The sequence below is a fragment of the Humulus lupulus genome, chromosome 4, assembly GCF_963169125.1.
Source record: "Humulus lupulus chromosome 4, drHumLupu1.1, whole genome shotgun sequence".
NCBI lineage: Eukaryota > Viridiplantae > Streptophyta > Magnoliopsida > Rosales > Cannabaceae > Humulus > Humulus lupulus.
In genome coordinates this window covers 250,108,430-250,252,608 of record NC_084796.1, presented here as the reverse complement: position 1 = coordinate 250,252,608, position 144,179 = coordinate 250,108,430, and the positions used below count along the sequence as shown (strand labels likewise).

Here is a 144,179-nt window from a genome sequence, read left to right as displayed (position 1 = left end):
AATATCCGAAATTTGTAGGTATCTTATGAGGGCTATTCTCACTCAATTCATAATTTTCTTCTTCTTTTCTTTTCTTTTTTAATGTGTCAAGGTCGATACCTATAATAATTTCCAAACTTTCGTTGCCAAAGAGGTTCACCAAATACCAACTCTTCTAGACCAAGCAAAGATTCCATTATTTGATTGAAAAAAATATAAATTTGAAAGGTCGACAACTGAAAGAATATATCAAAATCTTTGGCCAAATGGCATAAAGAACTACTCAACACTATTAATTACACCAGAAAAACAAATAATTCCAAAACTAAAAAAACCAAAGAGTCAAACCCAATTCAATGAGTCAATTAAAATTTGATTAGTTTATTCAACGTTCAAAGCCAAAGCCCAGAGTTTTGCTTTTGCCCACATTTCTAGACTCGGACCGATTTATATTCCCAAGTCAAAATACGTGTATTCCCACGCGAGGGCAATATTGTAATTTCACTCAACCTCTGAGGCGGACCGGGCTGACGTGGCTGGTCCACGTACGGTTGACGGTGGTTGGAAGCGGTTGTGTTTGGCAACGAGGGAAGAAAGCGTCATCCGTGAAGTGTTGCGTCGCCACGTGTCCAATTTCTATTGGCTTATTATTTAAAAACAATTTATTTATTTGGTCACCTATATGAAAGAAATGGATTCGGAAGAAAATCGTTTTCCCCAAAACGGTGCGTATTGACGACAACGAACGAAGTTGACACGTAACAAAATGCTTCATTTCTACCTAACAAAATGCTTGCAATTATTTTTTTTTTAGCAATTTTTTTAAAAAAATAAATAAATAAAAAATTATAAATTTTGTTTGATTGGAGTTAGATTTAAGTATACGTACCCTTATATAAATATATATATATATATTTAATGCCTTTATGTTATAATCAAATTATTGGGGAGATCATTATTTGGTAACTTATAGATTTGTTGAGTGATATTGAAGCATTTGATTAGGTGAATAGAGTGATTAATTTACGTGAGTGTTTTGAAGTGAGATTTAAGTATTTTTGAGTAATTAAATAATTAATTAATTAATTTCATATAACATGTTCGGATCTGTGTTTCGACTCGTTACTTGTTTGGATCTCGTGTTTTGACAAAGAGTAACGATATGTGCACTCAAAATATGCACAAAAACATTACACACAGTGATATGAAAATTAGTCTAGCCAATCACAATTATTAAAACATGGACACACTGTTTTAAAAAACAGTGACACATCACTGTGTGTAATGTTTGGGTACATATTATAGGTGCACAAATCATTACTCTTTGACAAATAATTTTTGGACTTGTATTTTGTAAAAAGTAATGATATGTGTACACAAACATTATACACAGTGACGTGTCACTGCTTTTTAAAATAGTGGATCCCAATTTTAATAAATATGATTGGCTAGACTAAACTGTCACATCACTGTGTAATGTGTGCACCCAAAATACATACTCAAACATTAACATGTCACTGCTTTTTAAAATAGTGATTCAAATAAACCCTTAAAATTAATTTTATTAAAGAAAAAAAATAAAATATGACAATATATTTTTTAGGCTGAATGATTGTGTTTTTGTTTTGTAAATTATTTGTAATTTTTGTTTAAAAAACTTAAACTAAAATTGAGTTTAAGAATCTATTTAAACTATTTTACAAAATATAAACTCTAAAAAATAATTTATTAAAAAATAAAGTACAAACAAAAAATAGAATAAAGTATATAATTTATTTTAAAAATGGAATAATTATAACAATAATAATGATGGTGATGAATATTTTTTTCCATTCACGTTATGCTCGTCAAAAATGGTGCCACGTGCATCAAACTGGCTTTTTACACAATTTTATAAAACCGCCCACTTGTTTTATTGGTGGGCAAATTCGATTTTTTTAAAATTTAATAATAATAATAATAATAACGTTTAAAATATGATTAATATTTTAGTGCTTATAGAATTTAGTTATATATATTCGAGGCTGCTGTTCAAGGCATGAAAGAATAAAATAATTATTGTATTAAATTAATAATGTGAAATAGAGCTTTAGTACTAAAAGCATATACTAATAGACATTAGTCGAATGAATCCAACTAGAATTTTGTCTCTAATTAAGTTGCAATCTAATTCAATATGTTTTGTATGTTTGAGAAATAAAAGTGTAGGATATTTTGGTGGATTTTGAAGATTATTGAGAAATGGAGGAGCCAAGTAAGGGCTCCATATTTTGCTTTAGTTGAGGATTGAGATATGGTTGATTGTTTCTTGGTGTGCTTGAAATAAGTGCGTCTCTAGTAAAGATGCAGAATTTAGTGATTCATTGTCGAGATTCACCGCAAGATGCACAATCGAGGGGGAAGGGGAAAGGGAGCCTTGGCCTCTCTAGAATTTTGAAAAATAAAAATAAATACTATTTTTCATAATAGTACTTTTTAAAAAAAATTATTGATTTGGCCCCTTTTAAATTAATGTTTTACTATTTGGTCCCCCTTGAGTTGCAATTTTCTTTTTGAATCTCCCAGATTGAGTCTAAAAAAGTACGAGTTTGAACTTTGGATGTGGCGGCGAAGAAGACACCTCGTCTAAGTTTTTGTTTGAGATATCAGAGAAGATGGTGTAATGCCCCAAATTTCCTAATAAGGTTTAAGACATTGATTAGGAGGCCGGGAGGGCCATAATTAATTTATTATGGTATTCAATGATTATATGCATGTTTATGTGAATTATATTATTATATGATGGTGAATGCATGCATATAGACTCATATTTTAATTGCAAGGGCATTTTAGTAATTTGGTCATTGGGGGCGTGATTGTGTAATTTCATGCATATGAGTGAATTATAATTTTACCACATTATATGTGGATTGGTTCGAGTCATTCGACATGAGATGATCATGAGATGCAAGTTTTCGGTCTAGTCATAACGAGGTTAAGTTCGGGACTCGGGGTGAGTCTCGGGGTCATTTTAATGATTAGAACATTACCGGGAATTAAAGGGTTATGGGATATGATTTATTGGTATTTGAGAATATTGAGAATAACAGGAATTGGAGAGCGTTAATTATAATTAACGGTATAGGTTGGAAATGACGAATTTACCCTTGGGAGTGTTTAGAAGCTTTTATTTGACCTAGGGGCAAAATAGTCTTTTCACCCCCAAGATATATATCAGCCTTTGAGTTTTAGAAGGCTGTAGAATCATTTAAAAACAGAGCATCACTATCCTTACCTCTCTCCCTCACCGTGCACCATTTCTCTTCCTTCGCCCTTTGGAATTTTGAGAGCCAACTTGAGGTAACAAGCTAGGAAATCAAGGTTTGGGCTTAGGGACTTGATTCAGCCATTGAAGGGGATTGAAAACCAAGCTTACGGTAAGGAAATTCAGCCATGAAAGTCTGATTATACTCTGTTTTCTTTTAAGTTTCAGCTTGTGATTTCTTGGTGGTTAGTTGGAATTAATGGAAGTTTAGTTGAGGTTTAACTTGGGTTATGATGAGGGTGAGTTGTAGATGATGTTTGGTGGTTGAATTGGATGTTTGGGGTGATGTGTGGGATTGATTTGGAGGGTTGGTTTCAAGAGAAATCGCAAAGAAGATGAACCAGAAAGTTTCTGGTCTGTAATTGGCGCAGCAGCGCTAGGCAGGGCTCAGAGCTGGGCTCTCTCACTTGAAAATAGGGCTACAGCGCCACTTGATAAGGCTGCATCGCTAGTCCATTTTTCAGCAAACCTATTTTAGGTCTCGGAATGATCTTTAAGGCTCGGGGTTTGGTTCTTTTGCCCCGTTTGAGTATATTAAGATTCCCGAGAGTGGGGGATTGATCCCGGGAGTGTGGTTTTAGATTGTGAACCATTTATCAATTTATTTTATTAATGGATTATAATTGGTTATGACTAGGTGACCGCTAAAGGACTAAAAGCTGATCGTTCTCAAGGGTCGTTTCTTTTATTAATTCTTGCTCGAACCCAAGGTAAGAAAACTGCACCCCATATGTGACATGTATAGCTGTGATTGATGCATGTTGGATGTTTAAATGTAAACATGGATAACATAATGAATGCTTGGAAATCTTGCCCATTTGCATATGATTATTGTTGAGGCATGCTGGATGATTAAGTGCGATGCATGTGATGCACGAGAAACATGTGATTAGGGCATGCCATGAATGATGAATATGAGATTGGTCAGAGCTTGAGTCTCTGTGTTTGTGCATGATCATAATTATGCTAGCAACTGTTTAGTAAGCATGATGAATGCCCTGTTCTTGGATGATTGGCATATGATACACATTGATAGCATTGCTTACTTGTGCATGGTACTGACTAATTAGTCAGGTTTGGCAAAGGTGCTAGTATCAACTGTGAAGCTGTGACTCACTAGTCAGGTTCGGCAGTGGTACTGGGCACTGGTCACATAGGGCTGACTCGTTAGTCAGAATTGGCAAAGGTGTTAGTATCAACTGTGAAGCCGTGACTCACTAGTCAGGTTCGGCAGTGGTACTGGGCACTTGTCACGTTGTGCTAACTCACTAGTCATGACAACCCTAGTGTGTTTAGTGCAAGCTATGTCGATTGGACCTAATCGACCCTCTACATTGAATGACTCAAAGAGCATTAGTGCAGGACCGACCTCAAGTTCGATGAATATAAACAAGCATTTATCTAGCCAAAGGCTAGTCATTTAGAGCCAATGCAGGAAAACCTAGGTAACAGTGTTGTTACACGGCTATGGGCACTGGGCCCCTAGTGACTTGGTTGTCAGTCACTCAGTATGGTTTACCAGGACCTCAAAGTGATATTCACTCATCTGATCAGAGCTATAAGCTCCGTATGATCATTTTGATCATCATATGCATGGCTTGGGCACTGAGGCCCCAGTGACTTGCTTGTTGGTCACTCAGCATGGTTTACCAAAACCTGTTGAAGGCTAGAGGCTTACCCAACAGCCAGCCTTCCATATGAATTAGTGACTTGCTTGTCAGTCACTCAGTATGGTTTACCAGAACCTGTTGAAGGTTAGAGGCTTATCCAACAGCCAGTCTTCCATTTGAATTAGTGACTTGCTTGTCAGTCACTCAATATGGTTTACCAGAACCTATTGAAGGCTAGAGGCTTACACAACATCCACCCTTCCATTTGAATTAGTGACTCTCTTGTCGGTCACTCAGCATGGTTTATCAGAACCTTAAGTGTTGCGACACTCATCTGATAAGGATTGACTTGATAGTCCTCCAATCAGAAGGCCAAGATTTCTTATCCTGGATACCCCAGCATCTGTTTGAATTCATTTGCATGTTGAATTGAGCTATGATTGCTAGGCATGCCAGATATGATTTGATATCATGATATGACTGTTTATAAGCATATGAGTTTTCTTGCTGGGCTTCGGCTCACGGGTGCTTTGTGGTGCAGGTAAAGGAAAAAGAAAGTTGGACCATCCTTGAGTTGGAGAGCTTAGGTGATGATGTGTACATATGCAGCTGCTCGACCAATACTTGGGAGAGGTTTGAAAGTGGAACTAGGGCTGAACCCTGTTTTGCCGCTTAGAACGGCCTGTTGTAAACATTTTCTTGTAATAAACTCTGAAATTATATTTTTGGGATCCTAATGTATACAGTAAACGTTATAGTGAAACGTTATATCTTAACCAAAGTTTTTAACCCCTAAACCGCTAATCATGCTTAGTTACACGTTTATGGCCAAACGACTCGATTAGCGAGTTTAGCACTGCTTGCAATGTGCACTGTAGCGGTCCCTGGAGTTGGGGCGTTATAGTGTGCTATTTGAAGGTGAAGAGTTCGTCGCTTGGAGAAGATTATTCCACTCGATCAACAGCTAGTGTCGTGGGAAGATGTCTTAGGATTAATCCATACTCATATAGAATCCACATGTTGGAGGGTCTTAGGATAATTGAATCAAAAGGTTCATAATTTTATTAAGTAATATAATACTAATTATTAAAGATATATCTAATTTTGAAGATCTTAAGTACAACCTTAATATGCTTTAACCTAGTGTCGGTCGTTTATGGAAAAGAGAAAGATGTTCTAAGAACACTCGTGTAGCGACCCAAATTTGCTATTGAGACTTGGAGCCTTGATTAGTGTGCCTGGAGGGCAATAATTGTTATACTGTATTAATTTATGTGAATTTAATGAATATATGGTTAGAATGCATGTTTAGGTGATTAAATATGCATGTGGGCCCCATTTGGTAGCTAGGGGCAGATTTGTAATTTTAGCCCGTTGAGGGCATAAAAGTAATAAATGTTATATATGTGATATTTTCGACATAATGGTGATATATTTGTGATGCACATTCCGAGACGGTCCTAGAGAGCTATTCCACTTAAAGTCACAACGGGATTTAATTCCCGGTTTAGGATGAGCCTAGGGGTATTTCAGGAATATTACAAATTTAGTTGGGGACTTTTAATTAATGGTTAATGGTATTTTTGTAGCTTGGGTAGCCATAGGTAACCATTGAGGATAGTTACTCTAAGTGAGGAAATGGTATATTTGTAAGAGGTTAGGAAAGGTCTAAGTTGCCCTTGAGGATTAGCTAGAGTATGGGTGGATGGAAGGGTAATTGGGTTTTTTGGCAGCTGGTTGTGTTGGGATAAGGCTGAGGAAAATTTTAGAACGGTTTAGAAAAACAAAGGAAAGAAAGAAAAGCAGAACTTCTCAGTCCTCTCTCTCTCCCATGCGATTTTCTTCTTCCTCTTTTTGATGAATGAGAGCTTGTTGAGTTTTGAGGATTTTGGGCTAGAGAATTGAAGGGATTTGGCTGCTGTGGCTAGGAAAGTTAGCTCAAAGGTGTGTTAATCACAGAGGTAAGAAATTCATCCATGTTTTTTCTTTAAGTTTAGGCTTGTTTTGAGGGTTTGAGAATAAGGGTTGAAGCTGAATTTGCAGCTTGTTGTTTGTGAGAATTCAGCTGGGAATCAAGGAGATTTAGCTTGGAGTTGAAGTAGGAAGAAGTTCAAGGTCGAATTCCATCTTGAGGTATGGATTCCATGCATATTTGAAAGTTATTTATGGTTTAGCATAAGAATTCTGAAGGCTGGTTTAAACTTTGCAAGGGCTGGTTTAAGTTTTGAGAATTTTGAACCACTAAGTGATTCTTGAGTTTGATTGTGTATCTAGGGCTATTGTTGATGTTTGTAGGTTGTTAGATGGCTTATTTAGGGTTTTGAATTAAATTTGGGACTTAGATAAGTCTTGGTAATGATTTGGGAGTGTTTTGACTCGGGGAAAATGCAGGGGAAAACCCAGAATTCCGGGTTCGCATAGGGGCGCCGCGACCCTGTTCTTCTGTGCCGCGGCGCTAGGCTGCATTAGTGGACGGGACCCTTCTGGGCGCTGTGGCCCTCATAGGGTGGTGCCGCAGCGCTAGGCCATTTCTGGGCAGGGGAAAATTGTGGTTTTTAGGCTTTTGCCCAGGGGGCTCGGGGGACGCTTCTGCCACTTTGTGTGGGGTTCCGGGAGGTCCCAAGGGCTCGGGTTTGGTTACAGGAGATGCTTTTGAAATAGTTAGTAATGGGAGTGCTATTTATGTGTTTTGACTTGGTTCTCGGTGAGGCTTGAATTAGAGGATCGTGCTCAAGGGTTCAGTGCTCAAGAAGCTCGGGACACAGGTAAGAAAACTGTTGTACCCATAGAGCAGGGCGGGGCCCCGTAGTTGTGTTATAGGGCACAACCCTATATGATTAAGCATTGGATGTAGCCCATTGAATATGTTAGTATATGTTTAAGTTTAAGTTATGTTTAAATTATGCTGTGTATGCATATATGTGAATGATCAGCTAGGGCCGGGAACGACGAAGGCCGAGAGCGGCAAGGGGCCGGGAGCAACGTTTAGCACGCGGAGTGCGAGTTGTCAGGGTTAGACCCTAAAGGATACCTGGGATATCCTTACGGTATGGACCGCAGCCCAGGGCCTGGTAAAGCACCTGAGACGGCTTGGCCGTATGTGTTTAGCTTGTTGGCGAATTTTTTATATATTGAGTGGTTTATATGCATATGTTGTATATCTATGTGGAGTTTTCTTGCTGGGCTTCGGCTCACGGGTGCTCTGTGGTGCAGGTAAGGGCAAAGAGAAAGTCAACCGACCATGAGTATGGAAGCGTGAAGCGACGCGTACATGTCTGGTCTGCCTGGCTGCCACGGCCAGGGGTATTTTTGGAAGCTGTTTGTAAAGAACCCTATTTTGTCGTTTAGTCGACTATAAGTATATTTTGAGTTGTAAACATTTATAAACAGTATTTTGGGATCTCAAATGTTAAAAGTTTTATGATTTTCAGTAAATGGAATTATTTTCAAAGTTTATGACTCTGTTGTTGATTTGATTACACGTTTGCCTTAAAACCTCGATTAGCGAGTTAAAAACACGTTTCAAACTCACTTAGTAAGTGCTCTAAGAAAGTAGGGCGTTACAACTCCCAAAGGGGTTTGTTAACCAAATATATGCCCACCCATAAGTGCACTTCAAAGCATAAATAGAGTCATTAGAATACAAGTGAGTTCGAATTTGGCTAATTTACCCAAAGTGACTTATGAATTGAATCTTTAAACACCTACTAAATTAGTTTGGTGGTGACTAGTAATGAACATTGAGCTCAAAACACCCAAAAATCCATCAGACTTAGTTGACCTAATCCCGATGGAGTTGATAAAAAAGCACACACCTAACACGTTAAATCTGAATACGACCTATTTCCAATCGGGTTAAATTCGGGTCATTACAGTTTGTTTATCTTAGATTTTATCATTGTTTTGTCATAGATGTTAATCTAGGTTATTAATAAATGTATTTTTTAAATATTGTTTGATTGAGGATTTAAGTCTTCTTGATTATGTTTAGCTGAGCAATTGAACTCAAACGAAAACCCCAAGATAACATCTGCTTGATATGTTTATGTTATTATTCGTTTATGGGTAAATAATCTAAGTATGTTTACTTTATTTTTGAGTATATGTATGCTAATTTATTTTTGAAAATTCCCAAGGTTTGAAACACTTTGTTTTGATGTTTCTACTGTTCTTTATTTTCCTAATCAATCTGTATGTTTCCATAACTAAAAACAATTTCGATTGATTAATATTAGTGTCTGTGAACAAAATCAAATACACATGTATTTGAAAACTAATAGATAATTGAATGAGTAAAAAAGAGGCCTAAAGCCTCAAATCCATTTTAGTTTAAAAATTTAAAGTTAAATATCAACAATATGAACTTAAGCCCCAAAAAGCCCAATTATTTTCTTTATAAAAATGGCAAAAATAATATTTTTGATAAAAAAAATGGAATTTTTGAATTTTTTTTAAATAATGACCCGATTTAGGCCCAAACTTGAAAACCCGACAAGATCCGTCCATACTCGAACACCCAAATCCGTGAAAATCCGTTCTACTTCAGACAAGTTTCGGTAGCCATTTCATGCAATCCGAATTCTCAAAACCAATCTATGTGCACTCCTACACAAATCTCCTCTCTATACCTTTAAGTAGGTATTTAGATGTTTGAGTCCTTAGGACATTAGTTTGGAGAAATAAAGTATCCAAAGTCAAATGTATATGCGTTTTTTTTTTTTTTGTCTGAATAGATTGTACCATTATTCAAGATTGAAAAATATGAGAGATTGAAAGAGAGACATATTCCAACCAAGAAAATTCATTGTCTAGCCAAATGGTACATGCTTAACCAATTCAAATGCCACTTCTTTTGAGATTTGGAGTGCATTACTAGATGGACAATAAATCCACCACTTTTGGAATTTTTCTTCCAAGAAAAGAAAGATTGAAGTCATTTAAACAAGTTTGGATCCCGCAATGTATATTCTCTTACATTATGTGTGGTAAGAATGATGGAGAGATTACAAAGAAAAAATCATGTGAAAGAATGAGAAAATATTGTAAATCTTTTGGATTGTTTGATAAGAGAGACACAAATGGAAAAAAAAAAGATAAATTATTATATTAGTTTTGCAAATTGAAATTTTTTTTTGCAAACCATCCAATCCAAATAAATTGCCCAAGCCAATCCAAAAAAACGGAAAAAAAATACAACCCGAATAACCCGACAAAAATTTAAACGGCCAAATTATTATATTGTGCGGTTTTGGAACTATATCAACTCACTTAATATAACCCGAATAAACCAATTAATAGCTTTTTTTTCATTTACACATAAATATATTACGTATAGTATTTGTAATATTAATTGTTTTTAAATTTTTAACCTTGAATTTAGAATAATGTTTTCAAATTTCAATTTAGAAAAATATGTATAAGTTTGAAAGATGTATACTATACTTTTACTTTGTTGAATATAATTATTTGAACATTTAAAAAAAATTAAGATTGGTTTGGGCGGGTTAACCCAGTCAAACCGCCTAAAACATTGGACGAGTTAGTTTTTTTTTTTCTCAATTGGACGAGTTAGAGTTTGATTTTTGCAATCCGATTTTTACATTTGGTTAGTTAAAATATGTTACAACCCAACCAAACCGATCGATAAATACTCCTAATAAATTTTTTTTCTTTTTTTAAAATAAAACATCAAATCATAAAATAAAATAAATTTGTTCATGGCGCGGCTCCATGAAGTGTAGTTGTCCTAACCAGTAAGAAGCTGGGTCACAAGAACATTGCCGGGATTATCTACGTGGTGAAGGTAATAGGGGTCTACTGGATCGTCAATGACAATTCTAGATGTTGAGCTCGGATTGTTGACCTGAGATGCTAGAGTTTGAACTTGAGCCTGGGATTCATCGGAAGCAGAACTATTGTCGGCAGGGGAAGGACGCGAAGACATGGTTGGAAACGAGAATGGAGGTGGGAATCAATTGTAAAACATGGCTGGAATCGAATTAGAGATGCGCGCTGGAAAACTGAGAGATGAACAACTTCCTTCGCCGGAGGGAGAGAGAAGATCGGATCTAGGGAAATCTAAATTTCCTTGGCTGATACCATGTTGCGGAATGAACAAAGCTATTAGCTTTTGAAGAACAATGAAAAAAATGTATTATTATTGATTAAAAATATACATCCAGACTAAGGGCCATATATATAGGCTTTAGAGGAGGAATACAATGATCAAGAATTATAGTAGGGTCTCTCACAACAAATAAAATAACCAACTCCTAATCATCCTAAAATCTTAACTATATTAACAGAAGGGTTTATATTTTTTTGGACCCTGTATTCTGTCTCAATACCTGTTTGGACATTGTGTTTTGATAAATTACTTTTTAGACCCTATGTTTTGTAAAATGGTTAAAATAGAACCCTAAACTCAATTTTGATGAAGAAAAAATTGAATATAACAACACAGTTTTTAAGTAGAATAATTTTATTTTTGTTCTGAATTATTAGTTTGGTAAATTATTTGTGATTTTAGTTGAGAAATCATTGACCAAAATTGGATTTAGAGTTCTATTTTAACCATTTTATAAAACATATGGTCCAAAAAGTAATTTATTAAAATACAGGATCCAAACAAGTAATGAGACAAAATACATGTCCAAAAAAGTATAAACCCTTAACAGAAAAATAGAACAACAAAAAAAAAAATTATAGAAGGTTTGAGTAAACCTGTACAAGCAGGGAAAAAGAAGAAAATAAATAAAGTGTAAGCCAAATTCTTAATAGTTAAGTATGTGATTTGTAAATATAGTAACCTTGATCAGATAGAGACGATATTGTTTGTCGTGCATGTTTAATTACCAGAAACATTGAACGAAGAACATAAACAACAATAATTTCTAAAAAAAAATTGTAATAATATATTTATCGCTGTATTATACAGAAATATTACAGACTTACAAAACCCTTTTGAAAGAGGAGGTTTTTCGAATGACAGTGTAACATAAAAAATAAAAAAAAAATACATCACAAACTATATATAAATTAACAAAATAATAATAATAATTAGAACTTTACAAGCTTAATTATATATACTCAAGTTTATGAGACTTATTGATTGGTAGAAGGGCCTGATTTGGGTGGTGGAGGACTAGCTCTTGGCAGATCATCGACTCCTCTGCTGTGAACCAATTTATCGATAGGAAATAGATTGAACAAAATAAAAACCACCAAAAAAAATCTTAAAATACATCCTAGTATATTTTTCATCATCTTCTTCTTTCAACTTTAGAACTAATAAACTCTCTCTTTCTAACCCACTATTCTTATATTTTATGATATGTGTATATCTATATATATATATATATGTTGTAGGTACCTATGTATGAAAGAAGGTCAAGGAGAAATATGCATAAAATTACTAAGAAATTTCTCATGAAAAAACTTGGGACAATTTCAAATTTCAACTCAATTTGCCTATGTATTAATTATGGTGTGATGAATGGAAAAATCCACACCTAATCTAGATGAATAGTCAAATCAAAGCTTATTGTGTTGAATGATTCGCTTACGAGGTGTTTGGTATGAGGACTAGGTTTGGTGGGAATGAGAATGTCAAAACTAACATGTTTGGTAAATTTATTTTTAATAGTTCGGGGGTTTGTGTTTTCAAGTGGTTCCCACTTTTTAGTATGATTTAATGGTAATCTCGATCTCTAAACACTTCTAAACCCTTCTAACTCTACTCCCATCATATCCAAATTCTCATACCAAACACTCGTTTAGGGTTTGTTTAGGGTTTCCATTTCTTTGTTACCAATATTTTATGAATCTTGTTGAAAAGTAAGAAGATATTTTTGTAAGTTTCACAACAACAAATAAACGCAAAAATACATATCTTATGGTGCGTTTGAAAAGAAAAGAGTATTAATTACGTAGTATAACCATAAAACATGACATATCGCGACAATATGCCAATTCCTAAAGTGCTGGGCATCCTAGGGTTTCTTTTAGCATTTCTCGTTTGGAAAAAAAATTATCTCTGTCATTTAAAAATAGATATAATTAGTATGACTTATTACCTTAGACGTATTTGCTTAAGCAATTTATTATATTGTAATCATATAATATGAGATAATAAGAGTCTCGATTACACTATTTAATTCTCATAATCTTATTTTGAGAATTGGTGTATTTTTTTTTAATGTGTATTTCTTTGGAGTTTTTTAAAAAGAAATTAAAAAATTACTCATATTTTCTACCATCTTTGACATTTTTTGGCAACTATTTTTTTTTAATAAGTTTGTTTGCTTTACTAAATGCACATTTTAAAAAATAAAGATGCTAAATATTATTTTTAGAGAACATTTTTTTTGAATGAAAACAACAAAAAGTTATTTTTTGTGATTTTCAAAGTTAATTTTTGTCATTGCTAGTGATATCGTATGTACGTAGCATATGGCATAGGACAATACCAGATACGAAAACCTCTTTCTGTGGTTTATTATCTAGTTTTTCTGAGGCATCCCTAAACAAATCATATGTTTCTTCAAAATATATATTTTCTTTTTGTTTATAAGATGAAGTGTATGTAAATGTAGGGTATCGTACTAATTTAATTGTATTATTATGAGCTAGGGTCTTTGTTAGAGGATATAACAAGTTTATTATCTAGTTTTCCCAATGCATCCCTAATTCATTTACGTTGTTTAGCCAATAAAGTCGTTCATGAATTGGTTGCGCATGCACTCATGGTGGATGCTAGTGAACTTGTATGAATGGAAAAATTCCATCATTATTGGATGAATTAGACTATATTTATTTTCAATGAAATGTTGATTGTTGAAAAAAAACCACATGTTTCTTCAAAATATATGTTTTCTTTTGTTTATAATATGAAATGTATATAAATATAGGATATCATACCAATTTAATTGTAGGATTAGAGCCGACCTGGACATAGGTGGGTCAGGTCTCTGCCTAGGACCCCAAATAAAAAGGCACCAATTTTTAAAAATACTATTTCTTTTATACAAAAAACCTCATAATTTTATAAAAATACTATTTTATATATAAATATTGGACTTATATTTTTCTTCTAGTATGAGTATCACTTGCGTTGTTTAATAATTATAAAATTTCTAATCCTAATATAACTATAGAATTTATATATATATATATATATTCTTTTTAATATGAGACTCACTTGTATTAATATAGACTAAAACATGCAATGCTATGTTGTGTACTTTTAAATTATGATTATTATTTATTAACCTCCAAGTGCTCACACGTTTTAAGCTGATTCTAGCTTTTTTTTCTCTTTTTTTTTCCTATTTTTTATACATTGTAATAAGAACATAGGATGTTGTATCGGTGCATATCTTTTGTGACTTTTTGTGTTTCTCGGCTCGTGAATAGTATTTGACGCGATTTTTTTTATGGCCGTGTTTATTATAGTTATTTAGAGCATTCTGCAAATTTTCAAGAAATTCTAAATGATTTACAGTGCCGAAATCTAGGTTCAAACAGGTTGTTGCACACGTAATTAATTTTTTTTTATACGCGTGAAAAACCGTCTGTTTGAACCTAGTTTTCGACACTGTAAATTATTCGGAATTTCTTGAAAATTTACAAGAGACTCTAAATAACTACAATAAACACAATCATAAGAAAAATCACACTAAAACCTATTCACAAACCGAAAAATACAAAAAATAACAAAAAGTACTCGTGCATACATTTTCAGGTATGCACCGGAGAATTACCAAAGATCATATTGGTTTGTATAAATATTTTTATAAATTATTAGAAAAAGGGAAGCAAAAGCTATGACTTTAATTGGTGATTATGTTGTCTCAAAATGTGTGGAAAACACAAAATCCATGGCTGCATCGACTAGTCATTTTCATTCATATACGATACCAAATCAAACAGTAATATCAACATTCTCTTCCCCAAAGGGAAACAGTTTCCAATTTGGATTTATTCATAAAATACATAAATAATAAAGCTGGAAAACACTGTCTCCAAATAGGGAATATATATTATTTTATTATGAATAATGATTCGTACACTCAAATTATTCAACAAAATATTATATTTTCTCTCATATAACTCTATTTTAAAATAATGGGTATCGTCTAAAATAAATTTGATTGGTTAAATAAAACTGCTACGCATGTATTAGTGCACATATTATTACTCTTTTATTATTTATCCTATAATCAACTTAAAAAAAAAAGATTTATTCTAAAATCAATTTAATACTTAGTTGTTTAATTAATATTAATTTAAACTTATAATTATGTTTGAAATTTAAATAAAAGAATTTAATTTCTATTTTTTTTGTCAAAAAAATAGTTACTAAAATTAGTGAAAAAAATACAATTTTAAACTGATGATAATATATAAAGTACTAAAATAAGAGGATTGATACGAGACACCATATAAATATATATAAGATGTTTCGGCACATGAATAAGTTATTACATACCTCAATTTTTATATAATTGTTTACATAATATTGTAATTATAAGAAATCTCCCACAAATTTTTGAAATTTTTTTTAGGTAATTTAAGGTACCAAAATCAGGATTCAAATAGTTTGTTGCACATGTGTCTGTTTCATTTTTTATACGCAAGTAAAACAAGTTTGAATTATGATTTTGACATCCTATATTATAAAAAAAAAATCAGAAACTTGTAGGAGGTCCCCTATAATTTCGATCTATACCATATTAAAATATTAGGGTTACAACTTATCCACGTGCTGAAAATAGAAAAAGTTTCTGCCAGTAGGAACTTTTTTAGAGTTCCTATTGTACAAGTTCCTATAATTTAGAGTGCACCTTGATAATGTTTTTTATATGACTGTACATTGTAGTCATTTAAGATATTCTGCAATTTTTGAAGAAATTCCGAATAATTTACAATGTCAAAAACAAAGTTTGAACTGTTGAATTTTATACGGGTATACAAAAAAATAAGTATGCATGCAACAAGTTGTTTGAACATTGTTTTCAACAGTGTAACTTATTCAAAATTTCTTAAAAATTTTCAGGATGTCTTAAATGATTACAATGTACACCATCATATAAAAAAAAAAAATTATGAATGTATAGAAAATACGGAATGACTGCACCGTAATTTTTCCCTAAGTAAATAATAGAGAAAATTCCAAAACAAATACGAAGAAGTATAATTAATCATAATAAAATTAAATAAATAAAGATGATGATAGTGATGGTGAAATAAGAGTGAGTGAGTGACTAAATAACAAAGTGAAACCCGCCTTTCGAGAAAAACCCTCTTGAAAATTTTCAGGAAGTCTTAAATGATTACAGTGTACATTTCATATAAAAAAATTGGAAAAAAATTATCAAGGTATAGAAAATACCCACTAGCTGCACCGGTGCTACCAAAAAAGTCGTTAAAGCATCTTTCCCTAAGTAAATAATAGAGAAAATTCCAAAATAAATAAGAAGAAATAATCATAATAAAATTAAGAGTAATATTATGTGCATCTAAAATATGTACTCAAATATTATATACAATCACGGGTCAATACTTTATAAAATAACAAGTCTTAGTTTTAATAAATATGATTGACTAGACTAATATGTCGTATCACTATTTAGCTCTACATATTATTCCTCTAAAATTAAATAAAGGGAATATACTTATTTGGTACCCTATGTTCTTGCAAAGTATAATTTTGGTACCCTCTGTTTTCAATAATGCTCATATGGTACCCTGTATTTTAAAATCGTACATATTTGGTACCCTAAACTCAGATTTGATAAATAAAATTTTGTCAATTTAATCAAACTGCTTTCAATTATGTAAGTTACAAATTTAAATTTAATTACATAATTACATATAACTGATGACAGTTTGATCATATTGACAAAATTTTATCTATCAAATTTGAGTTTAGGGTACCAAATATGTACGATTTTAAAATACAAAGTACCATATGAATATTATTAAAAACAAAAAGTACCAAAATAGTACTTTACAAAAATATAAAGTATGAAATAAGTATATTTCCTTAAATAAATAAATAAATAAGAAGATAGTGATGGTGAAATAACAATGAGTGAGTGAGTGAGTGAGTGAGTAAATAACAAAGTGAAACCCGGCATTCGAGAAAAACCCTCTTGATATGTAACTTTCTTTGTCTGTCACCGAGTCAGGAAAGCAACAAAAAAATTCAAGTCAAAGAAATGAAAAATAGGAAAGATGACAACCCAACCTCTTCTCCTCTCTATCAGTGTTCTGATCAAAATTCTGACTCACTTCCATTATGTCTCTCTCTCTCAGTTATCAACTATATATATATATATATATTATATAATCATGCATGAGTGATTCCATTGGTTATAGAATATACACACAACCCTAGCTAATATTTATATATATATATATGTAATTATATCATAACCTAGTGTTTTTCAGTTAAAGTTAGTATATATACATACGTATGCATGGAAAGTAACACATTTGAACTTTATTGAAAATTTATAAGAGGCTCTAAATAGTTACAATATACACGGTCATAAAAAAAAATCGCGCTGAAAACTGTTTACGGGCCGAGAAATACTGAGAGTCTCACCAGGAAGGTTTAAAGTGAAGCCCTTATAAAATAATTGTCCTATATATAGGGTGTTTTTATGGTAGGAGCTAGAAAAAGAGACACACCGGTACATATCTTTTGTGTTCTCCTACTAAGAATAATTTTCAGCGCAATTTTTTTTATGACCGTGTACATTGTAGTTATTTAATACATCCTGCAAATTTTAAGAAAATTCCGAATAATTTATAGTATCGAAAACTAGGTTCAAATAAATTATTTTCTACGCGTATGAAAAAATTAGTTATGCTTGCAGCGACATGTTTGAACCTTGTTTTCAGCACTATAAATTATTCGGATTTTCTCGAAATTTTACAGAATATTCTAAATAACTAGAATAAACACAGTTATAAAAAAAATCGCACCGAAAACTATTCAGGGTAGGGTAGGGAAACACAAAAGTAGCCCCTACCAAAGAAAAATCATATATATATATACATGTTTATATTTTGGTTGGTCATGTATAGAAAGAAAGATAGGGTTATGGAGGAATTGAGGTGGAAAATGGAGAATATGAGTTTGAGCTGTGAAAATAAAGATAAGGAGGAGAAAGTAACTGTTGAGGAAGAAGATAATGAGATTCTCAAGAGAAGAATCTCAGACCATCCATTATACAGGCTTCTCCTTCAATCTCATCTCGATTGTTTGAAGGTTTTTTCTCTCATTATTTCTGTCTATAATTTTAAATATATATATATAAATAAATAGGAGATTTAATATATTATTAAGAATAATAATATTAAATGAAAATCTCCCTCTTATCTTATATGGCACCATATATAATATGTGTCTATATATATATATATACATGTGTTGGAAAATGAGTGCTTTTAACACTATTGTAAGAGATATTTTTTGAGATGTAATTTTTTGAATATAAGTATTTTTAAACTATGTAGGTATTAGATAAGTGTTTTTTAATATAATTCTTCATGAGTGTACTTCATAATTATATTGTTTTTTAAAGTTCAAAATTTTGAGGGAAAAGCTTCCTTTATTGTGGCTTATAGTTTAATTAATTATTGCTTATATTTTCTTTTATTTTTTATTATTTGATATTTATATATATATATATGTATATAAGGTTGGTGGAGATAATGGTCAATTTAAGATCAAGAACACTGAGAGAAGACACCATTTGAAACAGCAAGGAAACAATTGTCTAGAGCTAGATCAATTCATGGTAAAATATCTATCTTTTCACTCCTTTAATTGCATGACTTTAATAAAAATTATTAGTTAAGAGATGTTTGGTAAAATAATCTTCTTTTTATAATCATTTTGCATATAGTAGTTATGTTTTGATGATGATGTAAAATGATTTTCGCACCCTCGACACCATATTTGAAATTTTTGACATCATATTTAAAATTCTCGATACCCTGTAAAGAATTTCAGATACCCTATTTAGATTTTAGATCGATGAAAAATTATTTCGTAAGAAATTATAAATAAGAATATCATTTTGTAAAGTTACATATTAAGATGATCTATTTTCATCAATTACTTATTAAGTTAAGGTTTTCTAAATATCATGTTGGAAATTCTCCATAATCTTAAGACTATTTTATAAAAAAAATATTAAAATTTGAGAAATGAATTTTTAAAGTGAAAAACTTATTTGTGTAGTAAATCCAATCAATATCTCCAAAGTGCTTTTAAGCATTAAAATTGAAAAAGTACTTTTTAGAATAGATGCCAATCAAGCCCTATATATATGCATAGAATAAAATGTGGTCAAAATAATAGTGAAAAAAGCAATTAATGTACCATAAAAGATAGATATAAAATCTGCAATTCCTTATGCTTTATTTGTTATTAATGATCATATAGATATATATGATGAGATTGAGGATATATATATATTTATATGAAAAGGACTAGACTAAAGATTAGATTGTGCATAGAAGTTTGTTCATTACTGATTTCCAAGAATCTACATTTCTTTTTATTTTTTTTATTTTTATTTTATATTGTACAAAAATGGTACTATATTTTGCTATAGATTAGATTGTGTCCTTGGAAATAATATAAATTGAATATAATAACATTGTTTTCTTTTTTATTATGTGCAAATAAAATTTATTTGGTTGGAATTTTGTATTAGTATTATTAATAAACTTAATTAATGATCATTAAATAATTTCTTTTTTTAAAATCTAACACTGATGAATTCAGGTCCAACTTGGATAATTCCATGAGTTCTAAAACTCTAACTAATTCTCTAGTTGTTAAATAATTTTAACAAAATAATCAATTTTTTTAATAATATTTAAAAAAAAATCAATTGACTATGGTTTCCAAAAACAATTAGGAATATATAATATATAAGAAAATTTCAATTATGTCCTTAAAAAACTGAACCTCATATGTTCTATAATTTTTTGTAAATCGGTGCAAAATAGTTAAGTAACTACGATTTTGGCCCGAATATTTTTACCCTCAAGCTTTATTTACGGGGTTAGACTTAGAAAATACATGGATCTCTAATGAGCATCGATCTTTACGAGTTATATTCAAAAAGGTCTTAACTAAAGTTGAGTTCAAGAGACTATTAATTTTCAATCAATTTACAAAACACGAAGTATAAAATGATATTTTTCTAAACAAATGGTCTAAACAAGTATTTAGTAAAAACAAAAGTCTAAAATGGTATTTTTTTTATCCTTTGAATTTGATAATTAGAATTTTATTCTTGGATATTGTGTAAATTTGCAGGAAGCATATTGCATAGCACTTGGGAAGCTAAAAGAAGAATTTGAAGAACCTCAACAAAAATCTATGGCATTCATTAGCAGAATGCATTCTCAACTCATTCAACTTACAACTACCTCAACTCACCACTTCTCTACTGGTTAGTTTGTTTTTAGACCTAATTAATATAGCAATTTTATATTGTAATTCTAATTTCCAAATAGAGCATTTACATAAAATATTTTTATATAAGACATTGATAAAAAATGTTCACATATTTTCTTATGAATAATTGCTAGGCCAAGAAGTAAAAATAAGAGGATTTAACCATTTCTCTTGGTGCTCTTTTTCAAATTGGTATTGATGCTATTTATTTGGTGCATTTACAAGTGTCACTTTTATCAACATTTTAAACAAAATATGCTACTAAAAGTCTAGTATCTTGTAGTGCAATTTTTTTTCTAAATTACGAACTCGTTAGGGTTGTTCATAAATTTTTGTGATCCACCCAACCCGAATAATCCACTAAAACTAAACCGAATAAACTGACCAAAAAACGCAAACCAAAGAATCTGACAATAATTTAATCCGCCCAATCTGTATATTGGGCGTGTTGAAAATAAGTCACAACCCGCTCAATAAACTCAAACAATCGAATAACCCAATTAAGGCTTTTTTTTTTTTTTTTTTAAATATTTGTATATATTATAATTAGATACATAATATAATAATAAAAAAAACCCTACTATTCAGCCTCCCTCTCTCTTCTCTCACTAAGCGCACTCACGCAACCAATCGTGTATTACAACCACAATAACTGAGACTACTACCACTACTACTACTACAAATACTCCTAGTAGTTTATGATCATTTTCATGGAATCATGAGATGGTTGTATGATGTTTAGATGTTGGATTGTTTAGTATTTAAATTTTGGCCTAGTTGTGTTATGGTTGGACTATTTAGTATTTGAACTTTAGAATGATCGTGTTATGTTTAACGATTGGAATATTTTATATTTGAACTTTGGACTTTATGGTGATTGATTTTGATTGTATTTGCACTTTGGAGTTGAAATTTAGAATTTATACTATATTAATATTTTATTTTTATTCTAAGGATGAATGCTTGTTTAATACTTTAGTCTTTAATGTTTAAACAACTAATGTTTGTCTAGTTTCTTAAGTTTTTAACAATAATTTTAGAATAATGTTTTCAAGTTTGAAAGATGTATGCTGTATTTTTAGTTTATTAAATCTGATTATTTGAACACTTAAAAAAATCATTGAAAGTCGGTTTAGGTGGGTTAACCCAACAAAATTGAGCAAATTGTTGATTGGATTAATTTTTTTTCCCTTATTGGGGAAGGTTACATTTGGATCTTTGCAGCCCAATGTGGGTTGGTAAAAAATCCGACTAAATCAACCAATGTACAACCTTAGTACTCATCATCGATAACAAATTAAATTCTATAAACAAATTACTAGAAGAATACCCATTTATTTCTTTTAATAATTAAATAACTATTTTTTTTTCTTTAAACTATTATTACATGGGTCTAAAAATATTGATTGGAGGGAATAAAAATGGAAGAATAAGAATGGGGATGGGAAAATAAATAGGATTGAAATTGAATAAAAATTAATATAAATAGTTTTTTTTTTATAAAATGATTATTAATTTTTTTCAATCTTGCATTAGAATGGTCTTTTCTTCCATTTTAAAATGGAATAGTCATTCTACCAAAATAGTGGAAAAACCATTCAATTAGAATGATATTCCAATACTCTAAAATAATACAACCAAAGAAACGAATGGAATGAAAATTAATTAATTTTTATTCTATTATATTTCATTACCCCCAGCCAAACATCACATAGATTTTTTTGAGAGATAATGGAAAAGGAAAGCTCTTTGTGTGTGTGTGTGTGTGGTGTATGTTGCACAAACATTACCATAATTGTAAAAATGGTCTTTATCTTACACAGGTCTGGCCCTGGGCACAGGCGGGCCGCCAGGCCTATATCAAGAGCCCCTACATAATGAGGTCCCAAATATTTTGAAATACTAGTTTTTCACATACACAAAAGCCCCTCCAAAATTTAAAAAATATCATTTTATATATAATTTTTTTTAAAATAACATATTTTGTATAGGATCCCATACCACTCACGGCCGCCCTGATTTTATATTTCATTTTTTTTATGCATTATGAATGTGGCTTATCATATTTTGAGTGACTCTTATATTTTGAGTAATATTTTCCAACATTCATCCTTACCACCCTTTGGGGTTAATAGTTCAAAGAAGTATTTGTAATTTATTTATTTTTTATTATAAGGGTAACCTTGGATAAAAAATTAAACAAATAAAATCTTATAATGATTACCATTCAAATTTATAAATCTACACAAATCAAGCACCCCCACTCCTATCTACTTGTAAGATTTTACTCTTTTATTTGTCAAAATATGAAAAAGTAAGTACCACATATTTTGTTGTTGACCGACTTTGATTAACAAACATGAATTTTTTTTTTTTTACAAAGTGATGAAATTTAATTAATTCAATGACTTTAAGAGTCATTATATACTAATCCATGTTTTTTTTTCTTTCATCATTTTGAATTTAGGTGAAAGCCAAGAAGGAACAAAGAGTGAAAGGCCATGATTATAATGTAGATTTAAATCTCAATACAAATGGAGTTTGACACAAACAAATTAATATGTATACCATATAAATGAGTATTTATAACTATGATGGACCACTAAACTTGTAGAAATTTATCATTATATTTATATTAAGATTATGATAGTGTGTACTAAGAGTTGTTGTTAGTATTTGTCAAAAATTCTTCTTTTTCCTCATGTAGTCTGAAAGATTTTTGACATTTTGTTAATTGATTAATCTTAGATTTGGATTATGTTAATCCAAAATAAAACAATAATTTATTTTATTTCATTATATGGAATTTACTTATTGGGTACCCTGTGTTCTTGCAAAGTATCATTTTGGTACCATTTTATTTCAATAATGCTCATATGGTATTCTATTTTTTAAATCTTACATATTTAGTACCCTAAATTTATATTTGATAAATAAAATTTTATCAATATGACCAAATTGTCATTTGTTATATTTAATTAAGTAATTAAATTTAAATTTGGAACTCATAAAATTGAGAGCAGTTTGATTAATTGGCAAAATTTTATCAATTAAATTTGAGTTTAGAGTATCAAATATGTACGATTTCAATATACAGGGTTCCAAATATGTACTATTTCAATATATATGGTAACAAATGAGCATTATTGTAAAAACAAAGTATCAAAACGATACTTTACAAAAATACAAAGTATCAAATGATTACCTACCCTTCATGATTTTATGAAAACTTATGGAGTAATTGTACATTTATGCCAATAAAAGAATTATTCAACAATCTCATTAAGTCTAGTGATTAGAAAATAAATTGTCCAAAATGGAAACAAGTGTTACTATTTATAAAAATAAAAATAAAAAATCAAAGATACAACTTTCTTTTTCTTTTTCTTTTTATTTTCCTTTTCTACATTCATGCCAAATTTATATCATCACCTTAAAGTTGTTTCCAAAGATAGAATACCAATCAAAATTATTCTAGGTATGTTTTTATATTGATTTGTACTACTGTCTACTGAATCAACCGATAGGATAGTAAAGTAGTTAGTAATAATGTTTTATGTAAGTTAGTACTGAAGATAATGTTAGAATATTTTTTAATTTACTTGGTATATATAAAACAAATCAATTAGAATTAATTAATTTAATATATATCAAAGTCATAAAATATTTAATATTAAATGGTGACTTTCAGTAGCTCTATCTAAGTGACTGGTTTGGAAGCTGATGTACTCGTTCTAATTTTTGTTATTTTTCTTTTGTAGATTTAAAACTTAAAAATCGAGATTATCAATAGCAATGGCTGGAGATATATATTTTCGATCATCTAAATTTTATGTAACAATCTCTTTATCCCATATTAGAATTGTTAAGCATCTAGATTAATTTTAAATCTAACAGATAAAGGCATAAACATTGCATAACACTCGAACCATAAAACTAAAACTTGCTGAAAAAGTGCATTTAAAAATATGACTTTTTCTTCAGTCCAACTAATCAAAAAGATTTCGCAGCTTAAGTCCTTTATATCACAGATTGCCTTCTTTGTCTCTCATTCTTTTTTGTATATATGGAAGATTTCTCAATAGTTACTAACCATAGATGTGTACTAACAATTATGATGATGTGTCAGCATTGTGACTTGGTATAGCAAGTCACCAACAGGTAAATATTTTTTTTCTACATTAATTTCAAATTTAGTTATTATTTTTTGCTATAATTAATATTGTTTCCAACCAATAATAGACATTAGCTATATTTAGAAATTGACATGCATTTGAAAAATGAAAAGTTTACAATATTATATTTTCATAATAAATACACATTTTTCATCATATAAACCTTTCAAAAATTAAAAAAAAAATCAAAATTTAATATTAGAAATATTAATTAACAACTATAAATATAGATTTGATAGTAATCCAATGATTAATATTAAAGTAAATATCTTAGGTAGTAACTATTATTTCATTGAAACACTTTGTATCCCTAAGAGACTGGCACTGGTCTGCATTATTTATATAAAAAGATTATGAAATGCAAGAAGCATTATTATCTGAATATCCACATAATGGAGTTCCTTTGTCAAACTTGAAAATAATAATTTTGACTGAACATAAATTTTGACAAGGAAGAAGAAAACAATTTCAAGAAAAGCTTCCAATTGTTTTGTTACTCAGTTAGAGACCATGCTCTCAGTCTCAGTCACAAAGCCATCTCCAGTCCAATCCTTGTCAGATTGCAGCCCTTTCCGAATGGCTTTCCTCTGCTTGATAGCCTCTTGCTGCCGAGTTACCAAGTCGGTGTGAGTGGTAAAATATGGAAGTGAAGCCCTGGAAAGTTGGCAAAACAGATTAACAGACAAGATTATTATGCAAAATGTTCTTAGTTGCATTGCAATGATACCTGAAAATTTTGAGAAAATACTATTCTGAGAAACTATGTGTTTACCCTCGAAAATCTTCGATCGACGAGAAATTGTGCTTTCTCATAAAATCCTTCAGCTCATCACAGAGTTTCTTCACAAGGCCATATCCATGCATCATAACTCCAGTACAGACCTACAACCAAGATTCAATGAAGAAATAATTCAAAGACTCAAAAGTTATCAAAAGATGGTATCAATAATCCATGCATCATAACCCCAGTACAGACCTACAACCAAGATTCAATGAAGAAATAATTCAAAGACTCAAAAGTTATAAAAAGATAGGTTTATACCTTTTTGAATCATGTGTTTTTTCCCATTTGGACCCTGTGTTTTGACAAATTACTTTTTGGACTCTATGTTTTGTAAAATGGCTAAAATAGAACCCTAAAACCGATTTTGGTCAATGTTTTCTCAACTAAAATTACAAATAATTTACCAAACTAACAATTCAGAACAAAAATAAAATCATTCTGCTTAAAAACTGTGATGTTATATTCAATTTTTTCTTCATCAAAATTGAATTTAGTGTTCTATTTTAACTATTTTACAAAACAGAGGGTCAAAAAAATAATTTGTCAAAACAAAGGGTTCAAACAGGTAATGAGACAAAACTCAGGGTCCAAAAAGGTATAAACCATAAAGCATGCTTCCAGGATGGTGAAAGACAGTTTCAAGTGACATCTCAAGAACAAAATTATACTTTCAATAGAGATTTCCAGTTATCTCCACTAGTCTTAGTGGTCAATCAAATGTATAAAACAAAATCACTTGTTCAAGCCAAATTAGCAAGTGTAAGAAGTAAGATTATTCCTCCTACCTGGACAGAATTTGCTCCAAGAAGAATAAACTCAGCAGCATCACCACCTGTCTCAACGCCCCCAATACCCGAAAGAGAGTAATCTTTGTCACCAAATTCTGCCTTCATCATCTTTGCAATGTTCATCACTTTTGCAAGCGCAATAGGGTGTACTGCTTTGGAAGAATATCCCCCAGGAGTCGAGTACCTGACAAAAAATTAAGCATATAAACTTTCCTGTGATACCAAGTAAGGAAACTTAATGTAATCGTGTGCATATAGAGAAGTTTTGGATTCAAACCCCTCAACACAAGGCTCAGGACGTAAGCTATCGAGATTGATTCCCATTACACTCATGATCGTGTTGATTGCTGCTACGCCTTCACATCCAGAGCGCAGAGAAATTCTAGCCGGCTGCAGAAAATAGGATAATTGATATTCAAAGAAAAATCTTACACGAATCCAATAGTTGCAGGATATATAAATCATAAACTACTTTCTAACTAACAAGCAACTCAAGAATTAAAAAATAAGAGTACGATTAGAGAGAGTCGGTAAAAAAGAAAAAACTAAACGCCTATAGTGTATATTTAGATTTCTTTTATTTGTTTTGAATAAGAACGAGATGAAAATAATAACAAAGATTTTTCTTCCACCATATCCAGATGTTCTTCAAACTGAAAATAGCTCTACACACTTATACTGACAAATAATTGATCCCCACATACTTGGAATGATTGACCCCTAAAATTTTTGAAATAGATTATTGGCATTTTGAGTAGCTAGTTTTGCCTCAAGAGAGAAGGTTAACTTGGCCTTGAATGCAGTCAGAAACAGTACAGAGTTACTACTTTATTGTACAGGAACAGGAAGTTGCCATAGCAAAGAAAAGCCCACCACAAATCTGAACTCTCAATTCAAACTATGATGCTTGGATAACTAGAACATATGAGAAAAGATGTACAGCACCATTTTTAAATTCCATTACAAATGCTTGTATCAATCTTAATGAAGCAAGAACAAAGGCCACTATTGAATTGCAATGACACAGAACAAGCTATAAGGACCACATTATCTGTTTTACACTACATTGAATTCAAGATTAGCTAAACATAAACTTTCTAGGACAATGGATAACTTAAAAAAAGGACAAAAGTTTACCTCTGTAATATCTGTGATGTTAGGAGTCATCTTGGCCCAAACAGGAATTGTAGCTTTTGCATTGATCCATCCACAAATCTCTTCCAATAGTGCACAATCTTGACCAACTGCAGCCCCCATTTTGCGCTCCGGCATACCATGAGGGCACGAAAAATTGATTTCGAAGGCATCCTAAAGTCATATCAGAATGTTAGATAGAAAACTCTCCTTTGTAAAGAACATAGTAAAAGTTAGGTAATTCTCTAGCTTACAACTCCTGTTTGTTCCACTCGATCGATGAGTTCCTCCCACGCAGCTTTATTATATTCCTCCATAATTGAAGCAATCAGAATCCTATCTGGGTATTCCTCCTTTAGCTGCTTCATTTCCTTCAACATTGTTTCCAGCGGTCGATCACTAATCAGTTCAATGTTCTGCCACCCAATAATTTGTCCCTTGGCAGAGCCATTCGCACCAGCTCGTAATCGAGCATAGCGAGGAGTGACATTTATAACTTTAGCTGCATCTAATGACACCTATCAAAATCAAATAATGAACTGTGAGCATCAAAACAAAGAACAAAAACTTTGCTCTACTATGCATCACTTCAGCATAGTAAAAGATATTCCATGTTATTATTTGTGATGACAACTTTATCATTACTATACAAACCATATAAGATCTTATTTCTAATCTAGAAGATTATCACAATGTGTCAATCATAGATTGTTTACAAGCTGAAATTACCAGAAGAAATTAAAAAACTGAAATTCATGTAAATGAAGAAAGGAAAGGGAAAATCATAATGATTTACCATACCATTGATGATGAATCATTGCAAGCTTTCTAGTCCACAAAATGATTCACCATGGACTTGAGACTGAGTTCTAACTTTGTGGTTAAAACAATAATAGCACAACACAATAGGGACCCAAAATCAGACTAATTGGGGCCTCCGTTCAATAATTAAAATCTAATAGTCACTTTCCAAGAATGTTCAATTTCTCTCTCTTTATCTAGATTTTCATAGCAGCCAAACAAGGTTATAATCAACCATCAAACAGAAGAGAAAACTCACAGTCTTAGCAATCACAGCCCCCCATCCTTCGTCAAAGGCCCTCTTCATGACGGTGTAGTTAGTCCCGGGTGGACCCGACCCGATAACAAACGGATTAGGCATATGCAACCCATTTACAGTCACACTAAGATCAGGCTCCTTCTGGGTCTCAGAAGCAAGAACCCTGAACCCAACTCTTCCAGAACATGGCAAACCAGTTCTGGGACGAGCTCTGGCAAAATCCGCAACTGGGTTTTTGAATTTGATGTTAGTGAAGCTGAGAGACGCCATGGATCAACAGTTCGAGTCCTCTGCAAATGATGAGACTAAGAGGAAGAAGAAGAAGAAGACAATAATTGAATCTTACGTTAAAATATTAAAAGGGATCGAAGGAGAACGTGGATTCAGAGGAATCGTTTGCGTTTGGATTGATTTGGCAGCTGGAAATGTCGTTGGATTATTTTATAAAAGTTTAAGAGATTGCATGTTACATAGACATTTCTAGCCGCAACAAAAATGTTAACTTCAAAGAGTTTTTGTTTGACAAACGTTTTAACAGTATTCATCACATCATCATCGTCATCATCATCATCATCTCGTTTTTTGTTAAGAAAACTAGTGAGTTTTTGACTTTGGGAATTGAGTCATTTTACACTTACGTTTATATATGTTAGTATGTGATAGTGAATATTAAACTCAAACTCTTTATCATAAACACAATTATTTGTAACTTTAATATGTTTAAGGTATTAAAATATTAATTGTGGTCTAGCGAGTAGGCTCATACGTACACTACACAATCATCATGTTATAATAAAAATTAAAAATTAAGTATTATGTTTTTTAAGGGAAATTTGAGTATTGATGGATTATAAGTGGTCCTAAATAAAAAATGTATCGGGCCATTTACATATTACTATTTTATGTTAGTATTCTCGTTGATTCTAAAAATGTTCTTAACATAAATTCTCTTTCTCTCTTTTTTTGATATTGTATTCTCTTTCTCTTTCTCTCTTTCACGATTTTCTCTAAGGTCCAAACTCAAAAAAAAAAAAAAAAAAAAGGCAGTCACTATTTATTCTCGCATTCTATGATAAGTTTGGAGCACATCTTGTTTTGAAGTTATTTTCTGGGCAAGTGTTGAACCAATCAAGACAAGCAACTTTCACTTTGGAGATCAGATCTAGGAGAGAAAAGTTTATGGGTAAGTATATTTTCGTTACATGTAGTGAGGAAAGTTGTTTATTTACATTGCTTGAACTATTTCGAACAGATATGTGTATACATTCGTGTTTTATTTTACATTTTCATGGTTAGATTGGATCTACATTTCTCTGGGTTTCTAATCTGCCTCGAAGATTTTCGATGCAACTCGACATGCCTCGATGGGTTTAGGGTGTAACGTCCCTAAGGTAGGGTACGTCTGCCACATACTCGTAATTCTAGGGTTTACGAGTATGTAAGGCACTTGACCAAAAGAATTAAATAAAATGATACGAAGAAATACAGAAAAATTTAAAACTTTTATATAAACTTATTAGAAGAAATTATTACACGTATGAATACTTTAAATTTAAGGCAGCCATATGAAAACTCTAAACCATTATTGCATTGCTACTGAGTCCGTGCTCCACAAGTTGCTCAACAGCTAAAGCCACACCTGGAAAAATGTTGGAAAATAACATAATGAGCTAACGCTCAGTAAGCAAATCTCATGCATACACATACACATGAATGTCGTGAGTTTGTAGTGCACATATACTAATATGCTGACTTATATACTTATGCATTTCATTTATTGCTCATGCACTTTCAAACTTTACTTTTATGCTCTTTCTTTTAGTTTCACATTTTTATGGGCCCAATATCACTTGTGCACACTGTTTGATTCAGCCAATGCCTGCAGGGCTTGTTACACATATCATATAGAGTCCCATGGGTTCTCCTCCGGCTAGCCATCATCTCAGCTAGGCTCATCATAACACTCATTTCATCGTTGCCATAGCTGCCATACTTATTACACATATGGAGGAGAAAGACGGGAACATGGCAAACATATCTGAACGGTCAACTCTGACCTAGCCCACACTAGTGGACGGCCACTATAAGCCTTAATAGACCTCCGTCTTCTTTACTGAACTTACTTGATTGCTTCATCGAAACAGTGGTACCCTTTTTAACATCTTATTATCACTTTGCTTAAGCCTTGTGTCATTAAAATGTTTAACTTTACATAAAACTTTTCAAGACATTTCATAACTTTTCTCATATTCATATGCATGGTCTTATATCACATAATAATGTATCACATAACTGTACATGCCATGCATACATGCTGATGCTGAAATGCCAATGTTCATGTTCATGATTCATGTTGATGGTATTCAATCAAGGCATTGTATCACATCTCATATAACTCAAAACATCTTTAGTCATAATACATGAAGCTTTGGGTTGGTGGCGTTGTTATACCTTAACGTAGAGCTATGGCTCAGGTCTAAGGTTTCCAGCCTAAAAACTTAAACGCTTCATATATCATAACATATAACAAATCATGAACATAGAGTAATCCACATATCCATCAACATAAGAACACATACTTGCACATAATTCATATCATTCTTAACCAAGTAAGACATCTTTCACATATCACAGAATTCATCAATTACATATCACACAACACCCTTATGGTGTTCATATAACCATTCTTCACATACTTATCATATGCATCATCATCATACCATACTTAACTCATCAAATGTACACAATCAATGTAGTCATGCATCTTACACTTAAGCACAAAATGTGAGATTTACTTACCTTAGGTCCTTAGCTTATTTTAAAATTCCTCACCAAGAGTCAATCAATCAAATCCATACAAATCCTATTCAAGGTACATCATTTATTAAATTCTATCAAAATCATAAATATACACTATTGATAGTGTATATTAATAATACCAGAAACTATATAAATGATAATAATAAATTATTATCAACGTAATGCAAATAACTCTTCATATAAAACCATGCTTTAAACCTTGCTCATAAGATAATGTACCCTTATGATAATAATAATAATAATAATCCCAACAAAAGTAATAATTATCGTCTATAATTAAACTTATTTCGATATTAATAACAAAATACTTCAATAGCAATACGTATATGGATGTATATATTCAAATAGTCATTTTATAAAAGAAATCATATTTTTAACATAAAGTTGTAATAATCAATATAATGATAATAATATAAATATAAATATTTATATTATTATTAATTAGTCATAATATCAATTCCAGTGATATAATAAATATACTTTCTCCAAACTTCACTGGTCTTACAAATATCAATAACTGTAGGAAACTAATATTTGATATTATTTTAATATTCAAATATTAATATACAATAATAATGGTTAGATAATAGGTTTACTATAAATCATACTTTTCATATATATATATATGAATCTGTATTCTTGATTTACTTAACAAAATAATAACAATAATAATTAAAATTACTTAATCATAATAATTTCCATATTAATATAAAATCAATTAAATATGTATTTTTATACTTTATTTAATATCTAATATTTTCTAGAAAATTAGACAGCACAACGGCTATAAAGTGGACAATTCCAAAATCAAAACCTGTATCAAAAATATATACAATCCCAGACAGCCAGTAAATTACAGAAAATATTCCATATATCAATAATATATAATTATATACTATAAATACACATAATAACAATTACTCTAATCAATCACAATTAAATCACAATATATAGGTTAAAGAAATTATACCAAAATGATCGGGTTCCACAATAAGTCAAACGATGATTTTCTGAGACTCAAAACGTACTTCGGAACCTCGAACACTAAGTTTCGACCGTCGATCTACGGTGGATCGCGGTGGCTCGTGGTGGGCCCACCACCCAACTATGGTAGATGTAGGAACAAGTTATTGGGTTTTGAAGCCCACAACACGAGGAGCACGATGGTGGTGACGGATCGGCAAACGGATGCCCGAGGTGGCCGAATCGCAACTTTGAAGTCGCGGGGTGGCCGAACTTAAATCGAGTGGTTGAGGCGTTTAATCGGCGAGTGAGCTCTAGATTCCCGCGGAGGTCGATAGTTCGGAGGCCTCTGAATCCAACGGTCCGGTGCGTGGCTAAAAATGGTGGCCGGAAAGTACTCCTGCGTCGTCGGCAACAGTAATACGCAGAGGAGAGAGAGAGAGAGAGAGAGAGAGAGAGAGAGGTTTTCTGAGGAGAGAGAGAGAGACTCGGGTAAAAAAGAAAGGCTGAAGCCTTTTCTTTTCTTTTTTTTTTTTTTTAAATTATCTTTAAAATTACACTTGGACCCAAAATATTAAAATTCTTTTCAAATAAGCCCTTTAGCAAAACTTTCTTAATTTTATAAAAATCCCCAATTAAAATTATATGACATTTGGGTCCAATACTTGACTACTCAAGTTTCTCTCTCTTTAATCTCATTAAAAACATAAAATCATATTTTAAACACTGTTTTTCCATTACTATTTCTTAAATTTGTAAACTTGTACATTTTATGTATTAAAACTCTGATTTATTATAAATAAATGTATTATGAAAATGTTGGATATTACATAGGGAATAGGAGCCTCGATGCATTTCCATGGACCTCGACTTGCCTTGATATATTTTAGGGAATAGGAACCTCGACATGGCTCGATATACCTCGATGGGCCTCGATAGGTATTTATGCATTTACTTAGATAGGCCACCTCGACAGGATTCGATATGCCTTGATAGTCCTCGATAGGTCTTTCTGCCTTCACAAAGGTAGTCCACCTCGATAGATTTCGATAGATGCACCTCGACGTACCTCGATTAAGCTTGATAGAACTCGATTTTTTGTTGTTTTTTTTTATAATATTAACTTTTGACTGGTTTTTATTTTCAATACAAATTCGATTGTTTCCATATTTGTTGCATACAATGATGTTTGGGAACTGGAAGATAGAGATTGGATTTTCATGGATGCTGAAAATCAATTGCTACATTTGGAGAAGGGTGTGAAGTACGTGTAACTTCTTGATATTTGTACGAGGAGCTTGAAGTGGATAAATATGTGTACGACTTGAAACTTGAGGTCTCGTTTATACACATGCCTCTCACAACATGTGTGAACCAAAAAGTGGCACATTTTAAAATTTATCAATTTGCAAGTGCACGAATCTTTAATTGAGTATAGAGATTGGTAAGCACGATGTCGAACCCAAATAAATTGTGTAAAATTCAAGAAAACCCAATTTAATCTAAATTGTTTTAATTATATCTTAGTTTCAATAATGATGAGATTTTTGGTAACAAAATGAATTTAAGATATGGAAATAACTAACTGAAAGATTATTTCAATCGTTTGAGTAACAATTATAAAGATTTCAGATTCCACCTAAGTATAAATAATAAGATTTATTGATATATTGATTCTCATAATTAATTAGAAATCAATCTAACTGTTTTTCTAAAATAGATTTTCCTTGGCTTCAAAATTATAGCTTCTAAGTATTAAATGTGAGACAAATTAATGAAACTACAAATAATCAAAAAAATATTATTTTTAGCAAAATATAAAACCAAGCTTTAATAATTTCTAACTATAAAAAATACTTGATATTAAAGATGAAAAAAATTATTGAGAGAAGCGAAAATTATTAACATTGTATTGTACTATTGAGAATCAATATAAAAATAAATACTCAATTAAGTATACTAGGTTTTGTCGTCCATCTTAATAAAAAGAGAACTTAGAATCCCATAACAAAATAAGTAAATAAAAACAATGTCTCTCGGTGCGTACAACGTTTTCTCTATTTCAAACGGTATCGTTTTTTCTAAAAGCCTAAGCACATATTTATAGTAAGGTAAAATGACTAAAAGTGAAATAAAACTTACTACGAATTGCATAGGGTAATTTTGTAATTTAAAAATATTAAATTCAGAGTGGACACGTGGTAGCTTGTCATTGGCTGAAGTGGGCTGCAACTTTACACATGGCGCAAGTTCATTGGCTGAAAATGGACAGCTATGGAACACATGGCGACAAGAGAGAAGAAGGCAAAAAATGCTTTTGGCAACTGCTTTGGGCGGTGGAGACGAAGATCACTTGCGGAGGGGGAGCTTGGGCCAAACAATTGGCTGGTGGCAGGTGCATGCTGTTGGGAAAACTTATATAGGATCTTAATTATTTCCATATAAATCTTATATTAAACAAATTAATATAAAACAACCTAGAACATGTTTCTATAATTGAATTTAAACATAGATAATGATCAGAACACTTACATTATACGCAACAGAATGTCTAAGTCATTCCTTAAGTTTCTCTAACCCTTGTATCCTTTCTGTCGCAGGGTATCACCGAGAAACTGAATTGATCTTCAAATTTCTTACAATCTTCCAAAGTATTCTTAGAATCACCTAGACTAGAGTAGGCAATTCTCAACACATGAGATAGATATAAAGAGAATAAAAATAAAAGTGAATATTGAGGCTTAGAAAATGACTTATGATGTAGAGAGAATCTAAAACCTAGAAAATCAAGAATAAATCTTTCGTTATTCTCAAACAAATTATTTCAACTCTCACTTAACAATCATTTTATATGCTCAAATTAGGTCATTTATTTTAATTAAAAAATTAATAAAATAATAGATAATATCAACCATTAAATTAAAATTCTCATAGGCTTTAGACCCGTGAAATTTCTTATTTAATTATAAGCTCAAAGACTTAAAATCAAGGCATGTATTATTTTCTATTGATTTAATTATTTAAATCATTTATCAAATTAATTATTTATAATTTGAACATTGATTTAAACTTATTTATTAATTTAGACACCAATTTATCTTAATTAATAAATATGCCATAAAATTTATTTTTTTCTCTAAATTGTATAACTCTGTGAAACTATCCAAAACTGACCTGGTCAACTTTGATAATTCTAATTGATAATTAAATCAATTAATTGAGCCTATCTAGATGATTTTATCTAAGGTACAGTAGGGACCATCTGTAACGCCCTGCTAATTAGGGTCCATTACCAGGTGTGTTTTGAAACCAGTGCTGGACTTATCAAAAAGTCATTTGGATAAAACACGTGATTAACCACTAAAGTTTGGGTACTAAAAACTTTTGATCATATCATAAACATTTCCACTAAGTTAAAGATAAGTTCTTTACATGGGATCCCAAGAAAACATTAGTTTAAAAGTCTATTACAAAACTCAGATTACACATTAAGCCGTCCTAAGCGGCAAAAGCTGGGATTAACCCTAGTTCCTCTATGCATCTCAGCCGTGGTGGTCGAGCGGACTGCATATGTACATATCACTGCTAATGCCCTCCGACTCATGGCTGGTTGAGCTTCTCTTTACCTTTACCTGCACCACAAAGCACCTGCGAGCCAGAAGACTCAGCAAGAAATCTTAATTAACAGTTCCGTAAATAAAACAACCATCAAGCAGTAATAACTGACTCCAATGCAACCACTAAACTCAATTGGAGACCATAGAGTCACACAAGTGCTTGCTGCACTTCCTTTCAAGTTGTGGGCATCCAAGCCAGTCAAGTGCGTGTTGCACTCCCAGTGTGGCCCAACCATGGTGGCCTGCACTCCACGTGCATTACGCCAATCTTAGCTTATAAACTAAGTCCCTTATACCCTTGACTTATAAGTCAAGCCACCACGTGCCTCCAACTTATAAGTTGAAGCTTTGAGATTCTTAACTAATAAGAATCTCCTAAAACTCATCAAATTCTCAACTAATAAGTTGATCTCCATTTAACACCCTAGTGATACCCTAGTTTATAAACTAAGCCTCACACTCATACAGACAGTCTCATGTTCCACATAGCACACTTAACAAATAATCACACAATGCATTATAATACATCCACTCAACTGTTATAAGCATAATCATAATGATGCACGTTACAACATACCTAATTAGACATTCACAACATAATTATAATCATGTTCATCACCTTAGCTAAGCTCTAACATGCATTCACATAACAGGTGCAGTTTTCTTACCTTCGGTCTGTAAGCGGGTTACTAGCGACAACCTCCGAGCACGATCCCCGATTCAAGCCCTTAGCGGAAACCTCAATTATAAGACTCCAGTAGCAATAACTCCTAACAATCCCTTGATTTCAAGCCTTCCCTCCAAGCAAGATCCTTCAAGACAATCAAAATCACCAAAGCCCCAAGAGAAAAAGTGCAAAACGAGAGAGAGAAGAAAGAGCTGCTGCCTTCTTTTTTTTTTTCCTTGAAGTTTCCTAGACTTTCTGATAATTACCCAGCCATCTATATCCAAAACTGTATGGCTTTGACTAAATTACCCCTTAACCTAAACTTGTACCTCAAATATTCATAAGGACAATTTTGTCATTTTCTTTAAATCCCGTTATCCACGATTTGCATCCTATAATTCCCACTACTTCCATTATCCTCACACAATTACCAATAATTTCCCATTACCCACTAATTTCCGGTAATGTACTAAATTACTATAATTCACCCCAAACCGGGTATTTAGACCCTGCTGTGACTTTTTCGCTAACTTGCTCATCGGAACCGCCTCTGGTCGAGTAACCCAAATATATCCAGATAATAATGTGGTTTCAATCACACAAACACACATTCGCATTTGTATCCCAACCGGGTCAAATTACTAATATGCCCTTCTTATAAGAAACGACCCACACACACATATTCAATATCCCTAAAATACAAGCAAGATTATATTATAATATAATCCACATAATAATTCAATTATTGCCTCCCGACCCCTTAATCCAGGCACTAAGCCATATTAGGAAAATCGGGATGTTACAACTATCCCCTCCTTATAGGAATTTCGTCCTCGAAATTTTACCTGAACAGCTCGAGATACTGATCCCGCATAGTTGACTCCAACTCCCAAGTCGCCTCCTCGACCTTGCTGTTCCTCCATAATACCTTCACCAAAGGTATAACTTTATTCCTCAGGACCTTGTCCTTCTTGTCTAATATCTGGACTGGCTGCTCCTCGAAGGACAAATCTGACTGCAGCTCCAGATCATCATAACTCAACACATGAGTCTCATCAGAAACATACTTCCGTAGCATCGAGATGTGAAACACGTTGTGCACAGCTGACAACGCCGGAGGTAATGCCAACCTATAGGCCACCTGACCGATCCTTTCCAGGATCTCAAATGGCCCTACAAACCTAGGGCTCAACTTGTCCTTCTTACCAAATCTTCTTACCCCTTTAAACGGTGAGACTCTAAGGAAGACATAGTCTCCCACCTGGAACTCCACGTTCCTACGCTTTGGATTCGCATAACTTCTCTGTCTACTTTGTGATGCGTAAATAACTTTTCTCATTGGATCTTCCTCTTCAGGAGTTTGGGGAGATTGCTTCTTTTAAAGATGAATTCCATGGCGGGATGGTAGACATCCTTTCTTGGAATTTGTCATTGAGAAATGTTCAAGCACTTTATCAATGTAAGTTGCTTGCGATAGAGCTAAGAGTTTGTTCTTTCTATCCCGAATGATCTGGATACCTAGAACATAACTTGCTTCACCCAAATCCTTCATCTGGAATAGAGTGTTCAACCAATTCTTCACATATTATAATTTCTTAACATTGTTTCCAATGAGTACGATATCATCTACATAAAGAACCAAGAATACCACTATTTGATTTGCCTTCACTTGGTAAACACAAGGCTCATCAATATTTTGTTCAAAACATAGGTTTTGATTATTTCATTAAACTTAAGGTTCCAAGAACGAGAAGCTTACTTAACTCCATAAATGGACCTATTGAACTTGCAAACTTTTCCTTCTTGACCAGATACTTTAAATCCTTCTGGATGATCCATATAAATCACTTCGTCAAGCTTTCCATTAAGAAAAGTTGTCTTGACGTCCATTTGCCAGATCTCATAGTCGAGAGCGGCTGCTATGGATAGAAGGATGCAAATGGATTTAAGCATGACTACCGGACTAAAAGTTTCCTCATAGTCCACGCCTTCTCTTTGGGTATAACCCTTTGCCACTAATCGAGCTTTATAAGTCTCGATATTTCCATCCACACCTCGTTTCTTCTTGTAGATCCACTTGCACCCAATGGCCCTAAAGTCACTAGGTGTTTCTACAAGATCTCAGACGGAATTTGAGTACATGGACTCCATTTCCTGTTTCATGGCTTCGAGCCATAGTTCCTTTTCAGGGCTATCCATTGCCTGTTTGAAAGACAGCGGATCATCATCACTAGTGTCACCAACAACCATATTGGTTTCACCATCCAAACCATAGCGAACTAGGTTCCTAGAAACCCTCCCACCACGACGAGGCTCTGTGACTATTTGCTCAGGAACAATGGTATTTTCTTCATTTAAATCGACTTGTGTCGGTTGGACATGAAGAGTGGGAATTTCATCTTCAATTTGTGTTGATGACGATGGAACATTGGTTGGAGTCAATTCTTCAATCATCTCCTCTAAAACTACTTTGTTGCGCAGTTTGAAGTTTTGGACATAGTCCTTTTCCAGAAAAGTGACATTTGTAGAAGTAAACACTTTCTTTTTTGAATGACTATAGAAAAGTCCACCTCGAGTGCCTTTAGGATAGTCAACAAACATGCAAAATTTGGTTTGCAGTTTTAGCTTTCCTTCATTTTTCCTCAGGCCGTGGGCGGGACACCCCCAGATTCTAAAATGACGTAAACTAGGTTTACAACCATTCCAACGTTCTAAGGGTGTTTCGGGGATTGATTTGGACGGTACAACATTTAGAATGTCGTTCACAGTTTCAATTGCATGTCCCCAGAATGAAGTTGGCAAAGTTGAGTAACTAAGCATGCATCTAACCATTTCCAATAAAGTTCTGTTCCGGCGTTTCACTACACCATTTTGTTGCGGAGTACCCCGGGCAGTAATATCCCAAGTTCAGTTAAATAATCTTGGAACTGCATATCCAAATATTCTTCACCCCTATCAGATCGCAAGATCTTTAACGTTTTTCCTAATTTGTTCAAAGCCATAGCTAGGAATTCCTCAAACTTAAAAAATGTTTATGATTTCCTAGGAATCTGGTTCCCACTCTTTTTACCATATTTCCTCCCAATATTTGGTATGTCCTCAAAAGCCCAATACTGAAGTGCGGGGGCGTAACTATAGAAACTATACTTTGACTCTTTTTGTTGTTTTCCTGAATTGTTCTTCTTTTTATCCTTGTACAATTTCAATTGTTTCTTCATGTCTCTTTGAACTCCTCTGAACAACTTTTTAAAGGACAACTTTCCCCATGGATACTTGAATAAGTAATCAAGATCCCCAACCAACTTAAATGACTCTCCCCATATGCTAGTTGTCTTCAATTAATGTTTTTCGAGCCTTGTCGAGGCCCGTTGAGGCCTATCGAGGTAATGTAAAATCTATAATTTTCATACGCCAATCGAGGCCTATCGAGGGATGTCAAGGTGACATCCATCAAGGCCCGTCGAGGCCTATCGAGGCACTCTTAAATCTCCAACTTTCTAATCCTATAGAATTTTTTGTCGAGCCTTGTCGAGACCCTGTAAAATCTAAAATTTTCTTACGCCTATCGAACCCATCGATTTCTATCGAGGTAGATGAAAAAAATTGAAAAAAAAACTCAGATATGCATATTCCCAGCCCTGATCTATCACTATGAACAAAAATTTACAAAAAAACTTGCCCTGACCAAATAATGCAATATAACCATAAATATGGTTCGAGCCCTTACCTTCTTCGACTTTTGGGTTTTTCCAACTTTTGGATTCGAGCCCTAATCTCTGGACGTTTTCTAACACACCAACGTGAGGGAGAAAGATCGAAGCAATGTTCAGGGATTTAGAGAGAAACCGATTGATTTAAGGGTGGATTTGAGAGTTTTTTTGGGGGGATCTTGTTTCGAGACCATGAGAGAGAGATTGAGAAACAAATGGAAATACTATGACCAAATTTACATGTCAGTGGCTAGCATATTTTTTAGTTAGTATCTCATATAATGCATAATTACTCAAATTTTCCTTTATTAATTATTAATAACTCTCGCAAAGTTAGTATATTTTGCCCATTTAATAGGTATTTCTTAAAATTCTATGGAGTATTGAAAATTTCTTTCATCCTTTGGTTGCAATTTAAAATATTAAAATGGTTTTCCACAAATTGTTTCATTCATTTCATTTTTTATTTTTAGTTGCAGTTTACTCATTTATATTCATCCTATTTCTTGTTAGAGTTGCAATTTAAAAGGTTGAAATATTATTTTAATTGAAATCATTTTCACCATTTTAGTAGAATGGTAAAATTTATTGTATTTTTTATTTCTTTGATTTCATCACTCCCAACTATAATTTAAAAATACGTGGACAGTCACAAATCTCCTCAAGGCGAAAGTGGCACCTCACAATAGAAATTGGCTGAAATCTCAATTTGGCACTAAAACCTGAATTTGGGCCTCTTTTATCAGTCTTGGACCTTTTGTAAAGGCTTTTTGTCACTTTACAAATAAAAAAAATTTAAAAGCCCGAATTTGATGATATAATAAAAAATGAAAATTAGATGGGATTTTTTTTCATAAATATGGCTTTTTAGCCATTAATATGCAAAAATATGGTAATTAAACTTTTCTTAGTTTGTATGGACAAATTTAATTAAAAAAAATCAGATTATGGGGAAAAAAATATGGCATAATAATGATTTTTTTTTACAAAAATATGGGAAAAAAATCCAATAAAATAATACTTGTAAAAAAAAACCATATTTTTAAAAACTTTATCAAAAAACCCATATAAAATGTAATTTTCACAAATTAGATACTATATGGCTTTTTATTTCATTCATCTTTTTATATGGAATTTTGAATTGTTAATGTTTATAGGGAAAATACTATTTTGGACTTTGTGTGTTTTTTAAATGATAATTCGGATTCTGTGTTTTACAAAATGAGTCAAAATTGTACCCTAGATCCGATTTTAGTCAAAATATTTTCAATTATAAGATCAATTATCAGGTCGTTAGTGATGCGATGAGTTCAGAAAAGTGGTGAAAGTGTTTGAGGAGTTGAGAATGAAAGATTATATTTGATTATTTTTACCAAAATTGGGTATAAGATACTATTTTGACCCATTTTGTAAAACACATGGTCTGAATTGTCATTTAACAAAACATAAGGGCCAAACTGGTATTTTCCCATATTTATATGGCTTTTATTATAATTTTTCAAATCTATCACTTTTTAATTCCCATATAATTAGTTATGGTAAGAAATAAGTCGTAGTATTTCTCATATTTGAGTTGTATTATTTTAACATGCTTTTTTGGTCATTTCAATATTTTTTTTATTATTTAAACTTGCTTTTTAACACTTTTTTAAGTACTCCGGGTTATTATTTTAATTATATATCTTTTTATATTGTAAAAAAATATTTTTAATGTAGAAAATATAACAAACAATGCCAATGTGTATATATATATATACTAGATACAAATGATGTGCAATGTACATTTTTTTTAAAATTTTATTTATATAAAGTATTAATTATATTTATTAAATTTATATTATTGTCATATAAATTTCAAATAAATAAATAATTATATATAAAAGAATGACATAAATATATTAAATGAAAAATTAAATAAAAACACTATTTATGTTTTTTTAAATATAATATGATAACATTTTTAAACATAAATGATAATTTTTTTAATAAAAGTTAAGAATATGGTTTATATATTATTATAATGATATTTTATAATATTTAAATTTATATGAATATAAGTATTAAATATCTAGTCTTGTATTAAATATTATTATTATAATACTATTTTATAATATTTGAATTCATATTAATATAATTAGTAAAAAAAATAGGATTATATATTATTATCATAATAATATTTTATTAACATTTAAATTTATGTTAATATAGTTATTAAATATTTAGTCTTGTATTATATATTATTATAATAATGATATTTTATAACATTTGAATTTATATTAATATAATTAATAAATATATATTTTTAAGTTAGTTTTAAATGTATATTCCGCTAAATATTTAGAATATTCCGTTAAAGCTAACAAAACAAACTGTTAAAATCAATAATTTATGTTATCTACACATATATTATATAGAAGAGATATAAACATTACTTCATATATATACACGTGTATGTGTATTAATAATGTCTCGTATTAAAATGAACATTAAACCGTACCACGCTACATACAACAATGATGACATCATCGATGCCGAATGCAACAATGAATTATTGCAAAACTCTTCGCCACTGCTCCACCAAGCCTCACTCATTGTTGCATTCAATCTCCGCCTCTTATGAACATTGGACTATGGTTGTGCATAGTCCAATGCGAAGTCACCACGTAGGCACTAATCTGGTACTTAACGGGCATGTACCTACGACTGTCAATAAATGTTAACGGAATATATTTTTGCTGTCAAAATATAGTACTTAAGTATTAAAATGATAATTTACAAATATTTAAGCATTTTCGCCACTAATTACTCATTATATAATTTATCTCTTTTGATATTCACTCCCTAAAACTCTTTATGACTTATCTTTTATTTGTTTATTTTTTTCCTTTTTAATTTTTTTTTCTAAAGAATTTTATTATTCATAAAGAGTTATCTCAAATGAAAGTTTCTTACTTCAATTTTTCAAAAAGATTGTACACAAATATTCACTAGTCTTATCCTTTTCTTAATACTTAGTTTCATCCTATTGCAATGGAAATGAGAAAAGAAAAAGAAAAATGGTAAAAATGTAACACATTTTTGAATTTGATAAAAAGTAGAAGGTGGCCAAACAAAACAATATCACATGTGATAAGTAATGATGAAAATGATATTGAAAGCAACTTATTTGGTTCATGCACCTTGCAATGCAACCGATTTGGACAGATTTGTCTTTATCTTAATTTGCTATATTTTGGTGACTCATTGAGTTCTCCAACCACTCACCATAAAATAGAACCTATCCGGAAACACCCTGGCTTCATATCTTTTTAAATTACTTATCATATTTTTCGTACACCTAACTCTTTTGTATTTAATTTATTTAAACACCACTTTTTATCTATATTATAGGGTGATGCTATAGTGTGCCCTAAAAGATTGTACCGGTACACTCTTCTCGTGTTTTCGGTACTTAAGGTCTGATTGGTTCGTGATTGGAAAACTGTATTTTCAAAAAGTGTGTTTCTAAAATGAAAATATAGATTTATAGTCTTAAAACATGTTTTCGAAAATGTGATTGGTTCAGAATCTGTAAATTGTTTTTGAATTTTAAAAAGCTGAATATGTGATTGGTAGAGAATCTGAAAATATAAAAAAGTGATAGATTTATAGGATTTTAGGATATAATGATTTGGATTGGGAGAAAACATGAAAATAGTATTTTCTATTTTGTAGCTTAAAATTAGAATCAGTATTTGGATTGAGAATTTGAAAACAAGCAACCTATCAAGTATTCATGTGGGTTCTACCATTTTTTAGTTTTAGAAATCATAAAATTGAATTTGAATTCACTACCAATCAAGCCATAAATAATTTTTAGTATATTTTTTTTCTAATGACTGTATACATTGTAGTTATTTATAATATCCTACAAATTCTTTTGAAAATTTAGAATTATTTACAATGTAGAAAACTAGGTTCAAATAGTTTGTTGTACTCATGACTGCTTTTTTTTATATGCATAGAAAATAACTTTTTTTAATTCTGTTTTTTTGTACTATAAATTATTCAGAATATTCTGTAAATTTGCAGGATGTTCTAAATAACTACAACATACACAATCATAAAAAAACTGTACAGAAAATCATTCAAGTACCAAAAATACAAAATTGGTATGTTGTGTACTAAAAAAATGGGGTGCACTTTAAATTTCCCTATATTATAAATAATCTTGGGATTATAAAGCATTTTGTTATTTAGTTTCAAATAAAATACAATATTTGAATGGTTGATTGCCTTTTTCGCTATCAACTTAATAACACTCTATCAATGCACTGCTAGAACTAGAGCAATTTAGAACATCCCTAAAACAGTCAAGGAGTTGGTTTGTAGATTAAATTTTGGTCTTTTTGAATGTAATTATAAAAACTCTACTATGGCGGCTCATAGATTTCTTTTGCTTCACTTTGAGTAATTTTGTATTTGATTTGAGAATTTTCTTCCTAATTTACATAGTGTAAGAATCCTCACTGATATTCTAGAGTCTTTATAACCTTTTTCTAAAGATAACATTATTGTCTCAATGGAAATAAAAAAAAAACAAATACAACACTAGACAAAAAGATACAATTAAAAAAAATGATTGATTAAATAAAGTTAAACTATATTGCAAAAATATAAATAAATAGAGAAATATATAGATGGAAAGAATAATAGAAACAACAACTCTATAACAAAAAATACAAGTAAACTAGAAAATATAGACTAAAAGATGTAGATGAAAATTCAACTTTATAGCGAAATGTACAACTAAATATATAAAGAAGAAGAAGAAAGATGAAACAAAAGTAATAGAAGAAATAAGAAAATAACAAGAGCAAGGTAGAAAAGCTCTTCTCACTCACACAACCAAAGTTAAGAGTATTGTGGATCACCAACTTGAACAAGGTTTACAACTTTCGTCCAGAAACTTATTTCTCCATATCTCAAGCACTAAGGGACCTCACAAATGGATACAACTCTTTGGAATAAACAAGTCTATGGTGAATTTATAGCCAAGTGCTCTAGTAGATAGAAAATTGTGTGTCTTACAAGTGAGTATTATGCTCTTATTTATAGAATTTTGAGACACTCTTTGAATCTCAAATTCCCCCAACCCTCTTGATTGTTACCAATGTTTGATTGGATGTTTATGAAATTAAAATGAAGATTTGAGAGTTACTTGGGATGTTAGAAACGTTCAAAACTGAAAAGAGAATTGGAATTTGGCTATCAGCGAACCTGGCTGCGGGTAGGAGTATCAGTGGTCGCTATCCCCCAGGCCGCGGACAGGGATGATAATGGTCGTGGCCACAGTGCTTTTCAGCCTCCCAAATTCTCACAAATTTCCAAAACATCTCAAACTCCTTTCCACTTGATTTTGTAACATCCATACACATAATGAGAGTTAAAATCATATCTCCAACAACCATATCATATTATGGCTTTGTGAAATTCAAACTCAAATGTGTAACTCTTAATCTACATATTCTTGAGTAATATTTGGGAGTTACAAATTTGTAACTAAATTGTAACTCCAAATATGTTATACTTAGACATATACATGTGTCTAATTTTTGTAACTCTCAATACTATGTTGCAAAATATGACAAATCACATTTTGTCACATTATTTATTATAACATTATATTTTATAAAACAACATAACACCTTTAGGTTTGCCTTCTTTTTATTTAAAAAGAAATATATAAAACATGATATGAAATTATTTTAATCTCATAAATGAAAAGTATATATTATTTTAACTTTTAACCATTTCTATAAAATAATTGAATTGAATGATACTCCACTCATTTTTTAGTATTATTTATTTCCTTTTTCTCTAACCTAATATAAAGTTAGTGCATAATCGTAGAAGATCTTATTGGTAAGAAAATAATTATATTCTTAAACATGCTATCATTTAACTTTTTGTGATAATAAAATCTGTCCAGGCATGGACGAGGACAATCTAAATATATAAAGCAATGATTTGATTAAAAAAAATGAATGTTTAGTCTCAAATACTATTTTAAACTATGTGATAATTGAATTTAATATCAAATTTTACATATTTTATTTGAATAAAATATATGAGATACGATATTAAATATAATATGTAAGATGTATAATTAAATTTATCAAATTATTATACAAATACTCAAAATATATATAAAAAAAACATTACATTAGGGATACTATGGTACCTAACATCATTTTAATGTGATTGATACAATTCAATGTCGAAACCAATATTTTAAAATATATAAGACTTTATATTAAATTTTACTAGTAAGTTGCATTGCTATTGTCTATTAGTGGTGAGAATTGCTAAAAGGTACTATTAGTGTCAAACAACACAAGTAGATGACATATTGCTATTGATGCAATCCAATATCGAGTCTCACTTATTTGAATTTAATAAGTATTATATGGTATCGCTAACCAATCATGAAGTATCATCTCATATATGTTGGATAGGGGTGTTCGTGGTGTGGTTGGTGCGGTTTTTCTCTAATTTTTTGGACCGTACCGCATATACGGTTTGAACAATTTTCCAAATCGCAACCCGCACCGCACAGACCTCAAACCGCACCGCAAAAATGCGGTGTGGTGTGGTGCGGTTTTGGCGGTTTATACCTATCGCCAAATAATTTAACAATTAAATATTATAATTAAGAAAGATTCATAATAAATCTCATAACCATAAAGTGTTTAACAAAATAATTAAATGTACAACAAGCTAATAAACTTTAAGCAAAACAATAAAAATATAACAAATTAATAACAAATAAAAAATGTAATATAAAGTAAATATTATTTTAATTAAGGAGGAATATCTTTATATTGAAGTAGAATATGTGTTAGCATCCTATGAAACATTATATTTCTTTCTAAATATTGTGTATATTATATTATACTATATAAATATTTATGCATTAACTTTAAATGTAGTAAAATTGAAAAAAACAATATATATAATAATGCGGTGTGGTATGGTTTGAACCACATTTATAAAATTTAAAACTGCACCGCATTGTGCGGTTTGGTAAAAATACAAATTGCAACCGCACCACGAAGGGTTCTAAATCGCAAATTACGGTGCGGTGTGGACTGTTTTATGAACACTCCTAATGTTGGACACACAATGCTCATTGGTGGCCCATAGTAATACTCATATATAAACAATGACCTATAAAGTTATTTGCACTAATTAATTAATGTAGATTTGCCACTTGTAGTTTGGCAAGTTGCAAAATGGAAGCTATAGCTATAGAACCCATTATAGATTCTTCTAATAAAAAAATGTAGAAAAATCAAAAATCCTTTTGGAAGAATAGAAGTAGACAAGAGTAGCCCACCAAGAAAAGCAATCACGTTTTAAATGTATGTGGACTTATATATGTGTTACATTGATATTTTAATATAAGAAAACATATATTTTTGCTTGAGTTGTACACAAAAACTGAATTTTCATTTAGTTTATTAGTTTATTAGTGTTGTTTAACCAAACTAAGCTATTACACAACATAACAAAATTAAGGAAAACTTTGTCAAGGATCACCATTGACTTTTCAAATGAATGGATTGTTAAATTTTTTGACCAATATCTAAATCTTTTGCCCCTATACGTTGCTCTAACTTGGACTCATAGTGAGAACATGAAAAGAGTCTTCTTGGTTATATATAAAAAGGACTATTTAGGATTTTGCCTATCAAATTATAACATGTATATTATTGAGTTTCCTAATTTTTTCGGGTCGTTAAAAATTATCCTTAAATTATTCACAGTCTTGTAAAGTGAGATTTCTGTTAAGTTTTATCTCATGTGACTAACAGAATGTTGACGTGCCTCTTCGGTCACTAATGTGTCATTGTCACGTTAGTATCACGTGTGTAACTTAAAATGAAAAAATAATTTAAAAATAAAAAATATATTTTTTCTTATTAATTTAAAATAAAAATATAATTACAAATTTTTTTAAAAAAAATTGTTTTGTCTTATTAATTCTTAATATATTAATTAAATAAAATTTCAAATATTAAAAAAAATACAACCTAAAATCATTTAATTAAAACTTTATTAACTTCATCATCATTAAAAATAAATAATTTAATTAAAAAATTAAAATATATTACATTATAATCAGAATTATTTATTTATAAAGAAATTATTAAACCCTATTAACTTATTTAAAAAAAATATATGTTCATCTTCTTTTTCTCTTTCATCTTCCTCTCAAACTAGGTGAGTCCGGAGCACACAAGCGACGACGAGGTCGGAGTCGAGGAGATCTTAATTGGGGCGGTGCGATGAAAGTCGGGGTAGCTTGTGAAGTTCTCAACACGACGAGCTGTTAGATTCGAGCTTGTGGTGACATCGGGGGTTCTCTTCACGGACAATGCAAACATTTTTTTTAATTTTAAATTAATAAGAAAATATGTATTTTTGAATTCTAAATTATTTTTTATTTTAAATTACATGCGTGACAATGACACATTAGTAATCAAGAGCCACGTCATCATTTTGTCAACCATATGAGATGAAACTTAACAGAAGTCCCACTTTACAAGACTGTAAATAGTTTATGGATAATTTTTAACGGCTCGAAAAAATTAAATGATATAATAGTGTACATATTATAGTCCGGGATGCAAAAATCTTAAATAATATTTTTTAAATATAACTAAGAAGATTCTTTTCATTTTCTCAATATAAGTCCAAAATGATATAATTATAATTATTATGCAAAAAGATAAGAGCAAAGAAAAAAAGAATAAATTATTTCTTACATTTTGTAGATAATATTTAAAACGTTATTCATTTCAAGTATAGTTGAAGCGTGCATAAAAGAATGTGAAACAATTAGAAAACGTGAAATAAAATAATTTCATATATACATACAAACAAATATAAAAGGAATATTATCACAATTTTTTTCTAAATATTTAAAAAAAAAATCAATGGCATTAATCATGATATTTGATTTGATTCCCTTCGCGCATGCACGGATTATTAATATAATAACATCAAATTATATAAATAAATAAAAAAATAACATCAAAGAAGTTTTTTAATAAAACAATATAAAAAAATTATTTTCCATAAATAAATAAATGATCCTGTGTTAAAATGACATATTTTTTAAAATTATTTTATAATTTAGCTTAATTTTTATAATTATTTATAAAATAATCTCTTATAATTTAATCAGATAATCAAAAAATCATTTTAAAAAAAATTATCAAAAATAAATTAGAGTACAAAATCATTTGAAAACAAATTTATCCCTACTTAAACCCAACGAAAATAACAAAGTTTTCAACTTTGATTTTTACACTTGGAGTGCCAATCTAGAAATTAACTTAATATAATTTGTTTTTATTATAATGAAATAAATATTTTTCTTTTATAGTTGTTGTCTTGTTGCCACTTCCAAATCATATTCTTTAATTTATAATTAAACACCACAAAATGAATATTAACAACAAATTATATTTTCATTGATATAAATGAAAGAAGATTTAAATAAAAAGATTTATATTAATAAAAAGATAATAAAAATTGAGTCTTTGAAACCAAATCCCATTATCTAACTTTGGTAGCTGCTCAATCTCTCAATCTAAAAACTTTTGAGATTTAATTAAATAAAACTAATCAAATTAACTGTACAAGAACAAAGTATCTACAAAACTTGGGCGGATCCTATAGTCCATTCGGGTCGGGTCTAATGTTCGGATTCGGGTCTTTGGCCTTTACAGAGGAACGGGTGACCCAACAACTGAGCGGCGGACCACCTCTTGCTCGACTCTTTCTGCAAACAACACTCGACGAAGCTCCTGAACTCACCGGAGGCAGTTTCCGGCAGAGCCGGTGGCTCACCGAAGCAGATAGCGCACATAAGGGTCGCCCAATCGGGTCTTTGACCCGCCGGAAGCAAAGGAAAGTGACCCATATAGAGCTCCATTAGAGTCAGACCCAAGCTCCAGATATCTCCGGCGTAACCGTCGTAGTTTCCGCCGTAAGTCTCCGGGTCGAACCTCTCCGGACTCATGTAAGCGCAGGTCCCGACGTAGGAGTTGCAGGCATCCAAGGTCCGGCACATGATTTTGCTGACTCCGAAATCGGCGATCTTCACCTCCATCTTCGAATTCACAAGCAGATTCGCCGGCTTGATATCACGATGAATGATCTTGTGCGAGTGAAGGTAGTGAAGACCGTCGAGGACTTTCCTAGCCACGTCAGCCAGTTTGGATTCCGAGAAAGTTCCTTCGGATTTCAGAACATTATCGAGGGTTCCGTAATCCATATACTCCATGAGTATCCCAAAGTCACCGGAGGGTTTCTCGAAGATCTCGTGGCATCGGACGACGTGAGGCGAGTCAGTACGGCGGAGAATCTCCATCTCGCGGAAGAGCTGGCGGCGGACGTTGGAGTCGGAGTCGCCGTGGACGATCTTTAAAGCGTAGGTGGCTGAGGTTTTCTTGTGGCGGACTTTGTAGACGGTTCCGCCGTTTCCACGGCCGAGGACTTGAATCTTCTCGAGGTCGGTGCATGAGATGTTGGCAGATGAGGAAGAGGAAGAGGAAGAGCGGTTGGTTTCGGCGGAGGGAGGAAGCGGGAGAGGGAAGCGAGGGCAGCGGTCGGAGATGTCGGGCAGAGGGAGGCGGAGATTGAGCTGGCGACGCTCTCGAACGACGGCCATAATGGAGAAGATAAGAGAAGAGAGTGTTTGAAATGAAACGGTGATGAGTGGTTATATATATATATATATATATATATATATATGAGCACGTTGTTCGGTGGCAGCCGGCGGATACTTGGTTAGTAGAAACAAAAAGGCTCTCAAGTGGCATTGGGAAGGAAGTAGATAGGATAGACATGTTATGGATATACAAGTCTTGGAGTGGGCCCCATCAAAATTTTTTTTTTTTTTTTGACGTCATTTGGCAACTTAAGTGATAAATAAGTCGTTTTATATGCAGGAATCTGAATACGAGAATAAGAATCTGAATATTTTCTTATGTTTGGTACTGGGTTTGAATTTTTTTAACTTGAGAATCTGTAATCCAGGGGTTTTAACTTTTCTTGATTCTAGGTTCAAGTGAAACTCATTTAACAAGTGGTTTTCAGATACCCAAGAATGTGAAACACTTCAAAATTATTATTTTAAAAAAAAAAATCTTAAACCAATAATTTTTTAGCTAATGACTTATTTTATTTTTGAAGCTTATTAAAAAAAAATATACATATATCAAACTATAAAATGATAAATAATATTTGTTTATTTAAATAAATTTATTTGTAAAGCCTTTATATTATTACTTTAATTTAAAATAACAAATAAAATAAGGGTATTTTTGTAATTTTTAAAACTATACTTGATTCTAGTATTCAATAGATGTATTTTTTTAATTTTGTTAAAAAATAGTAAAATTGTTTATAAATTATTTTGATGAAATATATTATTATATTAATTTTATGAAAATATGAAAACTTAACATATTCTCATGCACAACCAAACACAGAAAGTGATATTCCAAGGAATCATAGATAAGATTATAGTGCACAACCAAACACAATAATGTAAGTTTCTAGACTGTCAGATTACCCTCTTCAACTTTCTCAGTAATATGAAAACTGTGAACTCCTCATATCAAACGGTCCCTAAGGGTGTTCGTGGTGGGTTGGTGCGGTTTTTTCTAATTTTTTTGGACTGCACCGCATATGCAGTTTGAACAATTTTTTAAACCGTAACCCGCACCGCATAGACCTCAAATCACACCGCAAAAATGCAGTATAGAGCAGTGTGGTGTGGGCGGTGTATACCAATTGCCAAATAATTTAACAATTAAATATTATAATTAAAAAAGATTCATAATAAATCTCATAGCTATAGAGTGTTTAACAAAATAAATAAATGTACAATAAACTAATAAAGTTTAAGCAAAATAATAAAAATATAACAAATAAAAAATGTAATATAAAAGTAAATATTATTTTAATTAAGAAGGAATATATTTATATTGAAGTAGAATATGTGGTAGCATCCTATGAAACATTATATATTTTTCCTAAATATTGTGTATATTATATTATCTCATATAAATATTTATGCATTAACTTTAAATGTAGTAAAATTATAAAAAAGTTAATATATATAATGATGTGGTGTGGTGCGGTGTGGTTTGAACCGCATTCATAAAATTTAAAACCGCAAACCGCACCGCGCAGTTTGGCAAAAATACTAACTGCAACCGCACCGCGAAGGGTTCTAAACCGCAAATTATGGTGCGATGCGGTGTAGGCGGTTTGTGCGGTGTGAGCGGTTTTATGAACACCCCTAATCAACACCTTATGAGTTGTCACTTTATGATTAGTTAGCAATATCTCATAATACTTATTAAATTCAAATAAGTGGGACTCGATATTGGATTGCACCAATAGCGTTATGCCACTTCATTGTGGTGTTGGCACCAGTGGTGCCTCTTAGTAATTATTTTTTATATATATATAAAAGGGAAAATACTATTTTCGCACTTGTATTTTTCTCGAATACGTAATCGGCCCATGTGTTTTTTAAATTATAATTCAGACTCTGTATTTTACAAAATGGATCAAAGTAATACCCTAGACCTGATTTTAGTCAAAATATTCTCAATTATAAGATCAATTCTCAGGTCGTTAGTAATGCAATGGGTTCAGAGAAGCGAATAAAGTAGTCGAAGAGCTAAGAATTATCATTTAACAAAACACAATAACCGATCGCCAATTTAGAAAAAACCTAGTAGCCAAACTGATTTTTTCCCTATGTAAAATGGTTAATATTTTATGATGTTTTTATAAAAAAATATTTTGTTCTTCTTAAAAGATAAAATAATTTTTATTGATGGTGAAGTGGCTTGTTTAAAATTCGACCGTGCTTACCAAGGAAAAAAAAAATCAAGCATGCTTCAAATATCACAAAAACTTAAGTTGCTTCTTGTATAAATCTAACTTTTATTTGTTGTATTATGTATCTTTAAGTCCTGCTGGTTTTCACCTTTTTTTTTTTTAGTTGGGTCCCAAAAATTGATTTTGTATAAGTTAGGTTCCTAATTTTTTCAAATCGTATCATTTAGGTTTCTAACAATTACAAAATCAACTTTTAGGACCTAAGTGTTACAAAATATAAATAATTGAGACTACAACTGAAAAAAAAAATCAAATTTTAATCAACCCAATGTAAAAATTGAGTTGCAAAAATTCAACTCTAACCTGTCCAAATAAAAAAAAAATTCAACCTGTCCAATGTTTTAAGCGATTTGGTCGGGTTTACGTTTTTTTTTTAAATATTCAATTAATTAGATTCAACAAACTAACATTATAGTATACATCTTCTAAATTTAGACATATTATTCTAAATTGAAACTTTAAAACATTATTTTAAATTCATTGTTAAAAAACAATATTTAATAGTACATGTAATATATGTAAAATATGTATGTATAAATGTAAAAAAAACTCTTAATCTGTTTATTCAGGTTATTTAGGCGGGTTGGTATAATTATCAAACGACCCAATATAATAATTAGACGGTTTGAATTTTTGTCGGGTTATTTGAGTTGCATTTTTGTCTATTTTTTCGGTTTGATTTGAACGGTTTATTCGGGTTTAGCGATTTGCAGAAAACTTTTGCACTTTTGCACAACACTACTAGTTCTCTAACAATAAGTAGCATAATTTTCTTTTATGAAAATTGATACTTATGCTCCCAAATGTTTTTTTTAGTTATTCTATCTTAAATTCTATATATATAATAGTATCACACTTATACATATATATAAAAGTTTATAAAAAAATAATAAAATATTTATAGCTTGATGAATAGTGTTTCACTACATATAGACAAATACTATTTATTTAGGTAAAAAATTATAAGTTTACACCACCCATCAAAAGACTATTTAACCATTTTTTCTATATATTATAAAGAATAAGACATTTTCACTTATCTTAAATTCTATATATTTGGTAGATAATCGACACATGTTTGATACATTTAGTAGACCATGAAATCATTATAATTTTTAAATAAAATAAAATATAATAATTAAACTTATATATTATTTTAATTATTAATACCCTAATTTTGGAAAATAAATAAATCAAAGAAATAATGATATTAAAAATAGAAATAATGATATTAATAATAGAAAAATGTTTCATTGAATCAATTAATCCTAGCTAAGGTTATGTCCCACTAAAATGTACAATGTTCCGATGCCTAATCTCAAAAGATTCTCAACACAAAACTATTAACCGTTCAAAATCAACTGTCTAGGATCTCCTGCATCCGATGAGTATATACAAAAAAGCTATATTCTCTGATCTCGGATCCGAAAGGTAATTCGGGTCGGATCTAGCATTCGGGTCTCGGATCTTTACAGATAAACGGGTGACCCAACAACTTAGCAGCCGACCACCTCTTGCTTGACTCCTTCTGAAGACAACACTCAACGAAGCTCCTGAACTCGTCGGAGACACCTTCCGGCAGAGCTGGTGGCTCGCCGAAGCAGATAGCGCACATCAGGGTCGCCCAATCGGGTCTTTGACCCGCCGGTAGAAGAGGGAAGTGACCCATATAGAGCTCCATTAGAGTCAGACCCAAGCTCCAGATATCTCCGGCGTAGCCGTCGTAGTTTCCGCCGTAAGTCTCCGGGTCGAACCGCTCAGGACTCATGTACGCGCAGGTTCCGACGTAGGAGTTGCAGGCATCTAAGGTCCGGCACATGATTTTGCTGACTCCGAAATCGGCGATCTTCACCTCCATCTTCGAATTCACGAGGAGATTCGCTGGTTTGATGTCGCGATGGATGATCTTGTGGGAGTGGAGGTAGTTGAGACCGTCGAGGACTTTCCTCGCCACGTCAGCCAGTTTGGATTCCGAGAAAGTCCCTTCGGATTTCGCAACGCTCTCGAGGGTTCCGGAATCCATATACTCCATGAGTATCCCGAAGTCGCCGGAGGGTTTCTCGAAGATCTCGTGGCATCGGACGACGTGAGGCGAGTCCGTGCGGCGGAGAATCTCCATCTCGCGGAAGAGCTGGCGGCGGACGTTGGAGTCAGAATCGCCATGAATGATCTTGAGAGCGTAAATTGCAGAGGTCTTCTTGTGGCGGACTTTGTAGACGGTTCCGCCGTTACCGCGGCCGAGAACTTGAATCTTCTCGAGGTCGGCGGCTGAGGCGTTAGAGGAAGAGGAAGAGCGGTTGCTTTCGGCGGCGGGAGGGAGCGGGAGAGGGAAGCGAGGGCGGCGGTCGGAGATTTCCGGCAGAGGAAGGCGGAGATTGAGCTGACGACGTTCCCGGACGACGGCCATGAGAGGATTGGGGTTAGGGTTTGATTTGAATTTGGATTGAGTGGGTGTTGGGGTTTATATAAGTGAATGATATTAAGCACGTGCGTTTTAGCCGGCGGGAAAGCTTTGAGTATAGAAATGGTAACTAAACCATAGTGGAAGAAAAAGGAAACTCATAGGATAGAGAAAACATTTTGAGTGGGCCCCACTTATTTTATTTTATCTTTAAAAAAATATTTATTATTTAGTAATAAATAATTAAATATTATTTGCATGTGACTAGATATTTCCTAAAAGAAAAATAGACTAAATAGGCAATCAAAATTAATAGTTTTAAGGCTTATTTTGGGTAATTTTTTTTGTTTTTTATCATATTAATTTCTATCTCAATAAGGAAAACAATGGTGATTTTTGGTAATACTTCAAGAAAAATAAAGATTTTTATTTAATTAATTAAAAATTTGATAATTAAACATAAAATGTGTTTGGTAATTTTATTTTTATTTATTATAATTTATTAAATTTTAAAAATAAAATTTTTTCACTTTCAAAAAAAAAATTTAACTGTTTTTTATTTTTTCTTCTTCTTCAAATCAACATCTAATATTTAAAAAAAAATTAAAAATACAAATTATCAAATGCTTTTATTATTTTTTATTTTTAAAAACAAAAAACAAAAATAATTACCAAACATATTTTTACTTTTTAAAAATAAAGAAACAAAAATAAATAATATGTTTGTGTTTAAAAAATTAAAAAACAAAAATTTTACCAAAACACACCTAATATGTTTTGTCAAAATAAATAAATAAATGTGATGGTTTTTTTTTTTTTTCTTACAAATTAAATTATTAATTAGTTTAGGCAGCTTGTCTAGATAATATCAAAAAAATATTTTTATTTACAAAGTACGTGTTAATATTATCTCTTGAACACAAATTAAATAATTGGCAAGAAATTAAGAAGAAGAAAGATACAATTAATGATTTTTAATTAATTCAAATTATATTAATTTGAGATGATTAAGATTAAACATAAATATCTATTAGATATATTGTGCCGTGAATGAATATTATATGTTGAAGATATTTTTTTTAAATTGAATATACCAACAATCATATTTCTTAAAAATGACATGAATTACTAGGACAAATCTTTTACTTGCTCAATATTTTTTTTTCTTAATTTCATTGAATAATTAACACTATATATTGTCAAAAACTAAAATAATAATAACTACACTATTACATGTCACATCTTAAAAAAACTCTATATATGTATCACAATTTAACATTGAAAATATGAAAAAATATAATAACAAATTTTGCAACAACTTGCCCTAGTGGAGAAATAAAATATTGGAGTTATATACTTTTCCAAAAAAAGGGAAATTGGAGTATATTCACTGAATTTTTTTGTTTTTAGTCACCCTCCAAAAGGATACACCAGTACACCCTTTTAGTTTTTGGCTTAAAAAATATTTTCGGCACAATTTATTTTTATAATCGTGTATATTATAGTTATTTAGAGCATTTTGTAAATTTTTGGAATATTCTGAATAATTTACAGTGTAGAAGATAATATATTTGAATCTTATTTTCGACATTATAATTTATTCGGAATTTTTTGAAAAATTTGCATGATGATCAAAATAACTACAATATACACATTTATAAATAAAATTCGCCAAAAATACTTCCCTAACCAAAAATACCAAAGAAGTGCACCGATGTGCCATTTTTAGAGGGTGCACCGGAGAAACCTCCCAATATATATACACTGAACTTGGTAAAAACTTGTAGCATAGGGTGGCCTAAGATGGCCCTCTAAAATTAATTTATTGGCCTAATTGATGTAATATCAATATCATTCTTGGACCACACAATGACACTTTATATATAAATATTTATTGTTTAATCGGCTTGTGACATTATCATTAACTTTCACCTATGATTACAATAACTATGGAGACTACTAATTTTAGAATATTGTAAGAAAAAGGGTTTCGAAATAGAAGAAGAGATCGATTAATGAATGATATTTTACTTGTTTATTATATTTGAAAAAATCTCTTCAATAATTTTTTTGTTAAAATAAAAAGGGTCGGACGTGTCTAGTGTCCTCTCATTTGAGTTCAGCGTCATTTCGAAAATCTATTGAAATTAAACTTTATCGATAATAGAAAAAAAAAAACATGTTTTATGCTTTTTCTATATAGATAATCATTTATCACTATGCTCACAACTAGTGGTTTCTTCAATAAACTAGATAATAAGCTTATTGATGCCAATTATAGTTTTCTTTACAACTATAATTATTATACATGTTATGTTATGTTTATATATATACTAGGTAGAAATAGCATGCAGTACATGTTTGTCTAATTTTAAAATTATAAACATCATTATTCAAACATGTATTTATTTTTATTATTTTTAATTATTATATAAATTTTAAAAAATAAACAATATCATATAAATAAATAAAATAGGTTTAATATAATGTATGACATAAATATATTAAAAAATTAGGACAAAACATTGTCTATGATTTTAATAAAAACCAGTTTACTTTTTGTTTTTAATATATAATAGAATGAATTACAGTTCTACAGTATATATAAATATTTATATCGATAATCTCTACATATATGATATCTAAACACAACATTGATATAGATATATATATTTACATAGCTACATGACATATATATATATATATAAATTACAATAATAATTATACTTATTTAACAAAATTGTATAATTATACTTTTTATATTTATTTTATAATTGATCCAATTAATATATATGGGTTTATACATTTTTAGACCCTGTGTTTTACCTCATTACCTGTTTGGATCATGTGTTTTGATAAACTACTTTTTGGACCCTATGTTTTCTAAAAGAGTTCAAATAGACCCCTAAACCCGAGTTTGATCAAAGTTTTTTGAACTAAAATCACAAATAATTCATTAAACTAACAATTCAAAACAAAAATACAGTCATTCTGCTTAAGAACTGTGTTGTTATATTCAATTTTTTGTTCATCAAAATCAGGTTTAGGGGCTTATTTGAACCATTTTACAAAACACAGGGTCTAAAAAATAATTTGTCAAAATACAGTGTCCAAACAAATAATGAGGCAAAACACATAGTCTAAAAAAGTATAAACCCAATATATATTTTTATTTAACAAAATTGCTCCTTTATACGTCACTCGAAACACGGCAGGGTCAAGAACCATGCCCTTGTCCTGTCTCCGGGTAAGAATCCCATACAACCGTGCTATATCCTATCTTGTTGGCTAAAGACTAATTAATATATATATATATGTAGGGTATCACTATAGTAGTGATTATTTTTAATCACTAACTATAGTTATTTTTAGTATTTTCAGTATATGGATAAGTTGCAATTCTATTTTTTTATATGACACTGTATAATATAATTACAGGATATCTCTCACAAATTTTTAGAAAATTCCGATTAATTTAGGATGTTAAAATAAGAATTCAAACAACTTATTGCATGCTTGTTTATTTTGATATTCCTACGCGCATGCAAGAGACTACTTAAATATTGATTTCGACAATCTAAATTATTCGTAATTTCTTGAAAATTTATGAAGGGTCATTGTAACTACATTATACACCATCATGTAAAAATAATAATTACACAACTTATTTACGGACTGAAAATACTAACAGTTCTATATAAATAGTAATTAAACAATGAGAAATTGATGAAAATAACATATTTTTTAAGTAGTTTTGCACTCTAGCCTACTTTTGATAATTTTTTGCAAAATAGCTTCTGTTTAAAATTCAACCAGTTGTCTAAATTTTTCAACTAGCTGTCTAAAATTTTCGACCGACTGTTTAAATTTTTCGACCATTTGTCTAAATTTTCGACTAGCTATCTAAATTATAAGAGACAATTTTACAAAAAATTATTAAAATTAGGCTAGAGTGTAAAATAACTTTAAAAAATAGGTCATTTTGCCAATAGTCCCTTGAACAATCACTACCCTATTATTTTTCATATATATTATTCCAAAGTTTCATAACAACATTATTGTGGTCACTTTCACAATATGTGTAAACTTATAAAATAATAAGTATTTGAAATTGTAATATCTTATATAATACTCATTATGCATGGCAATGAATGATGTTACAAATCAACCACCATTAAATTAAATAGTTATTATATTTTGTGAGCTTCCTAATAGAGTTTCATTTCATGATGATGATGTAAGATGTTCACTAAAAAATGACGTTGAAAATTGATTGGATGAGTCACAACAATAATAATAAATGATGGGCAATGAGTGCACACCAAGTTGTATACATGATTGAAATTTTTGGAATTTTTATTTATTTTGGTTTTGTTTTGCTTGGATTTTTCAATAAATATTATAAAATCTTGGTGATCTTTCTTACTCGTGCTTCCAACTGCCTTCGTAATAATCTTAAGTCCAACTTGTTTAGTGTGATTATGATATGTATGTATTGGCATCTAGTGTAAGTGGCATTTCATAATGGACCATATTTATGTCACCTATATAATATATATATATATAAAAAAGATTTTTGAATGATTATTAATAATTATGATGATATGATAATATAGTGACTTGATATAGCAAGTCATCAAGAGGTAAAGATTTTTTTTTTACGTTAATTTCGAATTTTCATATATAATGTTTAAATAAGATTTTTTTAATTCTTTAATTTAATAAATATGTGACCGCCATGTAATCAGGTAGTCTTTTCAAAAATTAAAAAAAAAAAAAAATTTATTTTTAGAAATATTAATTAACAACTATAAATATGGATCATTGATCTTAATCTAATGGTTAATATTAAAGTAATCATCCATATGTAGTAATCATTAAGAGTGCCCCTATATATATATATATTAAGAGAAATGGGTGAAAATAACATTTTTAAAAGTGATTTTGTACTTTGGACTAGTTTTGATATTTTTTTGCAAAATGACCTTTGTCTAAAACTTTCTACTAGTTGTTTAAATTTTTTGACTATTTGTTCAAAATTTTTGATTAACTGTCTAAATTATGAGAAATTATTTTGTAAATAATTATTAAAACTAGGCTAATGTGCAAAATAACTTTAAAAAAAAAAAAATAGGAGATTTCGCCGAGAGACCCATATATTAATTACATATATAATGGTTTTGTTAACTACTCTCTTCAATTATTTTCTATCATATCATGATAGAAATACTTGATGCCCACGTACAAGACGAGTCAATGGGCTGGTCAGTTCTTAGTTTCTGACTTTTATAGTGTTGAGTTGAACAAACTCAAGAAACAAAGGACTATTTTGAGTGTGTTTGAATGAAAACTACTCAAGAAGCTTCTACTTAAAAAAAAAATTATTTAGCTTTACTGAGCATTGCTTTATTTATAGATGAGATTAGCTACAGAATACAAAATTGAGTTGTCTCAACAAACTTGTAACTAATTACATTATTAAGCTAAGCCACTGTACAACTGAATTAAAGACACAATAACAACTTAACTAATCTTAACGGATTAGCTAACTATCTTGTGTATCATCTCCTCTCAAGCGAAATGGTGTAGACACTACTTTGAGTTTGGACTTTAAGTAGAGAAACCGATCAATTGGCAAGGACTTGGTCAGAATGTCAGCAGCTTGATCAATGGACAAAACATAGCAAACTTCAATTTCCTTAGCCAAAATTTGATTCTTTACGAAATGAAGATCCATCTCAGTGTGTTTAGAGCGAGTTTGAAACATAAGATTAGTTGCCAAGGAAGCAACGCCTTGATTATCGACCCATATAATTGGTGAAGTAGCAGGAGTACAATGCAATTCTCTGAGCAGAGACATTAACCATTTAACTTCAGCCGCAGTGTTTGCTAAAGCACGAAACTCACATTGTGTACTAGAGCTAGCCACAACTTGTTGCTTTTCGACTGACCAAGAGACTAAATTGACACCTAAGAAAACAACATAACCACCTGCAGATCTTCGATCGTCAGGACAACGAGCCCAGTCTGCATCCGAGTATGCTTCTAGGCTAAGATGCAAAGCTGGTTTGATAAGAAGACCCTCATGAAGAGTACCTTTCAAGTAGCGTTGAAGATGTTTGCAGGCTTCCCAGTGCACATCAGTTGGTGCATGAATAAACTGACTTAGTTTATTTATAATGAAGGCAACATCTGGTCTAGTCAAAGTAAGGTATTGAAGAGAACCTAAAACACTACGATACAAAGAAGTATCAGAAAAAGGAGCACCTTCCTGAAGAGAGAGTTTGTGAGAAGAGCTGGTATGACTTGGACTTGCTTTCGCCCCTTCCATATGTAACTTAAGAAGAAGATCAGTAATGTTATTTGCCTGAGACAGATACATACCAGCTACTATTCGACAAACTTCTACACCCAGAAAATAATGGAGTGGACCAAGATCATTTAAAACAAAGTCATCATTCAAATCACAAATAAGTTGAGTGATGAGAGACTAATTTGTACCTGTGATTAGTATATCATCGGCATATACAAGAGTAATAACCAGCTGCTGTCCTGAACCATAGACAAGCAAAGAGGAATCAAATTTAGACATGATGAACCCCTTGCTGAACAACATTGCCTTTAGTTTGTCATTCAAAACTCTTGGGGCCTACTTAAGGCCATACACGCCTTATTTAGCTTGCAAACATAAGAGGGTTTGATAGGATCAATAAATCCATTTAGTTGCTTCATAAAAAACAGTTTCTTCTAATGTTCCATTAAGGAATGCATCATTAACATCAAGTTGATGAACTGACCAATCAAAGAAAACAACCAAAGTGAGCACAATCCGAACAATACACTACTACAATGTGGAAATCAGTCATCGGCCATGAGAAGTCGGTTTTACTTAAACTGACTTACCACATGTTCATAAGTCGGTTTACACAGAACCGACCTATCATGTATAATAAAGGTAAGCATGGGAGGTCGGTTCACATTGAACCGAGCTCCCATGCTTGAAGATGTCATAGTAAGTCGGTTCCTGCAAAACTGACATGCCATGTTAATCATGGTAGGTCAGTTCTATGGGGACCGACTTACTATGTCCTACATTTCTAACATGGTAGGTCGGTACTATATGAACTGACTTATCATGTCACATTTTTATTTATTTTACATTATTTGAATTTTAAAATACAATAATTTATTTAGTAGTGTATGAAATAAATGTAAAAAATTTATATTTATTTATCTACATTATAATGTTTTGAAATATTAATAGATGAATCAAATTAATTAATTATTTATAATATAAAAAATAATTATATTTTATAATGAAAAAATATTTTAATTGAATAGTACTTATAATTTAAAATAAAAAAACTTTATAAATATTTTAATGTATTTAATTAATATTTTTTTAAATGACATGGTAAGTCGGTTGTGTGGGAACTGACTTTTCATGTGACATGGTAGGTCTCATGTCATTATAAAAATATATTGTTAAAGATAGTCTAATTTGTTTTTGTATTATTTGAATTTTAAAAGGTATTACTTTATCAAACAATACATATATATAATTGATTTGTGAATGCAATAAGTATAAAAAATATATACTTATTAATATTACATATATTATAATTTTTGAAATATTAATTAATTAATTATTTGGAATTAAAAAAATTTAATTTAGTTTTTAATAATAAAATATTTTAATTTATAAATATTAGAAAAAAAAATAAACTAAATAAGTTGGAGATTTATAATTTTAAAATAAAATATCAACATATTAAAGTTATATATTTTTTAATTTTAATATCATAAGCCGGTTCTAGAACAGACATATCATGCTACATCATAGGTCGATTGCTAATGGACTGACTTACCATGTTAAAATTATATATTTGTAGTTTTAACAGCATAAGTCAGTTCTAAAAATGACTTATGATGCTACATCATATGTCAGTTGCTATTGGAGACATTCCATGTTAAAATTTGGGTGGAAAAAAAAAACACAAATAAAATTGAGTATCCCGCGCATACTCTTCTTCTTCACTGTACACCCGCGAAATTTTTTTCTTCTCGTCTTCTTCATTTCGCCAGCGTCGGTCACTCAGCTTCTCGTCTTCTTCATTCCGCATACCGTTTGGCAAGTATATGGTAATAATAGGAGACAACAATGCTCCCACTCACTCCTCCATGCCATCATCTCTGTCCTGTCGACAATCCTTTTTGCCGTCATACCCGCCGACTCCGAGTGCCGCCGTCAACTATTGTAATTATCAGGACAGCACGAGCTTCATTTTTGGGAGCTGAGCCTGAGCGATGGTTGATTTGTTTATTCATCATCATCATCATCGTCATCATTTTTTGTTTCTCACTAAGTGAACTGACGTTGCCATCATGCTCTTAAAATGTTTGATACAATTACTGAATGACATTTTAGAGTAGTTATTGCGAAAAAGAAAATTATCATATTTGCATGGGCACCTCTTATTCTGAGGAATGAGGATGATTTTCATTCTGGGGTTTCACTCTGAATGTTTTATAGACATATATATTTATATATTTAAATGTTTGAGTGTGACTGTTACGAGGCCGTGTAATATCCGTTTTCCCGGAAGGGCAATTTCGTAATTTTCCCATTGTGTGCATCCTTGTCATTTTTTTTTTCTTTTCCTTTGATGGATTATTGGATATGTATGACTTCCAATGGAAATAAAATTCATGGTTTCTCATGTTTGAGTTTTTGTGGAATCACAACATGAGAATAATGTCAAGTGAATAAATAATGGCTCGGGTTAAGTTATTTTATTTATTTAAAAATTATAATAGTAATTATTATTACTATTATGAGCATAATAGTAATAATAATATGCTTGAAATTATTTTATCTTATTATGTGTAATTTTTGATTTACCATAATATTAAATATTAGAATTTGTGAAAAGACCATAATACCCTCAAGTATGGGATTGGTTCAAGGGGCATTTTAGAGACTTTATTTCTTCTGTTTTAACATGATTAAATATTCATAAAATTGATTAAATTTTTGAAATTTAACTGATAATATCAGTTGTGGAACTTAGTCAATTTATTTTATTTTTTTTTAAAGAAAATAAATAAATAAATTCCTTGAAAAGAGGATTTTACCACTTCAAACGCTAATTTATTTTTTTTAAAACCTATTTCCAAAACGTGTTACCATGATAATCTGATGAAGAAATCGTGGGAATATTGAGGGAATCAAAGGATTGAAGAGAGAGAGTGTTCTTATCGTTTTTTTTAAAGAGAAGAAATTTTTGAGTTCTTGCACTTGGGAAAAATCTGGGCAGTAAAGAGCATTGTAGAATCATTCTAGGGGAGGAAATAAACATTTTGAGTGTGAGAAATACATTTATAAAGCCTCGGATTGTGATTCACCATTTTTATCCAAGAAAATGCATATTCTTGGATAATTTTGGATTTAAGTGTGTTCAAGAGTGTATGGTGTGTGTGGGTGGTGATAAACAAGCTTAGGGGACTCCAATAATCGGTTTTGACGTGAAGAAATGGGCTGAAATGGTCTAGAGCAAGAAAAACTAATTTTGAGCTCCATTTTTGGCGGTACACCGGACTTGGAGAAGAAGACTTCGGAACAAGGGGTTACGGACATCTTTTTGGGCTGGGGTCTATTGATTTGAAGTTCTGGACATAAGGGGATCATTTTCCAAGCAAGAGAAGGATTGGAAAGCAGCAAAAGTCAGCCATAGAGTCGCCGTCGCCGGAGAAGAAGACAAAACCGGCGATATTTCCGGCGAACCCGATCTGGGTGTTTACTGAGGTGTTTTTTTTGGTTTTTCAATCTTAAAAATTAGTACATTAATTTTAGAGCATTTTCCAACTGGTTTCATATTTTTCTGATTTTTCTTTGAATTATTATGATTTATTGAAGTTTAAATAAAGATTAATTATGAAAAATATTTTTATTGTTCAGAAAAATATGATTTTATGTTTCAATGATATCTGTATGTTTTAGAATGACTTTGTACGTTTAGATTTAAGTTTTGATCGTATTTGATAATTTTCTTCAATTATTTACTTTTAAATGTGTGATTTAAGAAAATAAATGTGGAAAATTATTTAAAGTATTCTGAAAATTCTGAGAATTTTTGTATATGTTTAAAATGAGATTCTAAGGCTCTCTGTAATTTTATTTCGAATTTGTATCATTTATGAAATTTTCATGATTTATTTGGCTTATGTTATATTTTAAATATAAAAAAATATTAATGCTACTGTTCTGAACCTTAGATAATTTTTGTGTGTTACTGTAGGGTGTAGAAACCGATCTGTATAGTTAGATTCTATTTTTAATCAGTTATTAATTTTTCTTTAATTAATTAGTTTCTCTATAAATTAATTAAGAAAATTAGTTATTTTGCCCAGAAAATTCTAAAATAATTTTTATAAGTTTATTTTGGAATTTTAAACAGTTTTGTATGTTAGTTTGATTTTTGGGCTTGGTTGTGTATTTATTTATATTATTTGGGTTTTATTTGAGAAATTGAGGAAAAATAATTTATAAATGTTAAAAATTATTTTTCTGGTCGTATATGAGAATTTGCTGATTATTTAGGGTTCTGGAAAAGTTATTTATTAAATTTTGTTGTCATATGATAATTTTTATAAAATTATTGAGTCTTTAATGTAATTATGATATTAAAGGGTATTTTGGTAATTTCACATAAAAAGTAATTATATGAATTCATGCGATATGTTAGAAACATCATTGTTTGTGTATGTGACATGATGGTTTGGACCTTTTGTGGAAAATTGTTTTAATTTACGTGTCATGCATGTTAAAATGGCATAGTTAAATTATTTCGATAATTAAGGTTTCGAAACAAAACCTTAACGCCTATTTTATTTTTTTCCTAAATTTTCGCTGTGTAATTGGACGTCTAGGAGCTAGTGGTCATCGAGGTGACGCAGCGAGTGGTTCGAGACACGTCAGCGGAAAACGCACTGTGTAAGGTAAGAAGAGTGGACATCTGCGCATAGGGTGTACGTTATGCGTACAACCTTGTTTTCTTATTTGTTAGTTATGTAATTATATTTGTGACCTGAATTGTTGCATTAGGTTGACTAGCATGAGGATAGTGCTAGAGATTTTAGTTAGTAGACATGCTAAGAGGATAGAGTAGGCGTGCTACTAGATTTTAGCTGCTTGTGTGAGTATAGCACTTGCAGGAATTATCTTGGGTGTGTATAACTCATGATAATAGGATGCCACCACGGAACTGCCGAGTGTGAGTACAGCGCAGGCAGGGCAACGATGTCTCGAGGGAACGGCCGAGTGTGAGTACAGCGCAGGCTAGACTAGTAGCCACCGTGGGAATGCCGAGTGTGAGTACAGCGCAGGCAAGGCAGATTACATTTCATGTCCGATCAACATGACTTGTTAGTATTTATGTGTGTGAGTGTAACTCACATTATGTTAGTGTGATATGGTGTTTATATATCACACGATGATTATTGTGCTTATGATGTTTATTTATGTTTAGTTGAAAGTTTATGTTTTCTGGTTTGGGGAGTTATGTCCTACATAGCTCTTCTTACTGGGCGTTAGCTCACGGGTACTCTGTGTGCAGGTAAAGGCAAAGCAAAGCAGTGAGTGGTGCGGGCTCGAGGCATGGACGAAACATGTTAGAGGCTGGGCTCCAGTTATTTTATGTTTTTAGAAATAAATGTTATGTTTTTAAATTTTCAGACTTGAATGGTTATTTTCCTTATGTTTTGTTATTAAACCTAGCGTCCAACATTTTTATTTTTAAATAATGAGATCTCATTGCTGCTTAAATTTTAAATACATATGTTCTCTTAGTGTCTTAAAGTATTTATTGTTTATTATTTTTAAATGGACTCCCTAAGTAACGTCTCGGGAAATCGGGGCGTTACAGTATGGTATCAGAGAAAAACGGTCCTAAAGAATCTGTGATAAGCCCTAACATGTAAAGTTCATCGCCAAGGACGAGCTCGACTCACTGTACTGTAAGCGGTTAAAGATTACTTAAGAATTTTTGCTTTTTGACTATGCACATTTATGTACTTAGTGTTCTCTTATAATGATCTCTTACCGCAATAATTCCTTTTCATTATAAGTTATTTACGTGTGTGGTTCAGGAAATTGAGAATGCTCCCTCGTAGATCAGTCAGAGTAGGACGTGGTCGAGGTAGGGGGAGAGCAGCAATGAATGCAGCACAGCCCGAACCGCCACAAGGATGGGAGGAACGTTTTGCGAGAATGGAAGAGACCATTCAAAGACAGAACGCAGAGATCAATCAACTGAGGCAGCAAGCTGGGCCACCTGTAAGGTCTGAAGCACCAATGGTTAGTCAGCCACCTGCCATCGTAGGGTTACCAGTTGCGGAGAATCGTATGGAGCCTTTGTTTGAAAGGTTTCGAAAGCAACACCCGCCAGTGTTTGAAGGCAGCATCGATCCTGTCCAGGCAGAGGAGTGGATCAGTGGGATGGAGAGGATCTTGAACATGATGGGAGTTCAAGGAAATGAACGAGTGGTGTGCGCATCTTTCATGCTGAGAAAAGATGCTCGGATTTGGTGGGAGGTAGTGGAGCAATCACGGGATGTTAACACTATGGATTGGGACGGATTCAAACAAGTGTTTAATGATAAATACTACAACTCAGCAGTGTTAGCAGCAAAAATGGATGAATTTACCAAGCTGACTCAAGGTAATCTCTCGGTGACAGAATATGCACAGAAGTTCGATCGGTTGGCGAAGTTTGCCAAGGATCTTGTACCTACTGACAAGGTACGAGCGGACCGGTTTGTGAGAGGTCTAAAACCAATGATAGCTCGGGATGTGGAGATTGTTTCTAGAGGTGCTTTCACCTATGCTGAAGTGGTGGAAATGGCTCTTACGGCTGAAAGAAGCGAAGAGAGAATCTGGAAAGATAATGTTGCTAGAAGAGATGCTAAGAAGAGTGGGGCAACCACCTCCACTGACAATAGGAAAAGGGTACAGGACCAGCCAAGCCAAGCCAGAAATGATAAACGGCCCAAGCCCAACAATGACAACCGTCCTGGTGGAAATGGTAGCAGAAACATTCCACCTTGCCCTAAGTGCACAAAACGCCATCTTGGTGAGTGCAGAGCTGGAGTTTGCTACAAATGTGGGAAGGAAGGTCATGTGAAGCGCAATTGTCCGACATGGGAACAATCTGGCAGTAAGGAAGAACAGAAGAAGGATGACAAGTACGTCCCAGCCAGAGTCTTCACCATCACCCAAGCTGAAGCTGAGGCAAGTCCTTCCGTCATAACAGGTCAGATCCCTATGGCCAATATCACATGTAAAGTTTTATTTGATTCTGGTGCATCACACTCTTATATTTCTAGTAGAACTGTAAATGTTGTAAATGCACCTAGTGAAATATTTGATGTGGGGTTTGGGACTATGTTACCTTCTGGGGAAATTGTAATATCTAAAAATTGGGTTAAAGCTGTACCTTTATGGATAGGTGGGAGGGAATTGTATGTAGACTTGATTGTATTAGATTTGTATGATTTTGATCTAATTCTGGGGATGGATTTTCTTTCCAAATACGGTGCATCTATCGACTGCAAACGCAAGAAAGTGGTCTTTGCACCGGAAGGTGGAGATTCGTTTGAGTTCGAAGGCATAAGCAAGAAACCCAGAACTCCTATCATATCAGCGATGAAAGCTAGAGAAATGTTGCAACACGGATGTTTGGGGTATCTCGTGAACATGGTCAATGAAACCGAAGAGACAGAAAGGAGACCTGAAGAGACAAGAGTTGTAGCTGAGTTCCTCGATGTTTTTCCAGAAGAACTGCCAGGTTTACCTCCGCACAGGGAGATAGAATTTGTAATTGATCTGATGCCCGGGACAACGCCAGTATCTCGAGCACCATACAGAATGGCACCAGCAGAATTGAAAGAGCTCAAAACTCAATTGGAGGAATTACTAAAGTTGGGGTTCATCAGACCGAGCTATTCTCCTTGGGGCGCACCAGTGCTTTTTGTCAAGAAGAAAGACGGGTCTATGAGGATGTGTATTGATTATCGGGAGCTGAATAAGGTCACAATAAAGAACAGATATCCTTTGCCAAGAATCGATGATCTGTTTGACCAGCTTCAGGGGACCAAGGTGTTTTCAAAAATTGATCTTCGGTCGGGATACCATCAATTGAGGATCAAGAATGATGATATACCAAAGACAGCCTTCAGAACCAGGTACGGGCATTACGAATTTCTGGTGATGTCGTTTGGACTCACAAATGCCCCAGCAGCTTTTATGGACCTCATGAACAGGGTTTTCAAGGAGTACTTGGATCAGTTTGTCATTGTGTTCATAGATGATATATTGGTCTACTCCAAGACAGAAGAAGAACATGAGGTTCATTTACGTCTGACCTTGCAACGATTAAGACAACATCAGCTATATGCCAAATACAAGAAGTGTGAGTTCTGGTTATCTGAGGTTGGTTTTCTGGGTCATATTGTCACCGATGGAGGAGTGAAAGTAGATCCTGCAAAGATTGCTGCAGTGAAAGAATGGCCAAGACCAAAGAATGCCTCGGAAGTCAGAAGTTTTCTGGGTTTGGCGGGCTATTATAGGAGGTTTGTCGAAGGGTTTTCAAAGATAGCCGCACCGATGACAGAATTGACAAGAAAGAATCTGAAGTTCAATTGGTCAGATAAATGCGAGCAGAGCTTCCAGGAATTGAAGAGTCGGCTTATATCAGCACCTGTACTCAGCTTACCCTCAGAGGACGGGCAGTTCGTGGTTTACTGTGATGCATCAAAACAAGGGTTGGGATGTGTACTGATGCAGTCTGGTAAGGTGATAGCCTATGCCTCTAGGCAACTGAAAGATTATGAGCAGAGGTATCCGACACACGACCTGGAATTAGCAGCGGTTGTCTTTGCACTGAAGATTTGGCGTCACTATCTCTATGGGGTGAAATGTGAGATTTACACCGATCACAAGAGCCTCAAATACTTCTTCACCCAGAAGGAGTTAAATATGAGACAGAGGAGATGGTTGGAGTTAGTCAAGGATTATGACTGCGACATACTATACCACCCTGGTAAAGCCAATGTTGTGGCGGATGCACTTAGTCGCAGAGGGCCGGGAATGGTTTCTTATTTACAAGGAGTATCAAGGAAGATCCTAGAAGACATGGAACGCGCTGGTATAGAACTGATCACAGGAAAACTTGCAAAGGTTACACTTCAGTCCACCTTGTTAGAAAGGATCAGGGAAGGACAAAATGCAGACAAGAAGTTAAGTGACCTAAAGCAAGAGATGCAGGATGGGAATGCCAAGGATTTCACTATGTCAGATACTGGACTAATCAGATTCAAGGGGCGTATTTGTGTGCCAAACAATGATGAGCTGAGGAAAGAGATTCTGGCAGAAGCTCATACTACCCCATATTCAGTTCATCCCGGGACCACTAAGATGTACCATGACCTTAAGGTATTGTATTGGTGGCCGGGAATGAAAAAGGATGTAGTGGAATATGTGGCAAAATGCTTAACCTGTCAACAGGTTAAGGCAGAACATCAAAGACCAGCGGGGCTATTGCAACCGTTGAATATTCCTGAATGGAAATGGGATGAGATATCTATGGATTTTGTGACGGGGTTACCTAGGACCACAAAACAGCACGATGCAATTTGGGTAATTGTGGATAGGTATACTAAGTCAGCTCACTTCCTACCAGTGCGCATGACTTATTCTATGGATCAGTTCGCCGAGTTGTACATGAATGAGATAGTACGGCTACATGGGACACCGTACTCTATTGTGTGTGATCGGGATGCTCGGTTTACATCATCATTCTGGGAGAGTTTGCAAAGAGCGATGGGAACTCGGTTGAAGTTCAGTACAGCTTATCACCCAGAAACGGATGGTCAAACTGAGAGAACAAATCAAATCTTAGAAGATATGCTCAGAGCGTGTGTCATTGACTTTCAGGGATCCTGGAGTAGATACTTGCCACTAATTGAGTTTTCGTACAACAACAGCTACCAATCTACCATCGGGGTAGCACCATATGAAATGTTGTATGGAAGAAAGTGTAGGTCCCCACTTCACTGGGATGAACTAGGAGAGAGAAAACTACTTGGACCCGATGCAGTGCAACACACCAATGAGGCTATTCAGAAAATCAGGGCTAGAATGGTCACAGCTCAGAGTAGACAGAAGTCTTATGCAGACCTAAAGCGCAAGCATGTTGAGTTTGAAGTTGGTGATCATGTATTTCTTCGTGTGACTCCAAGGAAAGGAATCTCGGTGAAGAGGTTTGGCAAGAGGGGAAAGCTAAGTCCCAGATATGTCGGACCTTTTGAGATTTTGGATAGAGTGGGCAATGTGGCTTACAGGGTAGCTTTACCACCATCATTGTCCGGGGTGCACAATGTATTTCATGTGTCACAACTTCGAAAATATGTATCCGACCCATCGCATGTGCTGAGCTACGAGACCTTGGGTTTGCAGGAGGATTTGTCATTCGATGAGCGTCCAGTGAAAATACTCGATCGAAAGGACAAAGTTCTAAGGAATAAGACCATTTCCTTTGTAAAGGTATTGTGGAGGAACAGTGTTGTTCAGGAGGCAACCTGGGAATTAGAGTCTGATATGCTGCAGCAGTATCCCGAGTTGTTTGAATAAAATTTCGGGACGAAATTTCTTTTCAGGGGGGGATAATTGTAATATCCGTTTTCCCGGAAGGGCAATTTCGTAATTTTCCCATTGTGTGCATCCTTGTCATTTTTTTTTTCTTTTCCTTTGATGGATTATTGGATATGTATGACTTCCAATGGAAATAAAATTCATGGTTTCTCATGTTTGAGTTTTTGTGGAATCACAACATGAGAATAATGTCAAGTGAATAAATAATGGCTCGGGTTAAGTTATTTTATTTATTTAAAAATTATAATAGTAATTATTATTACTATTATGAGCATAATAGTAATAATAATATGCTTGAAATTATTTTATCTTATTATGTGTAATTTTTGATTTACCATAATATTAAATATTAGAATTTGTGAAAAGACCATAATACCCTCAAGTATGGGATTGGTTCAAGGGGCATTTTAGAGACTTTATTTCTTCTGTTTTAACATGATTAAATATTCATAAAATTGATTAAATTTTTGAAATTTAACTGATAATATCAGTTGTGGAACTTAGTCAATTTATTTTATTTTTTTTTAAAGAAAATAAATAAATAAATTCCTTGAAAAGAGGATTTTACCACTTCAAACGCTAATTTATTTTTTTTAAAACCTATTTCCAAAACGTGTTACCATGATAATCTGATGAAGAAATCGTGGGAATATTGAGGGAATCAAAGGATTGAAGAGAGAGAGTGTTCTTATCGTTTTTTTTAAAGAGAAGAAATTTTTGAGTTCTTGCACTTGGGAAAAATCTGGGCAGTAAAGAGCATTGTAGAATCATTCTAGGGGAGGAAATAAACATTTTGAGTGTGAGAAATACATTTATAAAGCCTCGGATTGTGATTCACCATTTTTATCCAAGAAAATGCATATTCTTGGATAATTTTGGATTTAAGTGTGTTCAAGAGTGTATGGTGTGTGTGGGTGGTGATAAACAAGCTTAGGGGACTCCAATAATCGGTTTTGACGTGAAGAAATGGGCTGAAATGGTCTAGAGCAAGAAAAACTAATTTTGAGCTCCATTTTTGGCGGTACACCGGACTTGGAGAAGAAGACTTCGGAACAAGGGGTTACGGACATCTTTTTGGGCTGGGGTCTATTGATTTGAAGTTCTGGACATAAGGGGATCATTTTCCAAGCAAGAGAAGGATTGGAAAGCAGCAAAAGTCAGCCATAGAGTCGCCGTCGCCGGAGAAGAAGACAAAACCGGCGATATTTCCGGCGAACCCGATCTGGGTGTTTACTGAGGTGTTTTTTTTGGTTTTTCAATCTTAAAAATTAGTACATTAATTTTAGAGCATTTTCCAACTGGTTTCATATTTTTCTGATTTTTCTTTGAATTATTATGATTTATTGAAGTTTAAATAAAGATTAATTATGAAAAATATTTTTATTGTTCAGAAAAATATGATTTTATGTTTCAATGATATCTGTATGTTTTAGAATGACTTTGTACGTTTAGATTTAAGTTTTGATCGTATTTGATAATTTTCTTCAATTATTTACTTTTAAATGTGTGATTTAAGAAAATAAATGTGGAAAATTATTTAAAGTATTCTGAAAATTCTGAGAATTTTTGTATATGTTTAAAATGAGATTCTAAGGCTCTCTGTAATTTTATTTCGAATTTGTATCATTTATGAAATTTTCATGATTTATTTGGCTTATGTTATATTTTAAATATAAAAAAATATTAATGCTACTGTTCTGAACCTTAGATAATTTTTGTGTGTTACTGTAGGGTGTAGAAACCGATCTGTATAGTTAGATTCTATTTTTAATCAGTTATTAATTTTTCTTTAATTAATTAGTTTCTCTATAAATTAATTAAGAAAATTAGTTATTTTGCCCAGAAAATTCTAAAATAATTTTTATAAGTTTATTTTGGAATTTTAAACAGTTCTGTATGTTAGTTTGATTTTTGGGCTTGGTTGTGTATTTATTTATATTATTTGGGTTTTATTTGAGAAATTGAGGAAAAATAATTTATAAATGTTAAAAATTATTTTTCTGGTCGTATATGAGAATTTGCTGATTATTTAGGGTTCTGGAAAAGTTATTTATTAAATTTTGTTGTCATATGATAATTTTTATAAAATTATTGAGTCTTTAATGTAATTATGATATTAAAGGGTATTTTGGTAATTTCACATAAAAAGTAATTATATGAATTCATGCGATATGTTAGAAACATCATTGTTTGTGTATGTGACATGATGGTTTGGACCTTTTGTGGAAAATTGTTTTAATTTACGTGTCATGCATGTTAAAATGGCATAGTTAAATTATTTCGATAATTAAGGTTTCGAAACAAAACCTTAACGCCTATTTTATTTTTTTCCTAAATTTTCGCTGTGTAATTGGACGTCTAGGAGCTAGTGGTCATCGAGGTGACGCAGCGAGTGGTTCGAGACACGTCAGCGGAAAACGCACTGTGTAAGGTAAGAAGAGTGGACATCTGCGCATAGGGTGTACGTTATGCGTACAACCTTGTTTTCTTATTTGTTAGTTATGTAATTATATTTGTGACCTGAATTGTTGCATTAGGTTGACTAGCATGAGGATAGTGCTAGAGATTTTAGTTAGTAGACATGCTAAGAGGATAGAGTAGGCGTGCTACTAGATTTTAGCTGCTTGTGTGAGTATAGCACTTGCAGGAATTATCTTGGGTGTGTATAACTCATGATAATAGGATGCCACCACGGAACTGCCGAGTGTGAGTACAGCGCAGGCAGGGCAACGATGTCTCGAGGGAACGGCCGAGTGTGAGTACAGCGCAGGCTAGACTAGTAGCCACCGTGGGAATGCCGAGTGTGAGTACAGCGCAGGCAAGGCAGATTACATTTCATGTCCGATCAACATGACTTGTTAGTATTTATGTGTGTGAGTGTAACTCACATTATGTTAGTGTGATATGGTGTTTATATATCACACGATGATTATTGTGCTTATGATGTTTATTTATGTTTAGTTGAAAGTTTATGTTTTCTGGTTTGGGGAGTTATGTCCTACATAGCTCTTCTTACTGGGCGTTAGCTCACGGGTACTCTGTGTGCAGGTAAAGGCAAAGCAAAGCAGTGAGTGGTGCGGGCTCGAGGCATGGACGAAACATGTTAGAGGCTGGGCTCCAGTTATTTTATGTTTTTAGAAATAAATGTTATGTTTTTAAATTTTCAGACTTGAATGGTTATTTTCCTTATGTTTTGTTATTAAACCTAGCGTCCAACATTTTTATTTTTAAATAATGAGATCTCATTGCTGCTTAAATTTTAAATACATATGTTCTCTTAGTGTCTTAAAGTATTTATTGTTTATTATTTTTAAATGGACTCCCTAAGTAACGTCTCGGGAAATCGGGGCGTTACAGGCCGGATTTGTGAATTTCTAGGGTTTGTTTTCTTCCCAGGAGTTTGATTTGGTCTTTAATCTGTGTATAACTATATATATATATTGTTTATTGGTTTTTATGGGTTTCTCTTGTGCTTAGGTATATTCCAAGAGGAAACTACAAGCATTAGTATTGGGTCTCTTCATGCATTATTGTTTTTAATGTGAACTATACGTTTTAAGCTGTTTTGTTCTTTCTTGCTTTAGATCATGCATCATGTAAGAATCATCTGTAACAGATGTAGAGTGTGATGAATCTATTTTTCAAATTGATTCATATTTCTGTGTTAGAACGAGATCATGCTTAATCTCCACGAGAAGTTTGTAATATCGGTTTGGATTGCTGAAGTGATTCTTTACCTTCTGTTAAGTGGAGTGCATTGTTTTATGAATTTCGAACTAACAAAATGCAAGAACAGAAGCATCAAAAGGCCAACATTTGCATGCTCTGTCTGCTGATAATGGTGATTGTGTCCTTCTAAACAATTATTTTATTTTCTTTTTCTGTCAACACTAGTGTGATATGTGAGAAGGATACAAGTTATTCCAGTATTTCGCCACACACGTGGGTTCGGTCCTCCAAGGCCTGTTAGCACTCTTCAACCTGCTCATGGCTGGATTGATCGGATTTGTTTGGAAACTAACTTCTGATGGCTGCATCATTACTCTTTAGGATATGGCCTCTTAAATAATGCTACTTGGACCATACTTCTGTGGGGGATATGAGGTTTCATCAATATGCAGATTTTGAGTGGCAAGCAATTTGAGCATGTGAGTAAAATTTTCTTATGAAATGAGTATTCACTTGCATTGATTTTTATTTTCTTTTAACTAGCATATTTCCGAACTTGATTGAGCATAAGATAGATTCTGATTGAGCATAAGATAGATTCATCACATTCTACATCTGTCAATACAAAAAGTAGCATAATTTAGCTTGTATATGGTTGAACCTTCCATTATTAATATATTCCAATTAATCACATGCCAATTGGCAAATGGATAAACAATTATAGACTTTAACACCCATTTTCTTAAAGTATTTTGACCATTCCATTAGCTGAGTTGACTAACTTAATTTGGCTGCTTAGAAAAATGTGATGTTTTTTCATTGGATTCATTGTGATATGATAATAGCTGTAGCAATAATGTTTCACCAGGTAAAAAAATTCATACTGACATTATCTCAAAAGACCATCAAATCTGGTAGTACAGTACGATGGAGTGGTGCATATTGAAAAAGAATAAAGCTATGTTTCAAAATGAATATATATATATATGGATATAGCTTATGGATGCTTTGGTACGTTTGTTTACATGCATGTTAAGTCATGATATAGCTTTATGTTCAAGTTATAATTAATTAATTATAAGCTTTGAAACTTTATAATCACTAGTATTACTAGTATATATGCTCTTTCATGAGTCTCCATTTCGCATCTATAAATAGCAGAAACATAGTGTAACGCCCCAAACTCCAGGGACCGTTACGGTGTGCCTTGTAAACAGTGCTAAACTCGCTAACCGAGTCATTTGGCCAAAATCGTGAACTAAGTATGATTAGCGGTTTAGGGATTAAAAACTTTAGTTAAGATGTAACGTTTCACTAGAACGTTCAATATATACATTGGGATCCCGAAAATATAGTTTCAGAGTCTATTACAGAAAAAATTTACAACAGGCCGTTCTAAGCGGCAAAACAAGGTTTAACCTTAGTTCCACTTTAAACCTTGGCCGTGGCAGACGAGAAGCTGCATATGTACACATCATCACCTAAGCTCTCCAACTCAGGGATGGTCCAGCCTCCTCTTGCCTTTACCTGCACCACGTAGCACCCGTGAGCCGAAGCCCAGCAAGAAAACACCATATAACATGATATGATATCAACAGATAACATGATGTAATATCCTCTGGTAACATGATATAATATCAACAGATAACATGATATAATATCAACAGTAATTGTATTGGTTACTCAGGACCAATAGCTTAGGCAAATAGGTGACAATAGCCAAAAGTCACGGAAGTAGGTACCGCTCAATTGACAAGTGGTTCCTTCATAAGCTTGATCAAGATAGGTGCATGGTGATAGTCACCAACATAACCATCCTCCCGACTCTAGAGTCGTAACTAAGGACAGCGTCCCCCAGCCATGTGACAAACAGTCACCGGGGTCATATACCTTGGCTGAAATCATTTGGTCTTAGACCAGGTAAGCGCTTATAGTTCTCATTGACCTTCCGGTCGGTCCAGCATTGATACCCTATATGGGTCATCCAATGCCAACCTCGATTAGATCTAATCTCCATTTGGCCCGGCGTTCGCAACGCACTGCCACTTCTGACTCTTGGGTCGGTGAAACTCGACCAGTGCTCAGCCCGTTGTGAACTTAACTAATAAGTCACAGCTTCACAGACGGATCTGACACCATTGCTGATTCTGACTAATAAGCGAGCGCTATACACAAGTAAGCCATGTCACCAAACATATATCACATATCCAATATCCGTAAACAAGGCATTCAGCAAGCTTACTTAACAGGTACTAGTACAATTAGGTCCATGCACAACACAGAGGCTCAAGCTCTGAACAACATCATACCCAGTATACAAAGCATGTCCTAATCATATATTTCTCGTGCATCACATGCATCATACTCAACAATCCAACATGCACCAATAACCACCATGCATGTCACATTCAACAATTAACCAACATGCATCAAGAATAGCCATGCATGTCATACTTAATAATCAATCCACATGCATCAAGAATAGCCATGCATGTCACATATACACAGGGTGCAGTTTTCTTACCTCAGATTCGAGCTAGAATGATTTAAAGAATGACCCTTGAGAACGATCAACTTTTAGTCCTTTAGCGGTCACCTAGTCATAACCAAATATAAGATACCATCAATAAAAATGATCAACATAAGTTCCCAAATCAATATCTAGCCTCCGGGATATCAATTCCCACTTAACCGGGTACTAGGTTCAACCCCGAGGCCTATGGCTTGAATCCCCAAGCTAAAAACACCATTTTGGGCTAAAATGACCTTAAGGGCCGCGGCCCTCCTTGGCCATGCCGCGGCCCGCCCCTCAAATAGAGGCGCCCAAACTCAGCTTCCTCCAAGGGCCGCGGCTCTCCCTGGCCATGCCGCGGCGCAACCTCCAGTTCAGCCAAAATGACAGCTCGCACCACCAAACTTTCCCCTGCGTTTTCCCTTAGAACCAGCCCCTCAAACCTTCTCAAATCACACCTTAACACCCAATTCAACCACCAAACATCATCTACAACTCACCCCTATCAAAACCCAACCAAATACACACAAAAACTCCCCTTGATTCCCACTTTCTACATCAAAAACCATAAGCTAAAAACCAAAAGGAAAAAAGAGCACAACCTGAATTCCATGGCTAGAACTCACCTTAAAACCAGCTTTAAACCTTCCTCAATGGTTGAACTAAGTCTAGAATTCCCAAGCTTTGATTTCCCTAGCTTGCTTCTCCACCTTGAGCTCAAAACTCCAAAGAAGAGATGGTGAGGGATGGTGTACGGGTTGAAGATGAAAACCCCTGTTTTGGCTCTGTTATTTCTATAACCTTCCACAACCAACTAAAGGATAATATAAATCCTTCCAAATGACTAAAATACCCTCAAGTCATTAAAGGCTTCTAAAACCATTCCAAGGGTAAATTGGTACTTTCCACTTATCCCGTTAATCATAATTAACGCTTCCCAATTCCCGCTATTCTCAATATTCCCAAATACCAATAAATCATATCACATTACCCTTTAATTCCCGGTAATGCTCTAATCATTAAATTCACCCCGAGACCCGGACTTAAACCCGTTATGACTAGACCGAACACTTACATCTCATGATCGTCTCATGCCGAACAGCTCGAACCAATCCACCTTATAATGTGGCTATATTAATTAATCACAACCATGTACCCAAAATATACAATTATGCCCACAGTGGCCAAATTACCAAAATACCCTTATAATAATAAATACTCTCACATGCATGCATTTACCACCATATAATAATATAATTCACATAAACATGCATATAATCATTAAATACTATAATAAATCAATTATGGCCCTCCCGGTCTCCTAATCAAGGTCCTAAACCTTATTAGGAAATTTGGGGCATTACACATAGGATTTGAATGGTTAAAGTAAGAACAAGAAGAAGAAAACAACACTCATACATACATAATATATATACATACACATATATATTATACATATTAGAAAGAGGGAGAGAGAGATGGGCGGAGTGACATCTTGCGTGGCTAACAAATTGGCCTTCCTTCCTCCAAAACCAGCAGGGTACACAGTGTTCAGAGACTCCAAAACTAACCGGTTGTCCCTAAGATGATATTGATGATCTTGTAGAATCTCATTTATTTGATTTAGTTTTTACTCTGATCTTGTATAATCATATGTATTGGTGTTTCACATGAGATTAAAGTTTGTTTGAGTAGAGTTAAAGCGGTGTAATTAGGAGAATGTGAATATATATATGCATTGCATGACATGTACAAATATATATATATATACAATGTGGTACTATTTAATTAACGACAAACTCTGTTTCTTCTATGACTCATGCCCCATGTATATATATATATATAATATTTACATACGTAGTGTCACAATCAGTGTTTTATTATATAATTACATGATTAATAAATTAATCCCTCCTTTTTAACCTTTTCTTTTCCTTGTTCGTGGGACCAATGTAAGAGTCTGTCTTTTAAGACATGGATGACCCTCTCCTTTTTATTTTATTTGTGTTTTTATTAGTAGTAATTAATAATAATAATAATAATAGTAATAAGGTAGTTAATAGAAGAGATAACCATATTAATCTGTGGTCCACACAATGCCATAATACAAATACATATATGTTCACTAAATTGTATAGATAAGTCAAGTAAATATAGATATAGTAGAATAGAGAATAAAGATTGATAGGACTAGACCAGAGAGACAATGTGCAATAAAAATAAAATAAAAAAAATTGAATGATGGTAAGCCATATGTTGTTCCAGCTTACTAGCTCCTTGTTTTGGATTTCTATTTTGATTAATTTTACTATTTATTATTTAATTTTGGTGTGTGTATGTAATTTTGTTTTGATTTTGATAACTCTATGATTTAGAGTTATTTTTATGAACTTTGAACTTGTTTTTGGTTGAAAAGAGTAATGAGGGTGTTGTTAATTGTAAGTTTGTTTAGTTTTTACCTTTATTTTCTAATTAGTGTGTCAATTCAAGAGTCTTGTGATTTGTTGGTAGTAATTGTAAATATTTATGTAAATATGTGTGTTTTGTTATCTAGGAAAGGAACCTTAAACTCGCCAAGGGACTCAAGGGAATCAAAAGAAAAAGGGGACAGAAAGTTAGCATTGCTGCTCGGATGCTGTAAGCCAGACTCGTAGCAATTATGGAAAAAGAAGGATGGCGTGGACAAAAAGCCAGCTGCACTTAAGTAATGACCTCAGCGCCTATGTGGCATCCATTTTAATGAAATAAGTCAGCTGGCTAAGGTGGCAAAAGAGGGACCAAAGAAGGAAATGGGCTTTCTAAGTAGGGTAAAGAAAGGACCCAGCCGTAATACATAAAGGGGGGAATAGAGAAAAAGAAGTACCAGCCACCATCACATTGAATACACAAAAAAGGGGGCTGCTATTGTTAGAGAAAAGTTGCAGAAAAAAAAGAGCATGAAGAAGAAGAAGAAAAAGAAGGAAACACAAGGAATTGAATGAGGAAGATAAGGACAAGAAGATCCAACCTACAACACCATCAATCTAGGCTTTGTTCTCATTTCTTCCTTTCTTCTCTATTTTGTATTTTCTTATTTTGCATAGCTATTCTAGCACTCATGGATATTAATTTTCTATTTTGGTTTATGTTTGCTACTTTAGTTATGAGCTAAAGTTTTGAGATTTGAATGGTTAAAAACCCCTTTTGTCATGTATTTTAAATTTGAATGCATTACTTAAGCTAAATTGTCATTGTTCATTCAAGTGAGCTTCATGTTTATTTACTGTTGTTGTTTGGAAATCAATGGCAGGTTATTAAGCTAGATTTAATACTGGAAATGTTAATTCTAGTAGTTGGTACTTGAATGATGCAAGAGAATACCCATTTCTAGGTTATTCTTAGTAAGTGAAATAGGAATATTTTACTACCTTGCATGACTTTGAGAATTGATGCTTAAATTATGTTCTTGAATCTGATTTAATATAGGAATATATTGGGTTAGATGATAGAACTTATTTCATGAGTTTTGGAAAAATCTCATGGGCTTGTAAGGAATTCTAGTTAACTCTGTGCATTTTTGCTGAAGTAATGCTGTAACAACTGGGCAGATAAAACATAGGGGGGATTTAGCTATTCAAGTCTGTTTGTCCTTTGATTACTTTTCCTTGCAGTTAATTTTCCAGCATTTGTAGCAGTATTTCAATCTTAATTCCAGTTCAATCAATTTTATTCTAGTTCACAACATCCAATCAATTTATTTTCTTAAAATCCAAATTGTTAAATAATTGATTTTGTATTAAATTTTACTTGCAATCCCTGTGGAGACGATCTTACTTATCACTTTATTACTTGTGTGACTGCGTATACTTGCGTATATTAATTTTCACAACAGATTTATAATCACCAATGACCTTAATTTTTATTTGTCTAGTAATCTTTAAGGTATTAATTTAATTTTGTAGGTTTTGGGTGGAAATATTAGCAAGGATCATTGCCAAGTGAATTAATTTGCTTGATTATTGTTAATTGCAAGAGGTACGTATATTCTCTTATTTTTTTTTATAAATATTATTATAAAAATGTTAGAGGAGTTTGAATATCTTAAATATTCATTCATAGTGAAGTAGGTTCTGAGATTAAAAATGTGTGTTGCCGTGATAATGGAAGGTTGAGAACTTGTGTGTTTTAGTAAAGTAGTTTCTGGGAAATTTATTTGTGTGCTGCGAAGATATAAGGAAGAAACTTATTGTGTGTTGTTTGAATTGCTTGATTCTCTATTGACAGATGGTTAGGCTACTATTACAAGGGAAATGTTGCCCAAATTCATCTAGAATTATGTTTTATTTTCTTATATTTAAATTATGTTGTGCTTGCATTGTTCTTGTTTGATTGGTATAGGGAAGCTCTGTCAAAATTTGAGTTAAAAAGATAGTGTATTAATAGGAATATGACAGCACTAAAAATTTGTTATGAGAATTTTCTACGTGCAAGAGGATTTTAGTCCAATTTTAGGGAAACCAATGAGGATGATGAAGGACTTTGTGACAAATGAATTTTCAATGCAATGGCTAACTAGTAACGTAAGTGAAAGTATTCATTATTAAAGTTCTAGCTTTACCTTAAGATTAAGTATATTAATTCAACTCATGCAATGAATATTGTTTTAGTGTGGTGGGAAGAACTATTACACAAAGGATGAGATCAATGAAGTACGTGAAGAATGGGTACAATGCGTCATGGATTTGATGAGTACTACATAGGTCCACTCACTTTTGTTAACTTAGACTTTTAATGAGATATACTTACAATGTTAACTTAGACTTTCTTGAAGATATACACACTTTTGTTGTCCGACTATAGTTTACAATGCTTATATGAGTCATTTTGTAATTAACTTAAGACTCGTTATTTTAGATACTTAGTTCAAATTCTAGTATTTTATATTATTGTGATATATGTTTTGTTTTGTTCAGTTTGTTTGTATAAAAAGCATGATTTGTTTTGGGCGTAATACACTTTTTAAGAAAAAAAACACCATAAGTCGGTTCTACTAAAACTGACAATAGATGTCTACACCATAAGTCGGCTGTGAACCGACATATCCTGTTTTACACTAGAGGTCGGTGTACAACCGACCTACCATATCTTACACTAGACGTCGGTTTGACACCGACGTACTATGTCTTACACCAGATGTCAGTTTTCCACCGACGTACCATGTCTTACACCAGATGTCGGTTTTGCGCCAGCTGACCTACTACGTTTTTACATCATAAGTCATTGCATGGGAAGTCAGTTCCCAACTGACTTATGAACATTCAGATGTCAGTTTTTAATCGACTTATAATGTAATTTTTGTAGTAGTGATAGTTGGCTTTACCACTGGGCTAAATGTATCAGCATAATCAATTCCAAAAGTTTGAAGATAACCTTTTGCAACCAAGTGTGATTTGTATTTATCAAGGGTGCCATCAACTTAAGTTTAACTCTAAAGACCCATTTGTTCACAACCAAATTCATATTGGGATTATATGGGACTAAAGTCCAAGTGTTAATCTATAGAAGAGCATCATACTCGACCTTCATAGACTTATACCATTGGGGATCAGCAAGAGCTCTTTCAACAGAGGTTGGTTCACTAGGCAACAATGATTCAGGAAGAGGATGCCAAGTAAGCTTTTGACTTATAAATGCCACTTTTGGATTGTGTACACATAGGATGAATTGAAGGAGCTGTTGTGGCAACATCATGAACAACATGAGCAAATGGATTTATGGATGTAGTATCAACAGGAACCGATGAAGTAGCATCATCATTCGGAGAACTGACATTAGTGTCAAAACTTGCAAGAGGAGATGGAGAAGTAGCCACGACAACAAGAGAATTTTCATCAGGAATATCTGGAGAAGGAGTAGCATGTGTAACGTCCCTAAGGTAGGGTACGTCTGCCACATACTCGTAATTCTAGGGTTTACGAGTATGTAAGGCACTTGACCAAAAGAATTAAATAAAATGATACGAAGAAATACAGAAAAATTTAAACTTTTATATAAACTTATTAGAAGAAATTATTACACGTATGAATACTTTAAATTTAAGGCAGCCATATGAAAACTCTAAACCATTATTGCATTGCTACTGAGTCCGTGCTCCACAAGTTGCTCAACAGCTAAAGCCACACCTGGAAAAATGTTGGAAAATAACATAATGAGCTAACGCTCAGTAAGCAAATCTCATGCATACACATACACATGAATGTCGTGAGTTTGTAGTGCACATATACTAATATGCTTACTTATATACTTATGCATTTCATTTATTGCTCATGCACTTTCAAACTTTACTTTTATGCTCTTTCTTTTAGTTTCACATTTTTATGGGCCCAATATCACTTGTGCACACTGTTTGATTCAGCCAATGCCTGCAGGGCTTGTTACACATATCATATAGAATCCCATGGGTTCTCCTCCGGCTAGCCATCATCTCAGCTAGGCTCATCATAACACTCATTTCATCGTTGCCATAGCTGCCATACTTATTACACATATGGAGGAGAAAGACGGAAACATGGCAAACATATCTGAATGGTCAACTCTGACCTAGCCCACACTAGTGGGCAGCCACTATAAGTCTTATAGACTTCCGTCTTCTTTACTGAACTTACTTGATTGCTTCATCAAAACAGTGGCACCCTTTTTAAACATCTTATTATCACTTTGCTTAAGCTTTGTGTCATTAAAATGTTTAACTTTACATAAGACTTTTCAAGACATTTCATAACTTTTCTCATATTCATATGCATGGTCTTATATCACATAATAATATATCACATAACTGTACATGCCATGCATACATGCTGATGCTGAAATGCCAATGTTCGTGTTCATGACTGATGTTGATGGTATTCAATCAAGGCATTGTATCACATCTCATATAACTCAAAACATCTTTAGTCATAATACATGAAGCTTTGGGTTGGTGGCGTTGTTATACCTTAACGTAGAGCTATGGCTCAGGTCTAAGGTTTCCAGCCTAAAAACTTAAACGCTTCATATATCATAACATATAACAAATCATGAACATAGAGTAATCCACATATCCATCAGCATAAGAACACATACTTGCACATAATTCATATCATTCTTAACCAAGTAAGACATCTTTCACATATCACAGAATTCATCAATTACATATCACACAACACCCTTATGGTGTTCATATAACCATTCTTCACATACTTATCATATGCATCATCATCATACCATACTTAACTCATCAGATGTACACAATCAATGTAGTCATGCATCTTACACTTAAGCACAAAAGGTGAGATTTACTTACCTTAGGTCCTTAGCTTATTTTAAAACGGCTCACCAAGAGTCAATCAATCAAATCCATACAAATCCTATTCAAGGCACATAATTTATTAAATTCTATCTAATCCGTAAATATACACTATTGATAGTGTATATTAATCATACCAGAAACTATATAAATGATAATAATAATTATAATCCTAACAACAATAATAATTATCGTCTATAATTAAACTTATTTCGATATTAATAACAAAATACTTCAATAGCAATACGTATATGGATGTATATATTCAAATAGTCATTTTATAAAAGAAATCATATTTGTAACATAAAGTTGTAATAATCAATATAATGATAATAATATAAATATAAATATTTATATTATTATTAATTAGTCATAATATCAATTCCAGTGATATAATAAATATACTTTCTCCAAACTTCACTGGTCTTACAAATATCAATAACTGTAGGAAACTAATATTTGATATTATTTTAATATTCAAATATTAATATACAATAATAATGGTTAGATAATAGGTTTACTATAAATCATACTTTTCATATATATATATATATATGAATCTGTATTCTTGATTTACTTAACAAAATAATAACAATAATAATTAAAATTACTTAATCATAATAATTTCCATATTAATATAAAATCAATTAAATATGTATTTTTATACTTGATTTAATATCTAATATTTTCTAGAAAATTAGACAGCACAACGGCTATAAAGTGGACAAATTCCAAAATCAAAACCTGTATCAAAAATATATATAATCCCAGACAGCCAGTAAATTACAGAAAATATTCCATATATCAATAATATATAATTATATACCATAAATACGCATAATAACAATTACTCTAATCAATCACAATTAAATCACAATATATAGGTTAAAGAAATTATACCAAAATGATCGGGTTCCACAATAAGTCAAACGATGATTTTCTGAGACTCAAAACGTACTTCGGAACCTCGAACACTAAGTTTCGACCGTCGGTCTACGATGGATCGCGGTGGCTCGTGGTGGGCCCACCACCCAACTATGGTAGATGTAGGAACAAGTTATTGGGTTTTGAAGCCCACAACACGAGGAACACGATGGTGGTGACGGATCGGCAAACGGATGCCCGAGGTGGCCGAATCGCAACTTTGAAGTCGCGGGGTGGCCGAACTTAAATCGAGTGGTTGAGGCGTTTAATCGGCGAGTGAGTTCTAGATTCCCGCGTAGGTCGATAGTTCGGAGGCCTCTGAATCCAACGGTCCGGCGCGTGGCTAAAAATGGTGGCCGGAAAGTACTCCTGCGTCGTCGGCAACAGTAATACGCAGAGGAGAGAGAGAGAGAGAGAGAGAGAGAGAGGGGGGGGGGGAGAGAGAGAGAGAGGGGTTTTCTGAGGAGAGAGAGAGAGGGGCTCGGGTAAAAAGAAAGGCTGAAGCCTTTTATTTTATTTTATTTATTTATTTTTTATTATTATTTTTTTAAATTACACTTGGACCCAAAATATTAAAATTCTTTTCAAATAAGTCCTTTAGCAAAACTTTCTTAATTTTATAAAAATCCTCAATTAAAATTATATGACATTCGGGTCCTATACTTGACTACTCAAGTTTCTCTCTCTTTAATCTCATTAAAAACATAAAATGATATTTTAAACACTATTTTTCCATTACTATTTCTTAAATTTGTAAACTTGTACATTTTATGTATTAAAACTCTGATTTATAATAAAAAAATGTATAATGAAAATGTTGGATATTACAGCATGAGCAACACCTTGTGGAGAATGATGAGAACCAGTAGGTTGTAGAGAGGAAGTATTAGCAAAAGATGAAGAAAAAAGTGTATTAGAATCTGTATGAGACACAATAATCATCAGCATCACCAAGATGTGCTCGTGGTTGGGGAGGCCCATTCTTGGGTGTAACAAATGCCTTGTAAAATCGATAGTGACACACAGCTATCGAGTGACGAACTTTCAGCCAAACTTGGCAAAGTAAACGGGGGTTTGGGTATGGTCCACGAAAATCACCTCAACCAGATCCACAACTCATGGAATCTTGATTAGTAGCAGCTATTGGAAAAGACGTAATAGACCCACGATATCCACCATAAAAGTTTCTTGAAGATGCAAAAGAAAGGTTGGCAGCCATCTTTGTAAAGGGCTCACCAACTGTTTGATGTCTTTCCAACCTGTTTTCATAAGCTAAGAGCAAAGATTGCACATCCTCCATAGAAAGAGGGTCAGATCTAGAGGTAACATTAACAACAACTGGATCAAAGTCAGGACCTAGGCCATTCATGAGATGCATTACAATATCACTTTCATCCATGGGAGAACCAGCAACAACCAAACTATCACAAAGAAATTTAACTTTGTCATAATTGTCAGAGATGGAAAGATTACCCTTGCGAATGTTGGAAAGTTGAGACTTGATTTGAAGAAGTCTTGCTTTCGTTTGACTGGAGAATTTTTGCTCAAGAGCTTTCCATCGGGCATTAGAGGTGGAACATTTTGCCATGGAGGCCAAGACATCTTCGGACATGGAAGAACGCAGCCAACTAAAAAAGAGTTGATCCTTGCGTTTCCAAGTGGAGTATTAAGGATTCGGAGAGCCATCAATAACCTTTTGTGGTGGAGAAACATCCGAGTACAAAAGATCATCAAGATCGTGGCCAATCACAGTTGGTTCAACTTGAGATTTCCAAGAAAGAAAGTTGAGTCGACCGAGCTTCACCGTGATAGCAGAGTTTAAGGAATTTGGAAATGGATTCCAGGCGATAGACGCCATTGTTGAAGTAAGCAAAGAAAAAGTTGTGGACGTAGACATGGAGGAAGAAGAAGCAGTAGCAGAGAAGGCCATTTAGAATTTCGTCAAAGGGTTCTGATACCATGAACAAACTCAAAAAGCAAAGGACTATTTAGAGTGTTTGAATGAAAACTACTAAAAAGCTTTTGCTTTAAAAAAAAATCATTTAGCTTCACTGAGTATTGCTTTATTTATAGATGAGATTAGCTACAGAATACAAAACAGAGTTGTTACAACAAACCTGTAACTAATTACATCATTAAGCTAAGCCATTGTACAACTGAATTAAAGACACAATAACAACTTAACTAATCCGAATAGACTAGTTAACTGTCTTGTCTATCATGGGTGAATTTGAACATTTTAATTTTAGTTAGACACTAATGCTTTAAAGGATAAATTTTGGTTTCCATTCCCTTTGTTTAGAGACTTTCTTCGTTTTAGGTTTTTATTTTTTCTATACGTTCATATAATTATAGTTTTAGTTTTCTTTTTTTAGTTAAGTTTTATTGTCTAAATTTCTGGAGACATATCTTTTTCATGCTCGCCACATTTTTCACTATGCAGCTCATGAATTGACTTAACATGACTTTAGGCTAGACGAAAAATTTATTAGGATAGAAATTATCCTTCCACCTAATTGTAAAATTTTGTTCATTTGAATGGTGATACGTTCTATTCCGACAAAAAAAAAAAATTATTTATGATTAAACAATTAGATAGTTTATATGATATGAAAACATAATTAGACTTCTTCAAAAAAGAAAACATAATTAGACAATTAGACTTAATTAATAATATTGGTGATGACAAAGCAAAATTACGTATGTAACAGAGATATTTGGTAAATAAAATTAAAATTATCAATTTATAAAGTTTAGTATTTTACTACGATAATATTTTATATAAGTAAACCTATTTAATACTTTTATAGTCTTTCGATTAAGTCAAGTTAATAAATATATATAATATATAATTTTTTTTAATGGTAACATATAATAGTCTTTCAAAATTGATATTTAATAGTCATATATTGGCATATGAGATGTATATATCAAATGTATATTATATATTAATATAAATGAGTTTCATAATATTAAATTTTTGAGTAGGTGGCACAATATGCATACATAAATTCAAGCATTATATTTTTTTTCTCAAAAAGTAAAATATGTACAAAAATGTATTAGTAAGAAGAAAGTAATACAAAGGGTGGCACAATATGCATACATAATTTATTAAATTGCAGTAGTTATTAAAATACAAAGGGTTTATGCTTTTTTTTTTAATTTGTGTTTTGACTCATTACTTGGTTAGATCCTGTGTTTTAAAAAATTACTTTTTGGACCCTGTGTTTTCTAAAATAGTTCAAATATACCCATAAACCCGACTTTGATAAAAAAAATTTGAACTAAAATCACAAATAATTCATCAAACTAACAACTCAGAACAAAAATACAGTCATTCTGCCTAAGAACTGTGTTGTAATATTCAATTTTTTGTTTATTAAAATCAAGTTTAGGGGCCTATTTGAACCATTTTACAAAACATATGGTTCAAAAAATAATTTGTCAAAACACAGGGTCCAAACAGGTAATGAGACAAAATACATGTTCTAAAAAGTATAAACTCAAATATAAAAGATGAATAATATATTAAAGTAGGGATATAATTGGAAAAAAAATTGTTGAAGATACCAATATATTTAACAACGGGAAAAAATGGCCTTATTAATACTTATCACATATTCTACCTGAATATAAGTCTATCTTAATGATAAACTCTTAACAACATTAATAAGATAAATTAATGGAGAGAATTCTACTCTCTCTAATCACAATTAGAAAGAGTCTCAAGCTCTTAACACATTCAATTGAGAGATTTATATCAATTGTATAAAAATTCATTCACCTTTTTTTTTGCTACGAAGAAAATTGATCGGTGTCGCCTCTAGCCCAGAACCATTTTAGGAATTTATTGGAACTACAAGTAGAATGTAAAATAATATGTTCCATGCTTTTCTAATGACTATCGAAGGAGTTCACCAAATACCATGAGCTACTTCAACCGAAGATAATTATTTCAACCTCACTGTAGTTGGTGGGAACCGATTATTGAATGGACCGAAGGAGAGTCCTGATAGGTGGTGGTTTTCACCCATTCTTCTCACTTGATTATAAATGAGTTTATTTATTTTTAAACTTCTCTATTATTCTAGGATTACAATTTTGTAGACTTTACTCTAATAATTTTATTTATTTTTCTCATAGACATTGATTAGCTAGCATTTAAAAACTAATTATTTTTATAGTTAGAGTTAAAGATGGAAATTGGTAAAGGATTGTGAAAAAAATACTTTTTTTTATTAACTTTTCTTTTATTCTTATAATGTATATATTATCACTATCAGGTTTAACTGGAAAATAGTTGTTCTTTTGTATTATGGTCTTTACATTACATTCTAAATTCAATAACTATGAACCTATGTATTTATAATAATGAAAAATTATAGAGTACACCCCATGTTTTTGGAGCATTGGTACATCCCTTTTCTATTATTGGTACTTGAATGATTTTCAACAAAAAAATTTTTATCGTGCATATTGTAGCTATCTAGAGCATCATGCAAATTTTTAAGAAATTCTGAATAATTTACAATATAAAAAATATGGTTCAAACAAGTTATCTTCTACGTGCATAACAAAAATACAATCACACGTGCAACATACTATTTGAATATTATTTTTGGCAACGTAAACTATTAAATTTTTTTTAAAAATTTACATGATGCTTTAAATAATTATAATATCCATGGTCATAAAGAAAATTCGCCAAAAATCATCCTGGTATAAAAAAAACAAGAGAGAGTGCACCGATATGCCCATTTTTAGAAGGTGCACTCTAAACATACCCTATAATAATTAATATAAAAGAATTTTCTTAAAAAATTATATAAATTTTTTTCAATAATTAAATTTTTGGTGACATACACAACACGTGCACCTCAACAAACTAGTACTTTTTATCAAGAAAAGTATCAATAATTTAATTTTTTTTTCAAGAAAGGTATCAATAATTTCATGATTATCATGCTACTTTAAAAAATTGATAAGAGTGATGTCAAATCCTCCTCAAGACTCTTTATCTTATTCCAATTGGACTAAACAAACCATGAAAGTTTTCCTTTTTCGTTTTTGAATAATAATTGGTATTCCCACAAAAAAAAATGGTATAAATTCTAAAATAAATGTTTCAAGTAATCTCATTATTATTGAACTAATTCCATGCTTTGTATTCAGGAATATATATCTCAATAACCAAGCATAATTAGCAGTATAATGATTTTAAGTTTTTAACAACTATTATTATTCAATTGGGTCAATTCTCATCAATAAATAAATTGTTTTTTTAGAACAACTCAAAGTTGCTAGCCATGTTAAAAAATTAGTTATTTTAGCTAATTATGTGACATTTTTTTTTGGGAAATTTTCATAAATATGGCTTTTTAGCCATAATTGTGCAAAAATATGGGAATAAATCTTTTTATAATATGTATGGAAGATTTTATACAAGGAAAACTTAGAATATGGGAAAAATAAGTATATGCCATAATTGAAATTTAAACAACAACACATCAGCACAAATCAGGGGTACACATGTAATTACCCTGCTCATTTTTATTCAATCCTCCTCTCCTCTGCTCATTTGCTCATGCGTGAAACATGATCAAAAAAACACGTTACTATTTCTTCCATCTCCGGCAAGCAATTCTCCGGTGATAGCTTCCTTCTCCGGCAACGAGTAGTATCTCCGGCGATCACCGGCGATCACCACACCAATCGACCAACTCTAGCAAAGGTTTGACCCCATCTTCTGACAAAAAAATGCAAGAAAAATCCGATCACTAAACAAATGGTCCCTTTCTGCAGAAATCAAAAAAATTCCAACATTCTTCCAATCAAACCAGCTGCAATCTTTGAAGACTCCGGCGTCTTGCATATCCACTACACGATCAAGAAAACAAGGTTAGCAAGAAACCATTTCCTCTGTCAACTCTGTTCTGTTGTCATTTTTTTTTTTTTTGCAAATTATGTTCAATCTACTATATTATTTGCAACTATTATCTTGATTATAATAAAAATGATCATGATCAAATGTGCTTGCTGGAAACAAAAACAATTTATAAACTAAAAAATAGAAAAAAAATATCGAAGACTGGTTTGTATACATTGATTAACCAGAAAAAAAACAAGAAACATTCAGAAACATTACGACAACCAGTTACTTGGAATAACATGCAATAAATTCAACTCAAATGTTTCAGTACGGTATGCAATTACAGATTAAGGGAACCAGTTACCTTCCCACTGGTTTTTCTACATTCATTAACCAAAAAAAAAATAGGCAAGAAACAAGAACTCTGAAAAATTATTTGATGTATCTGGGAAGATTTACTACAAAAACAATCAGTAACAATAGGGTAACCAGTTACCCTGAAAAACAGAAAATAAATAAAACTAAGAGGAAATTACAACTATATAAAACTAAGGGTAAAAATAAGCAATATATGATTCATTATTAAGGTAACCAGTTACCCTGCAAAAAAAAAAAAACAAACAATGTGTAAAACTAAGTGTAACAAGTTACCCTGCAACAACAATCAATATATATAACTAATTTGAAAAACATAAAATATATAAAACTAAGTGTGACCAGTTACCCTACAAAAGCTAAATGCTTCAGGATAATATGTGATTAAATATTAAGTTAACCAGTTACCTAGCCCATTTAGAACCAACTAACTGCTTAAAAAATTGCCAAATTTTACAGATATGGACAATATTACTTCTTTGGTTCAATATGGAGGCAATTGGAATGAAAACAACGAGTACCAAGGATACACAATGTCTGGGATATTAATACCACCAAATTGTTCTCTTGACAACTTGGTGAATCTGATAAAAAAGGAGATAAAGGAAAAAACAGCAACTATTGAAGTTTCTTATCAAGTAGAAAAAGGAACACCACCAATGAAGGTTGTAACAGACAATTCAGTGTTGTTCTTCCTGGAAATAAAGAAAAAAGTTGCTACTAAAATAACAGACTTACCATTGTGTGTCACTATAATTCAAGAATCAAACAATGAAAATGACCTTCTTCTACTAGCAAATCAAAAAGCTACAGCAGAAGAAATGGAGGTGGGGACATTATTAATGCAAGCAAATCAAGCTTCCATCAATGAACAAATGTTACTTGAAGAAGGAATGTCAAGCACAACAAATGAGGGCATAAATGTGTCATACATACCCCATTTTGCTGAAGAAGTAGCTGATTTCATAATTGAGGACAATACAAAAAGAAAAAAGAAGTTGGATGAAATCCAACTAGTAATATCTGATTACAGAGTGAACACAATAGAGCAAGGACAAATTTACAAGGATAAGAACACAGTCAAATCAGCCCTTAGCTACTATGCAATGCTGCATAACTTCCAGTTCAAAACAAAAAGATCAGAACCTAGAGAGTACCTAGTTACTTGCGCAGATGAAAAATGCAACTGGTTGGTGAGAGCATCTAAGTACAAAAATCAACATTTATTCAAGGTACGGAAATGCAATCCAAATCACACTTGCTCTGTTGAAATTGTTTTGGAAGACCATAGGCAAGCAAAAAGCATCGTAGTTGGGGAATTAATAAAGAATAAGTACAAGTCAATCAAAAGAAATTACACTCCAAATGACATCATGAATGATATGAATGATGACTTTGGAGTAACTATGGGATACACAAAAGCATGGAGATCAAGAGAGAAAGCTTTGCGTCTAGTAAGAGGGAACCCCGATGATTCATATCAGAAGTTGCCAATATATCTTTACATGTTGAAAAAAGCAAATCCAGGAACAATAACACACCTACTCACAGACAAGGAAGATAGATTCAAATACCTATACATAGCTTTCTCTAACTCAATCAAGGGTTGGAGATACTTGAGGCCTATAATTGTTGTTGATGGAACTTTTTTGAAAAATGCACATGGTGGTACCCTGTTTTCAGCATCAACGTTAGATTCAAACAACAACATTTTCGTGTTGGCTTTTGGAATAGCAGACTCCGAAAATGATAACTCATGGCTATGGTTCTTCTCCAAACTGCGAGAAACCTATGGAGAACCCGAAGGTATGATAGCTTCAACGATATATTCTTGTTTACAAACAAACAGGAACATTTTACCAAAACAAAATACACAAATACATGCTATTTCTTTTAGAATATGACCAAAGTAACTGGTTACCTTCACTAAAATAATAATAAAAAAAAAATTGAAAAATACTTGGTTTTTGTTTTTTTATATTAAAATATGTGTACTACACAGGATTGGCTATAGTTTCTGACAGACATAAGAGCATAGACAATGCAGTACATATGGTGTACCCAAATGCTTTCCATGGAGCTTGCATGTTTCACTTACTCAATAATTTGAAAGGCAAGTATGGGAGCCATGGAGAAGAACTACAAATGAAATTCATTGCAGCAGCAAAAGCATACACACAGACAGAATGTGAAAACTACATGAAAGGCCTTGATAGAATTGATAGACGCATTAGGCCCTATTTAGAAAAAGCCAAGTATGAAACTTGGGCAAGATCATACTCGCCAACAAAAAGATACACCATGATGACATCCAACATCGCAGAATCACTCAACGCTGCACTAAAAGCTGCAAGAAATCTCCCCATTGATATATTGGTTGAATGCCTTAGAAGTTTGGTTCAAAAGTGGGTTTGGAACAACTCAAATAATGCAAATGGAACATTCACAAAAGTCTCTACAGCAACAGAAAATGAATTGAGACATGACATTGTTTCAAAAATGAAGTATGAGGTATGCAACTAAACATATTCTTACAAATCCTTATACTGTCAATTGATGGTAACCAGTTACCTTCCATAAGAACATGAAATTTTTTTTACACAGAAGCATAACTAGTTACTTTAAATCTTAAGTCTACTTAAAATGTTTATTATCTGATTCTAATTCATGACAAACTATTTTTAGGTCTTGCCTTTCAACACAATAGAATACCAAGTTCGTGATCAAAAGGGGATAAATTTCACAGTAAATATACATAATAGAACATGCACTTGCAATAGGTTCCAAGAAGATGAAATACCTTGTGGCCATGCAGTAGCTGTCATTGCAAAAAGAAACTTGAGTGTCTATGATTATTGTGCAAAATTCTACAGAACAGAAACGTTGAAAGCATTGTATCAAGAAAATGTTCATCCTTTGCCCCATAAAGATGAATGGAATCTCCCACAACACTTGGACATACTAGTGATGCCTCCAAATTCAACAATCCCTGCAGGAAGACCAAGAAAGAAACGAATAAGATCAAGAGGGGAAAATAACGTAATAATCACCTGTGGGAAATGTGCACAACCAGGACATAACAGGAAGACTTGCAGGAATCCTCCATTTCAGAAGCCAAATAAACAGAAAAAGCCAAAGACATAGATTCACATTCTACAGAAAAACAAACCTTTCATAGGTTTCCTCATTGAAAGAGATACTTTCATATTCATCAAGTATCATTCAGAATTTTAATAAGATTGTTTCAAAATAAAACACATTGATTGGTTATGCAAACTTATAAAATCCTTTCAAAATAATTTCTTGGATTTGTTTGCTTCTATTTTTCAATGCTACAATCACTAACAACAAAAACAACGATATAGGTAGCTGGTTACCCTGAAGTTTCAATACAAGGTAAATTACCCCACTATAACAATCTCAAAGCCAAAAAAAAAGAAAAAAAGAATTAAACCCTTTACTTTCTTCTATCACAAACTCGTCTATATATAATATTAAAGTTACTTTAATATTAATATAATAAACTGGTTGCATAACTATTAAAAAAGACAAGCTTAGGGGAAAAAAAAAAAAACACTTAAGTAACCAGTTACCCTCGGTATATTATGAAACAAACAGCCTGAGTACCTAGTTACCCTCCAATATCACCATTAAAATTAGTTAAACAGACCAACTAGGAATTAGTTTCCCTCAAGTTATTCCATAAAACAGTGGAAAAAAATACAAAAACAAACAGAAAACTAGCTACCTAATTTAAAGGGTTATCTAAAATATATATTAATAAATGTAATTAACAAACAACAAACCAATGGGGAAAAAATTAAAAAGAAAACAATTAAGTAACCAGTTACCCTTGGTATGTTAGAAAATAAACAACCTGGGTACCTGGTTACCCTCTAAATTATTCTTCCAAAAAGCTAACAGCAAAAGAATTAACAAAACGATGTACTAATATGTATATATAAAATGACCTTAAGAATCCCAATGTTTTACATAAGAAGAAAATTAAAAAAGCTAACTGTTAAACTAGAAATTGATTCACCATTTAATTACAGTTGTAGAAAAGATTAAAAAACCAAAAGAAATATAATATCACTAAAAGCCTATGCAGCAATTTTCATTCTTTTCTGTCTCCTCTCCAGAAGCTTCTCAGTGAACTCATCGCTAGTTAAGTATCCCTCAAGTTCTTTGTTCTTTCCATGATAGTACAAGCTGACAGCAATGTCTTTACGAAGGAGGCGAACATCAATATTTTTAGGCATCTCATTCTCCTTCCCAAGAATTATTTGCTCAGCAAAATAAGTACAGAACACACCACAATCACTGCATAATAGAAAAAAGAAAAAGAAAAAAAAAACAACTAAGAACATATAAACAAAACAGAACACAAAAGAAAAAAAAAACTAAAATCAAATAAACAAACTAACCAATCAGTCTGTTGAGGAATGCCTTTAGCAATGCTCAACTTCAAAGCCTCATTCTCTACCACATCATACGGGCTAACATCAAGATGAATATCTTTACGAACATAGAAATCAATCATCTCCAGAAGAAGAGGAATCAAAACAGCAAATGCCTCAACGACAGGTAAAGTCTGATTTTCATGCTTTGCACCAGACATTGAATCATACACCGTAAGAGATCTCTGCTGTACATTAAAGTGCAACAAAATCCAGTGCATAAGACCATTCACATTAACAGGCATGACAACATCATCAAGCAAATTCCAATGAGTTGCACAAAACATGGATTCCCCCTTCATTATCTTCAAAGCAACGCATCTCTCATCTATTTTAAATGCGCCACTACCTTTTTTCTTAAAATCTTCATACATAAACACTATGTTTTGCCCAAAACAAGTGTCAGTCGTAGATACTCTTCTCTTCAAATCTGTAGACAATTTAACCTTTCTCCTCAAGTAATACATCATCACATCAATATGCTGCATAATAAATAAAATACATGATTATAAAATGATATGGGTAGAAACAAATCTACTATGATTTGGGTAACCAGTTACCCAATGAACTACAACAAAGCAAACAGTAAGGTAACTGGGTACCCAATAACATCATAATATATAACATAAAATAGATCACCAGACTTATTACCTTGTAAAAAAAAAAAGAGAAAAAAAAAAGAACTCCAACATGAAAAACCAGATAAATTAAAAAAGCGAGAATCTCACCGATGAGTCAACGAATTGCCCAGAGAAATAAAGGCTATGAAACCAAGCCTTCTCAGAAATATGAACAAAAGTGAAATTAATTGGTGGCTCCACAGAATTATCATCATATTTTTTAAACCTGAAAAATACATTAAAAAACAAAATAAAAAGCTTAACAAATTAATCATACATATTACACATATAACAAACTTTAAAACAAATAATGGTTATACATACTTGTTCCTTTTCTTCAAACCATGATTAATCTAGGAATCAAACTCAGACAGTTGTTCTTTAGTGTGATTATCACCAAGGTCATTGGAAAAGGGACAAATATTATCCAATATCGTCCTCTTTCTTTTTTGTTTCACTCCAACTTCAGAAGATCCAAATTTTGTTAAGAAAGGAGATTTTACAACAGCGCTTGGCTTCGCTTGCCTTTTCCTTCCCAAAATCAGTCCAGTATCAACTGCTTGTGCATCATCATACTTCACAATTGACCACTTACTTTTATCCTCCAAAGAACTACTCTCTTTAAGTGGCCTCTCAACTGAATCATTAATAACTCTCCATATTGCATTAGACACATGAAATGTGGGAGTTTGAGGACTTGAGCATACACTTGAGTCAACCTTAATTGGCTCCTGAAAAAAGAAATAAAAATATACAACCAATACTACATTACAAACAAGAAAACACAGAGGAAAAAAACCAATTGCTTAAACAAAAAAAACGAAAATAAGATCTTACTTTAACAGTAGAAAAAAATTGTGAAGCAATCTGAACGGAATGCTCCAAATCAGCCCCCAACTCCTCACCAATATCAACATTTTGGTAACCCCCAGAGGAATGACCATCAAAAAAATCCTAAAAAATACAAAAACCAGCAATTTTTAAACAAAATAGAACCAAAATAGACATCATAAAAGGGAAACACACACCACAACAGAAACCAGTTACCTCCGAAGAAGCCTCAGCATGCATAGGATCTTCAAACTCTCCACCAACATTATGATTACCAGCTGCCATAGATGCCTTAATACCATCCAACAAAGATATAACAGAAGCAAAATCAGATGCAAAGGCTGCCTTCAATTCAGAAATTGCAATCAATATAAACTTCTGCGAATCTTGCACTTCAACCAATTTTGATTGAATGGCAATAAGATCCTGATGCATATCTGAGGAACTAGTAGCATCGTCATCGGGTGGATCTGTCGGCGAAAACTTGCTTTCAAAAGACAACCCTCTCAGAATAGGCAGTCTCAATTCTTCAGTAGTAGGCATTATGACATTAACATCATACTGCAAGAATCAATTTTTTAAAAAAAAAAACAGGCAACACAAAAATAAATGAGACAAAGTAACTAGTTACCCAACTATAAAACAAACATAATAAAAAATATAAAGAAAACGACAAAAAGAAAAGAAACATTGAAAAAATAAAACAATATCAATACCTCTTCCTCCAACAGAACGTTATCAACCAAATACTGATATGACACACTTCCCCTGCTTGTCCAATTCAGAATCCTTGGAAACAAACAATTAACCCGTCTACACAAAGCTTGAGAACAAGAGGGAATTGTCTCATATATCCATATAAGGAAAGCAATAGGGAAACCATAGCACTTATAACTATAGTTATCCAGTGATCCATCAGCTTTCCTAGGAACACAATCATACATGGCATTCCTATCTTTCAAAACTGCCCGCATCACACATCTAGTTCTTTGCCACAACACTTTCCCAAAAGCAAACTTCTTCATCTCAGCAAAATTGGAATCAACCATGGCAAAGAATGAGTTGTCAACGCGAGTCTCAGTTTGTGTCCCGAACAAAAAATTGGCTAACAAATGAACAATAGCCAACTTAACGACAACCTCGTCACCTTTCTTCTTCAAGTTTTTATCATTGAATGCACATGCAACCTCCTCTTTCCTAAGCTTTTCTTCCTTCCTGGGTTTACCTTCGTACAACGGAAAAAGAGATTTCCTAAGCCCTAAATCAGCCTCTTTGAACATCCCAAAGTCAACACTGCCCACACATTTCAAACCAGTAATCAGGGCAAACTCACTGATTGAGAACCTAACTAATGTGCCACCCAAGTTAAACCAAAACTCGGATTCTTCATTTTTTTGATAAACCTCCCGAAGCAAAACACTATGAAATAACTGTGCCTGAAATGTAATATCAGGCATATCCAAAAAGTGACCAAAAGGAGTTCTTCGAAACATTGCTTTTTGTTTCGAACTTAAAACTGCCTTAATCTCACTAATAACAGACGGCTTATTCCACTGTTGGACTTTACTTCCAAAACGCCTGTCAGGTTTAATTCTGAAATGCGCATCCTAAAAACAAACATGAGAATCAATTACACACTGATAACATAACAGTAAACAGAATAAAGAAACTATGAATAATATGAAGGGGGGGAAACAAACAAGGTAACTAGGTACCTATTATAAAATAACAGTAAACAGAATAAAGAAACTATGAATAATATGAAGGGGGGAAAACAAACAAGGTAACTAGGTACCTATTATAAAATAACAGTAAACATAATAAAGAAACTATGAATAATATGAAGGGGGGAAAACAAACAAGGTAACTAGGTACCTATTATAAAACAATAAATGTAAACAACTAACTCGGTACCTAAAAATCCAACAAAAAAATATAAAAAATAAAATAAAAAGAAAAGTAGAAAACATACAGAAAAATGAAAAGCTAACATTAAACTAAACAAAAATTATACAATAAAATCAACACAAAAGAAACTAGGGACCACATGATAACACATTACAAGACACTAAAACTTAAGAAACATAATAATACGATTAAACCATAAAAAGTAAACAGGAACCACAGAAAGAAAAGCAAGGCCAAACACATATAAACTATTAACTTTAAAAAAAAAAAACACTAAACATCAACAACTAACTAGGAACCTAAAAAAGCCAAAAAAAAATAATAAAAAAAGAAACAGTAAGGGCATAACATAGATAACAGGGAAACTTAAAAACATTAAAATAACAACAAATGATAAAAGTAAATCAATTGAAAAAAACTAGGGACCACATGAGAACACATGACAAAAAAAACTAAACATAATCATACACTTAAACCATATCAAAGAAACAAAGCACCACAAACAGAAAACAATACCTCTAGAATGCACTTTGAACTTTGTTTTATATGTATGTTTTTCTAGTTACCTAGTTACTTTGAACTTTGTTAAATGTCGAACTGGACATGAATGAAATCAGTAGTATACGACAAGGAGTATGAGGAAGTTTTATCATTATTTAATTGACAAAACCACACACAAACACACATTAAGATATTTATATATATATATAAAAACATGCTCTAAACTTGAAGTTACAGCAAGTCAGAGCCAGTTTCATCATAATCTAATATAAAGATGAAGGCATATGATATTAATCATATATGTGGGAATTACAAATATCATATAAGATTTCCCTCAAGGGAAACATGCAGCAAAAAGGAAAAACATACAAATACACATAGGAAAAAACAAATCAAGGTAACTAGGTACCTTTACTCTACTCTGACGATCTTTCTTTGTCCCAGCAGCAGTTCTCTTGATCCTTGAAGAACCCTTAACTTGAGGGGAAGAACGCAAACCGCCATCAACACTTGTTGATGAAGAACCAACATTACCTCCCTTAAAAAACATAAACATAAATTCAAAAATTGAAAAAATAAACAATGAAAACAACATACAAATAATATTCGATTCCAACTCAAAAAAACAAAAATCAAACTAACAACCAAACCAAAACACTGAAAGAAACACGATACCTTAACGTTAGCTCCTGCATTGTCGGCAGGAACCGTCGGAGTTCGAGGAGATCGGCGCATTCCGACAACAATCAAGACAGTTCACCAAAATTTCTGAAAAATCCAGACGACCAAACTCCTAAACAACAACTACGATGACCGAAAACGACTCCAATCACACCAAAATACTCATCAACAAACCCCGAACACCAAACTCAAACCGCATGCAACCAACTGAAAAAAAAAAAGAAATAACGCTCGGGAAACAAAGGGGAAACAACTGATCGGAAAAGGTAAAGTAAAAAAACTACCTATGTAAAATTTTAAAAAATTACATAAAATAAAATTACCTAACTACCCCTGGAATTAAAAAATTATCATTAGAAACAACATATGGCATAATAAAGACATCTTAACAAAAATATGGGAAAAAAAACCACAAAAGTGATAAAAAAGTATAAAAAGCCATACAAAAGTTAAGATGAAAAAAAAGCCATATTTTTTAAAATATCAATTAAAAGTCCATATAAAATGTAATTTCCACTTTTTTTTTGACCTTTTTACTACTCTAATCATAACTCTATTAAGCTAGCTATAATAATAATTTACTTTTAGACTAGCTAAATATAACTAGTGTGAAATTGTTAACCAAATTGATGTGATATTATTTTAATAATAAAAAAATAATGATGATAATTTAAATTTGTAAAAATTATTAAATTAATTTATGTTGGAAATCTAAATTTGTAAAAATAATTAAATTAATTAACTTTAGTTATTGTTAGAATGATGATATTAAAAATGGCTAGCTAAAATAGAAAATTTAACTATTAATTGGTTAGTATGGTTGGAGATTTTCTTAGGTTAATCTTTGAGAATAAGTGTATTATATTTTTTTCTATTCTGTTTAAAATTGAATAAGAGAAGACAACACATAAAATTATATGTTTTCTTTTAACAACAACCAAAAGAGGTGCAAAATGTAATCTAAAAGTAGATTTTAGATTTATAAATAGATATATGCAAATGTATAATCTAAAAAATATATATCTCTACAATCTTAATAAAATAAGGAGTTATGTTAACATTCAAGCTTCTTGTTCCCCTTAAGAAAACTAAAAAAATAAACACATTTATATGTTTCTCGCGAGACGAATTTGCTTAAAGCTATAATTTTATCTGTCAAATTTTGCACGTCTTTATGTCTTCTCGATAATTGTATGTCGAACACTGTAACGCCCTGGCTACCCCAGAACCGTTACGGTGAACGGTGGACCGGAAATTCAACTCACTACCTGAGTCCTTTGGTCAAAAACGTGCTCTAAGTGTAATTAACAGGTTAAGGCATAAAACCAATAAAAAGGAAATGGAGATTTTTATTACAAACTGCTTTGCAGAGCTAAACAAAACGTTTACAAGCTGTTCTCAGTACAAAATGGTCACTACTATTGTAAAGTTACAATCCCGCCGACCTAAGCGGCAAAAATAGGGTAAACCCCTAGTTCCTCTGAGAACACCTTGACCGTGGTGGTCAAGCGGCTGCATATGTACACACCACCACATCAGCTCTCCACTCAAGGCTAGGTGAGCTTTTCTTTTCCTTTACCTGCACCACATAGCACCCATGAGCCAAGGCCCAACAAGAAAACATAACACGTTAATGTAAACATTATCAAATGGTTAACATTATAATCACACTGAGCATAAAGCTTTCAAACAAGTGGGTAAACACCACATGAGGTCCTGATAAACCACACTGAGTGACTGACAAGCAAATCACTAATTCAGATGGGAGAGTGGCTGCTGAGTAAGCCACTAGCCTCCAACAGGTTCTGGTAACCGTACTGAGTGACTGCCATGCATGTCCCTAATTCAGATGGGAGAGTGGCTGCTGAGTAAGCCACTAGCCTCCAAGCGCTTATTTCATTCATCGACCCTCGGGGTTGGTCTGGCATTAATGCTCTTTGAGTCATTCAATGCTGATGATCGATCAGATCAAATCTTGTTGGCTTGCGTGACACACGCTAAGGCCGTTCTGACTAATAAGCCAGCTCAACGTGATCAGTGCCCAGTACCACCGCCGAACCTGACTAATAAGTCACAGCTTCATAGTTGATACTAGCACCCTTGCCAAACCTGACTAATAAGTCAGTGCCATGCACAAATGAGCAACGTATGCTAAGCATTCCATATTCAATCCATGTCCATATTCTCACAATCACATGCCTCATGAATATCCACGCATGTCACATTTGGGGTGCAGTTTTCTTACCTCTGGTCCGAGCTAGAACAAATAAAAGAATGACCCTGAGAACAATCGACCTTTTGGTCCCTTAGCAGTTACCTGGTCATAACCAAATTATGGGATTCCATCAATAAAATGAATAATAAAAGGTTCCCAAACCAAAACCTAACCTCCGGGACCTCAAACACTACTCAACCGGGTAGTAGGTTCGATCCCGAGGCCTTAGGTTTGAATCCCCATGCTAAAAACACCTTTTTGGCAAAATTGACCTTAAGGGCCGCGACCCTCCCCTGCTGCGCCGCGGCGCGCCCTTCAGACAGAAGGGGCCTCCCCTGCCAGACGCCAAGGGCCGCGGCGCTCCCCTGCTGCGCCGCGGCGCTCAGCCCAGAATGGCTAAGTCGGCCACACGAACCAGTTTTCTCCCCTGAGCTCTTTCCTCTCAAACCAGCCCTTCAAACCCTCTCTAAACTTCTTCCAAATACACGATTAAACCCCCAAATAACACCCATGGCTCACCCTTATCAAACCCCAATAAAAGACAACAAGAAAACTCCCTTTAATCCTCACTTTCCACATCAAATTCTAAAGCTGAAATCCTAAAACGAAAATAGAGCAAACATGGAAACTAAGAGCTAAAAACTTACCTCAAGTTCAGGTTATGGTGCTCTTCCACAATGGAACACTCTCCCAAAGTACCAAGGCTTAGCTCCCAAGCTCAAACCTTCAACAAATTCACAAAACTCACAAGGAAGGAGAAGCAAGATGAAGGTACGGGAAGAGAAGAAGCTTACACTCTGTTTTTACTCTGTTTATCCACAGCCTTCCAAGCTTAACATATATCCAAGCCAAAAGACTAAAATACCCCTAGGTCTTTAAAAGTCTCTTAAGCCAACCCAAGGGCAACTTTGGTACTTTCCACCTATGCCGTTAATCATAATTAACGCTTCCCAATTCTCGCTAATCTCAATATTCTCAAACTCCAATATTTCACATCCCGTTACCCTTTAATGCCCGGTAACACTCTAATCATTAAAACACCCCGAGACTCACCCCGAGCCCCGAGCTTAAGCCTGTTATGACCAAACCGTTAATTAACATTCCTTGATCGTCTCATGCCAGATGGCTCGAACAAACCCACATCATAATGTGGTCTCAAATTATATCACCAACGTGCGAATAAATAATCAATTTACCCTCAACGGGCCAAATTACCATCACACCCCTGTATAAAGAAATATGGACTCACATGCATGCATTTCACATCATATCATAATATAATCAACATATACATGCATTTAATCAATTAATAACATAATTAAACAAGTACGGCCCTCCCGGCCTACTATTCATGCCGTTAAACACATCGGGGAATTCGGGGCATTACAAACACAATCCTATTTTCTTCGGATTTACTTCGATCTCTCGCGAGTTCAACATCACAAAACATACTTTTTTGTTTAATATTATAATTATTTTAAAAGTAATTAATATTTCTTAAATTGGGTTATTATATGTGACACATGTCCTGTTGATATGAATGTGACACGTTGAGTCTTTTTTTTTAATAGATACAAGCAACATACATTGTATATTTACTTAGTTGGAATTTATTAATTTTTTTTTAAATTGTATCATTATCATATAAATTTCTAATAAATAAACAATATTATATATAAAAAAACGACATAAACATATTAAATAAAAAATTAAATCAAAACATTATTTATGATTTTTTTAAAATATATATAATATGATACCATTTTTAAACATAAATTATATTTTTTTAATAAAAATTAAGATTATGTATTATATATTATTATTATATTATATAATATTTAAATTTATATTGATATAAGTATTAAATATCTAGTTTTGTATTAAATATTATTATAATAATATTTTATAAAATTTGAATTCATATTAATATTGTTTACCGAGATTTTCGGAAACTATAATAATAAAAGATAAGAGAGATTAAGAGAAAGAGTTTAGAGGTTATAAGCAAGATTTTTACGTGGTTGGGGCATTAACAAGCCTTAGTCCACGAGACACTTGTATTAGAACTTAGAGAGTCTACAATAATGGGGTTTTCTCTTCGTTTTAGCATAGTAACAGTATGCATGCAAAAAAAAAAGGTCCATTCTCCAGTGCTCTGTTACATGTATTTATAGGTTCACAGGAGCACTGGGCGTGGGCCGGGCTGACCCGGGCCCAATAAAGGTATAAATATTGTTGGCTTCTCTATCGGAAGCCCAATACATAATAAATAAAACATCAAAGAAAAATGCTAACTTGAGCCCATTGGGCCAGCCCAAACCGTAACTATCATCCGACAAATTGGAGCTTTTGGTCTGGGCATTTCGAATTACTAGACAGATTCAGGGGACAAGATCGGTCAAAGCAGTGGTGGCACAGGTCTGAACCAGCGACGTACAATCCCGAGGTGGCCTTTTCCGTAGGCGAAACGTGGGGACAACTCCCACACTTCGCAGGGCGAAGTCAGGGTCATGGATGCTTTATCCTGCCAACCTTGGGGACTCGACCCGGGTCCGTTTACCTCTGTCCCTCTCCGTTTACCATAAGCCTGGATCATCCACCAGGAGCTCGGTCGTTTACCGGGCTTCGGGACCGTTCGTACCGATCCCGACTGTTATCCTCTGCTAGTTGAACCGTCTCTCGGATGACCATCCCGGACAATACTTCTCGGACGCCTTCCGGGCCTTGCCCAGAATTGGGCTATCGATATCCATCTTGCTCCTTGCCAAACGGTCCTGGACTGGGCCCAACCTCCATTGGGCAGTTAGTGGGCCTGGAACGCGGTCCCGGGCCCACGGTGAGAAACATGGATAACAAATATAATTAGTAAAAAATTAGAATTATATATTATTATCATAATAATATTTTATAACATTTAAATTTATATTAATATAATTATTAAATATCTAATTTTGTATTATATATTATTATAATAGTATTTTATTAAATTTGAATTTATATTAATATAATTATTATATATAGTCTTATATTAAATATTATCACAATAATGATATTTTATAATATTTGAATTTATATTAGTATAATTGATAAATATCTATTTTTAAGTTAGATTTAAATGTATTAAAGTTAACAAAAAAAACTGTGAAAACAAAAAATTTCTGTTATCTACACATTTTTTTATATAGAAGAGATTTAGACGGGTTGATACAAAAATTAAATATGCCACCAAAATTCAAATATATATATATATATTTTACTCATAAAATTGTGTTGCTCTTGATTCATAAATTCATTTACTCATAAAACTTTTACAAACTCTCAAAACTAAAACCTCTGTCTAGAGATTGAGTAATGACAAGAACCAAGAGAAATGAAACCAGAAAATTCTTTTTGGACAAAATAATTATAAAATAGTAAAAATACTTCACTTCACATTATTCTTTCTTTAAACTCCAAATCTCTTATGATATATCTAGTAAAATCAAGACCACTAATTTGAGTTTTACTCATCTAAAACCTTTCCTAGTTCTGATTCCTTTTGTCACCACAAATATTTAACTGTGCAAAAATTCTGATTCCATGTACCAACAAAGAACAAGTCCTGTCAACACTTTCTCATGCCCAAAAGCTGTTTATTATGGTCTCAAATCACCCAATTCATTGCTTTGTTCCCCAACCGAATCTGTTTATTATCAATAAACCAAACTTTCTTTCCTTTTGGGCTCTCCTCACTCATAGGGATTTTCTTGGGAAAATAATAGATGGAAAGTGATCACCATGATCATGAGCAAGAAAGAAAAAGAGAAGAAGAAAAGTATGAAGATGATGATGAAGAAGAAGTCGAGTTTGAAGACGAGTCCAAGAGAAAATGGTGGAAAAGGGCTTATAGTTTGTTGATGAGAAGTGATAACGGTGGTGAATTAGGTGGCGAAGGTTCTTCTTCTACCATAACCACTCGATTTGGGAGACCAATTGGAAATGGAACCAGTTTAAATCATCATTTCGACCAATTAGTCATTCATCCTGATAACTGGTAATTTATACTAAATATCATTAACTAACTCTTCTCATTTGTATGTTCTTTCTTTCTTAATTTTGAAAATCATTTTGCTATTTTTTTAGAATAAAATCTTTTAATTGAATCAACTGTACGAAAAATAGATAAGGGTTCATCACCGATCCAAACCATAACACTATCTTAGCTTATCTCGTGAAATGGCTAAGGATGAACCATGTGGTCCTAGGTTTAGTTAAATTTATTTGTCACTCAATAAATTCTATTAATGTACCTTTCTTTTAAAAAAAAAAATAGTGTTTTTTTGTTCTATTTTTCTCAAAATTACAATTTTTATGCATGTCTATTTCTAAAATTTACATATTTAATTTTTGCCTCTCGTATTTTTACATTTATGCCCTTCTTAAATATTAGGTATCCTTAGGAAAGAAGATAATGCTCACTTAATATTAGTAACAAAATCACCAAGGACCAAAAGATTACAATTTTCCCCACTAAACTTTATTATTTCTATCTTAAAGTTAGTTTTGTTTATAAGGGGAAATTTTGAAATGCGAAAATAAAATTTATTACAAAATGACTTAATAATTAATTTATTTATCTATTCAAATGATTTGAATGCAAGTTGCATACATTTACTTAAAAAAAATTAATGTTTTTTTTTTTAATAATTACTATATAATTGGAAAGATATATGTAATTAAAATTGAGTGTAATTCGAGAAAATTACAAAATTTGACATGTTTATTTAACCAATAATTACAAAGTATAGATGTGATTAAAGTTGTAATTACTACATACTTACTTGTTTTTTTTTATATTATATAATTACTAAGTGATTTACTAAACTTTATAATAAATTTTCATTACATTTGTAATTAGAGTTAATTCAAGCAAACTTTCTATTTTAAAATAAAGTGTAAAGTTACATGACTTCTAAAAATTCTAAAAATATATAAAAAAAATACTAATTGGGTTTATGGGTTTTTCCCAAATACGTAATTTGCTCTGTATTTTGTTAATAAGTGTTGTTATTTAACACCTGAAGATGCCCAACACTACATGAGATGACACTCTATAATTGGTTAGCAATATATACTAATATTTATTAAATTCAAATACGTAAAACTCGATACTGTTATTGCACTAATAGCAGTACACCATCTCCTTGTATTGTTGGGTACACTGATGCCCCTTAGCAATTCTCTTTGTAAATTGTTAATTTACAATTCAAACCCGTGTTATACAAAATGAATTAAAATAGGACCTAATTACAATTTTGCTCAAAATATTTTCAATTACAATATTAAAAGTGTTTATACTTTTTTGGATCCTGTGTTTTGTCTTATTACCTGTTTGGACACTGTGTTTTGACAAATTACTTTTTGGACCATATGTTTTGTAAAATGGTTAAAATAGAACCCCAAAACCCAATTTTGGTCAATGATTTATCAACTAAAATCACAAATAATTTACCAAACTAATAATTCAGAATAAAAATAAAATCATTATGCTTAAAAACTATGTTGTTATATTCAATTTTTTCTTTATCAAAATTGAGTTTAGGATTCTATTTTAACAATTTTACAAAACACAGGGTCCAAACAGGTAATAGGACAAAATACAGGTTAAAAAAAAGTATAAAACTATATTAAAATGGTTTATACTTTTTTGGACTCTGTATTTTGTCTCATTACCTATTTGGACATTGTATTTTAACAGATTACTTTTTGGACTTTATGTTTTATAAAATAGTTAAAATAGAACCCTAAACTCAATTTTGATGAAGAAAAAATTAAATATAACAATACAATTTTTAAGCAGAATGATTTTATTTTTGTTCGGAATTGTTAGTTTAGTAAATTATTTGTGATTTTAGTTGAGAAATCATTAATTAAAATGGTTGTATTTTAACCATTTTACAAATCAGTACAAAAAGAAATTTGTCAAAACACATTATCTAAACAATTACGGAAACAAAAACCAAGAGAAACAAAAGTATAAAACCATATGGGATAACTTGAAAAATACCCAGTTTTAGGATTAGTTAACTAAAAATAGCTACTAATAATATTTAGTTGAATATTACCCACTTTTTTAAGCACATTTCCCATATTACCCTTAAAACACTACTAGAAGTCCAATGTAAAAATCTCAATTTTTGTCTTTGTCGTGTCATTTACTTCCCTCTTTAAATAATATTTCACTGTCAGTTCCACTAGACCACTGTATAATGGGTAGAGTCATTAATAGTTTGGATATTAATCAAAGAGCTTTAAAATGTGGGTAAAAATTAAAGAGGTTAACTTAAATTAGGTTGTAATTTTCACAAACCATATTAAAATGATATTTTTCCAAAAAAAAATTTAAAAAAAAATTATTTTTACCACCATATTGAATAGAAGAGAAGAGAAGAGAGTAACTGGTTATGGCGGCAACGCAGGTGGTACGTGGTGTGGACGCACTTCATTCTGATATGGGCAGTCTACTCCTCCTTCTTCACTCCACTCGAGTTCGGCTTCTTCAGAGGACTACCGGAAGACCTCTTCCTTCTCGACATCGCCGGCCAATTCGCCTTTCTCCTCGACATTGTCGTCCGCTTCTTCGTCGCCTACCGTGACTTCCATTCCCACCGCATGGTCTACGATCGCAAACTCATTGCTCTTCGGTCCCTCTCTCTCTCTTTCATCCACCATTTTTCAATCTCTCTCTCTCTCTTTCGCTTTATAACTCTAATTGGATTTCTCTCTTGTTTTCAGGTACTTGAAGTCTCGATTCACCGTTGATATTCTGGGTTGCTTGCCTTGGGATTATATCTATAAGGTATTTTGTTTTGAATTCAATTCGTTGAGTTTCGCTTTTAGGAAAATGTGTTGAGAATGATTCGAAGAAACTTCAACTGTAGTTTCGGAAGATAAATTATCACAAAATAGAGGGATTCAATTTCTTTGAATTGAACTAGACTTCCCTCAAGATTAAACATTTACAATTGTCAAAGTTCAATTAAATCTCCTTGGAGCTGTTTATGTAAATCTGCCAATCTCTTAGGTGCATCCTTTTTTATAGTATCTTTAGCTTTACTATCTTATTCTTTACCGGTCATTTTGTTTGAATTAACTGCAATTGTCTTTACTATATAGTTCCAGCTAGTTCTTGAGACAATGGTTTAATATTGGTTTGACTATTTTGGTTCTAATGTTTTCTGAAATTATGATGTACAATACAAATCAATCTTAGTGTTTTAAAATGGTGTTCGAACCCCACATGTTGTTTTCAGGCTTCTGGGAGAAAAGAGCCAGTGAGGTACTTATTATGCATTAGGCTAAGTCGAGCTTGTAGAGTCACAGAGTTTTTTGAGAAATTGGAAAAGGATACTCGTATGAATTACATGTTTACGAAGATCGTAAAACTTTTCGTTGTTGAGCTCTACTGCACGCATACAGCTGCTTGCATCCTTTATTATCTTGCTACCACTGTCGAGCCATCTCAGGAAGGATACACATGGATAGGAAGTTTGAAGATGGGTGATTATAGCTATTCCCAATTTAGAGAGATTAATCTTTGGAAGCGTTATATAACCTCACTCTATTTTTCCATTGTTACCATGGCGACTGTTGGTAAGCATCTTTTGATCGTCGTATGTAACTGAATGTACGGAGTTACATTTAGCTATGACATTTTTTTCTTTCTTTCTTTTGTTTATTCAATAGATTGATTTGTTTGGTGTCTAAGAATTGAGCTTATCATGTGTGATAGATTAGTGAACTTAAACTTTCAATCTCTCTCTTGCTAAGGGTGAGGGCAATCATTAGATTGGACAAAGGACTGAATTGATTCAATTTTAGTAGCCCATAATGAAATGAATTTGCTGAATCACGGTACTTTCCCTCTAATGGTGGTACTGTGACTTGAATTTGATGTTTACCATTGGAACAAATTCTTTATCAGTGAATGGCCATAAAAGCTATGCAGGCAATTGCCATTTGTCACTAACCTACAATCTGCATTCACCCATCTTTCTTAGTGGAATTTCTTTGCAAGTTTTTTTCATGTTTTATTCACTGTTTCTTGAATTACAAAAAATGAAGATGGCTAGCCACATCTGTTGATTAGAAAAGATGTTGCATCAAGTGTTACGTAATTTCTCTATTAATAATGTATTCTAGCTGATGATGGGGGACCTGCATTCTTTTTTGTATAATCCGTACAACTTGGCTTGACTCTGTTAGCTGTTACGACCTTATAGTAGAGCCATTGAATAGTTTTTTTTCTTTTTGTTTATATGTAAATTTATGAGCTAATCTTAAATTTATTGTATGATAAAATAATTTTATTCTCATTATCAAAATCATTACTTTATTACTTCTTATATCTTTTTTTTTAGGTTTGTGATCCTTTCTTTATTTGTTTCATTATTTTTTATTTTGGATGAAATTTCACACTCCTTTCTCTTTGAATGAATTCTTATAGATTTTATTGAAAGGAGATTGAATCCACTCATGCATATATATATTGACTCTCTTTCTTAATTTCTACAGGTTATGGAGATGTACACGCCGTCAATGTCAGGGAAATGATATTCATAATGATTTATATATCTCTGGATATGATTCTTGGTGCTTATCTGCTTGGTAATATAGCAGCTCTAGTAGTAAAAGGCTCAAACACGGAAAAATTTAGAGATAAGATGGCCGACCTTATCAAATACATGAACAGAAACAAACTGGACAAACATACAAGCAAGAAAATTAAAGACCACTTACGGTTACAATTTGACCGGAGCTACACTGAGGCTTCTGGTCTTCAGGATATTCCAATATCTATTCGCCACAAGGTACTGATATGCATATACAAATACATATATGTATCATGTATGTATGCTGCCTCTGATGAAAGATCAAAGACTGAAGATGTTCTATATGCTTTTTCTTTCCCACATGAACTCAAATTGTTTATCTAGGTTCCTCATGCTCCAATTTTTATACATGTTTATTGTTGATTCATGTTTTGTTGTTTGATAAACACAATACATTTAATATGATTCTTGGGTGCTATTTTTTACTGTGAATTTAACACATGCTCCTCTAGTACATATTTCATTGTATAGTTAATTTCTCCAGAAAATTTGAAAGAGATATAAGTTGCATACACTGTTTTTTCTTTTAATTTGTTCTGTTTCTGCAAGGAGTATTTACCAGAGTATAATTGTACCAATGTATAAAGATATCTCAATTTTTGGTATGCAGATTTCACAGAACTTATATGAGTCGTATATTAAACAAACTTCTCTTTTCAAGGGCTGCTCTACAGGATTCATAAAGCAGATTGTAAGCTATTCTTTTCCATATGTTATCTAGCTCTCAGAGTGTGAAGTAGACATTGTAATATTCCTCTTGGATAATAATGTGAAACAGATACGCTTGATTAATTTCCAGCAACTAGTTTTTTTACCTTTCCTTTCGGCTGAAGTTTCCAATTGAGATTTGACATTACAGCTTTGACTTTCTAGACTGTTCCTTTAGATTTTTAGATCAATAGGTACTGCAACACATTATTGTTGGTTTGGGATCTTGTTTTCATTTTTAATTACATGTCTTGTGTTCAATTAAAAATTACGTTTGTAAAACTTGTGCTTCTTCTTGTTGAGTACAAATTAATTTATTTCCTATTTTTTACATGTTTCCTTTAAAGGTTCTTTAACAACTCCTTAAGTAGAACTAACTCCCAAAGACTAGCATATGAGAGGAGTGTGCCCAAGTGGGTATAGATTAATAAACAACCAACCGATCGTATACTTAGTGTAGGATTCTAACAATACCCTGTACTTTTTGTTTTGTTTATTAATAAACAGTTTGTCTCTTCAAAAAAGAAACAATAATTGATTTTTCTGGTTTACCAGGCAATCAGTGTCCATGAGGAGTTTTTCCTTCCAGGAGAAGTGATCATAGAGCAGGGAAATGTAATAGATCAACTTTACATTGTATGCCATGGTGCGCTGGTATGAACCTAATTATTCCTACCAATATGATGTTGTACCTTTTTTTAATTTTTATTTTACATATCTTCATTACATCGTCTTCATTTTGATTGCACTTCTAAGTGTTTGGTAAAGATGCCATGTTTGAAAGCCTCATGAATAAAAAAACGTACTAGATAATTGATCTCCCTATTATTGTTTTATATAAGAAGTAGATTTCGACAAGCAGCACTTCAAGAGTCAAGTACGCTTCCCACCGTTCCCAACAATGTCTGCATTTTTATGGCTTCACGAGTATCTCATTTCATGCCTTTATTTGTGTTAGCTATTTTAAAGTCTACAATCTCAACCTCCCTTATTTTTTATTTATTTATTTTGCCTTGGAAGTTAAGAAAGCCTTGATCATTTTTTTAGGTTGGGGTTTGTTGCCATTCTTCGAATACAAACATACAACATTGGGGTTTTTCTCACATATGTGTGTTCTCTATTTATGTCTAGCTCTTAATTTAATTTGTATTGCCTTTATATGGATGTTTTTTTCCCCCAGTAGAATCTTATATGAAATGTATGCAGGAGGAGGTAGGGAATGATGAAGGTGATAAAACCGAAGAGTTTTGTAGACAGCTACAGACCTATAGCTCATTTGGCGAGGTTTCTTTTCTTTGCAATACTCCTCAGCGTTATACTGTTGTGGCTCGTGAACTGTGTAGAGTTTTGCGACTCGATAAACATTCCTTTACTGAAATCCTAAAAATATACTTTTTAGATGGACGGATCGTATTGAACAACCTCCTCGAGGTATGCTATTTTTTTGTTATCTCTTTAGCATCCGTTGAAAAATGATTTTTACTCACCTATTTCTTTGTTACAAACTGAAATTGTTCACTATAAAGAAAAACAAAAAAAATTGTTTTTTCGATTTTATTTTTGTCTACCAGATATTCTTACTGTGATGAGTCAAAATCATTATATAACATGTTTCCCAATTGGTAGGGAAAAGACTTAAGTATTCGAAAGAAGCTTTTGGAGTCAGATATCACAATTTACATTGGAACTCATGAACTAGAACTGGCTACAAGGGTTAACTGTGCTGCTTATGTCGGTGATCTTTATCGAGTAAAACGCATGATTGAAGCTGGAGCAGATCCAAACAATACAGATTATGATGGTAGATGTGCTTTGGTAAGAATTCGAGACTACTATGATAGTTTTTCTTTTTCCTCCTATTATGTGCATAGTATATATACTTCTAAGATATGACTTACTTTGGTCCTAACTATGTAAAGAGAGTCTTCCTAAATAAATGCAAGTGTTTTCTTGGTTTCTGGTCCATCTCATTGAGAACCTCTTCTCTCTCAATTTTGATTTTTCACTTTATCTGTTTCATAATAAACATTTTTTATTTCATTTAATATGTGCTTATGGTTGTTTTCTTGTTTGTTCATAGCATGTTGCAGCATCTAAAGGGTATGAAGATATTACCGCTTTCCTGATTGAACAAGGAGTTAATGTCAATAATACAGGTTGGCTTTTATATTATGTATGATTTTTCTCAAAATCTTCCGTATATATTATGTATTATCAAAAGAAATTTAGTAACAAATGTTAATCAACTTGTATACCAGATAATTTTGGAAACACTCCTTTACTGGAAGCCCTCAAGAATGGTCATGATCGAGTAGATTCATTGCTCACCAGTGCCGGAGCTGTCCTCACCATTGATGACACTGGTAGTTTTCTCTGCAGTACAGTTGCTAGAAGGGACCTGGATCTTCTTAAAAGGGTTTTGGCGAAGGACATCAATCCAAATGTGAAGAACTATGATCACAGAACACCACTCCACATAGCTGCTTCGGAAGGGCTATCTCAAATGGCAGAATTACTATTAGAAGCAGGAGCAACTGTTTTTTCCAAGGACAGGTACATTCTAAACTTATCTGGCTTGTGATGAGTAGAGCTCTTCGAGTCTCTTTGTGCTTTTCTGAACTGACGAAATCATATCCCTGTGATTTTTTTTTAATTTTCGAATTTTTTCTTTTATTGAGAGTTGGAAAAAGATTAATTTAGTGCATGTTGCTATTATTTCTGTTTTCGAGATTGATACACACAGCAGCTTAGGATGCATGACTATTTGTAGTGGAATAATTTTAATGTTGTTAAGATTTAGATTTTTAAACATTTTATTAAAACAATTCAATCCTTATTCGAGTGATTGAATTCGTTTGTTTTGTATTTTTTTCCCTTAATTTTTTTTAGAGTAAGTTGACTATAAAATTCCAGAGACTTGTTTGGAATGTTAGTACTGGTCTGTGTTGCAACATTCTCAAAACTAGAACAAGGTAGAAAGAAAACAGGGAACATATTCTGGTATGCATTATTTTCGGAAAAGGAAGAAAACCCAGTGGAGGACTATTGTTAGTTCACATTCTCCGTACTGTTCCCGCACCGCATACCTGATTATTAGCTCCACCCATTCTTGCAGATGGGGAAATACTCCACTCGACGAAGCCCGAATAGGTGGCGATAAAAAGTTGATTAAGTTGCTTGAAGTTGCAAGATCTTCTCAGTTGTTGGAGTTCTCTGAATCTTATCAAGAAAATAAAGGTACTAAAGTAACATAACTTGAAAATAGTGAGACTTAACTGCATATTTCTGGAAAATTTTCGACCAAGTTGGCTTCCATTGTTCTCTATCAGCATTTATAATCTGAGAAGTTCAAATACTTACAGAAATCACAGGTTCATTGTGATTTAACATTTTAACAGGGTCGGCCCAAGCAAATTTGGGGCCGTAGGCGAACACAAAAATTGTGGCTTTTTCTTTTAAGTTTTTTTTTTTCTTTCAAATTTTAACATTAATATAATTTGATGCATATTTTTTTCACCGGTAATTTAATGCATATTTTATGTTGGATTTTTTTTTTTCTAACTCTAAACTATTACTTATAAAACTTAGATAGACTTAGCCAATTATTTTTCTATAAATAGTAAATTTTTGCATTTGATATAAAATAATCTACACTAACATTGAAAATTTTAAAACAGAAATAAATAATTTATTATAATTTAATCATCTTGTTTGTCATTTTCTTGTGTTCCATTTCCTTTCTTGTTTTGTCTTTATCTTATTATTATTTTTATTATACTTTCCACACATTTATACGTGGTTTTACACTAGTCATTTATTAGTATACATTATTTTTATATAAAATGTAATATATACATATATAGAATGATATATAGAAGATGAGACTTTCTATGTTCGGAGGCTTTAGGCAACTGCCTCACCCGCCTTAAGGTGAGGCCGGCACTGCATTTTAATGTTTCACTTATCATAAATATCTAAGCCAATAGTATCTTAGACAAAAACCACTTATTTAATCCAGAATTTCTAGGCACCACATCCCAGAATAACTATATTTTTTAAGCAACTACCTAGCTTCTTTTGTATTTGTAATTCACATACATTGATGATTTAAGTCAGTTTGTCATTAACAGATGGAACAAAAGAAATAGATGCCTAGCACATTCCCTCCACTCCATGACACTAGAAAGCAAGAGAAGTTGAGCTGAAATGATCAAGTGACTTTTTTTTTTTTATCACCAAATGGGGTGAGCTTTTTTTTTTTATTATTTACTATTATTTTATTTTACAAAAAAAATTGGGTTCAAAGAATTCTGCTAGGTGGTTCAGAAGGGGAAATGTTTAGGTTCCATTCTATTATGTAAAGAAGCTATTTATGATCATTTTATTTTCAAATGAATTACTGACAGGTTATGGTCTGAAAAATGTTACCTTTAGAAAGTTTTTATTATTGCTTCAAATTGACTCTTTTAAAATAATATTGAACAGCTACCATTATGTAATGTTGGAAAATTATTTTATCCTTGATATGTCAATTTAACTCGTGGGTGGGTAGGGTACCCGCGGGGAACATGACCCGTTCTGAACTGCTTTGTTTATATTGTAATTTATATTTTTAATATAAATATTATTAAAATTATTTAATATAATAATTTATATAAAAATATATATATTTATTAATGGTATAATTTATTATTTTTTAATTATTTTATATTAAAAAGTAATTAATTTTAGAAAGAAAAAAATCAAACATTTTTATTAAACTGTTACCCGATGGGCCCCAACCCCAAGACTGGAGGCAGGGACATCCCGACCCCACCTCGAATCAAGATTCTCTGTCAAATTAGTGTAGCTTATATTGTGTGAAACCAATGTAATTATGACACCTCATATTAAAACCTAACTTGTTGTCAAACAGCAGTAGCAGTTTTTTTATAAATGAAATATTAAATATAAAGTGTCACAATTACATTGGTTAGACATACTAATTTGACAGGAGATCTTGATTCCCTTGCCCCGTCCCGCTCCGTTTACATCCTTATCCCGCTCCGTTTACATCCCTACGTTAATTGCATGATTATACATCTCTCAATCTCAAATTCTGATTTTGTTCAAGAGGTTGAAAATGTAAACATTGTTTTTACGTTTAATTACTGATTTTTTTTTTTTTTGGTTACATACAATTGTAAAGTATCTACACTAATAACACATTTTAATATATTTACACTAAAGACCATCTCCATTGAAAAAGTAATAAATTTGGTACACAAAATGAACCGATCTTATTTTTAGCACAATAAAAAGTAACTAGTAACTACCGTTATTGATTGATAATAAATTAAATATTTAAAAAAAGTAATGATAATATTGTAACTAAAAAACATGTATTAAAGTCCCTCGTTAATGTTTAAGAACAATATTATAAATAAAATTAGTACATTTATTGATGATCTAAATTTTGATCAATTTTTGGGACAGTTTTACTAGTAAGGATTTTTTTTTTTTTTGAAGTGTGATATATTTTTATCAATTTCTTATTTCAAAATCACTATCAAATAAGCAACTCTATATAATAAAATTGACAATATCTGAATATAAAACTATATTGTTATTGAACACTTTAACCACGTGATTTCACAAACAAAAACAAAAAAAACAAATATAGACCTATTTTTACTTTCATGTATGCAAAGAGTGAAAAACAAAAATGGTAGTAGAATCAAAGCAATAACATAGGGCATGTTCGGTAACTATTAAAAAAGTTATTTTTTATTTTTTTTAATAAAAGTCTGAAAAAACAGAATGTGTTTTCATAAATTGTTCGGTAATTTATTTTTACCGAACCTATTTTCTTACTGTTTTTTCAAATTTTTATTAAAAAAAATAAAAAACAATTTTTTTAATAGTTACCGAACATACACATAAAGTTTTATATATTTTAATTTAAAATAAAATGTATGAAATTCTATAAAAAAAAGTAATTGGTAGTGTTGTACATGTTTTCCACATTGGACACCTAGCACAAAATCCTTACATTACTTAACCTTCCACGATACTCGAGTACAGTTCTTGTCATTGTGGTTGCTATGAGAGGAGTACGACACTAACAATCATTATCTCTCGAGGAGCTAGTCGAGAGGTGATATGCCAAAGCCCCTCAAGTCATGATCAACTCATCAACCAAAGAGGCGCTCTGAAATCATGGACATCTGTTTGACACCCATTGGCTATAGGAGTCGTGCTGTTAATTTCGTACAAGCGACAAAAATTATGTCCTACGATGCCACGTGACATAGGGGACCATGCAAACCACCCTAACAGTGTGAGGGCACTTTTCCAATAAAGAAGTGGGCTTGACATCCTCGTATCAGGCCCGCCCGATATCAAATGGGACCCGCCATCCTATTTAATATAGAATATATTCATTTATGTGATAACTGATTCCATTATAAAAAAAAGTAATTGTAATAAGTTCCAATTAATGAGTTTAACTCCTCATTCGCCTATAAATAGAGCTAGGACATTACTTGTAAAAGAATTCGAGTTTTTTCCAAGAAAACTTGAGTTTTGTAAATTCTTAATTTATAATACAAGTGACTCGTGGACTAGTATTTAATTTTCGTTTTCTTCAAGCATTCTTATAATATTATTAGTGACCAAAAAAAGCTAGTCAACAAGTAGCATAAATACCAATTTTTATTTTATTTTATTATAGTTATCGACTCATTTTTTTTGTTAAGAAAAATATTCAATATTAACAAAATAGTGATTTGGTTACTACTTTTTCTATATATTTTTTAATTGATTACTTTATGAACACGTGTGAGTTGCTTCTTAGTATGAGTTTCTTATTAATTCTAATAATAAATTGATACGTGTTCAATTAAATTATTAATATAAAAATAATAATAAAAATAATTACGAAATCAATGTTCTAATAACATTGATATTTTTCACCTAAAGAAAATTAATAGAATATAATACCTAGGTAACCTTTGATATTCTCTGTTTTTGTAAAATATTATTTTGATACTTTCTGTTTTCAATAATGTTCATATAGTACACTGTATTTTAAAATCGTACATATTTGATACCCTAAACTCAAATTTAATTAATAAAATTTTATCAATTTAATCAAACTGCTGTCAATTATTTAAATTACTTAATTACATATAACTGATGATAGTTTGATCGTATTGACAATATTTTATCTATCAATTCTGAGTCTAAGATATCAAATATGTATAATTTTAAAATATAAAGTACCGTATAAAAATTATTGAAAAAAGAAAGTATCAAAATAATACTTTGTAAAAACATAAGATAATGTGTAAATTCCCTATAATATAATATAACATAATTATGCCACAATATTTATTGTTCTATATTCTCCCATTACTCTATTTATTTTCAACTGTAGCTCCACTTACCTTAAAACAAAAACAAAAAAAGTGACGTCATGTACGGACAAGACGACGTCACTACAAAAATGGAACGACGATGACGATGACGATGATGATGGTGATGGTGATGGAGATATAATAATGGGGAGCAGACCCATTCTATTACATTCTCTACGGATTCCTCTCCCAACCACGATCGCTCGATCCCAACGTCTTTACAGTCCCAGTATTCGCTGCCACGCTCAATTTCACGGAATGGGTTTGGATTTCCTCGCCAAGAAGCCGTACTCACCTCCTTCATGGGCCACTCATCTCAACCCCATACCTTCTCACTCCTTCTCTCTCGGCCATGTAAGTCGATATTTTATTTTTACCAAATGGGTTTTCTATTCTAGTCTCTTTTCTCATTGCTACTTGATTCTCTTGTCAGCTTCCTACTCCGATTCACAAATGGAATCTTCCTAATCTGCCTAACAACACTGAAGTTTGGTTAAAGGTATTTTCTTTTCTTCGTTTTCTTTTGTGGGTGCATTTTGATATTCTTCAATGTTGGTTTCTCTGAAAATCTTATCTTTTTGTGTTAAATCTTATCTGGTATTGTAGTGAGTTCAGTGGTGTTTGAAATTGAGTTATTTTGATACCCATTTGTATTGCTTTTAGCTATTATAATTGTGGAAAAGACCTCAAGGATTGCATAGTAGAACTAATCAGATTAAAGTACAATTTTTTTATATTTTTAAATGATCTTTCTTTACTTATGTTTAGGATGGATTGAAATAATCTGGGGATTTTTATATTTTAATTTAATTTGAGGGACTCTCTTCTCCTGCCTTTATTGGCTTCCTTTTTGGGCCAAAGATTCTTTTTCTAGTGTAAAGTATGTGATTCAATTCATGGAGAGGGTATCTTGTGCTATGAATTGGATACTTTTATTCAAGCATTGTTGTAGGTGCTTCTTTGATTTCTTCTTCACTTTATTAGTTTATACTGACAGAAATATTTGCCGATATCTAGCGTGATGATCTTTCTGGGATGCAATTGAGTGGTAACAAAGTCAGGAAGTTGGAATTCTTGCTGGCAGATGCTGTAGAACAAGGTGCTGATTGCATAGTAACAATTGGAGGAATCCAAAGCAACCACTGCCGCGCAACAGCTGTGGCTGCGAGATATCTGAATCTCGACTGTTATCTTATACTACGCACCTCTAAGGTCGATAATTTCGTTTTAGAGTTCTTTGTGCTCTTTTGTTTATTGGTTTTTCATTTTTGTTTTGTTTTGTTTTTTGATTTACTTAGGTATTTGTGGACCAAGATCCAGGATTGACCGGCAATCTCTTGGTGGAGCGGCTAGTTGGAGCTCAAATTGAACTAATTTCAAAAACAGAATATGCAAAAATTGGGAGTGTGGTTCGTTATTTTTGTCTTGAAAATAATGTTAAGCTTATTATTAGCCATGCTTTACTATTTGAAAAACTCTTTTCCTCTTAACTTGTTTCATTGCATCATTATCTTTTTTATTCTTTAATCAGTAAAACAGCAACCACAAAGTGATAAAAAAAAAAAAGAATAGTTAGGCATGTGAGTTTGCTCCAGAATTATGTATATTTTAATGCATGAGATATATATTTTGATATTGGTATGTAATTAACATAACCGTATAATTTGATTCATGTATTAATTTGATTTCTCAGGCTCTTACCAACCACCTCAAACAAAAGCTGATAAGTGAAGGGAGGAGGCCATATGTCATTCCTGTTGGTGGATCAAACTCCTTAGGAACTTGGTTAGATTGGGTTACTGTCCTTTATTTATCATCATATTTGATTGCATTAATTGAATGCAATGATTTTCACAGGGATATTAGGTTTCAGTAGGTTTAAAGATAACCTTTTTTTTAATCTTCATTTTTCTAATTAAGTTTTCTCTGCCAAAAATAAAAGATAAAAAATTTGTTTTAAGCCTTATTTTGTAGCCACAAATGTCACTCTAGTAACGTTTGTTTTAGTAACCTCTTGATTTTCCTTAGAAATTTGATAGAATATTCACATTGGTTTCAGTTTTTGTTCAATATTATCTGCTTTACTTTTTTTTTACTGTTTCTCACAGGCTATAGTTTTGGGGTCTCTGGTGATTATATTCTCTTATGGGTCAATGTCATAGTTGGATGTGTGTATCCGTACGTCTTGCATTAGTTCTCTTAAACTACCAGACATTTAATTCTTTCAAGTTACCTTCTGCATTCAATTTTCCTAACTGTACTTTTTAAAGTGTCATAGAAGATAAGATGCATCTCTTGTCGTTCCGAAATTCAATTATCTGACTTTACTCTATTCAGGGGCTATATTGAAGCAGTTCGAGAGCTTGAGCAGCAACTCCAATCTGGGAACGCTGATGTAAATTTCGACGACATTGTTGTAGCTTGTGGCAGGTATTATTCTTACCATCTGTTACTATGGGCACTTAAACTCCAATTTTCATGTTACATGTATGAGCAGTGACATCTACAACAATTGGACTCCTCTTACTTGGTTCAATTCCGTTAATAAAGGATTTCATTTCCATAAAAAGAAGAAAAAAAGGAAAATCTTAGTCCTAGATATTCGTTGTGATCAGAGTACGAGGGCTGAATTCTAACTGCATTTTCTGTCTATCAGTGGCGGTACAATTGCTGGTCTCTCATTGGGATCATGCTTGAGCTCACTCAAGGCAAAAGTATGAACCTTTTCTGTAGATTTACTTTCATTATGTAGCGACTCGTCTAGTGTAATCTAACTAAAATCCAATATGTATTTCAGGTTCATGCATTCTCTGTTTGTGATGACCCCGATTACTTCCATGACTTTGTGCAAGGCCTACTTGATGGCCTTGAGGCTGGTGTTGACTCACGTAATATTGTTAACATACAAAATGTGAGTCTATTGGACTAGCTTAGAACTAAAGTTTTATTGATATTGTTAAGAGTCTTGCTTTTTGTGTCGCCTGCTTTCCTTTGGAAGTTGAGATAACCAAATATGACCAAGTACTCTCACTTTATTGTCATTCGACTATGGCTTTTTTTTTTTGATACATTGGGTAGTATAACCCCTCCTCCTCTCACACACACTCATACACCCAACTACTTGAGCTCGCCACATAAGTGTGCAATCAGATTAAAGCTGTTGCAATTATATTTGTCGGTCGCTTTCCTTTGCGCGAATGATTATGTTTGCAAAATTACTCTATCAATGAGCTTGTAGAATAGATAAGAGTGTATCGAGTTTTCGCCTTACACTTAATGCATCAATCTTGAACAGACACACAAGTTCAATGATTCACTCTTGAATTGTTTGGATCTTATTCCGACAGGCCAAAGGTATAGGATACGCAATTAGTACTCCAGAGGAGCTTAAATTTGTTACAGACATTGCTGCAGCCACCGGTGTTGTTCTCGACCCTGTTTATAGGTTTGTATGAATCCTTCTTTCTTTACATTTTTCCTTTCTGCGATTAGAAGATAAATGAAACATTATATTCTTTCTTACTTTTCAGTGGGAAAGCTGCTTATGGATTGTTGAAAGACATGAGCGAGCATCCGAAGAAGTGGGAAGGGAGAAAGGTCCTCTTCATACACACCGGCGGGTTGCTGGGGTTGTATGAAAAGGCTGAGCAGATGGATTCGCTCGTAGGAAATTGGCGTCGAATGGACGTGCCTGAATCTGTTCCGCGGGAGGATGGTATTGGAAAAATGTTCTGAGAAATAGCAAAACAAATACTTCAAAATGGTTGCACCATGTTTTACTAATAGACCTCAATATGTATAATGATAGAGATGTCTTTAAGGTCCACACTAAAGATACATTCTAAATAAGTACGTTCTATGCTTTAAATTGTTATTATTATTATTATTGCAATGATAGTCATAGAATGTTGGAAGATAATTTTCCAAGCAAATGGCAAAATGGAAGCTATTGAGATGATCTTATACAAAAATATTTATAGACAACATCTTTAGTAATATGCTCAATTCAAAATTAGAGAACATAAGAATTCTCTTGATAAGGAAGATAAGTTTTAATCATTGAATAATGGGGCCTAGTATGAAATATTACTCACTTTGGAATTCTATAGGGATTCTTAGTTGAGGTGAAAAGTATTTGGTTGAGGTGAAAAGTCATCTCAAACAATTTGCAGATTTATTTTTTTATTTGAAAGAGAACAATCTGCAGATTATGGCATAAAACGGATTTCGCAAGAACAAAATACACTTGTTGATGTTCTTGCAAAGTTTGCTACACATAAAAACAGTGTGATCCTACTTTGTTTAGTAAATTTGAATTTGAATAGTTTAAAACATTTTTCACAAACTATATTTATATATATATATATATATAAAAGAAATGCACTCAAACATTACACGTAGTAATGTGACATTCACTGCTTTTTAAAACGTAAGTCTAAATTTTGATAAATGTAACTGGTTAGACTAAACTGCAACGTATAATGTTTCGATGTATATTTTAAGTGCACATATCATTATCTATATATAAAAAAAATTAGATCGGAACCTGAGACGACTGATGAATAATGCACTTATTGGTCCGACAAGTGGTACATATGCATGCGAAATACATTCATTTCCCAATGTACCATGCATGCATGCAAACCAAGTGGCACATATGCATGCATGCAAAATACAATCATTCAAAATGATACATATTTTACAATATATATTTGAAATTTAAAGAAATATACAGAGCATTGGGAGCTAATTAGCAACTCTTAACAATATAACTAAAACTTGTTGAACAAAACAAAGAAAAAGAAAAAGAAATCCTATATTCTAGGATGAGATTTTGATTGGTCCAACAGAAAATGCAAGAAGGATAAAGATGTAGAAAGTAAAAGATCAAGACTACATACATTTCTTATTTTTCATATTAAATCATAGATTGTTACATCACTATATATATATAAGGGATTATCTATTTAATCCCCCAAATACAATCAATATTATGTTCACACATTACACCTAATATAATAATAAATATAAAATCATCTATTAATGGCAAAATATTTGTGTCAATCTCAAAAGAAGCTATAAAAATGGTGTCTTTACCGTTCCAATATTCACTGCCACACTCTCAATTTCAGAAAATGGGTTTGGATTTCTTCACTAAGAAGCCATACTCCCCACCTTCATGGGCTTCTCATCTCAATCCCATACCTTCTCACACCTTCTCTCTGGGCAATGTAAGTAGATTTCTTTACCAAAAGGATTTTCTTCTTTCTAGTCTTTAATCTTTCTCATTACTACTTGCTTGTTTCTTTTACCACAGCTTACTACTCCCATTCACAAATGGAATCTTCCTAATTTGCCTAACAACACTGAAGTTTGGTTGAAGGTATTTTTTAATTTTAATTTGTTTTCTTCTTGTTCCCTTTTGTGGGTGCATTTTGATAGTCTTTTTATCCTATTCTAATATGATGTTATGCTCTGGTTCATCAGTGTTAGGTTTTGTCTGAAATTGTTACCATTATTTTGTGTTAAATCTCCCATGGTATAGTTGTGAGTTCAGTTACTGGTTACCCATTTGTATTGCTTTACTCTGTGATGACCATGTCAAGGATTGAATTGCAGAGCTAATCAGCAAAAAAAGTTTTTTTTTTTTTTTTACTAATGATCTTTCTTTTTAGGATGGATTAAAATAATCTGGGGATTTTTTATTTTTTGATTTATTTTGAGGGAGACTTCTTCTCCTGCCTTTATTGGTTTCCTTTTTTTGACAAAGATTCTTTTTCTGGTGCAAAGTATGTGATTCAATTTATGAAGAGGGTATCTTCTGCTATGAATTTGATACTTTTATTCATGCATTGTTTTAGATGATTCTTCAGTTTTTTAGTATACACTGACAGAAAATATTTGCTGATATATATAGCGTGATGATCTTTCTGGGGTGCAATTGAGTGGTAACAAAGTCAGAAAGTTGGAGTTTTTGCTGGCAGAAGCTGTAGAACAAGGTGCTGATTGTATCATAATAATTGGAGGCATTCAAAGCAACCACTGCCGCGCAACTGCTGTGGCTGCGAGATATCTGAATCTCGACTCTTATCTCATACTACGCACCTCTAAGGTCGATGATTTCGCTTTAGAATTCCTTGTTTCTTTTGTTCTGTTTGCATTTTTATTTCTCTTCAAAGTTGTTGAGCTTTTGTTTTGTTTCGATTTTACTCAGGTTTCGGACCAAGATCCAGGATTGACAGGCAATCTTCTGGTGGAGCGGTTGGTTGGAGCTCATGTTGAACTCATTTCAGAAACAGAATATGCAAAAATTGGGAGTGTGGTTGGTTATTTTTGTGTTAAGCTTATCATTAGCCATGCTTTGCTTTTTGAAACACTCTTTTCCTTCATTGCATCATAAAATGAGATAAATATCTTGATGTTGGTGAGTAATTAACATAACTGTATAGTTTGATTTCATATATAAATTTTTGCTCAGGCTCTTACCAACCAACTCAAAGAAAAGTTGATAAGTGAAGGGAGAAAGCCATATGTTATTCCTGTTGGTGGATCAAACTCCTTAGGAACCTGGTTAGATTGCTTTACTGTCATTTAAATAAAGATTATCTCACAAGTTATCTATGGAAGATAGTTATAACTCTTGTCATTCCAAATTCCAATTATCTGACTTTACCCTATTTAGGGGCTATATTGAAGCGATTCGAGAGATCGAGCAGCAACTCGAAACTGGGAATGCTGATCTAAAGTTTGATGACATTGTTGTACCTTGTGGCAGGTAATTAGACTTCAAAAGAAACCTTAGTCCTAGGTATTCTTTGTGATCATCGTTCGAGGACCGAATTCTAACTGCATTTTGTTTCTATCAGTGGTGCTACAGTTGCTGGTCTCTCATTGGGATCATGGTTGAGCTCTCTCAAGGCAAAAGTATGCTTTTTTTCTGTGGATTTACTTTCATTATGTAGTGACTCTTCAAGTGTAATCTAACTAAAATACAATATGTATTTCAGGTTCATGCATTCTCTGTTTGTGATGACCCTGATTACTTCCATGACTTTGTGCAAAGCCTACTTGATGGCCTTGAAGCTGGTGTTGACTCACGTGACATTGCTACCATACAAAATGTGAGTCTCTATTGGACTAGCTTAGGACTAAAGTTTATGTTGATATTGTTTAGAGTCTTGCTTTTTGTGTCACCTGCTTTCCTTCTCACTTTTTCGCCGTTCGACTTTGGTTTTCAACTGTTGTGCATTCGGTTTCAGTGTGCAGTCAGATTTAAGCCGTTGCAATCATATTCGTCGGTCTAGTACTATACTCTGCAAAAAAAAAAAGTTTTCAAAGCTTTTCCTTAAATTAGAAAGTGAGGCAGAAAATAATGCAAGTGCACATACCATTCTGTGTGCAAAATTACCTTCTTGCAGGCTTATTCACAACTCTATCAATAAGGTTGTAGAATAGATAAGCGTAACGAGTTTTCACCCGAGAGGGGTAACTCAAATGGTCAGACATGTGGTTTGTTCCCACAAGGTCTGAGGTTCGAGTTCCCCCTCGATACCTACATAGGCCTAGTAAAAAAAAAGTGTATCGAGTTTTTGGCTTCGCTTGATGCATCTATCGCCCATAAATTTTTTGTACTTTAACAACACACAAGTTCAATCATATTCGTCGGTCTAGTACTATACTCTGCAAAAAAAAAGTTTCCAAAGCTTTTCCTTAAATTAGAAATTGAGGCAGAAAATAATGCAAGTGCAGATACCATTCTGTGTGCAAAATTACCTTCTTGCAGGCTTATTCACAACTCTATCAATAAGGTTGTAGAATAGATAAGCCTCTCGAGTTTTCACCCGAGAGAGGTAACTCAAATGGTCAGACATGTGGTTTGTTCCCACAAGGTCTGAGGTTCGAGTTCCTCCTCGATACCTACATAGGCCTAGTAAAAAAAAAGTGTATCGAGTTTTTGGCTTCGCTTGATGCATCTATCTGTACTATGCTATTATGCATCTATCGTCCATAACTTTTTTGTACTTTAACAGCACACAAGTTCAATCATATTCGTTGGTCTAGTACTATACTCTGCAAAAAAACAAAAGTGCACATACTATTCTGTGTGCAAAATTACCTTCTTGCAGGCTTATTCACAACTCTATCAATAAGGTTGTAGAATAGATAAGCATAACGAGCTTTCACCCGAGCGAGGTAACTCAAATGGTCAGACATGTGGTTTGTTCCCACAAGGTCTGAGGTTCGAGTTCCTCCTCGATACCTACATAGGCCTAGTAAAAACAAAGTGTATCGAGTTTTTGGCTTCACTAGATGCATCTATCATCCATAACTTTTTTGTACTTTAACAACACACAAGTTCAATGATTGACCACTCTTGAATTGATTAAATCTCATCTTCTGACAGGCCAAAGGTATGGGATATGCAATTAGTACTCAAGAGGAGCTTAAGTTTATTAAGGACATTGCTGCAGCCACCGGCATTGTTCTTGACCCTGTTTATAGGTTTGTATGAATCCTTCTCCTTTTACATTATTTTCTTTCTATAAGTTAAAACATGATTTTCTTTCTTACTTTTCAGTGGGAAGGGTGCTTATGGATTGTTGAAAGACATGAGCGAGCATCCGGAGAAGTGGGAAGGGAGAAAGATCCTCTTCATACACACCGGCGGGTTGCTCGGGTTGTATGAAAAGGCTGAGCAGATGGCTTCTTTGGTAGGAAATTGGCGTCGAATGGACGTGCCTGAATCTGTTCCGCGCGAGGATGGTATTGGAAAAATGTTCTGAGAAATAGCAAAACAAATACTGCAAAATGGTTGCACCATAAATAATTATTATTATTATGATGATGATTATTATTATTGAGATGATTATTAGAGAGCATAATAATTATCTCTTGATGTTGTTTGAAAGGGAAAGAGTCAACCAATTCTAATGGCGTAGGTAGATAATAAAGTCAGGTGGGCAGATGTTGCTCTAATCATTATTTAAAATTAAAAGTAGAATTTTGTTTCTCTCTCAGGTTCAAGTTATAATTATTGAATAATGAGGAGTAGTATGAAACATTAGGATTAAGATTAACTAGAGAGTTACAAATGAACCATCTGAAAATCTATAGTGATTCTTGCTTGGTTGTCTACAAGGTTAAAAGGGAATTAGTGGTCTCTCCTAAAAAAAATTGTTAAAAACCATATGAAAACAGATTGAATATAATCCTATAAATATAATATATGGCACTACAATTAGAATGAACTTCTAATTTAACTATAATATGACACGTATAATACACACTACAACAAAACTTAAAACCATGTGATTAAATAAAGGTAATTTGAGAAGTCTCATGATAATAATCAGTGAAGTTCAACTATATTTAGTGTCTAATTTTAGTTAACCACGTAGTTCTCGACTTTTACCGTCAGCACATCACTTCCAAACTCACTGTAAAAAATTATTGGGGTTGGATATAGCTATAGATGGCAAACTCATATCAACTCTTCAGAAATAAACAATTAAATAGAACAGAATCTCCAATGCATCAATTTTTACCTGCATGCCATGCTTTAACATTACTTTATTCCATTATAAAAAAAAAGTAGTTGCATAGTTGAACTTGAAGATGAATAAAACAGCTTCTAATCCAATAATCTTTTTACCTATTGAAATACAAATCATAATATACATTTGTAGCTCTTAGACACTGGAATCTTGTTCTATAGGTAAGTATCTGAATCACCATGAAAACAAACGAAGAAAAAAAATAGAGGGTGTAGCTGACCGTTGCAGAAATCTTGAACCAGCGCAGCTTCCAATTCTTCTGATGCCATGCCCGCAAGGCTAAGTTCGCCCCCAAAAGAATTCGACTCGGAAATTAAAATTGCTATGCTGTAAGTGCTACTGGTAAGAGCTTAAATTAGAAGCTCAAAGAAAAGTGCTACTAAAGAACTCTACCCTGCCGTAACCTTATTAGAGTGTCGCCGATGTCAGGGCTTGTTGTCCCTCTAGTCTGCAAAAGCTAGTTCACAAACTAGAGCAAGATGATCGCTTCCCCATTTCTGTCAAGTAAAATGTAAACTTGATTAAGGATCTGTGTCTGAGATACCTAACATAATTATCAGCCATGAATCCAAGACAATTTGATCCAGTTAAAATATTTTAAAAGATCCCAGTTAGCTTTTTTAGTTTCCCTGCATAATTGATGGGCTGTCAGGCTTGCCTTTTGCCAATGAAAGGCAAGTAAAATTCTTGCAAAACCTAATAGATTTCTTACTCAGAGTCCAGAGACAACCCTGGTCAGAAAAATCAATAAGAAAACAACACGACAATTGGCAAGGACACTGTTAGGCTTTTCCTGCAAAATTGGTTAGTTGGCAGCTATGGAAATATCACAGAACCAGAAAAAAATAAAGAATGACAGAGAAATGAGAAAATTCTGTATGTGTGTATTGATTTCTAGGAATTCGAGAGCCTAGACCTCTCCACATTACAATAATCTCCACACCCCACACAAAGGTTCTCAACCTTGGCTAAATACCCCAGCCCCATACAAACTTATCGTATTCCTCACCACAAACTAACTCAGCTCCTCTAACGGATTCTAACCCCCCCACAACTAATTATCCTCTACAGCCCTTTCCTTGCTACGTCCCTTATACCTTCGGCTGTACACAAAAGTTAATGGTGGTCTATCAATACCACCCGCCCGGAGTCTCACCTTGTCCTCAAGGTGAAAATGAGGGAATTGGTCTTGTATTACCCGAAAATCTTCCCACGTTGCTTCAAATTCTGGCAGCTGAGCCCATTTAATCAACACTTGGGGGGGCGTTTTATGCGAGCCTGGCTTCACGTCTAACACCTCCTCTGGTTCCAGCAGCCATTCCAGCTCCTCCGTGAGTCCCGCAGGCAAGTTAGAGGCCTGTTGTTGAGGTCCCAGCGCAGCTCTCAACATGGAAATGTGAAACACAGGATGAATTGCAGCATCCTGGGGTAGTTGTAAGCGGTATGCCACTGCCCCAACGCGTTCAATGATTGGAAATGGTCCAAAGAAACGGGGAGCTAACTTTTCATTGAGACGCTTGGCCACGGAACGTTGTCGGTATGGTCGAAGCTTCACATAAACAAGATCACCCACTTTAAATTCAATGTCCCTTCGTTTCCTATCCGCTTGCCTCTTCATAATCTGCTGAGCCTTGTGCAGATTCTGTTTGAGTAGGCTGAGGACATCATCTCTGTCTTTTAAGTTCTTCTCCACTGCTGAAACTTGGGTACTATTGTGTTCAAAAGGAATCAAGGCTGGAGGATCCCTGTGGTAGACCGCTTTAAATGGAGTCATCCCCGCCGAGACGTGAAATGTAGTGTTATACCAATACTCCGCCCAAGGCAACCACTTGGCCCATTTGCTGGGTTTTGTGCTAACAAAACAGCGAAGATAAGTTTCTAAGCATCTGTTCACCACCTCCGTTTGTCCATCTGACTGTGGGTGATAAGCGGTACTGCGTTTCAATAGTGTACCCTGCAAACGGAATAGTTCTTTCCAGAATAAACTGAGAAAAATCTTATCTCTGTCCGAGACAATAGAACGTGGAATACCATGTAACTTCACCACTTCCCTGACGAAGATTCCAGCCACTGTAGCCGCTGTGAATGGGTGTCTCAATGGGATAAAATGCCCATATTTTGTCAATCTATCCACTACCACCAAAATAGAGTCGAACCCATTGGAATATGGTAGCCCCTCGATGAAATCCATCGAAACATCCTCCCAAATCTGATCTGGAATCGGCAGAGGCTGAAGGAGACCAGCTGGAGTTTGAGCCGCTGTCTTGTTCAGTTGACAAATGCTGCATTCTGCCACAAACTTCTGAATATCTTTCCTCATTCCTGACCAGTAAAGGTCGGCTGCCATGCGCTGAAAAGTGCGAAAAACTCCCGAATGTCCCCCCAACGGGCTGCTGTGATATTCCTGCAAAAGAAGAGGAATGAAAGGAGATGTCGCTGGTAACACCAATCTGCCTTTAAACTTTAAACAGCCCTGTACAAGTGAATATCCTCCATTGTGGCGGCCCTCCTGCAGCTCTTGGAGTATTTTAGCTAAACCGGGGTCGGATGCTTAGTGGGACTGCAAATCTGGTAAGGAAATCACGCTGGGAACTGAAACAGCAGCTAAAATAACCTCACTGTGCATGCGGGAAAGTGCGTCGGCAGCTTTATTTTCTAACCCCGGCTTGTATTGGATCGCAAAATCGTAGCCCAAAATCTTCGTTAACCATTTTTGATGCTCGGAAGCCATCAAACGCTGCTCCAATAGATACTTTAAACTTCGCTGGTCCGTTCTAACAATAAATCTGTGGCCCAATAGATAGGGTCTCCATTTCTGAATTGCAAGCACTATTGCCATTAACTCGCGCTCATATACAGATTTTGTTCTCCCCCTTGAAGATAATACTTGACTGAAAAACGCAATGGGCCGCCTGTTTTGCATAAGGACTGCCCCTAACCCGGATCCCGACGCATCTGCTTCAATAATAAAAGGCGCTGAAAAATCTGGTAATGCGAGTACGGGCACTGAACACATAGCTTGTTTAAGGGCTGTAAACGCTGCCTGAGCCTCGGGGGACCAGCCAAACGCCTCCTTTTTTAGTAAGTCAGTAAGAGGTCGCGCAATACTCCCATATCCTTTGACAAATTTCCTGTAGTACCCAGTTAAACCCAGAAAACCTCTCAAACCTTTCACTGTTGTCGGAATAGGCCAGTTTTCCATGGCAGCCAGCTTGCTGGGGTCCGCCGCCACCCCCTTGCCTGAAATCAAATGCCCGAGATACTCCACTTGAGTTTGCCCCACCAAGCACTTCTTCTTATTAGCGAACAGTTGGTGCTGATTTAATCTGTCCAAAACCAGCTCAAGATGCTTTGTATGCTCACTAAGGGACCTGCTATATATCAAAATATCGTCAAAAAAAACGAGGACAAATTTACGCAAAAATTCGCGAAACACCTCATTCATCAACCCTTGAAAGGTGGCCGGCGCATTCGTAAGTCCAAAGGGCATAACTAGGAACTCGTAATGCCCTTCATGTGTGCGGAAAGCTGTCTTCTCCACATCACAGGCAGCCACCCGGATTTGATGATAACCCGACTTCAAATCCAACTTAGTAAAAATCTGGGCACCATGGAGCTCATCCAAGAGTTCATCGATGACTGGAATAGGGAATTTATCGGCGATTGTTTCCCTATTGAGCGCCCTATAGTCAACGCAGAACCTCCAACTACCGTCCTTCTTCCGAACCAACAAAACGGGGCTCGAAAAGGGGCTAGAACTCGGCTGAATGATGCCAGCCTTCAACATATCAGCCACCAATTTTTCTATTTCATCCTTCTGAGTCTGTGCGTAACGGTATGGCCTTACCGAAATAGGACCTGCCCCTTCCTTAAGTGTTATGCGGTGCTCGCGAGTTCTAGATGGCGGTAACCCCGACGGCATAGAAAAAACAGATGCATATCGCTGCAAAACAGCTTGTAACTGCGCTGGAATTGCTTCAGTGGGACTCACTGCCTCCTCCTGCAGATTATTCAACTGAACCCAAAACCCCACTCCTTCGTGTTCCACTGTATAAATCATACCTTTCAGCGAGATGGGGGACTTACAAAGACTCGGGTCTCCATGTAATGTGATCCACGTACCCGCCATTTCGAATCGCATCACCATAGTCTTCCAATTAACCTCCATGTTCCCCAATGTTTCAAGCCATTTGATGCCCAAAATGACGTCTGCTCCACCTAACTCAAGAGGCAAAAAATCTGTGACCACCGTCACCGCACCCAGATCCAGTTCAACATGAGCACAAATCCCCTCTGGTCTGACTTTACCACCGGTACCCAGCAATATTCCATAACACGAAGTTGGGCTGATCGGTATTCTCGCTGCCTCCACCACCGCTGTGGAGATGAAGTTGTGCGTGGCTCCGCTATCAATCAAGACCGTGACTGGGTTCGATGCTATACAGCCGGCCAATTTCAAAGTATGGGCAAATGAGATACCGACTAAGGAGTTCAAGGACAAGGTTGCGAGAGTTTCTTCGGACCCTTCCGTTTGGCTGGCATCCGGAGATGGTGGCGGTGATTCTGTGAGTGACTGGTCTTCCTCATCATCCATGGTTAACAAAACTTGCAAGAGTTTCTGGTCGCACTCGTGGCCACGATGAAATTTCTTGTCGCACTTAAAACACAGTCCCTTCGTCTTCTTCTCTTGATACTCAGCTTCGGAGAGGCGGCGAACGAGGGGTGGCCGACTGAATTTCGAGGGTCCCAACGCTGCGGTGGTCGGAGCTGGGGTCGCCGAGGACGATGGCGCGACATGGGCGGCTCGCTGGAATGACTGAAGCACGTTCGGTCTTGGTGGAAAGATTGGGCTCAAGTTGGGCCGATTATTGGAAGCCCTAGGAGGCTGACCCGTTGCAAGCAGGAGGTGGCCTTCTTCCACCCGTTGGGCTGTATCCATGATATTAGCCAAGCCCACGGGTTGTAGGATGTGCAAAGCCCCACGAATATCTTCTCTAAGCCCTTTTACGAAGCTCCCTTCCAATATATGATCGGGAACGTCTGGAACCCGTGATGCCAGAGCCTCCCAACGAAGACGGTAGTCTCTGACTGTTGAAGTCTGAGACAGTGACATGAACTCCTCCGAAATCGAACCCACCGGAGTAGCTCGGAACCGCTGTAAGAGTAGTGTTCGCAACGTAGCCCATGAAGATATAGGTCGTCTCTGGTTTTCCCACTGAAACCAGGTGAGCGCATCGCCATCTAAGCCCACAATCGCTGCCTCAAGCATCATCGATTCCGACATCCTAGAGAGGAGAAAGTATCGTTCAACCTTGTAAATCCATCCTTCTGGATTTTCTCCAGAAAATATTGGCAGCTCCAACCGTGGTGGTCTGAAATCGTGGCCCTGTTCCGAGGTGAAAGAAAACGGATCGGCTGGGTTCAATGGTGGTTGGTGCGGCGGCGGAGCCGATCCCGGTGTGGACGAGGAAGGTGGCGGAATTGGTGGGGATCCGACTGTCGGAATGGGCGAGGATTCACCATCCAGTGCTCGTTGATGCCGATCGGCACTGGCAGCGGCTGTCTCCGTTGGATTCTTCTTCGATACTTGCAACAGATGGGCCAAATGAGTAACTAAGAAGTCCATCTTCTTTTCCATTTCAGGCAGACGTTGGATCTCTGTTTTCAGGAGGTCAATTTCCTTGGGCAATTGGAGAAAATCCGTTCTGACCTCAGTGAGCCCCCGCTGAAATTCAACTTGTACAGCTTCCAATTTCTCTTCCCAGATCTCCATTGGATTGTCAGCTCTCTTTGGTCCCATAGTAGACCGATTGGCTCTGATACCAATTTGTTAGGCTTTTCCTGCAAAATTGGTTAGTTGGCAGCTATGGAAATATCACAGAACCAGAAAAAAATAAAGAATGACAGAGAAATGAGAAAATTCTGTATGTGTGTATTGATTTCTAGGAATTCGAGAGCCTAGACCTCTCCACATTACAATAATCTCCACACCCCACACAAAGGTTCTCAACCTTGGCTAAATACCCCAGCCCCATACAAACTTATCGTATTCCTCACCACAAACTAACTCAGCTCCTCTAACGGATTCTAACCCCCCCACAACTAATTATCCTCTACAGCCCTTTCCTTGCTACGTCCCTTATACCTTCGGCTGTACACAAAAGTTAATGGTGGTCTATCAGACACTTGTGAATAGATCATACATTTCATAATATATATAAAAAAGATTAATTGTAAATCTCTCTCATAAAGGCAGCTTCACGACGTTTGGAAGAACTATGAGCATGCTTTGAAGAGCCACAATGTGAGAAAACATAAGAACTTCGGGATGTCGATCAACAGATCCACAGACAAATAAGAAAACATTTTAACAACTTAATTAAAATATCTAGAGAACATAAACCTAGGAAACTACTTCACAAACCCGCTAATATTCACGTGAATTATATTAAGTAATTCAAGTGAAATTGATTCATAATTACAGCACATATTCTATATAACTATTTTTTATTTGTCTTATAAAAGTGATGCTTTCTCCATACAATATCAGTTGTTTTTAAAGGACCACCTACAAGTCAAGTTGCGCGGATGTTAAATAATGGAGACAAAGAAATGTGTTGAAAGACTTGCCAAATATGCAGCATATTTACGTGAACATAGAAAAATAAACAAATAAGAACATGTATTTTCAATCATTGACTGTTCTTTGACATTAAGTGAACTATATGTATAAAATCGATTGAAATCGAATGCTACCTTACTAGGGAGTCCGCCAGTTCTTTTCAAGATATCAATGGGCAAGGTTTCAAGAACTCTAACAGGAACAAGTTCCTCGGTGTGCCTGTCCCATCCATCGACGTCAGTGAATATATATAAAAATAACACTTATGCACTGTTCTTATAAGTACTTGATTTTTTTTGCTTTTTATTAATAAAAAAATTACACAAATGACCAAAAATTACAGCCCATAAACGGCCTGCATATACAATAAAATGTCTTACCAAATATAGTCAACAGTGCCCATAAACTTGGAGTGGTAGGAAGTTGCTAGGGGTTCTCCATAATTATCCCTCGTTCTACAACTTCCCTAAAGGGTTTTGCCACAAAGTACAAAAAATACAGGGGTAAGGAATTACAAAATAAAAAAGAAAAAAAAATACGTCTTTGGTGACGGTCATGATAAATCTGAATACAATAAAAACTATGAAGCATTAGAATAGATAACAAAGAATAGCTTTTCAGCTTACACAAGCACCAAGATATGCACTGCAAAGATTTAAACGGTGCTCGAGATGTGCAGTCACTTCACAGCCTGTAGCAAGCTTTAATTCTTCTTCACTCCATACATGCAACGACCTTGATAACGACGTCTGTAAGCTGCACCTAACATATATCAAGGCATCACATTCTGTTTAAAGGTTTATAATGCTCGGGTCATAGGAAAAGAATGAAACATGAGTAACATCATATACCGTTGTGTTAGGCCCCTATTCGTTGCACTTATTCTAGGAGGAGGCCTAAATGGCAAGTGTACAAATATGTTCTTTAGTTATTGTTGCAGAAAAAAGTATTCGATTGATTTTTTTCCTTTACAAGCTATATAGGCTGTATACAAAATCAGCAATAACTGATAAGTCCTAGAATCAAGCAATACATACATAAAAGGAAACATATTAATTTGGAAGAACCAATCCTGGAAGGCCAAAACCCAAAATGGAAGAACCAATCCTACATGAACACAAGGATGCAAGAGCCAGACGAACACAGACAAAGCAAAGAAATGCCAATGAAGCAAATGAGGAAGACCAGAGAAGACAGCCATAAAGAACGAGCATCACATGCCGGCAAGTGGGAGATCTACAAAATCTTACAGTGGCGTAGGGTTCACACGCAAGGCTTCTGGTCACCGGACTTTAAGGAGATGTTGATCGGTGGGTGGGCTTCCTTGCAGCGCTGGTGGTGAAGACAAATTGCTACTCTAAAAGGGTTACCCAAGATGGAACCCTAAAAGACACTAAACCCTAATTTGCAATCCTAGGGTTTTGATATAATGTTATCAGAGATTGGAAATTGATAATCTCACTTACTTTTCATAGAAAAATTGATACATAATATACACAAGCCAGGAAATCTATCTTAGAAGTTATGCCAATTAGGATCTCTACACTAATAAGGACTTCTAGAATTAATCTAATTACAAAGCTATATACAATTTGTAACACTACCTATTGCCTATTCATAGCATTGGAGCGAAATCCCACATCAATATTCACTAAGTCTCAACGATTCCAAAAATTAATGAAGGTAGGAGAAGTGACAAGGGCAGAGATCCAAAAGTTCAAACCTGCTTGTTTTCTCATTTGGAGGTCTGAAGGCTCTGCAATTTGAATTAGTTTCGATTTGTCCTGAGATTTTCCTGCGGTCATAAAGCCGAATGTCCAGCTGCAATAAAATTCAATTAAAACAATGCAACTAAAATAACTTGAAAATCTTATGTCAAAAAACTGACCTTGGATGATGCTAAGAATTGGTATATAGGACTCTGTCCATTTAATAAAAACAAACTTAGTAATAAAGTAACAATAGCACATCTAGTGTAGAAGTATTTAATTTGATTCTTCTAAAACAGTATGCTCCTTGCAAGAACTCACCTGTGGAATGCTATTTAGATCCCCACAAAGTATAACTGGGATGCAGCCCCATTCACATGATAGCTTGGATGCTTTTTCAAGAAGCAGTCTCACCTACAGTATTGCACAGAATGTTGTTACATGTGATTTGAAATAAAGGTCTGCTATCAAGAATGCTATACTCCATAACACACCCTCCCCTCTATTTTAAAGAGTAGTAGAAATGTAGATTGCACACAGAGCATAAACTCAAAAAACAGATACAATTGTTTAACTTTGAACTCATGAAGTGACATTGATCCAGTCAAATTAAAAGTAATTTCACAACTCCAGAAAACATTAGTGTAGGGAATACCTGGCCTAGCTTGATGTCCCCGCGTTTCGGATTGAAAAGCACATGTATATTTCCTATCACGAAGCTTCGGTTTTGGGCAGATTGAATCCTGAAAGTTTGATATAAGAGAGGAAATGAAATACTAGTGTGAAAGTTAAAACAAAGATAACCTAAATAACCAAAAGGCCAAACAAGAAAAATGTGATGCTTATGTCGAAATCCATGCAACAAGACTACAGGTTTTCCACCTGGAAGGCAATTGTCACTGCAAAATGAAAAAAGAAACTACTTTTCTTTTTTGTAAAAAACCAATAGTACTTGTATTATTAATCATGGAAACAAAACCAAAATTAACAGAAAAAAATTCTAATCTCTCAGCCAAGCCGAGAAAGAAATATCTTTGAAATCCTTTTAATTATGTAACTATAATGCCACATTAAAAATCTTCCGACTCATGCAAAATTTCATGTCTCTATAAAAGAGGTCAACAACTCATAAACAATGAAGAAACATGAAATGAATGCTTCATGAATACTGTGAAATTTGAGGAAAGTATACAGAAAACTCAACATTGATTTATATTTCTGATTTAACAAAATACGATGCTATATGAATGACTTGATCTAAAAGTGAAGTGTTTATCAGTTTAGTCCTCAGTAAATTAAAAAGAATATAAAAATAATAACATAATAGTCAAATATTAGTCATAAATCATACGAGATTTATAATGTATCCATGTTGATGACACATATACAACGGAAGCAGTACTTACATTGATTGGGTATCAACATCCGACTCTGATGACATATGTTGGTTCATCTGTATATGCCTCAAATAAAAAACATAAAGGAATATAAGAAAATAAATCAATCAATCAATCAATGACTCAATGAGAGTTCTAGGTTGTACCATATACATCAACAATGAAATATATACAAATAAACGTACACCATACAATGGAAGTATAGTGTATCCCCTACTAAGCCACCATTCCACCCTTTCTCTCCCCACACTCCCAGTCCTAAAGAAAAAAAAAGAAACTAAAAACCCTGCATACCTTTAGAACACCAAGTTGGGCAACGTTATTGTTAAGACCATAATCTTGAAACTCGATACTCTCATAATGCAAAAGAGAAAATCTGCGTAAAAATAAATAAATCAATAAATACTAAATGACTCAAAAACAGAATCATAGCTTGAACTAAGAAAAAGGATAAAGAGAGAACACCAATTTCTGAAAATATCTGATATACAATCAATGGAATGATGACAAAGCGATGGACACCGTACATTGTATATTGATAGTATATAATATAGAGGTATGTGGATAATTGTTATGAAGGATAGTGGATGAGTTGGCATAGGGTAGTATAGATAGGAGAGTGGGAAGAATGAGGGGATCATGGTGATTGTAATGTATTGAGCACTAGCACTTGGGAGAGTTCTGGACCTCTTTGTCTTTTCATTCAATAATGTACCTTAATTTCGCTTTGTTTCCCTATTGTTTGTTACAAGTGTTTGTGCCACTGAGCTGATGATTCTAGTGGGGCATATCAAGTAGTAATATACAATATGCAGGGTCTTCAATCACAAAGACAAGATAAAGAAATTAATCACAAAGACAAGATAAAGAAATTATTATAAGAAACCAAAAGGTTTACAAAGGTACTAAGGAATCTTCTATTACTAATTCCAAGAATATATTTTATGGAGGTTTTATGGAGATTTAAACAATAAAATAATTAAATTAGACTTTTCTTTGTCACAAGGGTATTAATTTATGAAGGCTTTGGTAGCAGCTAAACAATAAAGTCACTATCCAGGTGAGCAATACGATATATTAATCTAAAGACTACAGGAATTGGCAATAGTAATCTTACAATTCTTCTTTCCAGAATATAGCGCATCCATCAAAAGCTTCACCAGTCCGAGCCTAAAGATAATTGGAGAACAGCAATCTATCTTAACTAAAAATTCACAATATAAAAAATAAAGGTAATAAAGAAAAAAAAACAATTGCATATATTAACTACAGAAATTGCACAACCTTGTAAACACCCTTAAATCCATCTTTCTGAAAATGATCTTTTAACTCAGTAAAGCGATCTACCTCCTACAGCATCGAGAACACCATAAGAATTAAGAACACAGTTCTGCAACAAATCATTAAAATAGTCTGTAGCAAGAAAATACAAATAAATACATAAATAAACCACAACAACTTTATTAAAATGGTCGAAATTATGATATTTATAGCCTTACTACTACATAATAATAGTATATACATAAATATATATAAGCGTGTTTAATACTATGTCCTTCGGCTAAACTGTACAATCTTACAACATGAAATAATCTAGCATATTGCTAGGTAGGTCCAATAAAAAAATCAGAATTGATAAGAGTGAAACTGTAGGGCATGAAAACACTACAGCATGTTTTGAAATTAAATTCCGAAAAGGATAAAAGATGAGACTTAAGTGTATTCTAAGAGATCTAGTTATAACATGTTCAAAAGACATTAAGTTCTTAACTATACTACTTTTTGTTTTCATATAATGTAAAAATCTTTTTCCCACGAGTATTATTTAGCAAATCAAATTCTTAAGCCAGCAAGCCACCAAAAAAGGGCAGCAATTTATCACAAACCTATTGCATTTACATGACCTATCATAGCATGTGAAGCAACAAAATCAATGATTCAATGCAACATGAACAGAACAACTCAATACTTACCTGAAGGCACAGGATGCTCGCATTGTACTGCTTGATCTCGTCGCAAACGAGTGTCTTCCGCCTGTGCCACTTCAGGTACTTTGGTGGGACATTACAATACAAGTCTTCATGATTGGATGCATTTTCAACACCTAATATGTTATAAGAAACAATCACCACCTTATCTGCAAAAACAAAACAAGAGTTTAGAGTTCTAGGGAGAAACCCAGCATAACAAAACAAAAAACAATAATTAATCCTCAAATCCTGCTCCAACCAGATGAAACACAACAAAGGGTTCTATAATTCTATAAATACCAAATCTTTATTCAAAAAAAAAATGAGAGCCCAACAGTAGAAACATTTCTAAAATTGATTTTTTTTAATCAAGTGTGAATTTTAATACCCTATTCAAATCACTCATAATCGTTGAAAACCCAAAAATATTAAATTTGCTTATTCTAAACTACAAATTCAGAGTGGCAATGGGACTCAAGCAAGCAGGTATCAATTTAAAATAATAATAGAATAAATAAATAATCGCCATAGAAAGAGGCATTCGGATTGGGAATTTTATACCTTTACAGGATGAAGAATCGCGAGAAGAGTAGACCCACGTTCTACCGTTTCCCGCACCACTCGACTCCGATATAGACTGCTTCCTACGCCGGCGATGAGATGGACGAATGGCGTTGAAACTATTAAACCCGATTGAGCGTCGAGGCGGGTCGGGGTTCGAAGCGACGATTTGTGCTTCTGGTTGTGAGGTGCTTTTCTTTCTGTGATGGCAATGGGGTCGTTCTGATGAACGGCGGCGTTTGGAAAGAGGAGCGGCGGGTGCGTGTTCCGACTGTGGTTGTAAACGATTTGTTCGCTTCATGGTGCGGTAAAACTGCCGTGAAGCAGCGGCGCGTGGAAGGAACCGCGGACTGATTTTCAGTTGTTTGGTATAGTCTACGGCTTTGGTCCTTACTCTACAAATAGTGTGTTTTTAAACAACTTAACAATAAATAAATAAAATGGTTTTTACTTTTGAAATGTATTAACTGTTTGGATTCTGTTAATTATTTTACAAAATATAGGGTGCAAAAAATAATTTGTTAAAACACAAGATCCAAACAATTAATAGGAAAAAACACAAAATTCAAAAAAAATATAAATCCAGAATAAAAATTAGAGATAATAACACATTTGCCCCTATTTTTTTTACCAAATACGTTAAATTGATTTAGGATTTTATATCCAATTTTAGTAAAAAACAAAAATTAAATATAATATTTCATGCTCATTTACTCGACCACTTTCTTCGTTTCTCTAAACTCATATTGTCACTAACGACTTTAAAATTAATTTTATAATTGAAAATATTTTGACAAAAATCTAATTTAATGTATTATTTTGATCTATTTTGTAAAACATAGAGTCTAAATTGTTATTTAACAAAATACAAAGACTGATTGCATATTCAAGAAAAACACATGAGCCAAAATAATATTTCTCAATTAGTTATCATAATTTATGTAAGTTATTTTTTTGACCGCACAAATAGTCTATTTTTTGTTGTAATACTTACTTTTTTTTTAGTTACAAAAAATGTACCAAACTTTTTAATTAATGATATTGATGCATAAATACATAGTTTATATAAGGTTGCACTTATATACCTAATTTTTAATTTTTATAACATAAAACATATATTAAAAATTAGGTATTTAACTATAACATTGTTATATTTGCACCTCAAAATTTAATTAAAACACCCCATTTTTATTAATAAATAATAGATAATATATAATATATATTTTTATCAATTTATGCTCACATTTTTTATTTTTTTTTCTTTTTCATATTCTAAAAACATACTTATAAACAATATATACTTTAAATATTTAAATAAAATAAAAATTAAAACAAAAAAACCTTATTAAATAAATAATTTTTTTCTAAAAAATTGTACACTATTTTAGAAAAAATTATGAAAACAAGAATAGCAAAAAAAAATCGATAAAACGTGTTAAAATTAATTTTTATAATTAATATGGTGCTTATATATATATATTTTGGGATGTAACTATAATAATCTATAAAAAAATTTAGTATTTAAAAATAAATTAATAC

The 144,179-nt window shown here is 33.1% G+C and overlaps 10 protein-coding genes and 1 long non-coding RNA gene across 16 annotated transcripts; 6 read left to right on the top strand and 5 right to left on the bottom strand.

Moving 5' to 3' along the window:
• Positions 1-18,007: 18,007 nt before the first annotated feature.
• On the top strand, positions 18,008-23,073 carry LOC133829549 (homeobox protein knotted-1-like 1). Its single transcript, XM_062259252.1, has 4 exons — positions 18,008-18,172; positions 18,606-18,704; positions 20,240-20,375; positions 22,848-23,073. The coding sequence occupies exons 1-4, from the start codon at positions 18,026-18,028 to the stop codon at positions 22,883-22,885; spliced, it is 420 nt and encodes a 139-aa protein (XP_062115236.1). The 5' UTR covers positions 18,008-18,025; the 3' UTR covers positions 22,886-23,073.
• A 1,783-nt stretch (positions 23,074-24,856) lies between these two features.
• On the bottom strand, positions 24,857-28,992 carry LOC133831718 (dihydropyrimidine dehydrogenase (NADP(+)), chloroplastic). Of its 2 annotated transcripts, XM_062262117.1 has the most exons (7): positions 28,322-28,992; positions 27,516-27,779; positions 27,265-27,435; positions 26,405-26,517; positions 26,125-26,311; positions 25,328-25,437; positions 24,857-25,209 (listed from the first exon to the last, which is right to left on the bottom strand). In XM_062262117.1, the coding sequence occupies exons 1-7, from the start codon at positions 28,589-28,591 to the stop codon at positions 25,053-25,055; spliced, it is 1,272 nt and encodes a 423-aa protein (XP_062118101.1). In that variant the 5' UTR covers positions 28,592-28,992; the 3' UTR covers positions 24,857-25,052. The 2 variants fall into 2 exon arrangements, with proteins under 2 accessions (XP_062118101.1, XP_062118102.1); XM_062262118.1 differs by lacking the exons at positions 24,857-25,209; positions 25,328-25,437 and adding an exon at positions 25,444-25,531.
• A 20,647-nt stretch (positions 28,993-49,639) lies between these two features.
• Positions 49,640-50,895, bottom strand: LOC133831717 (mitogen-activated protein kinase kinase 9-like). The gene has a single exon (XM_062262116.1). It carries the CDS (start codon positions 50,819-50,821, stop codon positions 49,844-49,846), a length of 978 nt encoding a protein of 325 aa, XP_062118100.1. The 5' UTR covers positions 50,822-50,895; the 3' UTR covers positions 49,640-49,843.
• Positions 50,896-54,259: 3,364 nt separating this feature from the next.
• Positions 54,260-55,522, bottom strand: LOC133831716 (mitogen-activated protein kinase kinase 9-like). Its single transcript, XM_062262115.1, has one exon. The coding sequence runs from the start codon at positions 55,475-55,477 to the stop codon at positions 54,518-54,520; it is 960 nt and encodes a 319-aa protein (XP_062118099.1). The 5' UTR covers positions 55,478-55,522; the 3' UTR covers positions 54,260-54,517.
• Positions 55,523-64,514: 8,992 nt separating this feature from the next.
• Positions 64,515-75,497, top strand: LOC133831715 (uncharacterized). 4 transcript variants are annotated; one of them, XM_062262113.1, is made up of 5 exons: positions 64,516-65,276; positions 66,401-66,469; positions 67,619-68,781; positions 74,542-74,610; positions 75,228-75,497. In XM_062262113.1, the coding sequence occupies exons 3-4, from the start codon at positions 67,629-67,631 to the stop codon at positions 74,607-74,609; spliced, it is 1,221 nt and encodes a 406-aa protein (XP_062118097.1). In that variant the 5' UTR covers positions 64,516-65,276; positions 66,401-66,469; positions 67,619-67,628; the 3' UTR covers position 74,610; positions 75,228-75,497. The 4 variants fall into 4 exon arrangements, 3 of the variants coding, with proteins under 3 accessions (XP_062118096.1, XP_062118097.1, XP_062118098.1); XM_062262112.1 differs by lacking the exon at positions 75,228-75,497 and having other exon boundaries at positions 64,515-65,276; positions 74,542-75,227; XM_062262114.1 differs by lacking the exon at positions 74,542-74,610 and having other exon boundaries at positions 64,517-65,276.
• An 8,757-nt stretch (positions 75,498-84,254) lies between these two features.
• On the bottom strand, positions 84,255-87,384 carry LOC133829547 (uncharacterized). Its single transcript, XR_009891828.1, has 3 exons — positions 86,585-87,384; positions 85,682-85,745; positions 84,255-84,521 (listed from the first exon to the last, which is right to left on the bottom strand). It is a non-coding gene; the product is annotated as an uncharacterized LOC133829547 (long non-coding RNA).
• A 5,932-nt stretch (positions 87,385-93,316) lies between these two features.
• On the top strand, positions 93,317-95,999 carry LOC133833181 (uncharacterized). The gene is made up of 3 exons (XM_062263431.1): positions 93,317-94,661; positions 94,858-95,366; positions 95,541-95,999. The coding sequence occupies exons 1-3, from the start codon at positions 93,317-93,319 to the stop codon at positions 95,997-95,999; spliced, it is 2,313 nt and encodes a 770-aa protein (XP_062119415.1).
• LOC133831714 (uncharacterized) lies at positions 95,912-98,280 on the bottom strand. The gene is made up of 2 exons (XM_062262110.1): positions 97,283-98,280; positions 95,912-97,178 (listed from the first exon to the last, which is right to left on the bottom strand). Exons 1-2 carry the CDS (start codon positions 97,801-97,803, stop codon positions 96,959-96,961), a joined length of 741 nt encoding a protein of 246 aa, XP_062118094.1. The 5' UTR covers positions 97,804-98,280; the 3' UTR covers positions 95,912-96,958.
• Positions 98,281-107,464: 9,184 nt separating this feature from the next.
• On the top strand, positions 107,465-117,887 carry LOC133831713 (potassium channel SKOR-like). Of its 2 annotated transcripts, none has more exons than XM_062262109.1 (13): positions 107,465-108,104; positions 110,530-110,754; positions 110,846-110,909; positions 111,364-111,703; positions 112,625-112,920; positions 113,333-113,413; positions 113,986-114,084; positions 114,637-114,861; positions 115,057-115,245; positions 115,511-115,586; positions 115,689-115,983; positions 116,546-116,667; positions 117,547-117,887. In XM_062262109.1, the coding sequence occupies exons 1-13, from the start codon at positions 107,833-107,835 to the stop codon at positions 117,555-117,557; spliced, it is 2,295 nt and encodes a 764-aa protein (XP_062118093.1). In that variant the 5' UTR covers positions 107,465-107,832; the 3' UTR covers positions 117,558-117,887. The 2 variants fall into 2 exon arrangements, with proteins under 2 accessions (XP_062118093.1, XP_062118092.1); XM_062262108.1 differs by having other exon boundaries at positions 107,470-108,104; positions 117,561-117,887.
• Positions 117,888-120,810: 2,923 nt separating this feature from the next.
• Positions 120,811-124,759, top strand: LOC133831711 (putative D-cysteine desulfhydrase 1, mitochondrial). Its single transcript, XM_062262107.1, has 10 exons — positions 120,811-121,181; positions 121,261-121,326; positions 121,845-122,039; positions 122,126-122,236; positions 122,521-122,612; positions 123,165-123,257; positions 123,484-123,541; positions 123,625-123,738; positions 124,175-124,272; positions 124,358-124,759. The coding sequence occupies exons 1-10, from the start codon at positions 120,972-120,974 to the stop codon at positions 124,560-124,562; spliced, it is 1,242 nt and encodes a 413-aa protein (XP_062118091.1). The 5' UTR covers positions 120,811-120,971; the 3' UTR covers positions 124,563-124,759.
• Positions 124,760-125,879: 1,120 nt separating this feature from the next.
• Positions 125,880-129,910, top strand: LOC133831710 (bifunctional D-cysteine desulfhydrase/1-aminocyclopropane-1-carboxylate deaminase, mitochondrial-like). Its single transcript, XM_062262106.1, has 10 exons — positions 125,880-126,058; positions 126,145-126,210; positions 126,745-126,939; positions 127,042-127,149; positions 127,306-127,397; positions 127,510-127,602; positions 127,694-127,751; positions 127,835-127,948; positions 129,232-129,329; positions 129,406-129,910. The coding sequence occupies exons 1-10, from the start codon at positions 125,912-125,914 to the stop codon at positions 129,608-129,610; spliced, it is 1,176 nt and encodes a 391-aa protein (XP_062118090.1). The 5' UTR covers positions 125,880-125,911; the 3' UTR covers positions 129,611-129,910.
• The last annotated feature ends 14,269 nt before the right edge of the window (positions 129,911-144,179 follow it).

Bases quoted from the DNA above. Each gene is read 5' to 3' on its own strand.
- LOC133829549 (XM_062259252.1), top strand. From the start codon at position 18,026: ATGGAGAATATGAGTTTGAGCTGTGAAAATAAAGATAAGGAGGAGAAA. The intron at 18,173-18,605 runs GTTTTTTCTCTC...TATGTATATAAG, and splicing joins CTCATCTCGATTGTTTGAAG to GTTGGTGGAGATAATGGTCA. The intron at 18,705-20,239 runs GTAAAATATCTA...GTAAATTTGCAG, and splicing joins TAGAGCTAGATCAATTCATG to GAAGCATATTGCATAGCACT.
- LOC133831718 (XM_062262117.1), bottom strand. From the start codon at position 28,591: ATGGCGTCTCTCAGCTTCACTAACATCAAATTCAAAAACCCAGTTGCG. The intron at 27,780-28,321 runs GTGAGTTTTCTC...TGATTTTGATAG, and splicing joins GGGCTGTGATTGCTAAGACT to GTGTCATTAGATGCAGCTAA. The intron at 25,210-25,327 runs GTAAACACATAG...CCAACTTTCCAG, and splicing joins TCGATCGAAGATTTTCGAGG to GGCTTCACTTCCATATTTTA.
- LOC133831717 (XM_062262116.1), bottom strand. From the start codon at position 50,821: ATGGCCGTCGTTCGAGAGCGTCGCCAGCTCAATCTCCGCCTCCCTCTG.
- LOC133831716 (XM_062262115.1), bottom strand. From the start codon at position 55,477: ATGGCCGTCGTCCGGGAACGTCGTCAGCTCAATCTCCGCCTTCCTCTG.
- LOC133831715 (XM_062262113.1), top strand. From the start codon at position 67,629: ATGCTCCCTCGTAGATCAGTCAGAGTAGGACGTGGTCGAGGTAGGGGG. The intron at 68,782-74,541 runs GTCAGATCCCTA...TTGGACGTCTAG, and splicing joins AAGTCCTTCCGTCATAACAG to GAGCTAGTGGTCATCGAGGT.
- LOC133833181 (XM_062263431.1), top strand. From the start codon at position 93,317: ATGGACAATATTACTTCTTTGGTTCAATATGGAGGCAATTGGAATGAA. The intron at 94,662-94,857 runs GTATGATAGCTT...TGTACTACACAG, and splicing joins AACCTATGGAGAACCCGAAG to GATTGGCTATAGTTTCTGAC. The intron at 95,367-95,540 runs GTATGCAACTAA...AACTATTTTTAG, and splicing joins TTTCAAAAATGAAGTATGAG to GTCTTGCCTTTCAACACAAT.
- LOC133831714 (XM_062262110.1), bottom strand. From the start codon at position 97,803: ATGCAGCATATTGATGTGATGATGTATTACTTGAGGAGAAAGGTTAAA. The intron at 97,179-97,282 runs GTTAGTTTGTTT...TCTATTATGCAG, and splicing joins ATTCCTCAACAGACTGATTG to TGATTGTGGTGTGTTCTGTA.
- LOC133831713 (XM_062262108.1), top strand. From the start codon at position 107,833: ATGGAAAGTGATCACCATGATCATGAGCAAGAAAGAAAAAGAGAAGAA. The intron at 113,414-113,985 runs GTAAGCTATTCT...CTGGTTTACCAG, and splicing joins CAGGATTCATAAAGCAGATT to GCAATCAGTGTCCATGAGGA. The intron at 114,862-115,056 runs GTATGCTATTTT...CCCAATTGGTAG, and splicing joins TATTGAACAACCTCCTCGAG to GGAAAAGACTTAAGTATTCG.
- LOC133831711 (XM_062262107.1), top strand. From the start codon at position 120,972: ATGGGGAGCAGACCCATTCTATTACATTCTCTACGGATTCCTCTCCCA. The intron at 122,613-123,164 runs GTTAGATTGGGT...TACTCTATTCAG, and splicing joins TCAAACTCCTTAGGAACTTG to GGGCTATATTGAAGCAGTTC. The intron at 123,739-124,174 runs GTGAGTCTATTG...TTATTCCGACAG, and splicing joins ATATTGTTAACATACAAAAT to GCCAAAGGTATAGGATACGC.
- LOC133831710 (XM_062262106.1), top strand. From the start codon at position 125,912: ATGGTGTCTTTACCGTTCCAATATTCACTGCCACACTCTCAATTTCAG. The intron at 127,752-127,834 runs GTATGCTTTTTT...TATGTATTTCAG, and splicing joins TGAGCTCTCTCAAGGCAAAA to GTTCATGCATTCTCTGTTTG. The intron at 129,330-129,405 runs GTTTGTATGAAT...CTTACTTTTCAG, and splicing joins GTTCTTGACCCTGTTTATAG to TGGGAAGGGTGCTTATGGAT.